The sequence below is a fragment of the Pan troglodytes genome, chromosome 12 (assembly GCF_028858775.2).
Source record: "Pan troglodytes isolate AG18354 chromosome 12, NHGRI_mPanTro3-v2.0_pri, whole genome shotgun sequence".
Lineage (NCBI taxonomy): Eukaryota > Metazoa > Chordata > Mammalia > Primates > Hominidae > Pan > Pan troglodytes.
The window spans coordinates 73175491-73319669 of NC_072410.2; the positions used below are offsets into that span (position 1 = coordinate 73175491).

At 36.5% G+C, this 144179-nt stretch overlaps 1 long non-coding RNA gene across 1 annotated transcript; it reads left to right on the forward strand.

Annotated features, from left to right (window-relative positions):
- Window positions 1-33331: 33331 nt before the first annotated feature.
- Window positions 33332-61723, forward strand: LOC129140483 (uncharacterized). The gene is made up of 4 exons (XR_008543680.1): window positions 33332-33389; window positions 36211-36505; window positions 40827-40892; window positions 61644-61723. It is a non-coding gene; the product is annotated as an uncharacterized LOC129140483 (long non-coding RNA).
- The last annotated feature ends 82456 nt before the right edge of the window (window positions 61724-144179 follow it).

Below are 144179 nucleotides of genomic sequence, written 5' to 3' on the forward strand. Positions count from 1 at the left end.
TCACTAAAGAAAAACTTGCACACAGGATATAAGCAGAGGCCTTAAGGGTATTTGCACAATTTGGCTCAGTCTCCTATGTTTCTCTGATCATCATGAGAAGTGCATGTCCCAGAACGCCATTGTCCCTTTAGTCTAAGCCCCTCAAAAAGTTATGTGACCAGAGCCCAGAACCAAGCTCAACCAACCCTGAAGCAGAACACCTCAGCTAATTTTTAAATCTGTGCGTAAGAAATATAAATGCTTATTATTATAAACCAATGGAGTCAGGGAGTAGTTTGTTATGCAACATGATAGCAACAATAATAGGCTAATGGAGAAGAATAATCAGTTAAATATTTCACCTACACTTTTGTCATTATTTGATAAAATGAGTTGTTTGTCCTTTAATATGAGGGGAGTCTTGAGAAGCTGAGTCAAAGACTAGCAATCTTTTGGGAAGGCAGAAGTGATTGGGAAAGTTGGGGTTCATGAGGTGCTGCCGGAGTGATATATTGCTAGTTGGGAATAGGGGAGGATTGAGCAAAGGAGTACATTAGGTACATAGAAAAGGGAGTCATATTGAAAAGTGATTGGGGGGAGGCATGTAAAGGGAGAAAAGGAGCATATATTTCACTTCATTGTTTTCAACGGGATAAGTGAAAGAGTTAATTTGTCTCCCCAAAACAATTATTTTCTGCCAGCATGGAAAAATCTGTACGTAGAAATAAAAATTATTCATTACAGATAATAGCCAGAAAAACAAAGACCTTTGAAAAAAAATCTCAATTTCCTAGAAAAAAATTCAACCAATTAAATCACGCTGGTTGTTAGCATTTCATATTTCTGACTACATAAGCATTATCTTTAGAAATAGTGTACATATTTAAATTGCTTTTGCAGTTCTGGCATCAGATTGAAATTTAATTTCATGCAACTCCTGATGATTTTGTTTAGAATATCAGCCTGTGCAGTGAATTCTGTCAGCATGGTGCAGCAAAACGCTACTTACGTTTCTGTGAGTCACATGTAGGTAAAGCTTCTGAGTGAAACAGAAGAATATATGCAGACAGAAACATTCTTTTCTTGGCAATGCAGAGCTCCTGCCATATGCTCTGAAACAGGCAAGGTATGCAGTATTATTCATAATTATCTTTATTCATCAGAAATCTCTAGATTTCAGGTGGTGGTCACATTTACCCAGTAGGTGGGCCTGGCTTTACTCCCACCAATACTAATTCAGTATGTTTCTCTTAACCATCGTTTTTATTTGCCAAAGCAATGGACTTAGATGATTCATGGTCAGCACAATGTAGAGCTTAAAATAAAATAAAATTTGCCTTGTGCTAATTACTTTTCTATTTGCTTAGACAAAGAAACATTAATGAAAGTGAGAGCATGATAAAAGTAAACACCAGAAGGATTAGTCATAATTACGATAAAGCACACTCATTTGCCAGAAAGAAATCAAATACATTGTGTAATAATGCAAAAAGTAGGGATACTATGACCAAAAACATACCAAGAATCTTTTCTATTGATATTAATACCACCTCCCTTTAGCTTTACCATTTCTTTTCATCTAATGTTCTGTGCTTTTTGAAAAGGAATTTATAAACAAATCTACACTACGATTTCGATGGCTGATAACAACTTAATACATTGTTCTACTCACGGCTATTTGAGCTTTAACACAAATTACTGTTTTATATTGTAGGGAAAGATGTTAAATTGGTTGTGCTCCAGCTAACTGTGCAGAATTGCTGGGTTGGATGTTTTTAGGTGAAACGTTGGGACAGAACAGACTTTCGTAGCATATTTTCTTTTTTTTTTATTATTATACTTTAAGTTTTAGGGTACATGTACACAACGTGCAGGTTTGTTACATATGTATACATGTGCCATGTTGGTGTGCTGCACCCATTAACTCGTCATTTAACATTAGGTATATCTCCTAATGCTATCCCTCCCCCTCCCCCCACCCCACAACAGGCCCCGGTGTGTGATGTTCCCCTTCCTGTGTCCATGTGTTCTCATTGTTCAATTCCCACCTATGAGTGAGAACATGCAGTGTTTGGTTTTTTGTCCTTGCGATAGTTTGCTGAGAATGATGCTTTCCAGCTTCATCCATGTCCCTACAAAGGACATGAACTCATCATTTTTTATGGCTGCATAGTATTCCATGGTGTATATTTGCCACATTTTCTTAATCCAGTCTATCACTGTTGGACATTTGGGTTGGTTCCAAGTCTTTGCTATTGTGAATAGTGCCGCAATAAACATACATGTGCATGTGTCTTTATAGCAGCATGATTTATTATCCACTGGGTATATACCCAGTAATGGGATGGCTGGGTCAACTGGTATTTCTAGTTCTAGATCTCTGAGGAATTGCCTCACCGACTTCCACAAAGGTTGAACTAGTTTACAGTCCCACCAACAGTGTAAAAGTGTTCCTGTTTCTCCACATCCTCTCCAGCACCTGTTGTTTCCTGACTTTTTAATGATCGCTATTCTAACTGGTGTGAGATGGTATCTCATTGTAGTTTTGATTTGCATTTCTCTGAGGGCCACTGATGATGAGCATTTTTTCATGTTTCAAAAAAACATTTTTGGCTGCATAAATGTCTTCTTTTGAGAAGTGTCTGTTCATATCCTTTGCCCAGTTTTTGATGGGGTTGTTCTTTTTTCTTGTAAATTTGTTTGAGTTCATCGTAGATTCTGGATATTAGCCCTTTGTCAGATGAGTAGGTTGCAAAAATTTTCTCCCATTCTGTAGTTTGCCTGTTCACTCTGATGGTGGTTTCTTTTGCTGTGCAGAAGCTCTTTAGTTTAATTAGATCCCATTTGTCAATTTTGGCTTTTGTTGTCAATGCTTTTGGTGTTTTAGACATGAAGTCCTTGCCCATGCCTATGTCCTGAATGGTATTGCCTAGGTTTTCTTCTAGGGTTTTTTTATGGTTCTAGGTCTAACATGTAAGTCTTTAATCCATCTTGAATTAATTTTTGTATAAGGTGTAAGGAAGGGATCCAGTTTCAGCTTTCTACATATGGCTAGTCAGTTTTCCCAGACCATTTATTAAATAGGGAATCCTTTCCCCATTTCTTGTTTTTGTCAGGTTTGTCAAAGATCAGATAGTTGTAGATATGTGGCATTATTTCTGAGGGCTCTGTTCTGTTCCATTGATCTATATCTCTGTTTTGGTACCAGTACCATGCTGTTTTGGTACTGTAGCCTTGTAGTATAGTTTGAAGTCAGGTAGCATGATGCCTCCAGCTTTCTTCTTTTGGCTTAGGATTGACTTGGCAATGTGGGCTCTTTTTTGGTTCCATATGAACTTTAAAGTAGTTTTTTCCAATTCTGTGAAGTAATTCATTGGTAGCTTGATGGGGATGGCACTGAATCAATAAATTACCTTGGGCAGTATGGCCATTTTCACGATATTGATTCTTCCTACCCATGAGCATGGAATGTTCTTCCATTTGTTTGTATCCTCCTTTATTTCATTGAACAGTGGTTTGTAGTTCTCCTTGAAGAGGTCCTTCACATCCCTTGTAAGTTGGATTCCTAGGTATTTTATTCTCTTTGAAGCAATTGTGAATGGGAGTTCACTCATGATTTGGCTGTCTGTTCGTCTGTTATTGGTGTATAAGAATGCTTGTGATTTTTGCACATTGATTTTGTATCCTGAGACTTTGCTGAAGTTGCTTATCAGCTTAAGGAGATTTTGGGCTGAGATGATGGGGTTCTCTAGATATACAATCATGTCATCTGCAAACAGGGACAATTTGACTTCCTCTTTTCCTAATTGAATACCCTTTATTTCCTTCTCCTGCCTGATTGCCCTGGCCAGAACTTCCAACACTATGTTGAATAGGAGTGGTGAGAGAGGGCATCCCTGTCTTGTGCCAGTTTTCCAAGGGAATGCTTCCAGTTTTTGTCCATTCAGTATGATATTGGCTGTGGATTTGTCATAGATAGCTCTTATTATTTTGAGATATGTCCCATCAATACCTAATTTATTGAGAGTTTTTAGCATGAAGCATTGTTGAATTTTGTCAAAGGCCTTTTCTGCATCTATTGAGATAATCATGTGGTTTTTGTCTTTGGTTCTGTTTATATGCTGGATAACATTTATTGATTTGCATATGTTGAACGAGCCTTGTATCCTAGGGATGAAGCCCACTTGATCATGGTGGATAAGCTTTTTGATGTGTTGCTGGATTCAGTTTACCAGTATTTTATTGAGGATTTTTGCATCAATGTTCATCAAGGATATTGGTCTAAAATTCTCTTCTTTTGTTGTGTCTCTGCCAGGCTTTGGTGGGATGATGCTGGCCTCATAAAATGAGTCAGGGAGGATTCCCTCTTTTTCTATTGATTGGAATATTTTCAGAAGGAATGGTACCAGCTCCTCCTTGTACCTCTGGTAGAATTCGGCTGTGAATCCATCTGGTCCTGGACTTTTTTTGGTTGGTAAGCTATTATTGCCTCAATTTCAGAGCCTGTTATTGGTCTATTCAGAGATTCAACTTCTTCCTGGTTTAGTCTTGGGAGGGTATATGTGTCGAGGAATTTATCCATTTCTTCTAGATTTTCTAGTTTATTTGCTTAGAGGTGTTTATAGTATTCTCTGATGGTAGTTTGTATTTCTGTGGGATCAGTGCTGATATCCCCTGTATCATTTTTATTGCATCTATTTGATTCTTCTCTCTTTTCTTCTTTATTAGCCTTGCTAGCGGTCTATCAATTTTGTTGATCTTTTCAGAAAACCAGCTCCTGGTTTCATTGATTTTTTGAAGGGTTTTTTGTGTCTCTATTTCCTTCAGTTCTGCTCTGATGTTAGTTATTTCTTGCCTTCTACTAGCTTTTGAATGTGTTTGCTCTTGCTTCTCTAGTTCCTTTAATTGTGATGTTAGGATGTCAATTTTGGATCTTTCCTGCTTTCTCTTGTGGGCATTTAGTGCTATAAATTTCCCTCTACACACTGCTTTGAATGTGTCCCAGAGATTCTGGTATGTTGTGTCTTTGTTCTCATTGGTTTCAAAGAACATCTTTATTTCTGCCTTCATTTCATTATGTACCCAGAAGTCAATCAGGAGCAGGTTGTTCAGTTTCCATGTAGTTGAGTGGTTTTGAGTGAGTTTCTTAATCCTGAGTTCTAGTTTGATTGCACTGTGGTCTGAGATACAGTTTGTTATAATTTCTGTTGTTTTCCATTTGCTGAGGAGTGCTTTACTTCCAACTATGTGGTCAATTTTGGAATAGGTGTGGTGTGGCGCTGAAAAAAATGTATATTCTGTTGATTTGGGGTGGAGAGTTCTGTAGATGTCTATTAGGTCTGCTTGGTGCAGAGCTGAGTTCAATTTCTGGATATGCTTGTTAACTTTCTGTCTCATTGATCTGTCTAATATTGACAGTGGGGTGTTAAAGTCTCCCATTATTATTGTTTGGGAGTCTAAGTCTCTTTGTAGGTCACTAAGGACTTGCTTTATGAATCTGGGTGCTCCTGTATTGGGTGCATATATATTTAGGATAGTTAGTTCTTCTTGTTGAATTGATCCCTTTACCATTATGTAATGGCCTTCTTTGTCTCTTTTGATCTTTGTTGGTTTAAAGTCTGTTTTATCTGAGACTAGGATTGCAACCCTTGCCTTTTTTTGTTTTCCATTTGTTTGGTAGATCTTCCTCCATCCCTTTATTTTGAGCCTATTTGTGTCCCTGCATGTGAGATGGGTTTCCTGAATACAGCACACTGATGGGTCTTCACTCTTTATCCAATTTGCCAGTCTGTGCCTTTTAATTGGAGCATTTAGCCCATTTACATTTAAGATTGGTATTGTTATGTGTGAATTCGATCCTGTCATTATGATGTTAACTGGTTATTTTGCTTGTTAGTTGATGCAGTTTTTTCCTGGCCTCGATGGTCTTTGCAATTTGGCATGATTTTGCAGTGGCTGGTACCAGTTGTTCCTTTCCATGTTTAGTGCTTCCTTCAGGAGCTATTTTAGGGCAGGCCTGGTGGTGACAAAATCTCTCAGCATTTGCTTGTCTGTACAGTATTTTATTTCTCCTTCATTTATGAAGCTTAGTTTGGCTGGATATGAAATTCTGGGTTGAAAATTCTTTTCTTTAAGAATGTTGAATATCGGCCCCCACTGTCTTCTGGCTTGTAGAGTTTCTACTGAGAATCCGCTGTTAGTCTGATGGGCTTCCCTTTGTGGGTAACCCGACCTTTCTCTCTGGCTGCCCTTAACATTTTTTCCTTCATTTCAACTTTGGTGAATCCGACAATTTTATGTCTTGGAGTTGCTCTTCTTGAGGAGTATCTCTGTGGCATTCTCTGTATTTCCTGAATTTGAACGTTGGCCTGCCTTGCTAGATTGGGGAAGTTCTCCTGGATAATATCCTGCAGGGTGTTTTCCAACTTGGTTCCATTCTCCCCGTCACTTTCAGGTACACCAGTCAGATGTAAATTTGGTCTTTTCACATAGTCCCATATTTATTGGAGGCTTTGTTTGTTTCTTTTTATTCCTTTTTCTCTAAAACTTCTCTTCACACTTCATTTCATTCATTTCATCTTCCATCGCTGATACCCTTTCTTCAAGTTGATCGCATCAGTTACTGAGGCTTGTGCATTCGTCACGTAGTTCTCATGCTGTGGTTTTCAGCTCCATCAGGTCCTTTAAGGACTTCTCTGCATTGATTATTCTAGTTATCCATTCGTCTCAGTTTTTTTCAGAGTTTTTAACTTCTTTGCCATTGGTTCGAACTTCCTCCTTTAGCTCGGAGTCGTTTGATCTTCTGAAGCCTTCCTCTCTCAACTCGTCGAAGTCCTTCTCCATCCAGCTTTGTTCCGTTGCTGGTGAGGAGCTGTGTTCCTTTAGAGGAGTAGAGGTGCTCTGATTTTTAGAGTTTCCAGTTTTTCTGCTCTGTTTTTTCCCCATCTTTGTGGTTTTATCTACCTTTGGTCTCTGATGATGGTGACGTACAGATGGGTTTTTGGTGTGGATGTCCTTTCTGTTAGTTTTCCTTCTAATAGTCAGGACCCTCAGCTGCAGGTCTGTTGGAGTTTGCTGGAGGTCCACTCCAGACGCTGTTTGCCTGGGTATCAGCAGCAGTGGCTACAGAATAGTGGATATTGGTGAACCGCAAATGCTGCCGCCTGATCGTTCCTCTGGAAGTTTTGTCTCAGAGGAGTACCCGGCCGTGTGAGGTGTCAGTCCGCCTCTACTGGGGGGTGCCTCCCAGTGAGGCTACTCGGGGGTCAGGGACCCACTTGAGGAGGCAGTCTGTCCGTTCTCAGATCTCAAGCTGTGTGCTGGGAGAATCACTACTCTCTTCAAAGCTCAGTTGAAAATGCAGACATCACCCGTCTTCTGTGTCGCTCACGCTGGGGGCTGTAGACTGGAGCTGTTCCTATTCAGCCATCTTGGCTCCACCCTCCTAGCATATTTTTTATAAGTTCAAAGGGTTGGTCACCACAGGTTCTATCACACCTAAGTATCACCCATAAGTGCAGTGCTCCTTTTTGCAACTTTCTCATACAACATTGGTAAAGGCAACCCTGTGCCTTAGATTTAGGGATTTTGTGCCAAGTCATCTAATAATATTGAACACACTGTCTCTCTCCACCCCATATTCCATCTTTGCATATGTGTCCTAGGGGTAGCAAGTGTATGTAATATTCAAGGACATAATGGTCATCATTTCTTACCTACAGGATTGAGTTGTGATTGATGCTGATTATTCTTCTGTATGTCATGTATTTTTAAAAGATATGGTCTCAGAAGTGGAATTCTATGCTAATTTTATTTTCTTTTTCATAGTTTTTATTTTCTCTGTTACCTGGTTTATTTTTACAAATGAGAACATGTTTTTAAACAGACAAAACAATAAACCTTTTCCATATGTATAACAATTATTAATTTTTTAAAGACGGAGAAAAGAAGACGCAAAAGTGGTCCACATATCCCAAATACAAATAATCTCACTGATATTTTTAAAATCAAAGTAACACTTTGAAAATTCAAACAAAAGAAATATACAAATAAGAACTAAAAATCTTCTCTCATTTCCCATCTCCAAAGATAACCATTGTTGCCAATACTTCTTGTAGGTATATCCAGAAAATAATTCTACACATATGCCACCATATATATGTGTGTTTGTATATTCACTGTTTTTTCAATATAAGATATAGTTTAATATATCTTATAAGTCATTACATATATGCACATAGAAATGTAATAGGTATTTCTAAATAAATGTATACTTTACCGTTGTATCCCTAGTGACGGTCATTTGGGTTGTTTCTAGGTTATATTCTTTATGGACATTTAGGTTGTCCTGGTTTTTTGTTTCTACAGACTGTGCTAGAGTGAATAGACTTGTTCATTTATTCTGAGATAATTTGTCAACCACATTGTACACTTACGTTACTAGCTATGGAACTCGGAATCAAAATATAGATGTATAAAAATATTTTATAGATATTGCCAAAATAGTTTCTAACATGGCTACAGCAACTTATATTCCCATTAACAGTACATACTTCTATGTATTCTTTTTTTATTAAACACAAAAAATAGCATTTTATTGTAACTATATCTTTTGATGAGATGATATATCTTTTTTAGCAATTACTTCATAAAGCTGTTTATGAATATTACTGATTTATAAAACGAGACAGTTTAGCATCAATACTATCCCTATTTTTTTCCTTTTTTATTATACTTTAAGTTCTGGGATACATGTGCAGAACATGCAGGTTTGTTACATAGGTACACATGTGCCGTGGTGGTTTGCTGCACCCATCAACCTGTCATCCACATTAGGTATTTCTCCTAATGCTATACTTCCCCTAGCCCCCATCCCCCAACAGGCCCCCATGTGTTATGTTCCCCTCCCTGTGTCCATGTTTTCTCATTGTTCAGCTTCCACTTTTAAGTGAGAACATACGGTGTTTGGTTTTCCATTCCTGTGTTAGTTTGCTGAGAATGGTGGTTTCCAGCTTCATTCATGTGCCTGCAAAGGACATGAACTCATCCTTTTCATGGCTGCATAGTATTCCATGGTGTATATGTGCCACATTTTCTTTATCCAGTCTATCATTGATGGGGATTTGGGTTGGTTCCAAGTCTTTGCTATTGTGAACAGTGCTGCAGTAAATATACATGTGCATGTGTCTTTATAGTAAAATGATTTATAATCCTTTGAGTATATGCCCAGTAATGGGATTGCTGGGTCAAATGGTATTTCTGATTCTAGATCCTTGAGGAATTGCCAGACTGTCTTCCACAATGGTTAAACTAATTTACATTCCCACCAACAGTGTAAAAGCGTTCCTATTTCTCCACATCATCTCCAGCATCTGTTGTTTCATGACTTTTTAATGATCCCATTCTAACTGGCATGCGATGGTATCTCATTGTGGTTTTGATTTACATTTCTTTAATGACCAGTGATGATAAGCTTTTTTTCACATGTGTGTTGGCTGCATAAATGTCTTCTTTTGAGAAGTGTCTGTTCGTATCCTTCGCCTACTTTTTGATGGGGTTGCTTAGTTTTTTTCTTGTAAATTTCTTTAAGTTCTTTGTAGATTCTGGATAGTAGCCCTTTGTCAGATGGATAGATTGCAAAAATTTTCTCCCATTCTGTAGGTTGCCTGTTCACTCTGATAATAGTTTCTTTTGCTGTGCAGGAGCTCTTTGGTTAAATTAGATCCATTTGTTAATTTTGGCTTTTGTTGCCATTGCTTTTGGTGTTTTAGTCATGAAGTCTTTGCCCATGCCTCTGTGCCGAATTGTATTGCCTAGGTTTTCTTCTAGGGTATTTATGATTTTAGGTCTTAGATTTCAGTCTTTACTCCATCTTGAGTTAAATTTTGTAAAATTTTTGTAAATTTTGTAAGGAAGGGGTCCAATTTCAGTTTTCTGCATATGGCTAGCCAGTTTTCCCAATTTATTAAATAGGGAATCTTTATCCCATTGCTTGTTTTTGTGAGGTTTGTCACAGATCAGATGGTTGTAGATGTGTGGCATTATTTCTGAGGCCTCTGTCCTGTTCCATTGGTTGATATATCTGATTTGGTACCAGTTCCACACTGTTTTGGTTACTGTAGCCTCATAGTATAGTTTGAAGGCAGGTAGTGTTATACCTTGGCAGTAATTAATAGCCTACCAACCAACAAAAGCCCAGGACCAGACAGATTCACAGCCGAGTTCTAGCAGAGGTATAAAGAGTTGCTGGTACCATTCCTTCTGAAACTATTCCAAGTGATAGAAAAAGAGGGAATCCTCCCTAACTCATTTTTGAGGCCAGTATCATCCTGATACCAGCACCTGGTAGAGACACAACAACAACAAAAAAGAAAATTTCAGGCCAGTGTCACTGATGAACATTGATGTGAAAAGCCTCAATAAAATACTGGCAAACCAAATCCAGCAGCACATCAAAAAGCTTATCTACCACAATCAAGTTGGCTTCATCCCCGGGATTGCAAGGCTGGTTCAATATATGCAAATCAATAAACATAATCCATCACATAAACAGAACTAATTACAAAAACCACGTGATTATCTCAATAGATGCAGAAAAGGCCTTTGATAAAATTCAACACCCTTCATACTAAAAACTCTTAATAAAATAAGTATTGATGGAACATACCTCAAAATAATAAGAGCTATTTATGACAAACCCACAGCCAGTATACTGAATGGGCAAAAGCTGGAAGCATTCCCTTTGAAAACTGGCACAAGACAAGAATGCCCTCTCTCACCACTCCTATTCAACATAGTATTGGAAGTTCTGGCCAGGGCAATCAGGCAAGAGGAAGAAATAAAGGGTATTCAAATAGGAAGAGAGGAAGTCAAATTGTCTCTGTTTGCAAATGACATGATTGTCTATTATGAATACCCCATCATCTCAGCCCAAAATCTCCTTAAGCTGATAAGCAACTTCAGCAAAGTCTCAGTTTACAAAATTAATGTCCAAAAATCACAAGCATTTTAGACAGAGAGCCAAATCATGAGTGCACTCCCATTCACAATTGCTACCAAGAGAATAAAATACATAGGAATACAACTTACAAAGGATGTGGAGGACTTCTTCAAGGAGAACTACAAACCACTGCTCAAGCAAATAAGAGAGGACACAAACAAATGGAAAAACATTCCATGCTCATGGATAGGAAGAATGAATATCATGAAAATGGCCATCCTGTCCAAAGTAATTTATAGATTCAATGTTATTCCCATCAAGCTGCCATTGACTTTCTTCACAGAATTAGAAAAAACTACTTTAAGTTTCACGTGGAACCAAAGAAGAACCCATGTAGCCAAGACAATTCTAAGCAAATAGAACATGGATTCTTACTAGAACTGGGCTTACAAGATTTTTCAATTTTTCAACAACTTTAAATAGAGAAAACTATCTTAATTTGTTTTGTTTTGGATTTTGGATTTCTTTAATGGCAATTTTAGTTAAGCATACTTTTATAATTTTATTGACCTTCTGAATTTATTTTAGGTAAACTCTGTGGCCTTATTTATTTTCATGTATAAGTAAATTGTCTCTTTTTCTTACTGACTTCTAGAAGGTATTTTCATTTTGGAGAAAATTAAAAAGGAAGAAAAGAAGAAAGAAAGGAAGGAGATAAAGACAGAGAGAGAAAGGAAAAAAGTATTCCACCCAGAATGTATTTTTAAACACAATATCTTACCATAAGCTGATGTATCAAATTAGTCCAATTTAAGACACATGTTTGGAATGAATACGTGCTATGTGGAAAAAACTGTGCAAAGCACTACAGGGTATGTAGAAGCAGGAGGAAAGTCACAGAGCTAGAGATCTCTTATCAAGAAATGTAAGAATTTTTTCTTTGCCTTAAAAGATCTAAATTTTAAGATCTACTCTGCCTGAGAATAGTATATTTTCTTTAACAAAGAATGACTTTCCATTTGTTTCAGACTGTTTTATTGTTCAAATTATTTTTTACCTCTCCCTGGGGATAATTAATACTTCTCCTTCCCATTGATGGCAGGCTTGACCCTGTGACTTGCGCAGCCGCATTCTGAAATGTTTAAGACAGTTATGGCAACCTGAGTTCCTGTGAGACTTCATGGTATAGTACAGCCACTGCTGACTCCTGATGGATAAGTGACATGGATCCAAATTAAAACTTTGGTGGGCTAAGGCACTGATATTTAGAGAGCATTTGTTACATCAGTTTCTTAGTCTGTTTACTGCTGCTGTAACAGAATACCACTGACTGGGTAATTTATAAGGAAATCCAAGAGCACAGTGCCAGCATCTGTTCGGGGTGATCCCACGGTAGAAGGGCAGAAGGCAGAAGCAAGCACATTAGACAGATAGAGGAATCAGGCCAAACTTAAAAAAATTTTCATTCAACATATGTTTATTAATGACTTATTATCTTCTAGGCACTATTCCAATCACCAAGAATATATCTGTGAAGAATGCAGGTGAAGTTACCACCCTCTCAGAGATTAAATTCTTTCATCTTTCATTATTAATAGAATTTCATTAGAGTCACTTAAAATACTTTGCATGAATTCCACTTATTTAAATTTGTTTAGGTTTTGTGTGTGTGTGTGTGTGTGTGTGTGCGCTTCATGCATGTTAAAACCTTGTTGTTAGGTAGGTGCGTACCTGTTTAGGATTGTTATGTCTTCTCCAAGCTCCTTTTGATTATTGTTTGCATGGTATCTTTTTTCATCCGGTTGCTTTTAATCTTTGTAAGTCTTTATGACTAAACTGGCTTTCTTGAGCCCAGCACCTAGATCTTTTTAAAAAGTTAATGTAACTACTTTGATCCCTTAAGTGGTATGATAGACAATTTCCATTGAATGTAATTGTTGGTGTGGTTAGACTTAAATCTACCATTTTATTTTACTTTTTATTTTTATAGATTTGTGGGTACATGTGCAGATTTCTTACCTGCATATATTGTGTAGTGGTGAAGTCTGGGCTTTTAGTGTACCCACACCCAAATAGTGAACATTGTACCCAACAGGTAATTTTTAACCTTCACTCCACTGACTTGCCCACATTTGTAGTCTCCTATGTTGACTATTCCACTCTACATATCCGTTTGTCCACATTGTTCAGCACCCACTTCTATGTGAGAACACATGGTATACTAGTCCATTCTCACATTGCTATAAATAACTACCTAAAACTGGTTAATTTATAAAGAAAACAGGTTTAATCGACTCACAGTTCCATAGGCTGTATAGGAAGCATCACTGGGGAGGACTCAGGAAGCTTCCATTCATGGCAGAAGGCAAAGAGGAAGCAAGCATGTCTTACATGGCTGCAGAAGGAGGAAGAGAGTGAAGGGGGTGGTGCTACACACTTTTCAACAACCAGGTCTTGTGAGAATTCACTATCACAAGAACAGCAAGGGGAAATCCACCCCCGTGATCCAATCACCTCCCACCATGCCCCTTCTCCATCACTGGGGATTACAATTCAATATGAGGTTTGGGCTGAACACGAATCCAAACCATATCATCTGGTATTTGACTTTCTGTTCCTGAGTTATTTAACTTAGTATGATAACTTCCACAAAGTTGTCCTTTTATCAGGAGGCTACTCCTGTGATAACTAACCCCTTCCCTCAATAACAGCATTAATCTACTCATAAGGGTGAAGCCCTCGTAACATAATCACTTCTTAAAGGCCCCATTTCCCAACACCCTTACACTGGCAATTAAATTTCAACATTAGTTTTGGCAGAGACATTCAACCCACAGCAAACAGTGTATTTTAAGCTATGCTAATAGACGCAATGGTAATATTGTAAAAATACAGGCTTATTATGCACACCCCAACCCATGGAGGGAAAAAATACTACAAGAAAGCAAGAAATCATAAAAATTTCCGCTATCCAGAAATAGCTACTCTTAATTTTAAGTGATATTTCTGGGATGATGTATTGACCGATGAATAAATATAAATAATTCAGAATAAAGTAATTATTCTTTACATAATATTTTAGCTTATAAAATATTACATTTGACTTGTTTGACTTAAAAAAGCCACAAAACACAAATTTAAGGAACATCTCAAATTCAGATATGAGTTTATTCATTACAAGAAGTATATATTTTTAAAATATTCTGAAACTAAAAGATTATTTAAAATTTTTAAAAACATATTTATTATTCTTCTAAAGCATGTGTATTAATTTTAGTTAGTGTCTTGATCCTGAGCTATGAAAGATGAATAAATTAGTATAATTACACTTTGTCTCTGACTCCTTTCTCACACTCCTCTCCCTCTTATTTTGTTACTATTATGCTGATGGTGATTATAACATTAAAATTCTGCTCTGATACTATAAATCTACTCTTAATAGTTCTCCACCTTAGTTTTATATTTAAATAGAATCAGTGCTCACTATAATTTCTCCATTGCTAAGTTATTAAGGTGATTTTTTCTTAAAAGACTGGATTTTGCTGCTCAATAGTAGAAAGGCTGGTGGCTTAATAGTTATAGTAGTTTTGTTTTAGAAAGGTCTTATGGGGATGATTCCAGTATGCATGCTTGTCTTTCATACTTAAAGAACAACCTGCCTCAGAGTAAATATCCTAAGATTAATTTATCTCATTGATAAATGTGTTGACATTGTTTCACCATCTTTTGGTATAAATATGTTGCTTTGGTTAGAGCCTAAGGCCAAAATGATTTTTTTCCTTGTCTGTGACATGCTTTTTCTACCTGAATATCCATTTGATTCTCTTTGTATTTGAGGTTCAGTAGCTTTGTTTGATTATACCTTAGTGTTGTAATTATTCAATATGATTTCTCAGAAACACATTTTATTTCAATTTGCATACCCAAGCCTTTATTTCAAAAATGCTTTCCTCTTTTTTTCTTTTGGGAGGAGCACTTATTATGTTGATGTTTTTCTGTTTTGTTTTGTTTTCTATATCCATTATCTCAATTAACAGTATTTACAATTTTCTTTCCACTTTACACTGTACATTTTCCTCAAGCTATCCACCATGTATCTTATTTAGCTTTAATCACAGTTAGTCTGTACTGCATGTGTGTTTTAGCTGTGGTATATTTTCATTTTTCTCTTCTATGTTTTCATGTTGCTCTGTTAGCCTTCATTCATCGCTTTCAGTTTATTGCATCTGCACCCTGAATCTCTGTAACCATATTGTCTTAATGATTCTGGAAAATTATTTGTCTAAAATCTTAATGTTAATTTGCATAAATATTGCGTTTTCCTCATGCCTCTTTACCCAGGCACCCCATTTTCCCCATTTTTGGTTTTGTCTCACTATTGCTACTGTTGTTGTTTCTGGTTTCCATGGGGAAGTCTTTTGTGACTTTTTGTCTGATTATTATTCATTTTTGAATGGATTCAGTGCTTGCTGAATAATGGTGTGGGTGTAACCCAACACAGGTCTACCACGTGCTGCTTGCGGAGTCCAGTGACAAGTGCAAGGTATGGTAAAAAGAAAGTTACTTTATTAACCAAAACTAGTGATGGGGAAATGCCCAGATTCTCGTCCAAAGTAGCCACTTTGAATTTCTGGGGAGGAGGTGGGGATTTCAAAAGGGAAACTTGATATGGGGAGGCATGCAGGAATTGTGCTGAGTACAAGGTCTGCAGGTCTTGTTTCAGTGGCTATCTTGAGTCTCATTCCACCTGGAACATGGGCTGGAGTCATCTCAACAATGGCTAGGTTGTTGACTAGCCTCCTTGAGGTAATCTCTGAAATTGTGCAGCTGGGTCTCCAGGCTTGGTTTGTCTGTCTCAAGATTAGCCCTTGGAACTTATAAGTAAGCACATAATTAAGTACTAGCGTACAGTTAGATAAATGTGAAGGGAGTATACAGTGGGAAAGGGAGGGAGGTAGAGTCTATTTTAAGGTTATGGGAAAGACTTCTGCAGTTTGCTTTCAGGTTACATCTCAAGACAAAGGAGAAAAGAAAAAAGTTTTAAAATGCATTTTGAAGTCGAGCTGCTTGGTTACATGGGGAGTTGAAGAAAGTGTGCTGGGGGCATGATTTGGGGGTCTAACATTCTCCTGGAGAAATATATTTTTTCTACCTTCAAGATTGACATGGCCCACAGCAGTATCCTGGGCACAGGCTCTTTGTGTTGCAATCTGAAATCCACGATTTTTCTCCCTCCTTTTCCCTACTTTACTTCAAGAAATGGTCTTTGACTACAAGGTGTAGGAAAGCAATATCCCAGTTAACTTTGAAGAGGAAAGTGTTAGCTTTCAATACATTCCCTTACAATTTCACAGTACTATTTTACTTGATATGCTTTATATTTTGTGCTTTAAATATAGATAGATAGATTAGATAGATAGATAGATAGATAGATAGACATATATATATTTAGGAGTGTGGCATTTTCTTTGTTTTATTGATACTAGAGAAGTTTTATCCTTTGATTTTTGATATTTCAGCTGTTGTCAGTTGATTCCTCTGAAAAGTAGGACAAAAAATACTTTATTCTTTGGTTTGTGAACATTGTTTTTAAATTTTTGGTAAGCATTGCCATGTAACTTATTCCACCTCTTGATCATTTAAAAACACATGAAGTTTCTTACTAAAGAAACATGCAAGTATTGATTCAGCACATATATATACATCCTTTTCTTCTAGGGTTATGGGAGATAGGCAAAAAAAAAACAGTGTAAAGTTGCCCCTTGGTATCCAAAGGGGATTGGTCCCAGGACCCCCACAGACACCAAAATGAGTGCATACTCAGGTCCCACAGTGGGCCCTTCAGAGCCTGCATATATGAAAAGTCAGCCCTTTGTATCCATGGGTTTTTGCATCCCCAAAATACTGTTGTTTGTTTGAGATGGGGTCTCACTCTGTCACCCAAGCTTGAAAGCAGTGGTGGTCATAGCTTATTGTAATATTGAACTCCGGAGCTCAGGTGATACTCCTGCCTCAGCTTCTGAAGTAGCTGACTGACTGTATTTTTGATACACATTCAATTGTGGATGTGGAACCTGCAGTTATAGAAGGGTGATTGTATTTATTTAAAAAAATCTACATATGTGGGCCCACACAGTTCAAATACATGTTGTGCAAGGGTCAAATGTATCTGCATTCAAGAAGCTAAGAATCTAGTTATTGTTTTCTAGTTGTACAATAATAATAACTTTTAAAAAGATACCCGCTTGCCCTTCGAGAATGTAAAGTTTGTTTTACTCGATGTTAAGCACTTATTTTTTCCTAATCAAATTATTAATGTTTGTGAAAGGTGGGTGCTTACATTGCAGGACTTCAGTTTACATGCAAGTAGATACAGTAAACTTAAGGAATAGGTACCATTAAATAGTTTATTTGAGTTGATTTCTGTAAGTGGTGACAGGCGTTCAGTTTCATTCTTCTGCATGTAGATATTTTGTTTTCCCAGCAACATTTATTAGAGACTATCCTTTCCCTAATGTGTGGTCTTGGTGTGGTGTTGGTTGAAAATTAGTTGGCTGTAAATGTGTGAATTGATTTCTGGGCCTCTATTTTGTTCTGTTGGTCCATGTGTCTGTTTTTATGTCACTACCATGCTTTTTTCGTTACTATTATGCATCTAGCTTTCTCTCAGTATTGCTTTGGCTATTTGAGGTATTGTGTGGTTCCATAAGAACTTTTCAATTATTTTTTTCTATTTCTGTGCAAAATGTTGTGGATATTTTGATAGGGATTGCACTGAATCTATAGATCACTTTGGATACTGTGAACATTTTAACAATATCAATTCTTCCAATCTATAAACATGGGCTATATACCCTTTTATTAGTGTCCTCTTCAATTTATTTTATCAATGTTTTATTGTTTTCATTGTAGAGATCTTTCACTTCCTTGGTTAAATTGTATTTTTAAGTATTTTTTTGTAGCTATTGTAAATGGGGTTGCTTTCTTTGTTTCTTTTTCAGATAGTTTGCTATTGGTATATAGAAACACTACAGATTTTTGTATGTTAATTTTAAATACTGAAACTTTACTGAATTTGTTCATTAGTTCTAACAGTTTTTGGGGAGTCTGTAGTGTTTCTATATATAAGATTATGTCAATTAAAAATAAGGACAATTTAAACCTCTTCCTTTCCAATTTCAGTGCCTTTTATTTTTTTCCCCCTTCTTAACTGCTCTAGCTAGGACTTCCAGTACTGTGCTGGACAGAAGTAGTGAAAGTGAGCATCCTTGTCTTATTCCAGTTCTTAGAGGAAAAACTTCTAATTTTCCCCCATTTGGCATGTTAAATGTGGGTTTGTCATATAGGGTGTTTATTATATTGGGTATATTTCTTGTATACCTAATTTGTTTAGGATTTCTATTATGAAGGGATGTTGAATTTATCAAATGCTTTTTCTGCGTCTATGGAGGTGATCATTAGGTTTTTGTCTTTCATTTGGTTAATGGGATGTATCACATTTATTGATTTGCCTATGCTGAACCATCCTTGCATCCCTGGGATGAATTCTACTTCATCATGGCGAATGATCTTTTTGATGCAGTGTTAGAGTTAGTTTCCTACTATTTTATTGAGGACTTTTGCATTTATGTTCTTTGGGGATTTTAGACTGTAGTTTTCTTTTTGGTTGTGTTCTTGTCTGGTTTTGGTATCAGACTAATGCTGGCCTCATAGACTGCGTTTAGAATTCCCTCCACTACATCTTTTAGGAATTGTATGAGAAGAATTGGTATTAGTTCTTTTTAAAATATTTGATAGAATTCAGCATTTAATCCATCAGCTCCTAAGCTTTCGTTAAACAGAAGACTTTTCATTACTGAGTCTCATTACTTGTTACTGATCTGTTTAAGTTTTTTGTTTCTTTTGATTCAATCTTGGTATGTTTTATGTATACAAAATTTATCCATTTCTTTTAAGTTTTCCAATTTTTTGCCACATACTTGTTAGACTTAAATTTATGACCTAAAACTATGAAAGTACTAGAAGAAAACATAAATGCTTCATGATACTCATCTGGGCAAGAATTTTTTTAATAAGCCCTCAAATGCACAGGCAACAAAAGGAAAAAGTAGACAAAATGGAATTACATCAACTGCAAAACTTGTGCACAGCAAAGGAAACAATGAATAGAATGAAGAGACAACCTACAAAATGAGATAAAATATGTACAAACTATGCGTCTGACAAGGAATTAATATCCAGAATATAAGAAACTCAGGAGGAGACAGAGTAATATGGACAAATAGAATCCTCCACCATTTATCCTTCCTGCAAGCACACCAAATTGAACAACTATCTACACAAAAAAGCACTTTGATAATAACAAAAAATCAGGTGAGTGATGAAAGTACCTGATTTAACTTCATATCACTAAAAGAAGCACTGATGAGGCTAGGAATGACAGTCTTAAATTCTGAGGTCACCCCTCTCCATTCCCTAGCAGTGGCCATGTGACTGACAGAGAATCTGTGCACTTGTAGGAGGGAGAGCACAGTGATTGTGGGACTTTGCATTGGAACTCAGTACTGCCAACACCAGGCAGCATTTAGCTGACACCCACAGTGGGAGCATTTAGACAAGCCCTAGCCAGAGGATAATTGATCAGTCCAGCAATCTGAACTTGAGTCTGACAGCTTTTTCGCTGTGGGCTGAGATGCTGTGGGGGTCTTAAATAAACTTGAAATACAGTCTAGGCCACAAGGACTGCAACTCCCAGGCAATTCCTAGTGCTATACTGGTCTCAGAGCTAGTGGACGTGGTAGTTACATTACATAGTGAGACACCAGCTGGAGTGATTGAGGGAGTGCTTGTATCACGCCTCCGCCAATCTCAGGCAGAACAGCTTACAGCTCTGAAAGAGACTTATTCCTTCCGCTTGAGGAGAGGAGAGGAGAGGAGAGCACTGGAGTAAAGAGGACTTTGTCCTGCAACTTGGATATCAGCTCAGCCACCGTAAGATAGAGCACTGGGTAGAATCATGAGGTCCCATTCCAGGCCCTAGTTCCTGGACAACACTTCTAGACACACCCTGGGCCAGAAGGGAACTTGCTGCCTTGAGGGAAAGGACCCAGTACTGGCAGGATTCATCATCTGCTGACTAAAGAGTCATTGGGCCCTGAGTAATCAACAGCAGTAGCCAGGTGGTACACCCTAATGGGCCTTGGGTGAGATACTGAGACGTTTTGGCTTTAGGTGTGTCACAGCAAACTCACAGCTGTGAGAGACTCCATCTGCTTGAGAAAAGCAGAGGAAGAGTAAAGCAGACTTTGTCTTTCAGCTTAGGTACTAGCTCAGTCACAATAAGACAAAGCAGAAAGGAGCCTCTTGGGGTCCTCAATTCCAGGTCTTGGGTCTTGGATGGCCTTTCTGGACCTACCCTGGGCCAGAGCAGAGCCCACTTCCCTGAGGGGTGAGTCTCAATCTAGCAATATTCACCACAAGCTGACTAAAGAGCCTTTGGGCCTTAAGTGAACATCAGCTGTAGACTGGCAGTAATCCCCATGGAACTTTTGTAGTGGTGGACATGGGGAGAGACACTTCTGGCTGTGGAAAGGGGAGGGAGGAGTGGGAAGAACTTTGTCTTGTGGTTTGGGTTTCAGTTTAGCCACAGTAGAATAAAGCACCAAGTAGACTTCTAATATTTCTAACTCCAAGCTCTGGACCTACCTGGGGCCTGAGGAAACTTGCCACCCTGAAGCGAAGGACACAAGCCTGACTGCTTTGCCACCTGTTGATTGTAGAGCCCCAGGGCCTTGAGTGAACATAGGCCATAGCCAGGTAGTGGTTACAGCAGGCCTTGATTAAGACCAAGTGCTGTGCTGACATCAGGTCTGACCCAGTGCAATTCCAGTAGTGGTGGGTCCAGGGGTATTTGTGTCAACCCTCACCCAGATCCAGGCAGTTCAGCACAGAGAGAGAGAGACTACATTTGTTTAGGAGAAAGTAAGGGAAGAGAACAAGAGTCTCTACCAGGTAAGCCAGAGAATTCTTCAAGATCTTATCCAAGACCACTAAGGTGGTATCTCTGTGAGTCTGCAGGAACCACAGTGTTACTGGGCTTGGGGTGCCCCTTAATGCAGATCTGGCTGAAGTGACCTAAAATTTATATCACAACTCCCTAGTCCTGGCCAGGTGCAGTGTCTCACACCTGTAATTCCAGGACTTTGGAAGGCCAAGGCTAGCAGATTACTTGAGCCCAGGAGTTTGAGACCAGCCTGGACAACATGGTGAAACTACGTCTCTACAAAAAATATAAAAATTAGTCAGGCATTCTGGCATGCACCTGTACTTCTAGCTACTCAGGAGGCTGAGGTAAGAGAATTGATTGAGCCCGGGAAGTCAAGGCAGCAGTGAGCCATGATCATGCCACTGCACACCACCCTAGGTGACAGACACTGCCTGAAACAAACAAACACATAAACAAAAAGCACCCAAATCCCCTGAAATATCTGGAAAGCCTTCCCAAAATGTATGAATACAAAGAAGCCCAGACAACAAGATTACAATAATAACCTATCTGTTCAATGCCCAGACACCAACGAATATCCACCATCCAGGGAAATATGACCTCATCAAACAAACTAAATAAGGCACCAGGGACCAATCCCAGAGAAACAGAGATATGTGACCTTTCAGATAGAATTCAAAATAGCTGTGTAGCGGAATCTCAAGCAGAAAAGAGTTAGTGAGCTTGAAGTCAGGCTATCTGAAAATACACAGAGAAGACAAAACAGAAAGGAATACACAAACAAACAAAAAACATACCTACAATACTTAGAGAATGGCCTCAACAGGGCAAATCTAAGAGTTATTGTCCTTAAAGATGAGGTTGAGAGAGGGGAAAGTTTATTCAAAGAGATAATATCAGAGAACTTCCCAAACCTAGAGAAAGATATCAATATCCAAGTACAAGAAGGTTATGAAACACCAAGCAGATTTGACCCAAAGAAGATGACTTCAAGTTATCTAATAATCAAACTTCCAAAAGTCAAGGATAAAGAAAGCATCCTAACAGCAGCAAGATAAAATAAACAAATAACATACAATGGAGGGCCAATATATCTACCAGCGGACTTTTCAGTGGAAATCATAGAGAGTGGCATGACATATTTATAGTGCTGAAGGAAAAAATTTCACCCTAGTATAGTATATCTGCTGAAAATATCCTTTAAATATAGAGAAATAGAGAATTTCCAGACAAACAAAAGGTGAGGGGTTTCATCAACACCAGACTTGTCTGACAAGAAATGCTAAGGGAAGTTTTTTTAATATGAAAGAAAAGGACATCAATGAGCAATAAGAAATCTGAAGGTATAAAACTCACTGGCCATAGTAAACACACATAAAAACAAAGAATATTACAATACTGTAATTGTGGTGTATAAGCTACTCATATCTTAAGTAGAAATACAAAAAGATGAACAGATCAAAAATAGTACCTACAACTTTTCAAGACATAGTACAATACAATATAAGTAGGAACAAACTTTTAAATGTGAGAGAACAAAGTATGGAGTTTTTATTAGCTTTCTTTTCCCTTGTTTGTTAGTCTGTTTATGCAATCGGTGTTAAGTTGTCATCAGTTTAAAATAGTGGATTATAAGATATTACCTGCCACCCTCATAGTGACCTCAAATCAAAAAAATATAATGTATACACAAAAAATAAAAAAGCAAGAAATTGAAACATACCACCAGGGAAATTTACCTACTCTAAAAGGAAGACATAAGAAAAAGGGAAGGGAAGGGAAGGGGAAGGGGAAGAGGAAGGGGAAAGGGGAAAGGGGAAAGGGAAGGGGAAAGGGGAAAGGGAAAGGGAAAGGGGAAGGGAAAGGGGAGAGGGAAAGAGGAAGGGGAGAGGGAAAGGGGAAGGGGAGAGGGAAAGGGGAAGGGGAGAGGGAAAGGGAAAGGGAAAGGGGGGAGGAAACAGGAAAGGAAAGGAAAAGGAAAGGAATAAGAAAGGAAATAAAAGGAAAGGAGAAAGGAAAGGAAAAGGAAGAGACAGGCAAGAAGGAAGAAAGAAAGGAAGGAAGGAAGGAAGGAAAAACAACCAGAAACAAAATAACAAAATAACAGAGGTAAATTCTTATCTATCAATAATAACATTGAATGTAAATGAACTCTCCAATCAAAAGACATAGAGTGACTGAATGGATTACAAAACAAGACCCAATGGTCTGTTGCCTACAAGAGACACATTCCATGTATAAAGTCAAACATAGACTAAAAATAAAGAGATGAAGAAAGGTATTTCATGCCGGTAGAAATCAAAAAAGAGCAGGAGTAGCTATATGTATTCCTACACAAATACAACCTAACAAGATAGAGGTCAAAATATATTTTAAGACAAAAACAATAAAAAGAGACAAATAAGGTCATAATATAATTATAAATGGGTCAATTCAATAAGAAGACGTAACAATGGTAAATATTTGTGCACCCAACACTGGAGCACCCAGATAGGTAAAGCAAATATTATTAGTGCTAAAGGCAGAGATAGACCCCAAAACAATAATAGCTGGAGGCTTCAGTACCCCACTTTCCACAATGGATGGATCTTCCAGATAGAAAATCAACAAAGAAACATCAGACTTAATCTTCACTGTAGACCAAATGGGCTTAATAGATATTTACAATGCATTTCATCCAGTGACTGCAGAATACACATTCCTCTCCATAGCACATGGGGTAGTCTCAAGAATAGACTATATATTAGCCACAAGGCAAGTCTTAAAACATTCAAAATGAAATAAAATCAAATATTTTATCTGACCACAATGGAATACAACTAGAAATCGACAACAAAGAGGAATTTTGGAAACTATAGGAACACATGGAAATTAAACAGCATACTCCTGAATGACCAGTGGGTAAAAGAAGAAATTAAGAAGAAAATTGAAAAAATTTTTGAAACAAATGGTAATGGAAGCACACCATACCAAAACCTATGGCATACAGTGACAGCATTACTAAGAGGGAAATATATAGCTATAAGTGCCTACATGAAAAAAGAAGAAAAACTTCAAATAAACAACCTAATATTGAAGTTTAAGGAACTAGAAAAGTAAGAGCAAGCAAACCAAAAATTAGTAGAATAAAATAAGTAATAAATATCAGAGCAGAAATAAATGAAATTGAAATTAAGAAAACAAAAGGTCAATGAAACATAAAGTTGGTTCTTTGAAAAGATAAACAAAATTGACAGATCTTTAGCAAGACTAAGAAGAAAAGAGAGAAGGCTCAAATAAATAAAAATGGAAATTAAAGAGGAAATATGACAACCAATACCACAGAAACTTAAAAGATCATTAGAGGCTACTATGAGCAACTATATACTAGTAAACTGGGAAATCTAGAAGTAAGGAGATTGAAGCCTTAATAAAAACTCTCCCAGTGAAGAAAAGCCTGATGATTTCACTGCTGAATTCTACCAAACATTTAAAGAACTAATACCAAATTTGCTTAAACTATTCCAAAAAACAGAGAAGGGGATAATTCTTCCAAACTCATTCTATGAAGCCAATATTACGCTCACATCAAAACCATAGATGCATCAGAAACAAACAAACAAACAAACAAACTACATGCCAATATCCCTGATGAACATTAATGCAAAAATCTTCAACAAAATGCTAGCAAACCAAGTTCAACAACATTTTAAAAAGATCATTCATCATGACCAAGTGGTATTTATCCCAGGGATGCAAGGATGGTTCAACATACACAAATCAATCGATGTGATACCTTGTATCAACTGTATGAAAGACAAAAACAATACAATCATTTCAATTGATGTGAAAAATGCATTTGATAAAACTCAATATTTCTTTACAATTAAAAAACTCAACAAACTAGGTATAGAAGGAACATACCTCAATGTAATAAAATCCATATATGACAGACCCACAGCTAGTATCATACTCAATGGGGAAAAACTGAAGTCTTTCCTCTAAGATCTGGAGCACAACAAGGATGCCCACACTCACTACTATTATATAACATAGTAATGGAAGAGTAGTGAGAGCAATCAGAGAAGAGAAAGTAATAAAGGGCATCCACATTGAAAAGGAAGAAGTCAACTTATTCTTGTTTACAGATAATATAATCTTATACTTGCAAAATCCTAAACGCTCCACCAAAAAATTATTAGAATTATTAAAAAATTTAGTAAAGTTTCAGAATACAAAATCGACATGCAAAAATCAGTAGCATTTCTATATGGGAACAGTGAACAACCTGAAAAAGAAATTAAAAAATAATTTATCTTACAATAGATACAAATAAAGATAAATACCTAGGAATTAGCCAAAGAAGTAAAAGTTTGCTACAATGAAATCTATAGAACTTTGATGAAAGAATTGAAGAGGATACACACACGAAAGGAAAGCTATTCTATGTTCATCTATTGGAAGAATCAATATTGTAAACATGTCTACTACCCAAAGCAATCTACAGATTCAGTGCAATCCCTATCAAAATACCAATGGCATTCTTCAAAAAAATAGAAAAAACAATCCTAAAATTTATATGGAACCCCAAAATACCCAGAATAGCCAAATCTATCCTGAGCAAAAAGAACAAAACAGGAGAAATTATATTACCTGATTTCAAGTTATACTACAGAGCTAAGTAACCAAAACGGCATGGTGTTGCCATAAAGACAGACACATCATTCAATGGAGTGGAACAGAGAACCCAGAAACAAATTCATACATCTAAAGTGAACTTATTTTCAAACAGGGTACCAAGAACATATATTAGAAGAAGGACAAACCCTTCAATTAATGGTGCTGAGAAAATTGGATCTCCATATGCGGAAGAATGAAACTGAACCCCTATCTCTCATCATATACAAAAATCAAATCAAAATGGATTAAAGACTTAAATCTAAGACCTCGAACTATGAAGGTACTAAAAGAAAATATCAGGGAAACTCTCCAGGACATTGAACTGGATAAAGATTTACTGAGTAATAACCACAAGCACAGGCAACTAAAGGGAAAGTGAACAAATGGGAGATGATATCATGTTAAAAGGATTCTCCACAGCAAAGAAAACAATCAACCAAGTGAAAAGACAACCCAGAGAATGGGAGAAAATATTTGCAAAGTATCCATCTAGCAAGGGATTATAATAATAACCTGAATATATAAAGAGCTCAAACAACTCTATACAAAAATATTAATCCCACTGCTGAGTATATGTCTAAAGGAAGTTGAATCAATGTGTCAAATATGTATCTGCACTCCCAGGTTTATTCCAACACTGTTCACAATAGTCAAGATATGGAATCAACCTAAGTATCCAACAACAGATGAATAGATAAAGAAAATATGGTATATATATATATATATATATATATATATATATATATACACACACACACAATGTCATGAAATAAAGCATTAAAAAATAATGAAATCCTGTCATTTGCACAACGTGGGTGAACCTAAAAGACATTATATTAATTGGAACAAACCAAGCAGAGAACGACAAATACCTCCATGATTTCACTCACGTGGAATCTTAAAAAGTTGACCTCATAGAATTAGAAAGTAGAATAGTGGTTACCGAGGAGAATGTACAGGGGAGAGTAGAGGACATGGGGCCGAGGAGAGGTTGGTGAATGGGCACAAAGTTAGAGTTAGATAGGGGAATAATTTCAGGTGTTCTATTGCACAGCAGAGTGCCTACAGTCAACAATCATGTGTACTTCAAAATATCTAGAAGAGAGGATTTTGAATGTTCTCATCACAAATACATAACAAGTGTTTGAGGTGATGAATTTGCTAATTATCCTGACTTGTTCATTACACAATGTACTTATGCATGGAAACCTCACACTGTACCCCATAAATATGTATGATTACCATATTTCCATTAAAAAATTAAATGCAGACATATAAGTTTGAATAGATGAATTCATTTTTGACCTCACTTCAGTTTAAATCTAAATTGTTTTAGTTCCTTCATTGAAGTTCTTCTGGTCAGAAAACTAGGCTATATCAGAACAAATCTGAAAGGAAAAGTTTATTAAGTTGGTGAACTCAAACTAAACAGGAGAATAGAGTAGTGAAGCTTTACATTTATAAAAGAAGAAATAAATATATGGCAACTTAGGACATTGAGGCTAGGACATTATACTCCTTAGTTCTTTATGTGGATACTTGAAGCAAGTCTTCACCAAGTATAGGTTTGGTAGTTGTAGTGTAAATTAGAACCATGAATATTGTTGCTCCTTTTTTTGGTAAATACTGAAAGATAATATTCAATGTGCCTGGTGGTATCAGATTACTGAGAGACTTTAAAGATAGTTTAAATAATTCGGAATTTATCCTTAGAGTAATGGAAAACCTCAGGTGTCCTAAACAGTGTATCTTCCATTTCATGTCTGTATGTAGAGGTGATTATGAGGATTATGAGTGAAAAATGTGAGCAGTTGAAAGAATACTTATTACATTATTAAGAATGAAACTTGAGAAAGCTGTTTTATAGTACTGATAATAGAAATAGAAAAAAAAGAAGCAAAATCAGATAGGAAAACAAACAAAAAGAGAGCATTCTAATTTAGTTTTATGTATTGGATAGAAGTTTTAGCTTAAGAATTCTGAAAATTTCACAAATTGGATCTTTCAGACCTAGCGTCTACCATCTGGGGCATTTCTTTGGAAACATCTGGGTAGTGATTAAATATTGTGGTTCCCATATAAATGTCTAGAATAGTGTATACACAACCTTGGAATAGAATTACAATCAATTTCAAAGGAGAATTAAACTGACAATTACTAGGAATGTTTAGAGTTATGGAATTAAATAACTATAAATCTTGTAATTTTTTACTTTAATCCAGATGTGGTAGCAATATATGTTTATGTAATGATATCCAATCATCATGTTCTCTCAGAAAATTTTTTCCCTGAATTGTTGTTGGTTTTTTTTTTTTCTTAAAACTGTCAGTTTTCATGTTTGTTGTTGTTGTTGTTATGTGTGTGGGTTTTCTTTTTTGTATGTTGTTAGAAATTTGATTCAATGCTTTGGGTTGGGAATAGTTTAGGGTTTAGAATTTGTATCCTGCTTGAATCCCTAACTTTTCCCATCCTTGCATTTTTATCCCAAATACTGTCACCTCAGTTCACTTCCTTTCAAGGATAAGGGATATTCAATATTCTAGGATCTAAGCAGTCATAGGATGCATTATATACTTCTGAGTGAAATGATAATCTTCCTCATGGAGTTTACATGAGGATCTAATGAGACATGCATTAAAGCCTCTAGAATAGCTCCTGAGTGACTTAGCACACATTGTGTGTCAGTTATTCTTATTGCTACAAAACCACGAGAATAAACTTTGGTTGAGTTTTTCTTCATTAAACATTCTTACGCTTGTACAGGAAGAGAAAGAATCCATGAATTCTTGGCTCAGTGGCTTTCACTACTCCTAACAGACAGCAGGGGGAAATTTCAACTTCAAAGTTTTCAACTTGTGTGATATCAGGACTTCATAACTATAAGAATTCATCTAAGTGAATCTGGTTGCTTAAATATAGGGGAAAGGGAGGGAGAAAAACAGAAGTTTCTGGAAAGAAAGCAATGAGAAACCATGAAAAGAAAATCTTAGATAATGCCTGTATTTAGGAAGCAAATAAAAAGGAGTCAGCAAAGGAAGAGCAACAATAAAGAAGACAGTAGGAGTTATACAGCACTGTAGAAAGATTGCCTGGCAGAATCAGTTTCTTTCTTTTTGTGTTTCTTCCACCCTTCTTCCCTCTTCTTCCTTTCCTCCTCCATTCTTTTTTTCCTTCCCTCTTTCCTTTTTTTTTCTTCCTGTCTCCCTGCCTCCCTCCTTCCCTCCCTTTCACAAATGTTAGTTGACAATCAACCATGTGTCATCACTATACTAGGCATTAGGAATACAACAATGAACAAAACAAAATCTCTGTCCTTTTGAAGCTTCCAAAGCTTCAAAAGGGGGAAAACATTCACGTGTAGACATTTAACATATTGGCAGATAGTAAACCCTAAAAATAAAAAATGGTGCTAAAGAGTAGAAACAAAATGGTATTTTATCGGGGATATTGAGGAAATTTCTTTCTGTGTGTCATTTGAGCTCACACTTGAATGAGATTAGGAAGCAAGGGAAGCCCAGTGGGCTCTGAGCCAAAGTGTAACATCTCACTTATGTTTAAAAATGCTAGATGTGTAGCACTGGAGCCAGAGGCCTGTGTATGAATTTGTAGCCCTGGAAGACTTAAGTCACTTGTTTACTCTGGTTCTCAGTTTCTTCCTGAATAGGAAGGGGTTAATTACAATAAGTCTACAGAGATATTGTGAAGATTTTACAAAAGCGCTTACAGATAAAGCGCTTAACACAATCTCTGAAACATAGTCAGTGTTCAATAAATGTTATTTATTGTTTTTGTTATTAGTATTGTTGCATCATCATCATTTTTATTGAGTCTATTAAAAGCCTCAAGAAGAAAGGAGACAACTTTGTCAGGCTGAAGTAATTTAATGTAAGGGGAAGATTAAGAAGCTATTGGATTATAAAATAGGAGTAGTTTCTAAGTGTTGAAATAATTTCAAAAATGGATGAGGGCAATGACTAACTAAAAACGTTCTTTTTTTTTTTTTTTTTTTTTTTTTTTTACTGCATCAAGAGATATTTTGCATCTGATTTTACTTTTATTACTTTTGCTTATCTTTTTTGTAAACTATAACAGTGCAAAAACCAAGTAGGGTAATACGTGATCTTTGACATAACTCCCATAACACATTTAGTAATCTTGTCTTATTTGCTGCAGAGGTGTTAAAAACAGGAATATGTGTGAAGCAATTAACCAAAAATATGTGATTACTTGCCCTCACATAGTCCTTAAGTTAGTGAATGTGATTTTGGTTAGATCTGTTTCTCTCACTTTAACTTTTTATCAAAATAAATTTGATGATATACAGTCACTACAAGTGAAGTATGAAAATGGAAGATTTTTTTTAACAGCCATTGTCGGTAAAGACAGTTCTATTTATTGCATTTTTAGTTCAGATTCTGACATTTATTTTATGTCTAAAACTGTATCAGCCAAGAGTAATAAATTTAGAGAAAGCATAGTACCACTGAATAATTTAGTAGACTGAAAGCCTTTTCCCATTTTCATATGAGGACCAATTAGAAAAAAACTGGAATGCCTTTTTAGCTGTGTTGTATATTATTGTGATACTGTCTGGAGCCAAGTTAGGCTGTTAGGTTGTCTATATAAGTTTTATAGAAAATTAAAATGTAAGTAGTTTCAAGTAGGGTTATAATGCTTTTAAATATTTGGGTTTGATGACTTAGGCTCAGAGCCAGAGGTGGGCAGTGGAATAGAGGATGGGGCTGCAGCTCTGAGGAACAGAGTGATATGAAAGCCCATTAGGTAAAATTACCTTGTAATAGGCTGAAAGAGGTTTTCATACCCGAAGTCATCTGGCCAGCCCATTAGGCAGCCATTTTAGATGACCGTTTGAGAAAGTCAGAGGAGCATGCTCTCAGACAGAGGAGACTGTTACTGACTGACAGAGACACTAACTCCAAATGGAAACCACATGGGGAAATGAACACTGCACCTGTAGCCAGAGCATTTCAGCCTGTTAATCAGTAAAGATGTCTTTCATTACAGTATGACTTTTTAGTCTTTATATTATTAAACATACCAAAAGAGGGGCATGATTATTATTTCCTTTAATTATTTTTTAGATTTACACATCAGGGAAACAAAGTTTAAGGCTAACAATGGATATACATATCTAGGTGCCGCCTATACATGAACACGCATGCTTTTGCCAGGTCTGTTTTTTCTAACTTAAGGTAGGTGAATGAGCTCATAGTAGTAGTAGTAGTAGTAGGGTTCAAATCTTACTCCTTCCAAAACGTGCAATATATCTTTGGTTGAAATCAGTCTTGAAACTGTTTAAGAGAGCTTACCAATGGCATTGAATGAAAAGCCAGTATTTGCTAAACTAATAGTAGATATGTATGTATGTATGTGCATGTGTGTGTATATTTATATATACAGTATGTGTATTTATAGATATTTATTAATGTACGAGGGAAAAAGAAGGTGGAAAAATTTAAATAAGAAATTTCTATTTACATAACTAGGTTATGTACACCAGCAATGACCTCTTTAAGGAATCTTGTTGCAGAATAATGATGATACTTTCAAGATGCATGGGAAGTAAACAAAAGGAATAAGCACTGAAGCCTGAGGTGGAGAAGAGGTGGGAAGGGAGATATTTCCATGTTCAAACAAATCAATCTGCTTTCCTCCTTTCTGAGTAAGCTCATGGGTTCAATTCCCCCCAATTCAAAGAATTGTACATATTGTCAGTCCAGCTGCTGTGGTCACCCTTGTAATCTTTATTCACCATTTAAAAAGTTGCATTAATTGGAGAAGCCTCTAGATGCAAACTAGAAATGCAATACATTTTCTAATTTTTAAGTGAATATAAGAATTATTCATCTGCCTATCTGGATGCAGTGATGCTGCAGAAACTTACATTGAAGAGAACTGTGAATTGCTACAATCCCATTAGGTGCTGTGTGAGACACAGGAGGCTGTGTAAGGTCAAGAAGGCTTAGTGCAATAAGTATGGATTATCATAGCTAGACATCCTTGAATATTCTTTGAGAATTGTTCTTGAGCTACAGTAAAATAAATCTCTATGTTACTTTTGTTGGGTAAACTTTGCTGATTTTCTACTTGAGGTTTTGCCATTGAATTGCAGGTACCTTTGTAAGATAATTTATAACGATTGATTTAGCAAGATTGATGTCCAACACCAAATGTTTTGAACCTGTAATTGCCTCTGCAGGCAGCAAGCCATATTATCTCATACACAAGATGAGGTTCATTTGGAAATTAACCCACTATTTCATCATTAATATATGGCATATCTTAGGCCACAGACTTTCCATATTAAAGCATGAAAACCTTTACTAAAAATTCCTTTTATAAAACTTTAAAGACAAACCTACATACGCACAGCAAAGATAAAATAAAAACTGCAAAATGTATTTGACCTTCAACAACTAACTTTATTATATGTTAGTTTGCTTCTCCATTTTCTCTCCCAACTGAATTTCTGTAATCCATCAACCTCATCTTTTACTTTTTATTGATATCCTCAGTTGTTGATGCCAACCCAATGCTTTTTTAAAATGTATGGTTATGCTTCTCTCTATAGTGATGTTGCTAAATGGACCTGCTAAATTCTTTAATTCAAAGGAATGGATGCTCAACTTCTACACTTTCTTCATGGGTTGAATGCTGAGCATACTTGAGTAGAGTAGAAAACATTAGTTATAAGTCTGATTTTATAGTTAGCTTATTGAAACTTCAGCCAAAAAAATCCATTTCTTAGAATGCCTTCTCTGAATAGGCATAGAATTTGAGAAATGTATACTCAATGCAAATTTGTTACTTTTACAATTTAGAATAAACAACAGGAAAGGAAAACAGAATTGGAAATATAATGAAAAAATGAACATTTCTTTTTAGATCTTTACTTTAAAATGTTTTTTATAACATAGAAAATACTTAATTTCTTACTTCATGATTTTCTGCCTCTTTACTCAATATGTCACCTTGTTAAAATCCCAGACACACAGATATCTTGAAGAAATTGATGGTGCTGTCATATCAACTAGTATTTTGTGATATCAGCTTTAACTTGCTAGAAAATTAACTTCTGGAATTTTGCCTTCTAAGATGTAACAGTTATTTTCAGTGCTGTGTCAAGTCTTCATTTACATCTTAACTTTTTGATCTGACTGTGAAATTGTATGGTCTTCTCTTGACCATGGTTACAGAATTGACCAAATATGCAACTAATTATTAGTAGAGTTGGGACCAACTTTAAGAAAACCTACTATATGCAAAAACAAACTGCCTAAAATGTGTAAGAAAGGATAGGCATTTATAGTATGATAGGATTTTTAACTTTGTATAATGATTCACCCTAAATTTTCATCAAAATATGATGGTTTCTTAAATGTGCTTGAATGATGATTCGATGTGCAAAAGTGGTCAGCAACTATTAAATTTATGTTGAAGCACTTTTCCCCCGTCATGTGTTTAGACAGAGGCATCCTTTTCTGTTTATCTTCCTTTTCTGTTTTCATATCTTTTTTATACATTTTAAATACACAAACCCATACACATATGCAATGTTTGAAAGTTAATAGAACAACATAAAAGTCATTTGACTTTAACAATAGTTTTATGTTTCTTCATAGTGTAATTGTTGTGTACTTCACGTGTGTATTTTGACTTTTGCTCTTCTTAGTCAGTAAATTTAAGTTCTTTGGTGTCATTATCTATGATAATTTGATTTCATATTCTTTGTTTCAGAAATGAAGAATTCTCTCCTATTCATCTGGTTTTGGATTCCGTTTCAAAGTAAGATCCATTCAACAATTGGTGCCTTACTTTGGAGCTTAAGCAACACAAATCTACTCATAATACACTATAGACTTCCATATTGATTCTCTGCTTCATGCTTTTGTTCACTGAAAGCATTTTTTTCCTCTAGGGAATGACCTCACAAAAATTGTTTCATCTGTCTTCTGTTTTATCTCCTTCTCATGAGTTCGAATTTAGCTTGAGCATCTTAAATATTCAGATTTCTGTGTTCCTCATTAAACTTCTAGTTTCTCCACATCATATTTGTGTATTTCTAAGGCATATAGCGGTGCCTGACACAGAGTATATTCCAGGTTAAGTGTGTGTGTGTTTTTAAGTTGTGATTTCAATTTCATGATCCCTTTCTTGAAGGTAATATTGGGCTAACATTCAGCTTTTCTATATTAGTAAAGTGGATTAATGACAAATCAGAAGTTTTTCAAAAATCAAAGATTTTGAAAAAATAATTCCCCTGTAATGCAATTTTTAGGTAGTCCATCTTTTGTTATATATTTATTTTTCCATACAAGTATTTAATATACAATATAAACTACTTTGGTTGAAATTCTAAGAGCCTCTGTCTCTTTCGAAAATCAGAGTACAGCCTCCCATTTATATCGTCACTACTTGAGACCTACGTTTTTGATTCAACATTACCTGGAACCAAGAATGGTGCAGTAACTGAGCCCAGAGTATCAGCTTGACTATTTTCCAGAACTTTTATTAATTTTGTCTATCCAATGAATAAAAAAAAATCTAAGAAATAATTACAATAATTTGTAATTGATTTTGCAACTTAAAAATTACTACAAATTTTTAAAAATATACCAAATAGAGTAGTACAACTAACTTCTATATATTCATCACCCAGATTTAACAATTATTAAGATTTTGTCATATTGGTTTCATTCGTCCTTTTCCTTCTTTTGTTCTTTACTAAAGTATTGTGAAGTAAATGCCAGACTTCATGACAGTTCACCCATTCATTCTTCAGTAAGCATCTATGTGGGCATTTTCTTGCATAACCACAATGTCATCATCAAACATTTTAAAAACCAGTTTCTTGATATCAATATGTAATTCATGCTCACATTGTAATAATATTTTTAAGGCAACATTTTGTTCACAGTTTACTTTTGAGTGACATGTCTCTTAAGACTTTAACCAGAAGCTGATGCCCTCCTTTATTTTTATGCCATTGACTTTTCACAGAAGCGAAATCAGCTCTCCAATAGAACGTCTTCCATTTACATTTGTTTGTCAATTTCGTCTTAGTGTGGTTTAATTTGTTGCTCTATTCCTTATATTTCATATCAAAAGAAGTTAATGATAAAGACTTAATTAGATTCGAGTTTGCCCTCGGTTTTTTTTTTGTTGTTGTTGTTGTTTTTGGTCAAGAATGCATCAAAAATGGTACTCTGCACTTCATGTTGTCTCACATAAAGAGAAAAGTGGTATTTTATTGTCTCACATTCAGTGATACTAAAATTGATCAGAGGATTCAGGTGGTAGTTGATTGATGCAATCATTATGAAGTTCACTGTCAATCTGTCGATTTTTCAACAGTTTTATATCCACTGATAATAATTGCCTGAATCAATTATTTTGTCAGAGGTTTAAAACGGCATTCTCTGTTTTTTTTTTTAAATTCTTTCCACAAAATACAAAAAACAAATAAACAAAAATCCCTCATTACCTTGGACCATTTAGTTACGTAGAAATAGAACTCGTGAAGGAAAAACATGATAAATGTTTAAGCTCTTCTTTTGTCAATTTTCTGAGTAAGGAGTTGATGCCCTCGTTGCTTCCTATTGCGTTTTGGCCGGTTTTGTTTCCTGTCTTGTTTTCCCCAACCCTTTATGTTTTTGAGTAACCTTATGAACACATGAATTTGTATATTTCAATATACTACAGTCAATTGTACTCATTATGATTTTTCATGTGCCAGTTTTCTAACTCTTGGCCAGATTTCCTTTATGTTTTTTTTCCTATGTCCCTTTAATATAATTCATTTATATTTGATCACTTTCTGGGTTTCTATTACAACTAGATATTCTAAATTCATCTTGTATATTTTCCACCCAGATATGGAATGATTCATTACCTCAAGTTGCTCAGCTTTCTTATGGTATTTAAATACTGCAGTCCAGGCATTAGGTGTGCTTATTGCTATTGAGTCATCATTGTTTCATGGAATTACCAAGAAATAAGTATTTTTTTAGAAAGAAAAAAAATTTGCAGTTCACACATATATTTCCAATTCAAATTTATGTAGTCTTATTCAAGATTTGGTTTTTACAATTGTGTCTTTTTTATCTTAAGCTAAATTTTGTTTCTTAACAAAATTACTTATTTTCATTAATCTACGACATACATCAAGTAGTTTCAACATGATATCAATACTACCACTCTCAACTAGACTACTGATTGAAGTTAGATTTCTTTTATTTTTAGTTGTTCTTATTTTCTACTAGGTCAATGCAGCTAAAAGTTACTTTAAAAATTTTTATCTCTGTGTGGTTTATATCGCTAACTGGATATACAGATAAATTTTTTTCTTTGTTTCTGGTTTGGTTTTAACTTTACATGTTGCTTTCTATTTTTATCAGATTTCATTTTAGGTGTTTTAAAAACACTTAAGAATGAAAAGCTTTATAACAAGTTATATTTTTAAAGGCTTTCATCTTTACTTGCCTCCTCTGTTTCTTCTTCCTCTCCATTTTTATTGATTTTTGGTTCATCTTTTTAGTGTCTTTTTGCTTTTTGTAATATTAGATCTATTGTTACATAACTTCTGTCTATTTTTTTTTTCTTTGAGATGGAGTCTCGCTCTATTGGAGTACAACTGTGTGATCCTGGTTCACTGGCAACCTCCGCCTCCTGGGTTCAAGCAATTCTCCTGCCTCAGCCTCCCGAGTAGCTGGGACTGCAGGCACTTCCCACCACGACCAGCTAATTTTTGTAATTTTAGTAGAGACAGAGTTTCACCATGTTGGCCAGGCTGGTCTTGAACTCCTGACCTCAAGTGATCCGCCTGTCTCAGCCTCCCAAAGTGCTGGGATTACAGGCGTAAGCCACCACACCTGGCCCATAACTTCTTTCTTTTAGCAAAGGTAATTATGTTTTATATATTGTTCTTTGCCTTGATTTTTCCAATTATATGTAATGGAGAACCTTCCATATCTGTGATAGATGTTCTTCATTTCTGTACACTGTTGCATGGTATTTCAATGTGTTGGTATACCAGACTTTGTTCCATCATTGTGTATTTCATGAATTGGGTTGTTTTCAATCTTCCACTATTATAATGGCAGAATAAAAGAGTCTTTTCATATCTTTTCCAGTGTAAATTGGTATAGATACTTAGACATAATGTCAAAAACCCAATTTGGCATATTCTTCCAAAAATTGCCAAATTCTTCTCAACAGAAGTTGAACTGTTTTGTATTCCCAAGAACAATGTTTTAACTGTCATGCACACTGCATGATAGAGAATGAGTTGAATGACATAAAAAATGTATTCAAGCTTCCTTTTATAGAATTTTTATTACTTTTACTGTGGTAGTATCACAATTATACTATGTTCCCATGATCTGCGTCTTCTGGTAACTTGTTTCCCTTTTAGCTGAATAGGCAGATTTTAAATCTGAAGCAGGGACTTGGTTTGAGTAGCAGTTGATTCTTTCAAGAGTTGGTGTCCAAGAATTACTCTTATTTATTTAGTGGCCAATTCAAGTCATTATTTTCCACCTTCCATTCAGATGGCTGGCTGAGCAAAAGCTCTTCCTATTACTTCACAAGATTTAATTGTGGGTTGTATGTGATGAATGGTTTTCCCTCCCTATTATTTCTAAGGTATAATACAAAGGTTGATATTGAATTCCTATTCTTTGAAATAAAACTCTATTTATTTTTTAACACTCTGCTAAGAAGAAAAATGTTATGAATGACCCTAAAGTGAAAATATTAATTTCCCTCCTAGCTTTCTTTTATCTTTCAATATCCCAGCATCTCTCATTGTAAAAAATACATTTTGAATCTGACATGTTACTATAAAAAATATTTTGAGGGTGCATTTCTTGATAAGCTTTAGACAGGAAAATACTTTTACAGAAAACAAGAGGAAGACACTCTAGTCAATTGAACCTGATCTCATTTTGTATCAGAGGACTTTATTTTTGCTTTGTTTTCTAAAATCTTCTGTTGTACCTGTTACAAAAAAGGAGAGGTGGGAAGCAATTAATGATTTTCACTCTCTCTATATAAAACACTTATCTTGTGGCAAACATGTTTCTTGAGAAGAAAGAAGAAAATCACTACTTATTTTTCAGAGATAAAGACAAAGCCTTAAGTCTGTTTAGTCCTTACAGCTTCATTAGCGACAGGCAGGAAACCTAAGCAGAGAGCACAGAGGAGGATGCTGATAAACAGAACTGCCATGAGTAGAGCATGAGTTCTGACCTCACCTCTATTCAAAGACAAAATAACTGAGTTTACTGTGTATTTCAAATTATCTTTGTCATAAGTTTGATATCAAGGATTAATCTCAGGAAGAATAGTTGATAATCAAAATATGAAAAATTATAATATAGATCTTTACCAATTGAAGAAACATGATACCTGAGAAGACTAAAGCTCATTTATTTCTTATTTGCAAGTGGTTTTGTTTTGCATAATATTTATTTCAAAATAATTGGCCACATGCCTTTTTGAAGAACAATTGAAAGACTCATTGATGTATACCTGTGTAAAGCAATTGGACAGAGTTTATGTTTCATTAATTGAAGTATAAATATTAAGAATATCTACCAAGAGAAAGCTAACCATCGATGATTTATATCAAACAGGAAATTAACAACAGATATCCCATATTAAAATGCAATTTTATAGCATGAAAACCACTTATGTATTAGGAAGGAGTTACTATTTGAAGAGATTTATTGAGAACTTAGAGGAATGTACTCTTTTTGAGCCCATTCTTATTTGTCTTGTTACGTGATGTATTCCTTAGTTGACATACACTTTTATTAATAATGAATGTATTTTATTTCATTGCTTGACTTGTTAAGAACACTGTGTATGCTTAAACAAACACTAAAAACTAGAAGCACTGATGATTGAACAGTGGCACAGATATCATATCTGACTTCCCCAAAAGTAGCTTCCTAAGGATTCTGGTGTTTCTCCTTGCCGACTATGTAAGTCAGTTGACCTTGGCTATAAGGCTGGTCACTTTTACTTTATATAGAAATTTTTAGCATCAGAAATAAATTCATACCTTGAATTGGCACAAGCGCAGTTGACAGGTAACAAAACTAGCAGTTGCTAGGATAAAGCCTCCTGCAACACAAAGAGACCTGACACTGAATTAAACTACCTGAAGTTTTTTACTACATCTTGAAAATTTAGTACTCCTACTGGTGAAAACTTAATCTCTGGGATAAGGTTTGAGACCAACGTAAACCTAAGTACACCATGTCCTTTATTCAATCACAAAAAGACGTCCTTTTGCAACTCAAATCCTGTATATACTTGTCAGTCTGTCTCTAAGACAGCCATCTCTAACCTGATTTTTACAAGGCAAGATGATCAGGGTATGTCTTCAATATGTGAGGCTTGTCACATGTCTGGATCATTTTCAAACTATTTAACTTAGATATTTGAATTTACAATACAAAAGAAGCGACATGTAAGATGAGATAATATTTATAAGAAGCATTTTGTGAACTGGAAAGTAGCGTATAAAGTTAGTTAATATAAAACTAATAATATTTTATGCTTTTTAAAAAAAATTTAACTTCTACATATTGAACTTTAGGGTTTGCTTCTAACTTCTGATGAGTAGAACCAGAGAGGTCATTAGTCTAGGGCAAATTTGTCCCCTCCACTGAGTACTTCACCTGACACTCTGAATATTGGTAGAGTTTTATTTTTCACTCTGGTTTTGGATATCAACTAGTCCGAGCCCTGTGTGAACTTCGGCATTGCTTCACCCCTCCTTTCAGCAGTTCTTTCCTCAGCTTAGCGCATGTTCGGATCAGTACACATCTGCACATTCAAGGAGAACCCTCTGCCTATCTCCAGAGCTCCTTTGATGTGCCACTTTCTCTTTCCCAGTCCCCTGCCCTGTGAACTCTAGCTGCTTTGTCTTCCCTGAATACTCAACTGGTCTCCTCAACCAAAGGAGACCACCAGGCTCTGTTTGGATTCCCCCTCTGAGCTTTGAAGCCTGAAAACTCTCCTCGGGCAATGGAAACTGAGCATTTTAGAGTTCCCAATTTTTTCTCTTCTTTCAGAAATTACTCATCTGTGCAGCCTGTTTTCAAAGTCTAAAAAGTATCGTTTCTTATATTTTGTCTGCTTTTGTTAAATCGAAGACGGTAGGGCAGTTCTAGTCCCTATTAAATCCATTATGACTAAAAGTAAAAGCCACCAGTTTCCTTTCAATATTATGACTATGAACATATGAATATAGTCAGATTTATTAATACTGTATGTATTTTATGACTTTTGCCTTTCATGTCATAGATAGAACTCTTTCTATAAAATTATATAAATATTAAACTCTGTTTCTTCTAGAGCTTCCATAATTCCATTAAAAATATATATATAGTCCTTAAGCCACTAGGAATTTGCTGTAAAGTATGGGATAGGATGAGATTTTTTTCTTTTCTTTTCTTTTCTTTTTTAACATGGGGTTTCACTCTCGTCACCCAGGCTGGAGTGCAATAGCGCAATCTCAGCTCACTGCAACCTCTGCCTCCCATGTTCAAGTGATTCTCGTGCCTCAGCCTCCCGAGTAGCTGGGATTACAGGCGCCTGCCACCACACCCAGCTAATTTTTGTATTTTTAGTAGAGATGGGGTTTCCCCACATTGACCAGGCTGGGTTTGAACTCCTGACCTCAGGACATCCACCAGCCTCGGCCTCCCAAAGTGCTGGGATTACAGGCGTGAGCCACCACACTCCGCCAGGATGAGATTTTTATATGTTTTTTGTGTGTGGTAACCTAGGTATTCTCAAACCATTTTTGAATAATTCATTTTTTTCTCGCTGCTATAAATGTCATTTTAATCATTTAATTTATTTCCTACAAGTACACTTAAATCTTTTTCAACAGCTACAATTTTGATTCATTAATAAGTTTGTATTTTGTCACATTGCTTATATGCAGCCTTTAATATAGAATTTCAATATACTTTTAGCTTGGAATTTTAGTCTATATTCTATTTTTTTTTGTAAAAATTTCCTAAGTAACTCTCAGATTTATTCTGTTTTGTAAATTATAAATAGTCACTTTCCTTTATTGATTAACCATTGTTGGATATTTTCCATGAGAGAAATACTAGCTTTGCAAAAATAAGTTCTGGAGTTTTCATTCTTTCCCTATTACTTTAACTATTAAATTGATTAAAATGTGGAGTTCTTTTTTAGGTTTGAATGAAGTCATCCACAAAATCATCTGGACCATCATATTGAGGAAGTAAAAAGGTTGCAAAGGTAGGCTTCTTTTGATCATCCCTCAACTCCCCCAGCCCTTAGCTTCTGGTAACACCTTTCTACTACGTTTCTATGAGAGTGACTTTTTTAGATTCCACATATTCATATACTTTGTCTTTCTGTGCCTCGCTCATGTCACTTAATATAATGGCCTTCAGGTACATCGTGTGGTTGTAAATTACAGGATCTCTTGTTTTTGAACATTTAACAGTATTCCATTGTGTATATATACCATTGTGTGTGTGTGTATGTGTATATACATTTTCTTTATCCATTCATTCATTGATGGACACTGAGGTTGATTCCGTATCTTGGCTATGGTGAGTAATGCTGCAATGAACATAGAAATGAAGATATCTCTTCAAGTTACTGATTTCATATCCTTTGGCTATAACAATATATTCTAGGCTAGAGAAACTAAGAAAGCAGACATCTAAGAAAGAGAATCTCTAAGAAAGTGTTCTTACCACAAAAAAGTATGTGCAATAATGCATATGTTAATTAGCTTGACTTAGCCATTCCACAATGAATACACATACCAAAACATGTTTTACATCATAATGTATGTATTTTTTGTCAATTAAAACAATTAAATTGGCCAGCCACAGTGGCTCACACCTGTAATCCCAGCACTTTGGGAGGGTGAGGCAGGTGGATCACTAGCGGTCAGGAGTTCAAGACCAGCCTGGCAAACACGGTGAAACCCCATCCATCTCTACTAAAAATAAAAAATCAGCCGGGTGTGGTGGCAGGTGCCTGTAATCCTAGCTACTCTGGAGGCTGAAGCAGGAGAATCGCTTGAACCCAGGAGGCGGAGGTTGCAGTGAGCCGAGATCACACCACTGCACTCCAGCCTGGGCAACAAAGAGCGAAGCTGTGTTTCAAAAAAATAAAAAATAAATAAATAAAATCCAATTACATTATAATTTTGTCCAAGGTTATTACTTTTACTTTGGAAATTTGTAATTTTTTTGGAAATTAACAAATTTTATCCATATTTTAAATGTATAATTATACAAATTATTTAAAATGTGTATGTATTTAAAAGATTTTTCATATATAAGTTCTTGTATTCCCTCCTTCTTTTTAAATTAAACATTTTTTTCTGTTTCTTTATAAACTAGTAGATTATCTGCTTTGTTGATTTTTGTGAAGTATTTGGGGTGACTATTTAAATCAGCTTATTTTTTTTCTGTTTTTCAAGAGCATTTATTATTCCATTACTTGTATTTGAATATGAGAGTTTATCCTTTTACTCATTACTGCATTTGAGTATTCTTTCTCTCTCTTTTTCTTCGCCTTTATGGAATTTTATTTTCTCTTGCTCCCTTTTATTCTTTTCTTCCTTTCTCTCCTTATTTTTGCTTTTAAATATACTTTTTTCCTGCCATGAGTAAGTAAATGTTACCAGATCTGTCTTCCCTTAATAAACAACTGTAAAACTGGACAAAGTAAATGAAACAACTGTTTTCCAACACTGGACAAAAGGAGTAAATGCTGGCAGCAAAGGTATGGAAGTGGAGTGAGCCCTATGCTAATCCCAGTTGACTGTATGGAGGGACTACCCAGCTCATATCACAGATATAGAGAGCCCCATCAGAGCATGATCATCTTGCAGAGGTGAGGAGGGAACGATTAAAGCCTGGGCAAGCTAACGCAGATGAAATTTGAGGGGCAGAGAGGAGGGAATGCCCCAGAAAAATAACCGATAGGAATTTCTTTAGTTAACAAATATACTAACTACTCATTCATTAATTTGATTATTTCCTCATAAAATAACCACTGGATTTATCAGTACAATTAATTTCTATTTTCATATGGATTAATTTGTGATTTTTATCAATTATTTTCACTATATTCTTTACATTTATTATATTATTCTCTCTCTAAAATCTTGGAGACAATAGTACTTCATTTATTTTTCTCTTTATTTTCTGATCTAAAACAAATAATTGGAGTGCTGAATCAGACTCCCCAAAGTCATGGATCTTAGGATGAAACTTTGCCAACAGTATCAAGGACACAGGGACTTCAAAGTGCTCAGATAAAGCCAAAAATGGTCTGAGACATTGAGTGATTCTCACATACTTTCTTCCCATATCAAACATGCACTCTGGTCCAGAATAATAGACGAGGCCTCTAGAGTGTTCTAAGTGACTTTACATGGCAAGAGGAGCATTGAAGTTAGGTTAAAAATAAATAAATAATAATTTAAAAATCTCTATTATATACCCAGAGAGTTACATAACTCATTTGCCATTTTCCAGTGAGCCGTGCCTCATATTTCCAAATATATATATATATATATATATATATATATATATATATATATATTTACTTTCAGTAACCCATTAGCTAGTAATGTTCCGCTAAGGGAATCCTGTAGATAAGCTCTCTTCCTCTCAGCAAATACTTTTAGTCTGTTTACCCAGAAGTCTAGTTGACAAGGAGATTAACCAGGTCACCCTTTTTTTCCCCTCTGGATGTATCCCTCCACTAAAGGAAATGAATGAATCACAAGCCAGCTGCTTTAATCCTTTCCTTTCCAATCTCTGTCTCATTTGGGAATAAAATAATTATTTAATTATTAGGTTGTAGTGTTAATTTTTCTCTGAGGAAAATTTTAGTCACATATTTTACATATTATAATAATTACAATAATAATTAAAATCATTATAACTCATCCCTATTCTATTTTCTAAATATTGTGTTACAGTTTGATTTTTGCTTTGGGTCTAGTTGTTAAAGTGCACTTTGTGTTTTGTTTTCAATGTGTTATATTGTGATTAGAGAATATAGAGTATGCCATTTTAAAATTATAGATTTGACTGAAGATTCTTTATGACTTTGTATGTGAGTAATTTTTAAAAATAATTTGTAGGTGCTCTTTTAAAGAGATATATTCTGTATGATACCAAGTTGAATATATTGTGTGCTATTAACTTTATTAAAATAATTTTCAGCTTATCTACCTCAACATCATTAGCTCTCAATTCTGTCTGTACATTGCAATCTCCTGGGAGGCTTTTATAAACCAGCAGTGCCTGGGACTCACCCTAAACCAATCGAAACCAAGTCTGTGAAGGCAAAGCCAACCATCTGCACATTTAGAGCTCTCCAGGTGATGCCCATACACTCTGAGGTTTTATAATCACTACTCCTTATCCTTTTTTGTATTGGTCTTTTTTATCCCAGACAAAAACAGAAAAGCATGTTAAAAATCTTCTTCTAACTTTAGGTTACAGAGGGTGGGTGTGGTGGCTCAAGCCAGTAATCCCAGCACTTTGGGAGGCCGAGGTAGGCAAATCACTTGAGGTCAGGAGTTCAAGAGCAGCCTGGCCAACATGGTGAAACCCTGTCCCCCGTCTCTACTAAAAATACAAAAATTAGCAGGCCTTGGTGGTGGGTGCCTGTAATCCCAGCTGCTCAGGAGGCTGAGGCAGGAGCATTGCTTGAACCCAGGAGGCAGAGGTTGCGGTGAGCCAAGATGGTGCCACTGCACTCAAGCTGAACACAGAAAGATTTCATCTCAAAAAAAAAAAAAATTAGGTTACAATTAAATTCTTTTTTTTTCAGTCTGCAAATATTTTTCTTTAAGTATTTCAGCACAGTTATATCATGTAATAGTTAACCCTTTATCTTGATCAGTCTCAATCAGCTTGGGCTGCTATAACAAATCAACATTGACCAGGTGGCTTATACAACGAACATTTATTTCTCACAGTTCCGGAGGCTGAAAGTTCCAGATCACAGTATCAGCACGGTCAGGTGCTGGTGAGGGCTTTCTTCTAGGCTGCAGACTATCAACTTCTCTTTGTAGCCTCACCTGGTGGAAAAAGAGCAAGAGAGTTATCTGGGGTTTCTTTCTTAAAGGCACTAATTCCATTAATGAGAAACCACTTGCATAAACTATTCACTTCCCAAACGCCTCCCCACTTAATACCATCACAGTGGGGATTAGAGTTTCAACAGATGAATTTTGAGGAGACACAAACATTTTGTCCATAACAATTTCATTGTAGAGAAATTATAAATGAAAAACACAAATATTTAATTGATTTAATGTTTTATTTTTAATCATATCTTTTATTTTGAGAAAAAATATTTTAAATCATCCTTTGGGTTGCAATGTATGCTTTATTTCTTCATTTTTTTCTTATGAACTTTCTTAATTATTCTCCTATGTATACATCCTGAAAATAATCTTTAATTGGATTGAATTTTTAATCCTCTCTGCTCATCTTTTTTCTCGTTATAAATTTTTCAATTTATATTAGTTGTTCCATTTTATATGCCTTTTTCCTACCTCAGCTAACTTACTTTATGTTTTTTTCTTGTGTTGTCTTTTTGTTTCTGTGGTTTTGTATCTTTTGGTGTTTGTAATCTATATTTATTTCACCTTCTATTTATTTGGAAAGGAGAAATTTTAATAACAATGAGGGTAATTTTTAAGTTTTAAGTGTACCTAAACCACTTTTAGTAATTCAAGACAATGTAATTTGGGCAAAAATTCCTGCAGAAAACACCCAGAAAAGACAGGCCAAATTTAAAAAAAACAATTTGGACAGCTACTAAGACAGTGAAGATACATAGCATTTGAGACTACTGTTCTCCTTAGGGCACCTACTGAGCCTAGACAATGTGGCAAAGAGCCTGAAAATAAGAGTTTTCAACAAATTGAGAATACAGAGAGATCAAAATTAGAGTTCAGTTCTCATCAAGAATGGGAGGTCCTTAAAGGCTATCTATATACATCAGACTTAAATATAAAGAAGAAATTGGCTGGCTGTCTCAGGAACTAAGGGTCCACTTTATTTCAATAATAGTGATGGCTTGTGGAATTTTTGTTCTCTCAGCATGTCACAAAATTATTTTTATTAATGACTTAATTTTATATATTTGACATCCTTTAAAAATTATTCAAATTTACCCTTATTCCTTTTTATTAACTCTTACACCTCCAAGTTTCTATCAGAGATCATTTTTCTTCTTCCTGAAGTATATTTTCTTCATTGCAAACTTGCTGGTGATTAATTCTAATGATTTTATAGTCTCTGAAGATGTCATTCTCACTTTTATAGGGTATGTTTGCTTGGCATAGACTTCTAGATTGGCAGCTGTTTTCTATCAGCTACTTTGAGAATATCGTCTTATTGTTTGCTTGCTACTTCCTTTTAGAAAGTCAGCTGATACACTTATTACTTCTTTTGAAGTATTATGTCTTTTTTCTGGCCTTTTTAAGATTTTTCCTTATACTTTGGTTTTTTGGTAGTTTTACTATGCTTTTCTCAAGCATTCATTATATTTATTTCATTTAGGGCTCCTAGTTCGGTGGCTTGAAACTTTTTGCAAGTTTTGGTAAATAAACAGCTGTTATTTCTTCAAATATTGGTCTTACCATTCTTTTTCTGCCCTTATTCTGGCATTCTAGTTATACATATGTTAGAACTTTTCACCATGGTGTATATGCCTCTTACGTTTTCCTCTGTGTGTGTGTGTGTATACATGTGTCTTCATGCTACATTCCAGCTACCTCTACTCATGTGTTTAATATTTGACATTAAAGTTCCTTGAAATAAGTTGTGCCTTGATATGATGTTATTATTTTACAGAGAGAAAATATGTTTGCTTCTGGCAGATTTTAGACATACAAAATCAGCCTCATGCAACCAGGAATTAAGATGGATCAAAATGTGAATAGGAGATACAGTTTCAAACCCTTGCTGTCAATATCAGTGCTATACCTGTCCTACCTTCCCTTCATGTGCTTGTTTCAGAATGTGATATTCATTGGTGGAATACTTTCTCAATCCTTGTATCTTTCTTTGGGACTTCTTCATATGAAAACAGTTTATTTCCGTCTCAAATTCTTGTATCACTACTTTTGTTTACCCAGCTCTATATAGATGCTCATATATTAGTCAAATGTTAGGAAAGGGAAGTCTTCCACTATCCCAATGTCTCTGTCTCTATAAGTCAACTTAAAAAAAAAGTGCGATACGATGTTGTAATCTCACTCTCATTTTTAAACATCGTAACTTTATTCAGATCTGTAGCTCCAAGTATTACTTTTTATAAAACTTAAAATTCTTGTAGAATAAGCCATTTTTGTCTTTTGATTGAGGGTTATATCAGGCATGAAAATTTTTCTTCTGTCTTTGAATACAGCTTCTATTTTATTGATATCATTTATTGTTTTTCATTTAGGCACACCAATTACTCACAGGTAGTATTTCGATTTTCTGGTCTTCATATGGACCATCCATTCTTTTACAACTTTCAATAATTTATCCTTTAACTGGCATCCTGGGAGATTTTCACCAGCTTTATACTGTGAGATACATTTCTTGAAGTGGTCATTCTGCCATCTAATACTTCTACTGTAAATATTAATAGTATACATTTTAATCAATGTATTCCATGCACATGATTAATCTATTATTACTAGATGGCTTACTGATATGGTTTGGCTGTGTCCCCACCCAGAATCTTATCTTGAATTGTAATCCTCATAATCTCCACCTGTCAAGGTTGGGAGCAGGTAGAGGTAATTGAATCATGGAGGTGGTTTTCCCCATGTTGTTCTTGTGATAGGGAATGAGGTCGCTGAGATCTGACGGTTATATAAGGGGGTCTTCTCCCTTCTTTCCGCGTTTCTCTTTCCTGCCGTTTCGTGAAGAAGGTGCCTTGTTTTCCCTTCACCTTCCACCAGTATTGTAAGCTTCCTCAGGCTTCCCCAGCCATGCTGAACTGTGAGTCAATTAAATCTCCTTTATCAAATACCCAGTCTTGGGCAGTTCTTTATAGCAGTATGAAAATGAACTAATGCACTTAAAAAAAATTAACAGTTACTTTTCCCAGCCATACACAGTGTTCTGCTCTCACAAAGACCACACATTTTTAATAGTTTTTGCTTCAGTTCTTTTTTTATTATAAATGTCCTTTGTGTATTTGAATAAGACATTAAAATCCTTAATTGTTTACTTCATGAAGCATATCTCTTGACTTCATTTGTAGAATGAGGATATTAATATACCCACTTTTGCTTTGCCTGTATTTCCCCACTTTGTCTCCTAATTTCTTTTTTATAGACAATGTTCATAATATTTATGTTCTTCTCCATGAGCGCAATTAAATCTTCTGTGCTTTGTCCACATATTGATGCAAAAAGTTAGAAACCATTAAGTGAAATCAAGTTGTTATCAGCTTGGGAAGGTTCACTGCAGAGCCACTGAGTGTTCTGTGAACTTCCTTTTAGAGCTTTTGGTTTTTCTAATTGTTTTTTTCTATTTCTTCTATATAATAACTTCATTATATATTTAAATTATTTCACTATCTCAGGCATTCTGTTGAAATTGTCCGTGGGATATATAGTTTTGTTTCGGCTATCTTCCTAAGGCTTGGTGACCCTTTTCAATTCTGGGCTGGTTGATCTCTAGGATCTCAGCTGTCTGCCATTTGGGGAAGTCTCTTGCTTATGTTCTTAAAGTTAATGCACTATTTCCAGATTCCTAAATCTTTCTTGGTTTATTTTAATTTTTCTTACTGGAGGAAATCTTCAAGAAATTCCTTAACATAAAGTATGTGGTAGGTAAATTTCATGAGTTATTTTATGTCAAAAAATGTCTTTATCTTTCGTTCATACTTAAGAGTTTGGCTGTGTACCAGTTGTAATATAAACACACAGAGATGAGTTATTTCAAGTGACTTTAGATGACAGGATTTGAACTATACAATCTTGTAGGATACACTTTATTCTATTTTTATATAATTTTATATATATGCTAAATTTTATGTAGTTTAATTATTAGTTGTATTAATATTATTTTAAACTATTTATACTATAGAAAATGCAAGTTAAGAATCATATTACTGTTTTTAGGAGCCAAAAGTTTTAGTATAAAATAAGATAAAAGGTTAAAATCCGACAAATTATGTAAAAATACCGTAATATTGCATATGTATTAGAAATACCATTATAGACTCTCAAATATTTTGTCCTGTTTTCAAGACTATGTATTTTCTAGCTTTGTCCACTTAAAAAGCCTAGAATCAATGATTAACACATTAATAAAAAGTAACTTGGCACCCAGGGCTTCTTGAAGGCTGATTCCAAGAAAACAAGGCTGATACCAAGTCTGGGCTGGAATATTTAGGATTAAAGGCTAAAATCTCTTGTGCCAGAAAAAAAGGATGTCTTCAAGAACAAGGGGCTATCTCAAGAAAACAGGAGACACATTGAAATGCTCCTTTGGCCAAAGGAAGAGCAATTTGATGACTAAAAATCTGATGAGTGCAACTGATGAAAACTAAATATATAAAAATATGAGTTCAAAATGATTTTGATTTTAAAAAAAAGAGAAAATATGCCTCAATGTGTGTCATAGGACACAACTAAGGCAAAAACTCTGAACACTGGCTATTGAAAGGCATTATGCTGCCTTTCCTGCATTCACTAAATTTCAAGATAATCAAATATTTCTAGTTGCTGAGGGGAAATTTCCTCTTTGCTAAAAAATTCCAGCTATAAATGTGGAAGAAATAATAAAACGCAAAATCTGTTTTGCAACTCCTAGCAGAAAAAAAATAGTGAATTCAGGCAATGATTATAAATTAACAAAAACATCAGATGAAAGGTTAAGAGATACTTATACTGATGAGATTAGATTGCCAAGACCTGTCTCCACTCATGAGTCTTAGCATCACTAAAGGTGAACTAAGCAGTCAACTAAGGTCCTGAGATGTGATGAAATATGACACACATCATCTGTAAAGCACTCTTGGAAAACAAGCAAATGAAATAAAAACCTTGGAATTAAATCTAATTAAGATTCACAGCTAACTTAATTTACGGTAGATAAATGAAAGTTAGCTAAATGACACTGAAAAGAAGCAAATACATCTGGAATGTGGAATATCACTAATCCAGTTTTTGCAAAAATTCAATAGCATGAAGGAATTGAATAACAGAATTAGAAGCACCACAGAGGGAATAAAAAATCTGAATCACAAGACACATGAAGAACAAATGCAATGAGTGGAACTTACATGAATTTTGATTCGAACAAACCAACCTTAACAAGGCATTTTTGAAATCATCATGGAAATCTCATTGACTGGATATTGAATGACAGCAAAAATTGCTTACTCTATCAGTTATGACCACAGAGCTTTATAAGAAAATGTCTGTTTTTTAAAAAAATTATATATGTAAATGTGAGATATACTGTCATCTTTGATTTCCTTTTAAGATTCTTCAGCAAAGGCAAAATATAAAAAGAGATATTACATATTACATATTGTAATATTACATAATGTAATATTACATATTACATATTGTAATATTACATAATGTAATATTACATATTACAAGATATTGATAATTTTTTATCTGAGTAATGGGTATGTGAAGGTTCAGTGTACTCATTTTAAAAAGTTTTTTAAAACTTATAATTTTAGAGAGACATTCTTTTTTTGTTTGCGCATTCTGTATTAGGTTTAATGTCAATTTTATTTTCTTGTACTATGTATAAACTCTAATGTTTAGCATTTAATTATAATCCATATTGTTACTTTTTTGTGTGGAGAGGAGTAAATGATGTTAGGGGAAAATCTAAATTTTTCATTCTGATTCAATTCAATCAACACTTATTAAGCACCTAGTTTTTGCCAGATATTGGGATATGAAGATGCATATGAAGATACAGTAGAAATAATATCAGTTAGCACCCAGTAAATAGAAGTAAATAATTAATTTCTGTGAGGAAGCAATGAGAAACAGCTTCATATAGAATTTATAATTTGAGGTGGTACTTTAAGAATGAATAAGAGCTTGTCAGAAAATTAGTGGAAAATTCCTCACAGAGGAAATACAAGGGTAAAAGCACAGCTTTGTGAAACTAAAATCTTAAGCTTTGGGCAACTATTTTTGACTGTGCTGGCAGACTAATGCAAGAGGAAAAAAGGTGAGATAAAATAGTAATGTAAGCAATGGCCCTGCTTTTCATAGGCAGATGCTGGGCCATATTTGTAAGAAAAGAATTAATTGGAAGGACTTAAAGAGGGAACTGATTATTCTAGTAAAATTGTGAAAACAGGGATAAAAAACAGTAGGTGATTTAAAATAACCTAGGCAAGAACTGACAGCCTGAACTGTTATGATAATGAAGAAAGCAGCATACTTATTTTTAAATTATACTTTAAGTTCTGGGTTACATGTGCAGATCGTGCAGTTTTGTTACATAGGTATACATGTGCCCTGGAGGCTTGCTGCACCCATCAACCTGTCACATTAGGTATTTCTCCTAATGTTATCCCTCCCCTAGCCCTCCACCCCTGACAGACCCTGGTGTGTGATGTTCCCCTCCCTATGCCCATGTGTTTTTATTGTTCAACTCTCATTTATGAGTGAGAACATGTGGTGTTCGGTTTTCTGATCTTGCGATAGTTTGCTGAGAATGATGGTTTCCAGCTTCATTCATGTCCCTGCAAAGGATGTGAACTCATTCTTTTTTTATGGCTGCATAGTATTCCATGGTATATATGTGCCACATTTTCTTCATCCAGTCTATCACTGATGGACATTTGGGTTGGTTCCAAGTTTTTGCTATTGTGAATAGTGCTGCAATAAACATACATGTGCATGTGTCTTTAGGGTAGAATGATTTATAATCCTTTGCGTATATGCCCAGTAAAGGGATTGCTGGGTTAAATGGTATTTCCAGTTCCATATTCTTGAGGAATCACCATACTGTCTTCCACAACGGCTGAACTAATTTACACTCCCACCAACAGTGTAAAAGCTGTCCTATTTTTCCCACCTCTCCAGCATCTGTTGTTTCCTGACTTTTTAATGATTGCCATTCTTGTTTTTGTTTGTTTGTTTTGTTTTGTTTTGTTTTGAGACAGAGTCTTGCTCTATCGCCCAGGCTGGAGTGCAGTGGCGTGATTTCAGCTCACTGCAACCTCCGCCTTCCAGGTTCATGCCATTCTCCTGCCTCAGCTTCCCGAGTAGCTGGGACTACAGGCGCCCACCACCACGCCTGTCTAATTTTTTGTATTTAGTAGAGACAGGGTTTCACCATGTTAGCCAGGATGTTCTCAATCTCTTGACCTCATGATCCACCTGCCTGGGCCTCCCAAAGTGCTGGGATTACAGGCATGAACCACCGCGCCCAGCCTTTAATGATCACCATTCTAACTGGCATGAGATGCTATCTCATTGTGGTTTTGATTTTGCATTTCTCTAATGACCAGTGATGATGAGCATTTTTTCATATGTCTGTTGGCTGCATAAATGTCTTCTTTTGAGACGTGTCTGTTCATATCCTTTGCCCATTTTTTGATGGTTTTTTTTTCTTGTAAATTTGTTTATTTGTAGATTCTGAATATTAGCTCTTTCTCAGATGGGTAGATGGCAAAAATTTTCTCCCATTCTGTAGGTTGCCTGTTCACTCTGATGATAGTTTCTTTTGCTGTGCAGAAGCTCTTTAGTTTAATTAGATATCATTTGTCTATTTTGGCTTTTGTTGCCATTGCTTTTGGTGTTTTAGACATGAAAACAGCATAAATTTATGAGACAGTTAGTGATTAGGGGAAAGAAATGAGAAAATGACTTTATTGTCTGGGAACAGTAGCTCATGCCTGTAATCCCAACACTTTGGAAGGCTGAGGCAAGCAGATCACTTGGGGTCAGGAGTTCAAGACCAGCCTGGCCAACATGGCGAAACCCTGTCTCTACTGAAAATACAAAAATTAGCTGGGCGTGGTGGTGCATGCCTGTAATCCCAGTTACTTGGGAGGCTGAGGCAGGAGAATGGTTTGAACCTGGGAGGCAGAGGTTGGAGTGAGTCAAATTCAGCCACTGCACTCCAGCCTGGGTGACAGAGCCAGACTCCATCTCAAAAGAAAAGAAAAAAAAGAAAATTACTTTATTAACACAGTTTTGGCCTTGTCTTTAGACCACTTTCCCCGAGAGTGCTCTGGATTTGATATTTTGCCTAAAAGTCAGTCTGTTACCATCATTTGCCATCTGGAGATACTGGTAGTTTTCTTGACCAGCAAGGATATACAAGTTGACCACTGGGACAGAATAGAGAAACTAAAAAGAGACCTGCATAAATGTGGTCACATGATTTATGAAAAAATATTCCACTACAGTATATTGGTGAGGTTATGATTTTGAGTAATTGATGTTTGTTCAATTGGATAATCATAGTGTTTTTAAATAGAACACATACACACATCCATACATACACAAACACACACATACCCCAACACACAACACAAAACATATACCCTGATACACAACACAAAGCATGAAACATTAAAAAAATTTGATAAATTGGACCTGAATAAAATTAAAATATTTGTTAATCAAAAGATGAGACTGAAAAGGTAAATAGAAAATATTTGCAATATAGATGGCTAGATAGCAGAGAAGAAAATATTTCCAATATAGATAGCTTAGATAGCAACTAAGCTATCTATATTGGAAACTCATCTAGAACATAAAAATAACTATAAATCAATAACAAACAACCAAGTAGCAAAATGGCCAAATGACTTGAACCGGTGTTTCATCAAAAAAAGTAAACGATATACAAATGTCCAATAAACATATAAAAAGTTTTTAAAATTTATTAATCATCTAAGTAATCCTGGGTAATATGACAGTGAGAAACCACTATACAAAAATCAGAATGGTGAATATTAAACACACACAAAAATAAACTGGTAATATTTTAAGCATTGGCAAGAATTTGGAGAATCGGAATCCTCCTACACAGTAGAAAGAGGTATAAATTGGAGTGATCACTTTCGTAAGCCAGTTTGTGATATCTACTAACAACTTAGTACAGGTATATCTTATGACAAGAAATTTCACTCCTAAATGTTTGCCAAATATATGTGCATGTGTACACCACAAAGAATGTTCACAGAAACCATATTGATAAATCCAAAATTTGCAAACAATAAAATTGAGTAAAATGGATAAATTGTAACATATTCATATGATGGAATACTACATAGAAATGAAGAGGGAAAATACTGTTGTGTAACGTATGAATCTCAGGAATACAATGCTGAGTGAAGGAAGCTACAATAAAATAACACATTCTGTATGATTCCATTTATATAATGTTCTAAAGAAGGCAAGACTCTGGTGATGGATGTCAAGATATTAGTTCCTGTTGAAGACAGTGACTGGACAGAGAAAACCTGGGGGTTTCTAATGCTGGAAATGTCATATTTCTTAATCTGTGTGGTGATTATATGGTGTGATCACTTTGTGAAAATTTATTAAGATGTTCAAATTTATAACTTGTACACTATTTATGTATATATACTTGATCAAAATTTATAGAATTGGAGTTAGTACAGGGCATTATTACCAAAGTAAAAGGATTATTTGAGAAAAATTGAATCCACTCCCAAAATGTTCTATATACAGGTTGCTAATCAATTAACTGACTATCCAAGTGTATCTTTTGTATGAAAATATATTCATATATTAAGCATACTTTTCCACATATGCATAGCTAAGTAAACAGTGACATATAGGCAATATGTAATAAATACTATCCATCTTTCAAAGTCCATTTCAAATCAGTACTTTTAATACAAAACCTCTCACCTATTCCAGTTACTTAAATCTGTCTACTTTCTAGTTTTCATCAGCAATTATCAGCTGTAAAATTTATTTATACTGTCTTACAGTATTACTTAAATATTCCATGTAGACTGATCTTATCTCTCAAACTACACATTTCTGAATGGGCAAAAAAGCCTTTTGTATGCAACATTTGTTGTTTATGCAATAAATACCAAATCAATATATAAGATATTTTAGACAGAATGTAGTGTCAGTATCATGTTACACAGAGCAAAATAAATGGAATCTAAGCACATATACACAGACACACACAGCATGCACATGCATTTCTGTAAATCCATGGTTCATTTCTCTTGTTTTTGAGGGATGCGTCTGTTATGTGTATGATGGTTGCCTCCTACTACAGAAATTGAAATCAAATAGCTGTTTTCCCTCAGTCCCCTGGTAGCCAAGGCTAGGATCCAAAATACAGGTTTGTCTAATCAGATGTGACACAAAGAAGCCAGGACACAGGAGAATTCTTTCCAGCAATCACAGTGAGAACATCTCCAGAGGCAGTAATGGCAGTGAAAAAGGTTTCTAAACAGGATTTGGGTTATGGTTTATATCACTTAGCCTGCCTCGATTCCTTTTATTGTGCCATCCTTCTAGGGAATCTGTGACCCATCCAATACCCTTTCAAACATTCCTCTTCTATTTATATCACAATCATTTCCTTTTAGTGGTAACTAAAAACTTTAGAGATACATATGTATGTGTATGTATTTGTGTGTAGACAGTTGTACATATACACACACATACATTTCAAAACCATATCTCTTCTAAAGGAAAAAAAGTACGTGTGTGTGTTGCATGTTGATGCCACACAGCTAGATTTTTAGTAACTAAAAAATACTGGTTATAAATGGTTTTTACTTTTTCAATCATATATAAAAAGCAGGTTTTGTTCTATTGTTTTTTAAATAAATAGACTTCATTACTTTTCGTTTGCTTGTTTTAATAAAAATTTTACTATTTGAAGAAACTGAGTCATTCTCTGAATGGCTTTTTGCATACCAGAAATTTATAAATATTTGTCTATATTTTTAAAGCAAGTTTATGTGTTGTTTAAATTTTTTATTTCTGCACATGATATGTGGTATGAGAAAATAATCTAACTATATTTTTCTAATGGATCAGCCAGTTGCCTAACAGTAGTCATTGAATAATCTTTCTAACTGATCTGAATTGCTGCCTTTATAAAGTAGTAAAGTTATATATACATCTTGGGCTTCTATTGAATATTGTTTTCAATTTAATTAGTCTATAAGTTTATTCCTGTGCTGATATGCCTCCCATTTAATTTTTGCAACTTTATAGTGTGACTTATTTTTTGGTTGAGCAGATGGTATCTTATTTTTATTGAAATAAGTTCTTTGGTATCTGTGATTTTTTTTATGTACTTCCTCACTTGTAATATTACTATTTTTTTCCATTTATTTTTGTAATAGTTTTACCTACAATATTCTTCTCAAATAATTAGTTGTTCATCAGTTTAGTTTTTCTATCTACAATTTACAGTTTGTTTGAGTATATTATTTGAATATATATTCAAATACCTAATATCATTATTTAACCAGTTCTATCTACACTCAACTCTTTCAGGATGGTTCTAGTTTGGTAATTCATTTTTTTTTTTAATCCTTTAAGTTGTAGGGTACATGTGAACAATGGTGCAGGTTTGTTATGTAGGTATACATGTGCCATGTTGGTTTGCTGCACCTGTCAACTTGTCATCTACATTAGGTATTTCTCTAATGCTATCCCTCCCCCAGTTCCCCACCCCGCAACAGGCCCTGGTGTGTGATGTTCCCTGAACTGTGTCCAAGTGTTCTCATTGTTCAATTCCCACCTATGAGTAAGAACATGTGGTGTTTGGTTTTCTGTCCTTGTGATAGTTTGCTGAGAATGATGGTTTCCAGCTTCATACATGTCCCTGAAAGGACATGAACTCAACCTTTTTTATGGCTGCGTAGTATTCCATGGTATATGTATTTGCCACATTTTCTTAATCCAGTCTATCATTGATGGACATTTGGGTTGGTTCCAAGTTTTCACTATTGTTAATAGTGCTGCAACAAACATATGTATGCATGTGTCTTTATAGTAGCATGATTTATAATCCTTTGGGTATATACCCAGTAATGGGATTGCTGGGTCAAATGGTATTTCCAGTTCTAGATCCCTGAAGAATAGCCACACTGTCTTCCACAATGGTTGAACTAATTTACAGTCCCATGAACGGTGTAAAAGCTTTCATATTTCCCCACATCCTTTCCAGCATCTGTTGTTTCCTGACTTCTTAATGATCGCCATTCTAACTGGCGTGAGATGGTATCTCATTATGGTATCGATTTGCATTTCTCTGCTGGCCAGTGATGGTGAGCATCTTTTCATGTGTCTTTTGGCTGCATAAATGTCTTCTTTTGAGAAGTGTCTGTTCATATCCTTTGCCCACTTTTTGATGGGGTTGTTTTTTTCTTGTAAATTTGTGTAAGTTCTTTGTAGATGCTGGCTATTAGCCCTTTGTCAGATGGGTAGTTTGCAAAAATTTTCTCCCATTCTGTAGGTTGCCTGTTCACTCTGAAGGTAGTTTCTTTTGCCAAGCAGAAGCTCTTTAGTTTAATTAGATCCCATTTGTCAATTTTGGCTTTTGTTGCCATTGCTTTTGACGTTTTAGTCATGAAATCCTTGCCCATGCCTATGTCTGAATGGTATTGCTTAGGTTTTCTTCTAGGGTTTTTATGGTTTTAGGTCTCACATTTAACTCTTTAATCCATCTTGAATTAATTTTTGTATAAGGTGTCAGGAAGGGATCCAGTTTCAGCTTTCTACATATGGCTAGCCAGTTTTCCCAGCACCATTTATTAAACAGGGAATCCTTTCCCCATTACTTATTTTTGTCAGGTTTGTCAAAGATCAGATGGTTGTAGACGTACGGTGTTATTTCTGAGGCATCTATTCTGTTCCATTGGTCTGTATTTCTGTTTTGGTACCAGTACCATGCTGCTTAGGTTACTGCAGCCTTGTAGTATAGTTTGAAGTCAGGTAGCATGATGCCTTCAGCTTTCTTACTTTTGCTTAGGATTGTCTTGGCAATGCAGGTTGTTTTCTGGTTCCATTTGGACTTTAAAGTAGTTTTTTCCAATTTTGTCAAGAAAGTCACTGGCATCTTGATGGGGATGGCACTGAATCTATAATTTACCTTGAGCAGTATGGCCATTTTCACAATATTGATTCTTCGTATCCATGAGCATGGAATGTTCTATTTTTTTGTGTCCTCTTTTATTTCGTTGAGCAGTGGTTTGTAGTTCTCCTTGAAGAGGTCCTTCACATCCCTTGTAAGTTGGATTTCTAGATATTTTATTCTCTTGGTACCAATTGTGAATGGGAGTTCACTCATGATTTGGCTCTCTGTTTGTCTGTTATCAGTGTATAGGAATGCTTGTGATTTTTTCACATTGATTTTGTATCCTGAGACTTTGCTGAAGTTGCTTATCAGCATAAGGAGATTTGGGGCTGAGAGAACGGGGTTTTCGAAATATACAATAATGTCATATGCAAATAGAGACAATTTGACTTCCTCTTTTCCTAATTGAATACCCTTTATTTCCTTCTCCTGACTGATTGCCCTGGCCAGAACTTCCAACACTATATTGAATAGGAGTGGTGAGAGAGGGCATCCCTGTCTTGTGCCAGTTTTCAAAGGGAATGCTTCCAGTTTTTGTCCATTCAGTATGATATTGGCTATGGGTTTGTCATAAATAGTTCTTATTATTTTGAGATACCTTCCACCAATACCTAGTTTATTGAGAGTTTTTAGCATGAAGGGCTGTTGAATTTTGTTGAAGGCCTTTTCTGCATCTATTGAGATAATCGTGTTTTTTGTCATTGGTTCTGTTTATGTGATGGACTACGTTTATTGATTTGCGTATGTTGAACCAGCCTTGCATCCCAGGGATGAAGCCAACTTGATTGTGGTGGATAAGGTTTTTGATGTGCTGTTGGATTCGGTTTGCCAGTATTTTATTGAGGATTTTTGCATCGATGTTCATCAGTTATATTCATCTAAAATTCTCTTTTTTTGTTGTGTCTCTGCCAGAGTTTGGTATCAGGATGATACTGGCCTCATAAAATGAGTTCGGGAGGATTCCCTCTTTTTCTATTGATTGGAGTAATTTCAGAAGGAATGGTACCAGCTCCTCTTTGTACCTCTGGTAGAATTGGGCTCTGAATCCATTTGGTCCTGGACTTTTTTTTGGTTGGTAGGCTATTAATTATTGCCTCAATTTCAGAGCTTGTTATTGATCTATTCAGTGATTCAACTTCTTCCTGGTTTAGCCTTGGGAGGGTGTATGTGTCCAGGAATTTACCCATTTCTTGTAGATTTTCTAGTTTATTTGTGTAGAGGTCTTTATAGTATTCTCTGATGGTAGTTTGTATTTCTGTGGGATCGGTGGTGCTATCCCCTTTATCATTTTTTAATGCATCTATTTGGTTCTTCTCTCTTTTCTTTGTTAGTCTGGCTAGCGGTCTATCTGTTTTATTGATCTTTTCAAAAAACCAGCTCCTGGCTTCATTGATTTTTTTTTTTTTTTTTGGAAGCACTTTTTATGTCTCTGTCTCTTTCAGTTCTGCTCTGTTCTTAGTTATTTCTTGCCTTCGGCTAGCTTTTGAATTTGTTTGCTCTTGCTTCTCTAGCTCTTTTAATTGTGATGTTAGGGTCTTTACTTTAGATCTTTACTGCTTTCTCTTGTGGGCAGTTAGTGCTATAAATTTCCCTCTACACACTACTTTGAATGTGTCCCAGAGATTCTGGTACATTGTTATCTTTTTTCTCATTGGTTTCAAAGAAAATCTTTATTTCTGCCTTCATTTCGTTATGTACCCAGTAGTCATTCAGGAGCAGGTTGTTCAGTTTCCATGTGGTGTGTGGTTTTGAGTGAGTTTCTTAATCCTGAGTTCTAATTCGATTGTACTCTGGTCTGAGAGACAGTTTTAATTTGGTAATTCTTAAATATGTTTTTTCCTAATTTATTTCTTCGGTTTATGTTAATTCCATTCTATAAATTGTCTTTCCCCAAATTAAACTAGCTAAAGTCCACCTTTCTTCATGGCCTATTTTAATGTCACAATGAGGCCATCCTTCTGCTTTTGGGCTGAATACGTTTAGTACAATCTTCTGTTCTTACTCATATAATACTGTTGTCTAATCTGGAATTTTTGTATGTCTCTAGTACCCTCTCTCCTCATAGATTGAATTCATTGGAAACAGGAACTAAATTCAAAATAATTTATCAAAATAGTCAACAAAGTTTTTAAAGTAATTATTAAATAAACCATTTATTAGCATATGCTAATAGTCTACTTTTTTATTTAGTCATCCATCACTTTTGATAAAAAAGAGATACTATAATAAAACATGTTAATAGCAGGTTAAAAAGTAAGGTCAGAAAAAGTACAAATCAAATCTGGGGAAAAAACTGAATGGAATTATAAAGTTAGAGGACTTTATTTTAAAAGTATCTGACATTAATTTACCCTAGGGCATCCCAGTAACTGAAACAAAAATTGATGCATGATTGGGATTTTGTCTGAGAAGAGTGTGTTACTATCTAGTGTTTGCTGCTTTGTAAATGAAAAAGAATATGTATGTAAGTTGAAAATCTTGATCGTTAAGGTTTTACAGTAAGCTAGAATGACAGGATACATACCTTTGAAAAATACAGGTAACAATGGGATCTAAAATAAAGGCAAGTAAGTGGCCTAAGCCAACAGAGAGAGCAAGTCATTACTGGCTAAAGTGGTGTTCATGTAAGTACACATGAATCTCTAGAGATTAGACCCAGAGAAGTTGAATATCATGGTAAGAATATTCCAGATAGGAGTCCTGTTAAGAAGATGTATTATACCATTCCTATTCTGTAAAACAAAAGTAGTTATATCAATAACTGATGCTGAAACATAAGATAAGCAAAGCTGTAACACCATCCTTTTCTTACTTGAGAAATTCTAAAAGAATATGGAGAGAGAGGACTGTTACAGGTATAATTTTTTGTGGGGTAAGTCATGATATCCCACTGGCTGGGCAATCTACGTAAAACTTTCAATTTTGTATGATCCTGCTTTATGTCAACCTTACAGTAAACAATTCATCTAACTTTAATTTTCCTAAAGTTTTCCAATGAGAAATGAAAGTATTTGGTGGAGCCAAACAGTTAAGTTTTCAACACGTGAAAGAATAGTTTGTTCTCAAAGTGTGTGTAATTTATCTGTGTTCATCAAAAGGCCATAAAGCATTAAAATAAATAATCTCGTATACGAAGGTTTTGTTTAGCTATAAAGTCAGGTCAGACTCTTAGGTGTTTAAAATGCAGAAGTAAAATGGTCTGTCATGTCTAAGTGAAAAAGCTTTGAGACTAGTCAAAGAAGACCTTTCAGCAATGCAAACATGGATAACAAGATGCTAAATCTGAATGACAAGGCTTTTGCCTGGGTATGCTGGTTTTGTATTCTTGAATGAAGTATCTTCATTGTTTGCTGCCTCTTCATGGGATGTTAAGCATTCAGAACAATTTATGAAGCCATAAACCCGCAAGATTCCTTTTCCTGCTTAAGCTAAATCAAGGCAATCTTTATTTTTATTTGCCTAGACAACACCACTAAAGTTAGTGTCTCATTGACTGAAGTGACCATAGTTTTCCCCTCCAGGATACCATTATAATAATCCTTTTTATTTTTATTTCCTACTTTACTGTTTTGCTAAAATCAATATTTGAAGCTTCATTAAATTGACAACTAAATCTGAAATGCATTTACTATCATTTAAAATGCAAATGACTTTTTGGTGCCTTTAATTCTAACAACAACAACAAAAAACTAAACATGTCAGTGATATTATAAATGTATGTTGTTTATTTTGAAATTTTCTACTCAGCAGGTTTCTTTATACTTCTGTAGATAAGTCTTTTATATGAACATAAATTTGAAACTGCATTCCCTGATTTACTTTGCTACCATAGTTTTTTTCAAAAAGTTAAAAAAAAATAAAATTATAAGAGTCACTACTGATGATATATGAATTATGTTTTTTACAGAGTCATGCACACCTCTTGAATTTCTTCTCAGCTTTCCTGCCATCCGTGTGATTTTGAACGAGGAATCTTAAGAATACAAGGTGAGAATTTGCCTTATTTGTCACCATGCAGCTTGGTTCTGTCATTTTCCACATTAATAGGATTTTGTGACTGAGTGACCTTGTTAATACAGCAATATGTTTTCTGCCATACCATCAGTAACAATCTTCTAAATAGGAAAAGCTAGCATTAAAAAAAAATCACAGTTGATTTCACTCCATCTTTTTTTCTTACTTCAGCAAAAGCAAACAACTTTCATTATATCATAATGCAACCACCAGCATAAAAAAGGCTACTTTGAGTGTGGAAAATCCACTGTGTTGAAATAGAGGACTAAAAATCTTCTTTCCAACAGTATAATCAGATGGAAACAAGTGGATCTTTGATAGTGTTTTAGAGAGAGACAGAGAGGATAATCTAAATATTTTGTATCAGACAGAAAAAAATGGAAGATCTGTAAAGATTATTGTGAATAAAATGAGTTGTATTAAGATGGCTAAAATATTTTATTTCCTTTTTAAATCTTTGAACTGATGTCACGTCCGTCAGTTTTTGTTAACTCCCCAGTATCACATCAATGAATTCTGGCTACGTGATGTAGTACTAGAGAGGTTGCCTGTTAGCCAAAAAGTGTACAAGAGCTGGATAAAACACAATTTTCTAAAGGGAGACCAAGAATCCCAGTAGTTTGACCTAATCAGCAGCTGAGAACTTTTGCCCTTGAAAGAGGTAAATAAGCTTTATTGGGAATATGCAGCATGAAGTTTCACTTGCTGATCTCTCATTTCTCCAATCCTGACCAGTCTTCTCCATGGGCTCCCTGTGTTCTCTGGCAACTTTCTACAAATGTAATTTTTTCTGATTATCATCCCTTTAATTAATTAATTCATTACTTCTCAAGACCCTTGTTCATTTCTCCATCCCAGAGATTCTTTATCTTTACTCACATCCTTAAATCAATCTTATCTCTAACTCCTTCTCCATTCATGCCACCTTATCCTTCACAGTGTACTTTCTTCTCCACCATGGTCATGTAGGTCCCTATCTTGCTTTTCAGTATAAGCTCCTATAGGAGAGAAATGATTTCTTTTTCTCACCCATTGCTAAGTTCATGGCTGAGGCCTCTATAACTAAAGAAAGATTAACAAGAGAAAAGCATACACATTTATTTGAGTTTTATGTGATTTTGTGTGACACACGAGACTTCAGAAATGAAGACTTAAACAAGTAAACTTGTATATTTTTATGCTTAGGTTTGAAGAAGAGGTCATAGAGAAGTCTGACTGGACAAAAGAGGCTATAATCTAATGGTAATAAACTTAGGGAGGTGGATTTACCAAGGCCTGATTTTTTCTGATTCTCCTCTGTATTCGCGTGTCTTCAGAGATAAGGATGTTCCTTTCCTTGAAGTATAGGGAGGGCCCCTCTCAGAAGAGAGTGTTATGATCTGCTTCAAGCGAGAAGAGGAAAGGGAAGATAAAAGTGGCCTTCCTGCTTCTCTGTTTTCCAGAATACCAAGGTGCCATAATTTAGGGTAGTGTGTCTTGAATCCCATCATTGCCACAGTTTCCATTCACTCTGACAGCAAATGGTCCAATGCCCAGAAGAGCAGGTAATAATCCACAGGCACAGCAAGGTCTGTATATGAGTAGTTTTGCCTAGAGCAGAATAATGGGCCAGTTATATTCTGATAGATGGTTTCAAAATTTGTTACAGAAGACTTTGGCTTTAATTATTTTTCTTTTCCTCCTTTGAGCTAGACCTCCAGTATCTCAGGCTAATGATCATGAGGCTTGCATAAACTGTTTTTACTTTATGAGACTGTGAGGATCACTGTATTAGTTTGCTAGGGCTGCTGTAACTAAGTTCAAGCTGGATGCCTTAAACAACAGAAATGTATTGACTCGGTTCTGGAGGCTAGAAGTCTGAAATCAAGAGGCTGGCAGGGTTGGCTCCCTTTGAGGGCTGTGAGTGAAGGATCTGTTCCAAACCTCTCTCCTTGGCTTGCAGATGACTGTCCTCTCCTTGTGTCACTTCACATCTTTTTGTCTGAGTCAGTCCCTATATCTATTAGGAACTGAATAGTGTCCCTCCAAAGTTCATACGTCGAAGCCCTTGCCCTAGTGTGCCTCTGTTTCAAGGTAGAACCTATAACAAGGTAATTAATGTTAAATGAGGTCATAAGCGCGGGCCCTTAATTCGACAGAATTGGTGTCCTTAGAAGAAGAGAAAGACACCAGAGGTGGCCTTTGGCCTCTTTTTGTGTATGCACAAAAGGAAAGCCAAATGAGGACCCTCTTAGAAGGTGGCCATCAGCAAGCCAGGAAGAGAGGTGTTACCAGGCACCAACCCTGAGGGAGCCTTGATCTTGGACTTCTAGCCACCAAATAAATTAATGTTATTTAATACCGTCTAGCCTGTGGTATTTTGCTATGGAATCCTTACCAGACTGACACAGTGTCCAAATTCCCCCTTTTTATAAGGACATTATTTGTATTAGATGAGGGTCCACCCTAATGACTTTCTTTTAACTTGAATACCGCTACAAAGACTCTATCTCCAAATAATATCACATTTTGAGGTACTGGGCATTCGGACTTTAACGTATCTTTTTGGGAGATATAATTCATCTGATAATACACACCAAACCTGAAGCATACCTCTTGCTCTTCAAGGAATTCTCTTTAAGGAACCTTTCCTATACTTGGAAAGAATCCAAGTATAGGAATTTATAATTGATATATGAGGCTACTGAAACAATCTCTGCAATAATTAACCTGGATCATATGAAAAGATACCAGCAGTAGCCTGATGAGTGGGATTATTTGATTAGTGCATGGCATAATTCTGATTTTACAGCAAGTATTTACTTTTCTATGGACAGGTTATAGATACCACTTTAACATACAACGTAGAAACTGATGAATAAGTATTAGCAGAATGAATGAATGTATCTCATGTGGTTGTAATGGGAAAGCCATATCCATGGACAACAGATGAACTCAAACCTGACCAGACCTCACATTGCCAATATAGCATCTAGTAGTTTCTCCTAAAAGAAGTGTCCTCTTTTATATAACTCCAAAACAATGGACTTTGGCTCTGATGTTTTCCATTCAAATAGTTCATCAATCCTGACTACTGCATATCCTTTATGAGATATAAAATTTCTCTTACACCACATCATTCGTCCAATCTCTCTCTTAAACACAGTAAACACATTGGGAACCATATCACCCCTAAGAGAGTGTATGTACATGGGGGAGTAAAAATAAGTTTTTATGTATAGAATTTTTATGTATAGAACACAGATGTACCTACAGTGTAAAAATAGGTATAAGGGGGGTGGGGACAGCAGTTAGGTAGGGAAAAAAGCATAAGAAGGCAAAACATTGCTTTAGGTGTGATAATAAAACAAAGTGAAAAACAGTAAAACAATTGTCAATGAAAAGAAGCAAACTCCATAAAATATTTAAAGAAATTTATTCTTTGCCAAATATGAGGATCGTGACCCACAACCCAACCCTAGGAAGTCCTAGAAAATGTGCCCATGGTTGGTTTACAGGTTGATTTTTTTTTTTTTTTTTTTTTTTTTTTTTGAGACGGAGTCTCGCTCTGTCGCCCAGGCTGGATTGCAGTGGCGCGATCTCGGCTCACTGCAAGCTCCGCCTCCCGGGTTCACGCCATTCTGCTGCCTCAGCCTCCCGAGTAGCTGGGACTACAGGCGCCCGCTACCACGCCCGGCTAATTTTTTGTATTTTTAGTAGAGACGGGGTTTCACCGTTTTAGCCAGGATGGTCTCGATCTCCTGACCTCGTGATCCGCCCGCCTCGGCCTCCCAAAGTGCTGGGATTACAGGCGTGAGCCACCGCGCCCGGCCCAGGTTGATTTTATATATTTCAGGAGGGCAGAAGCTACAGGTGGACATCAGTCAGTACATGTAAGGTCCACATTGGCTCTATCCAGAAAGATGGGACAACTCAAAGCAGGGGCTTCCAGGTCACAGGTGGATTCAAAGATTTTCCAATTGGCAGTTGGTTGAAAGAGCTATATTATATAAACACCTGGACTCTATAGAAAGGAGTGTCTAGATAAGGGGTTGTGGGGACCCAGGTTTTTATTATACAGATGAAGCCTCCGGGTAGCAGGCTTCAGAACTCTTATCAGACCTAAGAAGGTGCCAGACTCTCAGCTATCTTCTGGATCAGGAAGAGATCCTGGAAAGGGAAGAGAATTCTCTACAGAATGCAGATTTCCCCCATAAGAGATTGATTTGCAGGGCCATTTCAAAATATTTCAAAGAAATTTATTTGGGGGTAAAATACTTCAGTTTCTTTAAGGACCTGCTATCTGCCATGTGATGTTATACTGGAGTCATGTTGGAATTGATACCTTATTAATTATTACAAAGAGTCTATTTTGTCGGTCTTAAGATCTCTGTTTTAATATTAATGCTGGTCAGTTGTGCCTAAATTCCAAAGGGAGGAGGGTATGATGTGGCCTGTTCAACCCTCCCTTGTCAATGTGGACTGAACTAGTTTTTCAGGTTTACTTTGGACTGTCCTTGACTGGGAATGGTGGTCCATCATCAGTCAGTCAGGGGCTTGGAATTTTATTTTTGGTTTACACAATGTATTGACATGTGCCCTAGCCATGGCTCCTTTGAAACATCAAACACCAAATTCCAAGCCCCCAACTCCCTGCCCCACCCTTGCCCTCCTTACATAGCCAGTGCCCTGTTCCCAGATCTTTTTTCTTACTCCTTTTACTTTATTAAATACAGACATTATAAAGGAATTCAACATTGAATGCCTTTAAACGGAAGTTCCCTTAGCATATGTAAGTTTGTGTTTACAAATAATTAATAATGGGTAGCTGAATAGACTAGAGGGCAGAAAAACCATGTAAAATGCTAGGACACATCTTTAATGGAAAAAGACCTTAAAAAGAAAATGATCATGTAGATATATTTCAATCATAAAATAAAAATGATTTGTTTTTATAAAGTGTTTTAAGTAAATTCTAGATGCTAATTTTCAAAGCTCATATTGTTTAATTACTTCAGTGACATTTGTGACATATTCATGGAAAACCAATTGAGAGAGGGAAGGCAAGGACATTCAAGGTGCTTGTTAAGAATATTATAAAAACTAAACAAACAAATACTATTTACAACTGCCACTCATTCCTAGGAAGGAAAAGAAAGAAATCCAAACCCAAGCAGGTAATAACAATATTTATAGATTTCAGTATAGGTGCCAAAATCAGAGTACGGTTATCTTTCTCTTCTGTTTGTGCGTGTATGTATGTGTGCATGTGTGTTTTAATGTTCTAGAAAGAAACAAAACACCTTTCAATGGCTTTTTAAAAACTGTGTTTCGGCCGGGCGCGGTGGCTCATGCCTGTAATCCCAGCACTTCAGGAAGCCGAGGCGGGTGGATCATGAGATCAGGAAATCGAGACCATCCTGGCTAACACGGTGAAACCCCGTTTCTACCAAAAATACAAAACCAAATTAGCCGGGCGTGGTGGCAGGCGCTTGTAGCCTCAGCTACTCGGAAGGCTGAGGCAGGAGAATGGAGTGAACCCAGGAGGCGGAGCTTGCAGTGAGCCGAGATCGGGCCACTGCACTCCAGCCTGGGCGACAGAGCAAGACTCTGCCTCCAAAAAAAAAAAAAAAAAAAAAAAAAAAAAAAAAAAAAAAAAAAAAAAAAAATTTGTTTCTCAGGTTTTACCTTAAAGGAACCAAGTTTCTGACTTCTTACAAAGTACACTTAAGAATCAAGACATTTAGTTTCAATCTTAATTAAATCCTAAGAAGCAGGGTTTGGGGCTTTTAAAAAATCCAAATGATTAATCATGAGCCACTCTGTTAGCTGTCACTTGGTCCAGAATTAGCAGTAAGTGAGGTTGTTTAAAGCCGAGATGCTATGGCCAGTGCATCTATCTTCCTAGGCAGCTCTAATCCTGCCTGGTCCACTGGTTCTCCTTTTATTAGTTATTTTGATTGGTAATTGAGAGAATAAATCTTTGAAGAACTTACATGGATGCAAAAGTACATATATTAAGAGTTCAGTAATAAAATACCTTCCAAAGTATTTTGTGCAGCCACCTTTCAGGACTCAGCTATTTAATTTATTTTGCTAGACAAAGATTTGCAATTGGCATTCAGGTATAGAATTTTTGTTATTGTCTTTTTGTTTTTCTGATGTGTAGTTTGGCAATTCCAAATTTTTATTTTTTATGCCAAACTGAGTTATCTATGTTTGAGTAGGGAATGGGATCTAAGGAATCATCTCAAAGACTTAAATAGAAGTTGTATCTACATAAGTGGAAAGCTACAGGCAGAATCAAAGGGTTAATGTGGAATACATGAGGTGTGATAGGGAAAAGTTAATAATATCAAAGTTATTTAACCTGGGGAAAAATACAAGATTAATTATTAATTCTCTTAGTACATTGCTCTCATTAAAACACTCTATTGCTCTAGAATCATAAAATGATCTTGATTATCTGGAAACTGAAAGGTAGAATTTGAATAGATGCTCATATCCTATTAAATCAGGCTACAAACTTCACTTTGAATTTATTTTTCATGTTTTCCTTTATGACATCTTCCTATCCCCACCCCAACCCTGGGATATTTCCCATTATCCCTAAGGAGAACCATATAATATCAGGTTTAATACTCATAACAATATTGATAATAACTCTTATTTAATGAGCATTCATTGTGTGTCAGGGAATGTTCTAAGCACATTACACTTTGCAGTTATTAATTCTTATTCTCAGAATAGTACTACAAAGTAACCATAGTGATTCTTATTTTATATTTTAGGAAACCAAGGCCCAAGAGAAGTTAGACACATTGCTTAAAATTACAAGCTATAAGGAGCAGAACTGAAAATCAAAACCAGTTCTATTTAACTCCAAAGTCTGTGTTTTGTCCACTCCATTTCACTCCATTCTCAGTGATTATAAAACAGAAAAATAGTATTTTGTACAAAGATCTTAGTAGCAAAACGATTTATACAAATTCTAATTATAAGGTTACTCAAAGATAAAACTATGTATGAATTATTAAATAAAACTTTGGCTATATATACTTGATCAAATGAGATGTATAACTAACATAAAAAATCTTATGCAATAATAAATTTAAAAGTTCACAATCAAGTCTATATTTGGGTGAAAGTATGATGCCTTTTAAAGTGTCCAGAATAAGTCTGTAATAAACAAGGCTAAAACATCAATAGGGAGGAGGGAATAGTGTGATTAGAGATAATTTTTGTTGTTCTTTGTATCTTCAATGTATTTATATTTTAATGAGTATGCATTACTCATAATTATTTAATAAATATCCGTGAGTAGCATATAGATCTCTGGTGTTAAGAATAAAGTTAAATTTTACCCTCAAACTAATCCTTTATCATCCTTCATTCATGCTGCTTTCCTTCCCTCCCCAACCTTTTCTTTTTGGCCATCTTTCTATTCTGTTTGAGGCTCACACATTTCATTCTCTCCCACATTCTTGTCTTGGCCTCCACTTCTCTTCGCACTTTTTCACCTGAGCTTTTTGGCCTTTATATAACTGGGCATTGTTACTTTGCTGTTTGTTTGTTTTTTGTTGTTGTTGTTTTGTTTTGTTTTTTGCATGTATGTCTTATTTCCTAGGGTATAATTCAGCGTCTCATGAACCTCAGCAAATACACCAATAGTTTAATTAATGTAAGCCTCTAACATTTTTCTTTCTTGAAGAACAGCCAGACTGTCTTCATCTTTATTGAATCAAGAACAAGAAAATGAGACCTAGTATTCACAAGAGAAGGAAGATTTAACATTTGTTGCTAAGAAATATTTACTGATATTAAAAGCTGTTATACACTGGAGTAAATGACCAAGAGCATTTTGGATTTACCACACTGGAGAGCTTTACTAATTATTTGGCTTGACATATAAAGTTTTTGGTGAAGGCCATAATTATACTAAGTGATATATAGTCATTTTCCATTTCAAGAGTTACTCAGTGTTCCACTCCTTTAAACAAACAAATAAAAAAGGTGGTTTTGCTCTGCAACAAAAATGCAATTGACAATGATTTCTAGGCTACAGTACTTAAGTTAATGATGAGTTCACGTGAAGTAAAGAGAACCTCCTTCGAAGATGTTTTTGCCTTCTATAGGTATTTCTGAGGGTCAGCAGAAGATAATCTGAAAATTTATGAACATGAATGAGCCCTTTTAGAATTGTATGGCTCTAACATGTTATTTCCTTTCATTTGCTTCTCTTTGATAAAATAAACCCTTAGTTTTTCAGCCCCCTCCATATTCATCTCAATGTTGCTAGAAACTAGAATGGTGTTTTGACATAGCAAATACTAAATACTAAATACTCTAAATACTGAATATTTAAATGAATGTATGTTTATCTCCCATTAACCCATACAGGCAAATCTTGAGCTTCATCCTAGACCAGAAATACAGAAAAATCCTTCCCTTTAGCAATAGAAAATACTGAAAAAAGTGACACTCTTTATTGCAAGATCTATCAGATAGTTTCATGTCCCTTCTATGTGACACCTTACAGAGGCTAACACATGTGTGCACAATTGATTGGCCAACCTCATAGATTAACAATCTCATGGAGCTCTAAGATTCTTATGTTTCAGAGTCAGTTCTATTCCCTTAGCCTTTTAATAGATTTCCTGGACTCTTGTATAACCAGTTTTCTTTTTCCTTGTGACTAATACCTTCTTGTTCTCCCTTTCCCCCATATTTTTCTCATATAATACCCTACCTGAGTTTCTGCCTAGTTGCTTAATGAAAAAAAATTTAATTGAGCTTCTGTTAGGTGTCAAAGATTGTGTTTGGACCTGGTGATTGTTGACTCCTTTATAACATCCACCAAATAAACCTGTTGTTTGGCAAAGCAGAATTTATTAAACATACTGCAATAAGGGAGAAAGCCACATTAACAGGGTTTTATCAGTCTCAAAAGGAGACAACAGAAGGGTATTAATAGGGTTTAGGGGACTGTACTTAAATGGTTTGAGGTTTGTTTTTTAAGGTGTGAAGGTTGTCAAGATTGGGCAACATTCATGACACAATAGTTTAAGATAGACATAAGGCTCTTTGTGAGAAAACAGTTGCCTGAAAATTGAGCTGTTTGCCCAAGTGAAAATGATGTTGTCCAATAAGAGAACTGTTTGCCCAGATGGGCAAACTGTTGCCTGGATAAATTGGTCTGCAATAATTTCCTGAAACAAACAGCAAAATTATTTATTAGTTTACAGTTTTATCTTTATAATCAAGTTATGTTAACATAGGCAGTCTCAGTTCTCAGTTCTGTGAATATAAAATTAAATAAGATGTTTTCCTGATTTCAACACATTTATTATCTAATGTGATTGAAACACATGTAAACAAATAATTTTGGTTGGAGAAGGTGAAAATATAGTATATTAGAGACATAGGGTCAAAAGGACCTAATTGTTAATTGAACATGGGCATAAGGGGGAAGAAGAATCTAGAATATTTCCCACTTATTTAATTGTTTTAGCAAATCTTGGCAACACAAGATAGAAAATATGGGGAAAAAAAGGTGAAGGAGAAAGAGAGATAATAGTGTCCATTCTAGACAGGCTAACTTTGAGATAATCAAGTAGTAGGTAGGTGGCAAAATGGGTTAGTATTTCATGGAGAGATCTGCAGCAAGGCCTTAAATGAAAATATCATTCAGCCTTAGGTGGTAGCAGAATTCAGGACATAGACAATATCTACTAGAGAATATGCAGAATAAGAAGAAAACCAAGAATTAAACTCTAAATAACTTCAGGAATTAAGAGACAGGCAAAGAAGAATCCAGACAAAAAATTCAAGGATATTGCAGAAATCAAGAGAATAAAGAATTTTAAGCAACAGAGAGTCAGTGGTGTGAAATACTGCAGAAAAGTCACCAAAATATAGGCTAGAAGGAGCCACTTAATAATTGGAACATTAAGAATAACTTCAGTACTAATAATTTCATTGTAAATTCAAAGTAAGAAGAACAAATGTGTCGAATGGTGGAACTCTCTTCTAGTTATATATCTCAATACAAACTCCCTACTGTTTTAGAACAACATCGAAAATAACTTTTCCTTTCTCTCAATAATTTTTGTAATAATCTCTGTCACTTTCCAGATCACCGACTGCAATATCTCAGTGTAATGGAAATTTCTTATTCCTTTTGTCTAATTGAATTTTTTCCTGTGTTTGGGGAATCACCTCATTGTGAAGTTTGGTGGGAAGCAGGTCCAATCTCCCATTACAGAGGCCAAAAATGTTAGATACTCTCCTTTCCATCTTGCCTTTAGCTCAAGCACAGTCAGCAATCTACATTTCACCAATCAGTTACATCAACACTAGACTTTGACCCAAGAGGTAATGATGCCAAGAATCAGAACCTTGCAGGAGCCTGTTCCTGGAAGCAGGAGCCAGATGACTGGCTAAGCAGCTGGGACAATTGGAGAGTTGACTCCTTGGTTACAGCAGCAGCAGGAGCAGCTTCCTCAGCAGAGTGGTTCTATGTTATCCTGGCTCTATAGTCATAAAAGCAATAGTTGACACTGAGAGCAAACTATGTACTATGTACTGTCCTCAGAGTTTCATTTTTGCACTCTCACAGGGCTTTTCAGTCTCAGCACTGTTGAAATTTTGAACTGGATAATTCCTTGGTGTGTTCATTGCAGGGCAGGGAGTGGGGATGTCCAGTGTATTGTAGGATGTTTAGCAGCATTCCTGATCTCTACTCACAAGATGCCAGTAGCACTCTCGTAGTTATGACAACCTACTCATTAGAAGCCAGTAGCACTCTCTTAGTTAAGTTATGACAATCAAATTTGTCTCCAAATATTGCCAATTCCCCTCTGGAGGGCAAAATAGCCTTTGGTTTAGAATCACTGTGTTAACTCATTCAGTATACACAACCACTCTAAAGTGGGGACACCAAGCTGAATTCTCCAGGCCTCCAGAAGATTCAGTTCAATTTCCTTTTGATAACTCTAGCAGTTGGGTCTAAATAAGTTTTTGTCTAAATCCATTACTTCTGGCTTCTGCTGTTAGAAAACTAAAACCCACCTGGCTGGAATTTCTCATGCCTCTTAATTCTATTCACACAGGAATCTCAAAGTAGTTGCTATTTTCCCTTAGAATATCTCTCTGGGTCTTAGATAGTCAGAACTTTGATGCTAAGGGGATGTTTCTGCATGGGAGTGAGTAGCTTGAGAAAGAGGTTGTTTTCTCTGTTTATCCAATCTAGTAAAATGATTTCCAAACTTTAATTAAGTCTCTTATTTGACTGGGGCCAGTTCCTCTACAGCTCTCAATAAGGCATTATCAGCAACATCGAAGATTCCACTCTCGCCTTTTAGTGAGGCAACTTCACATCCCATTTTCCAAATAGTAGGTCAGAAGAAATAACTCTTTTTTTCCCTTAAATGTGTGGATAGTGGGCAATTGGATAATTTGTTCATCCCTTGACTGAGATCTCCCCTGGAGAGCCTGCTTAGTTCTTTGAAGCACTCATCTTCTCCTGGGGCATCACCTTCATAAGTACTTAACACCACCGTGCCCCCCCCACTGCCCCCCCCACCCCCCGCCCCCCACCACTGCTCAGAAATCACTGGGTGAGTCAGGAAATCAGGCTTATGCTTGCTCAAAATACCATCACTTTCCAATATATTGAACCCCTTGGGTGGTCAAGGCAGGTGGATCACCTGAGGTCAGGAGTTCGAGACCAGCCTGGCCAACATGGTGAAACCCCATCTATACTTAAAAAAAGAAAAAAAAAATAGCCACATATGGTGGCACATGCTTGTAATCCCAGCTGCTCTGGAGGCTGAGGCAGGAGAATTGTTTGAACCTGGGAGGCAGAAGTTGCAGTGAGCTGAGAGTGTGCCACTGCACTCCAGCCTGGCTGACAGAATAAGACTTTGTCTCAAAAAATATATATATATATAATTATATAATATAATATAAATACATATATGTATGTATATAGCACCCAAACCTCCAAGAAGTTTTGTTTTTGTTAAAGAAGCAAGGTCATGTGGTCAGTTAACAATATGGGCTTGCAGTGAGACTGATAAGTTCCAAATCTTGCCTTAGCTCCTCCTAATTGCTTGGCCTTGGAGGATTTTCCTAGCCTCTCAAAGTGTCAGTTGCCTCACTCAGAAAACAGAGGTAATGATGTATGACATCATTGTGAGAATAAAATGAGAACACCAAGAACACAATACACATTCAGCAAATGGTGGTTCTCATTGTTATTATTGTGTCTTTTTCCCTAGCGTATAGATACTTCCTGTTCATTCCTTTTTTAATATGAACTGTAAACAAGTTTCCCCAAATTCTCTAAATTGTTTCCTAGGATTACCCAGTCTATAATTTTAAACATGCCTGCATCACTGTCTGAGTCTTGGGTTTTATTTCCCTGCAGCCTTCATAATTTTTAAAGAGCTTTCATAAGCATCATTTCATTTGACTTTTGAACTATGAAATTACAAAGGGAAGGCAGGTATTATACAGGATGAATCCATGATGTAGAAAGGTCTTGAAGAATCTCCTCAAAGCTTGTTGACATCTGGTTGGTTGCTCATGGAATCATCACAGTGTCGTATGTGTCTCATTATGTTTGTTTTCCATAAAGTATCTTATTATGTGTTAAATGGGGGGGTGAACTACAGGATCACTCAGCTTTTCTGCCGCTTGTAATGATCTATGAACTCACAAAACAGGTTCAAGTGAATAGAGACCATGTATTATAAGAATAGACAGTTGACAAAGGAGGTCATCTTTAAGGCAAACTAGGTGAAAGATGTCAGAACCAGATGTAGCCAAAGGTGGAAAGCCATCAAAATATTTTACCATGCTGCTGGCATGATCCTCTGATCCTACTCTTTACAGTAAGTGCTACCAAATGACTTCTGCATTCACCTCTGTTCAATTTGGTGTTGCCATTCAGACCCAGCTTTCCAGGATTATGGCCTCATTTCTGGCTTCTCTCACTGGCTCAAGTCAACACTTCATTTCCAACTCCAGCCACTGGAGTGTAACTCCCCACTGCCTACTATGTGGAACATTTTTTTACTATGTCTAATTTCTGACAGTCTTAACCCCCCACTAGCTGTCGATCCTTACTTATTCTCTATCTCTGAGGTCCCAGAAGTAGGAAAACCCCAGAATCTATCTACTAATTTCTGGAAACTGAAAATTTGTGTTTCTAGTCTCTAGAAACTCACTGAATGAGATTTTTGTCTCTGAATTTTTCTTATTTCCCAGGACTTCTTAGTATCGATTCAACTGGGTAACCCCAAGTCTGTGTAAATAAAAGGAATCATTCTTGGTCGGGACTATGGCTATCACCAAGTTGGAATGCCTGCAGAGATACAAATTTCCCACTTAAGGGAATACAGTGTTTTCCTTTATTGAATCTTTAGGGCATAGTGCATTCTCTGATTAGAAAGAATGGCATGTGTGGAAGAAAATAACCTTTGCTAGAGGTAGATGAGAAGCCCCACCTACTACAAACAGGCTGATTGTTAGCCTTTTAGAGGGAGTCAAGAACCATGGACTAGATAATACACTGTAAGAATTTTGTACAATTTTTAGAACCTTTGTAACTTTCCTGGTAATGTTATTTTTGCTATTACCATCTGTTTTTCCATAGTGATTAGTACTAAACTTCTTAAAATAAAAAGGGTCTGTGTGCCTATCCTCAGGACATTAAGAAAGAGAAAACAGAAACTTGGTTTCTTACTCTGCAGGCAGGTTTGCTAGGAAATAAACCCAGAAAGTAGAGTGGGTGTTAACAACTTCCAAAATAAAGGAAAGCAGATTGAATCCTTGTAGCCTGTAGAAAAGGGGGAAAAATGTAGAATTAATTAGGGCCTGAGAAGAGACTCGGGACTGTATAGAACAAAGTCCTTAATGAGATTTCCCCAAAATTTCCCTCTGAAATTTACTGTAAGGTGAACAATTCACTAGTAAAAATGTTCTTGATGGTGAGAGTTAGGGGCTGCTCTTTCTGGATCCCTTGGAATGAGAGTATGTATCTTTTTATTTAGGATAGGTTAAGTGGGAATTTTACTCCTGAGAGACAGAATTTATGGGAAATACACTAGATTGTGTGTCAGGAGATTTAAGTACAACTCTGAATCTACCTTTCATTGGGACAAATAAGTTTACAAATTTGACCTCATCAAAATTGAGAACTGTTCTTTGAATGTCACTATTAAGAGAAATGAAAAGACAAACCGCAGACTGAAAGAAAACATGTGCAAGGCATACATCTGATAAAGGATTTGTACCCAGAATATATAAAGAACAACTCTCAAATCTCAGTGTTAAAAGTAAATAAATAGTAGGCGGCAAAAAAGTCAACCATCACGTGTTGTGGGGTGGGGCGAGGTGGGAGGGATAGCATTAGGAGATATACCTAATGCTAAATGACGAGTTAATGGGTGCAGCACACCAACATGGCACATGTATACATATGTAACAAACCTGCACGTTGTGCACATGTACCCTAAAACTTAAGTATAATAATAATAAAAAAAAGACATAGAGCTGATAAATAAGCACATGAAAAGGTGCTCAATATCACTAGTCATTAGGGAAAGGCAAATTAAAACCTCAGTGAAATACTATATACCTTTTAGGATGTCCAAAATTAAGACTGACCATACAAAGTGTTAATGAGGGTATAGAGAAACTGGAATGATCATACACTCCTGATGGGAATATGAAGTGGTATAAACACATTAGAAAAGTCTGGCACTTTTTTAAGAAGTTAATTTTTAAGAAGTCAGTGATCCAGCCATTCCACTCCCATGTGTTTAACTGAATGAAATAAAAGAATGTGCTTATAAAAACACTTCTACACAAATGTTCATAGCAGCTTAATTTGTAAAGCTTAAAATTGCAAATAAACCAAATATCTATGTACAAGGGAATAGATAAATAAATGTGGCATATCCATATAATGGAACACTAGTCAGCAATAAGAGTGGAATAACAGACATTGGAGACTAGAAAAGGTGGAAGGGTGGGATGGGGTTGAGGAATAAGAAATTACCTAATGAGTACAATGGACACTATTTGGGTGGTGGTTACACTGAAAGCATAGACTTCATCGCTATGCAATATATCCATGTAACAAAACTGTATTTATATACACTAAATGTATGAAAATGTAAAATATAGTAATAGACTATAATACATGTAAAAACATAGATGGCTGTCAAAATAATTACTCTGAGAAAAAGACCAAAAAAGTACATGCTTTGTGATTCCATAATTCCATTTTTATAAAATTCTAGAAATATGCAAACTAATTGGTAGTGACAGAAAATCCTGGGAGATGCGTTTCGAGCTGTGGGGGAGATGTTGGCTTGGGCAGGGGACAGTTAGGGAAGGGGGTAAAAGGGAGGGTTTGCAAAGGGGCATGAAAAGAATACTGATATGATGCATGTATCCATCATCTAGATGTTGATGGTTTCACCATTTTTTTTGTCAAAACTCATTGTACTCTTTAAGCATATAGTTTATAACTATATATCTCATGAAAGTTGTTTTTTAAAGAGTCAGGTGAATTGCCCAGACTCAGAGAGGAGATCAAAATCCCTGAGGAATTAATCAATGCAATCAGATGGCTTTATGCTTCTTTTTCCAAGTTATACTATTTTAATACTCCTGCTACTCTAACCAGATGTTTAAACCTTTAAGGAAAATAATTATGTCTACCCTGAAACCTTAACCACAGGAGCAACTTAAAGATCATGGTAAGCCCCTTCTTGTGTAATTTACCCCAGAACAATATTGGAAACAGAAATTCCCCCTTCAATAAACTCAGACATTTGTAACCCCACATCATAATGAAGCTTTGGCAAAATGGCAAGTGAGCCAACATTAGAGGAACAATACAGCAAGCTAAGAACAAAGATTTTAGGGCCAAATTTCCTGAAATAAAAAATATGGTACTGCCATTTAGTAGCTATGCAACCTTGGGCAAGTTACCCTGTGCTCAGTTACCTCATTTGTTAAATGAAGATAATATTATCTCATAGATTGTTGTGATATTGAAATGAGTTATATTTGCAGAGTGCTTAGACCTGCACTAGCAGATAGTAAGCACTACATAAATTTTTGTTAAATAAAATATTGTACAAAGATCTATTTTAACCAAATGTGTGCTGATGAGGATAATAAAAAGCAAGGCTATTGGGAGGATGCCATAAAGGGATAAAGCTATAAAAGTAAGGGGCTTATTAGAAAGTTCCTATAACAATTGGACCTGTGATTACCCCTTACCTACTTTGTCTCTTACCAGGAGACGGTAGGTCTGTTTTCTAGAAAAATGAAACCGGAGAAGCTTTGGAGACAAATATACTTGAAATGGGCAAGGATAAGCAGTTAGGCTGTAAGAAGGGGACAAAATGAAAGCTGTCCCCTGACCTAGACCCTTCAGAATACCTATCAGGCAATCGAGCTTCCACAATCTAGATAATAAAAAAGGAACACTTCTCCAGAGAAACTGAACCACACCCCAAAGATAAGCTATTTGGGTATGCCTAGTGATAAGCCAGTGCCCGCTTAAAGTTGCTTACAAGTAATGTCCACCAAAGAGGAGTCCACCATTCACACAGAGGTTCTGTGATGGTTAATTTTAGATGTCAACTAGTCTAAGGGATACCTAGATAGTGATAAAGCATCATTTCTGGGTGTGTCTGTGAGGATGTTTCTAGAGGAGATTGGACTGTGAGTCAGCGGACTTGGTGGGGAAGATCCACCTTCAATGTGGACAGATAACATCCAATCAGCTGGGGACCCAGATAGAACAAAAAGGCAGAGGAAAGATGAACATGCTCACACACTTCTTCTCCTGGAGCTGGACCCCCTTTTTCTTCCGCCTTTAGATATCAGAACTCCAAGTTCTCCTGCCTTTGGACTCTGAGACTTGCACCAGGTGTCCCCTGGGTTCTCAGGTCTTTGACCTTGAACTGAGAGTTACATCACTAGCTTCCCTGGTTCTGATGCTTTGGGGCTTGGACTGAGCCACACTACCAGCTTCACTTGGTCTCCAGCTTGCAGGTGGCTTACTGTGGGACTTCTCATCCTCCATAATTGCATGAGCCAATTCCCCAAATAAGTTTCCTCTCATCTATTTATTATCAATCTCTCTACTGTCTATCATGAATCTAACAAGCAAAGAGAGGCTCTCTAAAATAAAAAGATATTTATTTGGGAGTATGGCATTGCAGTGGAAATATACATGCCATGGTAAACTGTGTGCATATTCAAGGAGGCAAAGGAAGCCAAAGGCTTTTAAAGGAAAAATTAGAAGGATCGTATATTGATTTAAAATTATTATCCATGATTATAAAGATCAATAGCAAGAATGAATTCAGTTCAAGTGTGGACAGGCAGTTAGTTGCTGGGCGGATGTACTTACAGAAGTGTTTCTTTAGGTAAGGTTGCAGTGACCTTTGTGCAAGGTTGTAGTTTTTGCAGAGTTTTTTGTGTTTTGTTATTAGTTTTGTTATTACATGGAAACCCTCTCTTCACAGCCTTCCCTGGCTCTATTTGTCAGAGTTTTGTTTTATTTTGAATTAACACAAGTGGCTCAATTTTTATTCTGACGATTTTCACACTATCCTATTGATTTTGTCTCTCTGGAGAACCTGACTAATAAAGCTTCTAAACCAATTATGGTATCTTTACCTTAAATAGGAATGATTAGCCAAAAGTCACAAGTCATTTGAGGAAACCCTTAATTGTGAAACAGAGATCAAAGCAACCATATAAAAAGAAAATAGAAACTATGTAGGAAATAGAACAAGACCTTTAAAATTATCACATTCATGTAACAAGAACAGGACACTATAAACAAGAGTTATCAGAGGGGAAAAATAGCTTTTCGAATTTAAAAGTATAATTGTGTCTTAAGTGAGGTACCTTGGAAGCAGAGCCTGGGAGGGGATTCTTGTTCAAGTGACAGAATGAGGGAAAGCCTTCAGGAGAGTTGAGGAATGCAGGATAGGCAAGACGAAAAACATGCACAAGAATCTGGTCTCAGAGGCTTCTTTACGTCTGGTCTCATGGTGAAAACTCTAGAGTACACATTGCACCACTGAATCAATCTCACTTTGACACAAGCAGCCTTTAAACCTTGATATCAGTTAGTCATCATCTAAATTCTGAACTCCAAGAGGTGGTTGCATAGCCCCTGAGGAAAGGCAGCTCCTGGTTGATCAGAAAATTGTCTAGGAAAGGGGATGTTGTTATATATCAGCCCATATTCCCAGCAACTAGGGATGGAAGCAGTGGCTGGTAAAGAGCCTACTACCTGTGTGCAACCTTCTCATTCCCTTCTTTACACATACAGTTCACTTTTATCCTTTCCTAGCAACTCTTAGCAGTCAGACTTTCCTCTTGCTCAAATGAGTACACTATGCATATAATGAGCTTTTGAAATAGTCTGAGTTATTTTGGCTATTTCGACTTTTAGCTTTTTGAAAAATGTAAACAAATAATGGCAAGACTTGCAATACACCTCACAGCACTCCAAAAAATATATGCCAACTCTTAGGCTAACACCTGGCATCCATCTCCCTTGACTTCGATTTTTGTAGTTTGGATTACATAACTGAGGAAGTTTCATTTAAATCTTCATCCATTTTCACTGTGTTCATAGATGTTCTAGAAAAAAATGAGAGAATTATCAAAGAAATCATACAAGAAAATTTTCCAAAAGCGAAAAGCATGTAACTTCAGATAAAAAGTACCCACTGAGTGCCCAACAAAATGAATTTAAGAAGCCCCACAAAAAGGCACATCATGAAATCTTAGAACGCTAGGGATAAAGAAGAGTTTCTAACAGTTTTGAGACAGAAAGCCGACGCTATTTTTATAAGCCTTTTGGCACTATTTGACTTTTTTAAAACTACAAGTCATAACATAACACAATATATGCATTCCTGAAAAATCTTAGAATCCACAAAACTGATCCCTAAAAATAACAGTGCTTATGGAGAAAAATACAGTTGAGGAAGACTATTCAAAACTTGGGCAAACTTCTGTTTTTCCATCCTCAGTTACGTAGTTTATTAATCAACACACACACACACACACACACACACACACACACACACACACACACAAAACGTAAAACCCAATAACAATTCTAAGAAAAATGCACATATATTTTCAAAGTTAGTACGAAGGAATAGAACAAGAGGGCATATAATTAGCAAAAAGTCCAACTAAGAGCAAAATTCAGATTGTTTGTCTAAGAAGTAGTAGGCCAGGTCAAGTCATGGCAGGGGTGATGTGGTGTCTCATTTTTAAACCTTTTTTTATTATATAATACATAAAGTCAGAATATAATACAGAATTTTAGTGAAAAGAAACGTATAGATCTATTCCAATTCCCCAGTCTGGTGGGCACTTGCTATCATGGAAATTGAAGAGCAGATCCAGTGAGGGACACCACACACTGCTTAGACTAAGGGATCCTAATCCCTGTTCTCTTCATAGATCCAAAACTATTTTAAATGGATTCATCAGGAGGTTCTAGAGACTCTGTGTTGAGTGAGTACAGGAAGTACTAAAAAGAGATAATCCAGAAAAAAAAAATCCACACATGAACAACCAAATGACTTTCAACAAAGGCTCCAAGAGCACATATTCAGGAAAACATATTCAGTCCCTTCAATAAATGGCTCTGAGAAACTAGGATATCCGTATACAAAAGAATGAAACTAGACCACTATCTCTCACCACTTTCAAAAAAATCAACTTACAATGAATTAAAGATTTAAATGTAAAGCCCAAAACTACGAGACTACTAGAATAAAACAGGTAAAATGCTTCATGACTTTAGATTGGGCAAGGTTTTTTTATTATTTTATTTATTTTTATCAAAAGCACAGGCACCAAAGGAAAAACAGACAAATAGGATTACATCCAAAAAAGACTCCTGCACAGCAAAGGAAACAATAGAATGAAGGGCCAACCTACAGAATGAGAGAAAATATTCACAAACTATGTATCTGACAAGGAATTAATGACTAGAATATATAAAGAATTAACTCAATAGCAAAAAAAACAACCAAATTAAAACTGGGCAATGTATCTGATAGACATTTTGCAAAAGAAGACATACAGATGGGCAGCAGGTATATGAAAAAATGCTCAACATCACCAGTCAGGGAAATGCAAATCAAAATCACAATGTGATGTTACCTCAGTCCAGTTAAAATGGCTACCAAAAGACAAAAAATACTAAATGCTAGCAAGAATGTGGAGAGAAAGGAATTGGTATACCCTGTTGGTGGGCACGTAAGTTAGTGTAGCCATTATGGACAATAGCATGGAGGCTTCTCAAAAAATTTAAATAGAACTATTATAGGCCCTGACAATCCTACTACTGTATGTATATCCAAAGAAATAAAATCCATATATTGAAGAGATATCTGCATTTCTGTGTTTATTGCAGCACTCTTCAAAATAGCCAAGATATGGAATCAATCTAAATGTTGACCAATGGACAAAAGAATAAAGGAATTGTGGTGTATATATATACAATTGAATACTATTTAGCCATAAGAAGAAAAGTTTCACTTACAGAAATATGGATGGAACTGGAGGTCTTTATGTTTAGTGAAATAAAGCAAGCACGGAAGGATAAATACTGCATGACCTCATTCACATGTGGAATCTTAAGAAGTTGATTTCATAAAAGTAAAGTAGAAGAGTGGTTACCAGAGGCTGGAGAGAGATGGGAGGAGAAGGGTGAGAAGTTAGCAGGTACAAAGATACAGTTAGGAGGGATAAGTCCTGGTGTTCTATTAGTAGGGTAACTATAATCAACAATAATCTATATTTCAAAATAGCTGAAATAGAATTTTCAATATTCTCACCATAAGAATATTGTTGTGCAACCTTCCTCACCCTCCAGTACAAAATATTTTTCCACTCAGTGCGTTTAATTAAAGAAGTACAGATGGCCAGGCGCGGTGTCTCCTGCCTGTAATCCCAGCACTTTGGCAGGCCAAGGCGGGTAGATCATGAGGTCAGGAGATCGAGACCATCCTGGCTAACACGGTGAAACCCCGTCTCTACTAAAAATTAAAAAAAAAAAAATTAGCCAGGCGTGGTGCCGGGCGCCTGTAGTCCCAGCTACTCGGGAGACTGAGGCAGGAGAATGGCGTGAACCCGGGAGGCGGAGCTTGCAGTGAGCCAAGATCGCAACACTGCACCAAAGCCTGGTCAACAGAGCGAGACTGTGTCTCAAAGAACAGAAAGTATAGAAATTGGAGAAAAAGAATAAGACAAAGAGAAAATTATAATTTTTAAAATTTCTTTGATTCAGGCTATTAATAGTAATTATAGCCCTTTCTTGAGATATTCTGAAACAGAAAGGGACAGAGATAATTTTATGCTTCAGACCAGGGGTTCAATGTTATTAATGGCCTTGACTTTTTTCCTAACTTTTTCTCAGATAGGAAAGACCTTCTGGGAAAGAGAGAAAACCAAGAATATGGAAGATACTACCAAACAGCATTTAAAATTTTAAGCTGAGTAATCCTGGGTCTTAGGGCACATTTGTCTTTTTTAAAGGTTGTCAATTTTGTTGTCATATAATTGTTAACTGATGTTTATTTCATTATGTTTTTTTTTTATTTATTAAGACTTTCCAATTTTCTGGCTTGGATATGTGCTGTAGCTTTTAGTATAGGATATCATAGGATGTGTGTGTTGGGGGCAATGGGATTCTTGTTGCTTAACAGTAGTTATCAAGACATGATTCCATTGGAAGCATCTTCCTAAGTGATTTTAGCTTTGTTAACAGATACCACCTGCTAGGTTCAGTGACAGCTTTCTCTGATACTTAATGACAATTTCTTTTAATTTAACATTTTTAATGAAAACTAATGTAGGAATTAAAACTGGGGAAAGAGTACACTGGTACCATAATTGGCTTCAAACCTACCAATTAAACATTATATGAATTAAAGTTTTATGTGTTTTTAATTGTACCTTCAATAAGTGAAGAATATAGCTTGTCTGTAAAATATACAATAAATTATTTAAATATCGGATTTAGTCATGAATTTCATAGGTTTTAATTATCAGCAGAAACAGCAGAGAGATGACAATGGAGAAACATGGAGAATGTACGGTCAAAAAGCGCCTATCTGCTTGTCAGTATAAGAAAACATCCAACCACATGATGGTCCTCATGTAATTATAAAGTTGTGATCAGTACTGGTCACATAATAGACATTAACAAGCCTCACTAAAAAAACCTCTCAAGTTTTAAGTTGATAGCCTATAGCTGAGTGTACAGAAAACAAGCTCCAATTGTCTATCAATTCAAAATATTTTCATAGCAATGGTTCAAATTTGAGAACAAAAAAGTAGGTTGCCTAGTTCTCATGTTGCTAAATAAAAAGCCTTCTCTGGAACGCATCCGAATCCTAATGGTAGTTTGCAAAGTAAATAACAAGAGAAGAGGACATTAACCGGCTTCCTCCCAAGACCTGTGAAACACAAGGGAAATTTGTAATTATTCATCCCTCCAACCTGCCTCCCACTTACTGAGCAATTCTTATGTGCGAGGCACTGAGCCAGGTGCTGGCTGCACAGGGATGTTAATAAAATATCAGCTGGGCTTGTGGAAGATGGAGACAAGTACAGTCAGTTTTACCCTAAGCCAGTGAGTACCTCATATTCTGCTTCACACAAAGGGCATTGTCTCAGGGCTTAGGAATTACTCTAGAATAAAAACTAAAAGAGAATTTAGTTCTTGCAAGTTGTATCCAAGCACCTTTTTTTTAAAAATCCAAGGTGTTATTTTTGATGGGATATTCATTTCACTGTGCTTGAAAAAAGAGACCTTGTAATTCTTTAGACAAGCCTGGCAGCTGCAGCGTTATTATAAAACCACAGTGAATCCCATATCCACTGTCATTAAAGCATACTGTGAAATGATTCAGTGGCAGGTCTCGAAAGAGAAGGGGAAAACATTGGCAAGAAGGGAGTTATGATGATATGTGATTTGGTGATCCCCAAATTGTTAAACTAGATAATGAGACTACAACAATCCCCTCAATAAACTCAATTCTCTGGGTCTCCTGCTGGCTGCATTCATTACTTCAGCTGGGAACATTGCCTTAATGACATCTGCAAGGCTTAATACTCTGTAGACTCCACACTGTGCCTATGGGATCATTCATACCTCACTGGAATAAAGCTTTCAGAAATAAAGAGGGATGGCAAGTGGGCCTGGTGTTGAGGGAGATGCACAGGAACGCCAACAGAGGCTCATGTCCCTCATCATTTCTTATCTTCCTGGATGCCTCTCAGGGCTGGAATAGTTGACTAGAGATGAAGAAAGAAATTTGGGACAGCTGCTGAAAGAAAAAACAGGACTTGCTTAATGAGGTTGACGAGTTCCTTGTTCAAAGAAGTAGCCCCAGTAAAATAAGAGCTCAGATCCCCTTTTTGAGCCCTTTTATTGCAATGGGCTTGTGTCGTCATCTACTGTTTTACCATTGGATCCTCTCTGTTCTAATGTTTGATATGTCTCTGAATGATCTGACCTCCATGCTCTGGCTTTCTTCTTCCATTTGGCCTCCTCAGATAGGCTTGGTCTCTCATTTCATTTGGATTTTATTTTTCCCATATAGTGCCTGTCATTTCTGTCTGCATTAAAAAAAAATCACCTACCCATCATCTTCCTACCATACTGGTTTCTTCCTTTCTTACACTTCCATAGAGTTTCAAAAAACATATTAGTCATTTTGAAAGTGTTCAGTGTTGCGTTTGGCACTATTTAGGGCCTCTGTCTCTGGATGCTTCTTCCTTGCTCTCCTCCTCTTAGCCTACATCAGTGTCTCTTTTCCCTCCAGATTAGAGGCAAGATCAAGTCTTGCCTACTACCTCTTTTGTAAATAAAATGTTACTGGGACACAACCACACTCATTTCTTTATGGCTGCTTTCATGCTACCACAGAGTTGAGCACTTGCAGAGATTATATGATGGTCCTTAACAGAAAAAAATGCCTGTGAACTTCTACTCTGTACAGACTCTCTTTTAGTGTTCTGTTCTTCTCTCACCTATTTTCTTAACTAGGCAAAGATCTCAAGGTTAGGAAATGCAACCAGAAATGACACCAAACTACAAATGCCCACTGGTTTAACTTTACAGAAGGATAGTTTCCATTCTCAATTAAGAGTTAGTCCTCACTATTCCCTAAATGTAACATGCTGCTTCTGCCTTTACCACATCCTAAAATTAGAAGTCACTTTTCTACTCATGATTTAAACCCAGCTTAAGCACTCTTACTTCCATGAGGCCTTTTGGATTGATTGCGGTGGCTTGGACTATTTCTCACCTTCTGAGATATACAACCTTTCTGTATCTCACTGGCTCACCTGTTGCTGCTGAACCTCTCCTGTCCTTCTCTTCTCTTAGCCTTCCTTAGTATTCTAATTTATAATTTAAGGTGAATAGATTTTTATTGCTTGAGAATGTCCATGTAGTCTTCTTTTTACTCTAAGTAGATGTTTTTTTTTAATGAAACACACAGAGACGCAGTGGCTCACACCTGTAATCCCAGCAATTCGGGAGGCTGAGACAGGTGGATCACTTGAGTCTAGGAGTTCAAGACAAGCTTGGGCAACATGGCAGAACCCCATCTCTATAAAAAGTATAAAAAACTAGCCAGGCATGGTGGCTCATGTCTCTAGTTCTAGCTACTTGGGAGGCTGAGGTGGGAGGATCTCTTGAGCCCAGGAGGCAGAGGTTGCAGTGAGCCAAGATGGTGCCACTGCACTCCAGCCTGGGCGACCGTGAGACCCTGTCTCAAAAGAAAAAAAAAAAAAAGAAAAAACAAAAAACAAAAATATACATAGTGCTTTATCTAAGGTGAATCCTGGAAAATAGAAATGTCTCTATCTTCTACAAATGAACACACTATTCTAGTATTTCCTATTCTCAATGAGAATTTCTATATTGACCATTGGCTCTGAAACGGCATCTCTAGTAGATGCAAGACACAATCTTTATGAAGGAATATAGACTAAGGGCCAACACAGTATTTTATTTGAAATAGTTCAAAAATTTTAAATTATAAGTATTCAATTAAAATCTGTATTCCCAACTTCACTATAAAAACCAGAAAACCTAGTACTACCAGAATTTCCACATGGCTCCAAGCAAGTAGAGATCAGCAGCACTTCTCCCTTTAGAAGGGCCAGGGCTTTCTCATTTCTGATTCACCATATATCTCAACACTCCTGTTAGCCTATGCTGGGCCAATTTCATCATTTGTGCTGTCTACTCATTCTCTGTAGGGATTTAATTTGTGATTCCTGATCTAAACCAAATATCAAACAGACAAAAACATTTGAGGACAGAGATATACTACAGAGGTAGCTATTAATAGTTGTTTAATAAAACTAGAAGTAGAGATAGCATAATGAGTAGAAATAGCAAATACATGGAATAATATCCCAGATATGTCAGCCTGGAGCCATTATTGCTGAAATGCTGAAAGAGAAACAAACAAAACTCAGCCTCAGAGCTTTGACCATCTGTGTAAGTTACCAAGACCAAGCTAATTTCTGGATTTGACAAGAGCATGTTGTAGTATATGGTAATGTGGGTGTTAAGGCTGACTTGTGTCCTTCCAAAATTCGTATGTTAAATTGCCAAACTCAAGTATCATAATGTGACTGCATTTAGAGACAGGGTCTTTAAAGAGGTGCTTAAATTAAGACAAAGCCATTAGGGGAGACACAAATCCAGTCTGTCTGGTGTTTTTGTTAAGAAGAGATTGGGACATAGAGACAACAGGAACATGTGTTTATAGAGATAACCATGTGAGGAGGCAGCAAGAGGGCAGCCATCTGCAAACCAAGGAGAGAGGCCACAAAAGAAACCAACCCTGCCAGCACTTTGGTCTTGAACTTCTAACCTCCAGAAGCATGATAACATTAATTTCTGTTGTTTCAGCCACCATATCAGTGGTATAATATTTTGTTATGGCAGCCCTAGCAAATTAATACAGTAGAGCCCCTACAATAGTCTCTTCTTGTTCTTATACAAGGTGTGTCCCCTCATTCTCTTGTGACTCTGAAAAGTACTTGTCCTCTCCCACTTTCACACAAGCCATTCTCACAGCCCCTCTACTTTATCTTCACCAACCCATGCCTATCTCCATCTGTATGTGAGGTGACAGTTGCCAAGATGCCACAGCTTGCCAAATATAATCCATCCCTGTGAGACAAAGAATGGAGATTCTGGAAATATAACATACATATGTATTTTTTTTCTATATTCAGCCTAGGCCAACACAGCAAAACAGAACCATCAGTTATTTCATTGCCAGTTCAGAGTTACTTTTACTGATGTTGTTCCCAAAATATCATATACCTTTGTAATATTCTGTTGTCCAGAAGACCCTAATTGCAGATGATTCCTCTCTTAGCTATTATAACATCCCTCTTTGTTTGTTACTGATGCAAGAAAACTGGCCTGGAATTTTCTTCTTTAGAATTATCATTGTTTGGGGGTCAGTCTGTGAAGGCAATTATGGCTTGTTGAACGAGGGTCCCTTACAGCAGGCATGGGGTCCTGCTGGATGAATTTTCATGGTGTTCACACTAAACAGGACAAATATTCAACTTGGCCTTTCACTTTATGTAAATTAGAATACAGTCTTGACAATCACATACTTTTTTGCACTGTTGCAAAAACATCACATACTTCTTTGCACTGTGGAAAGATAACCCAGAGTGTGAGCTCTTTGGAGAAAAAGAGCTTGGTTTTTTTTCTCTTTATGTGTCTCACTGACCATGTTGCTGAAATCTGACATTCCTTTAGACAATCACTTGTCTCGGTCATGGCTTTGCCCTAACTAAGGAAATTCCCCTTGTAATATTTCATCAGACTTTTACAGTGATTAGCATTATTCAACATGGATATTAGCTAAAGACAATTCCTTGAAAGGAAATTTATCATGGCGTTTGGGGTTTATAGAGAGAAGTTCCTCTTAGAAAAGAGTGTACCCATTTGAGTGCCAGATGGGAGGGGTCTGACTGGTTATCCAGGGGATAGCAGAAGAGAGTGACACAGGCCCAAAATGAAGAATGCCACTAGTAAGGAAGATGAGAAGGAAATCAGAAATATTATCATCTTGCTAAGCTCTGTGTGGAAAATCTAACCAGAGTTCTCACAAAGGTAGAGACTTAAGACATTGGTTTCCTAGACATTGGGCCATTTGAGAGCATCCTCAGATCTAACTGTGTTTTGCCTGACCATAGTCAGTACTGTCATACACAGGTTTCTTGTTTAAAACTTAAAATATTACCAAAAAAAGCATAAGAATTACAAAAAGTTAGATTATCCAGAATAACCTACCTTTAGAATAAAAATTTGTGGTTTTTGCAGTGGATATATTTTAGAATATAGCTTAGAAATAAATATTTGTTTTTAGAATAAATATTTGTTTTTTACGGGATTTACAATAGGTCTCCTTCAAAGAATACATTCACTTATTACAATTTTTGATGTATCTGTATCTCAGTGTGATTATAAATAGGTTTCTCAAAACCACAAATACGGCTTTAAATAAACCCTAAGTGCATAAAGTATAAAGACACTAGTAAGTGTATACATATTAAAAATATATTAACTTACATGCACAAACAGAAACTCCAAAAGCATATAAGTGCACATATTCACACATGTACACTTAAACCCGTGCACAAATTCATACCAACCACTTCCCTCTAGGTTTTAATTAAAGTGCCAATTCCAAAGACTGATGATTTTCAGGAGTAAGTACTGAAACAACTAAATAAAAGGCCGGTGGCATTTTTGACAGCTGACATGGTGACGGGGATGCATTGCCCAAGTTTTACTGGAATAAATCATCTTCATGCTAGCTTTCACCTTTGACTCCATTTCTCTCCTTGCTCCCAAATAGGTTCTGGGAGAGATGTCTGCTTAGGCAGAAATCAGATGCAAGGATCAGAGATCTATCGACTCCGAAGTCTTTCCTGAAATTCTATATAAAGCAATAAGAATGGAAACATTACATATCACTAATAATTAAGCATTTTATTAACTGGCTCAAAGACTTAGTTTTCCTTTCTATGTCTCATCCTCACTGTGGTCATCCAAGCCAAGAGAATATGGTAAACCAATGGGAAGAGAGTACATCTGGGGAAAAGACAAAGAGGATGCATCCTTCAAAAAGCACATTTCATTTTTAGATTTTATTCCCCTGCTGCTGCTGCTGGCAGTGTGACACAGTCTGCTATTGCTGCTGGCCAGGACCTTTTCTCACATCCCCAATCTTCTCTCTTCGGAAAGATTCACCCCCTGATAAAAACAGTCACAATTTAGAAACCTTCATTTCCTGAACAGAGCCTTCCAGCCACACTAAATGCATCCGGGTGACATAGAGTTAAGTGATTTAAAACATTTTACAGATTATATCCCCTTAATATATCATCCAGCCTAAGAAGATTTATTTAGATGAAAGAAGAAATGACCTTCAACTCTATCTTGCGCTTGCGCCAAACCTCAAACAAATTTCAGGTTTACGAATAGTTATTATTTTTCCTCAGTCTTCTCATTTGGGGAATGTATTCTCCCCTACTTTCTCACCTATAATGAAGCAAATATATAAATTATTCTAAAATAAATTAACTAGATGTATTTTTCTCATCATTTTGCTGAAAGCACAGAATGGGCACATGGATATCATGTAAGTATCCAATTTTTTTTGGCACCAAATATAAATGTCTGAATTTAACCCATGCTAATTATTATGAATCTCACCTTTCATACATTCAATATCGTGCAACATGATAGTACACACATTTAATGAATGAAAATGTCTTTATTTCCCCCATACTTGTATAACCTAATGTTACACTTTCTTAGCAACTATTGACAGTTAAATCTTCTTGCTTGCATGTGCTGTGCAAATAATGACATTTTTAAAACTTCTAAGTCAAGTAAACTTTTCTGATAAATATACTTTTAAAAAATTAAACAGATAATAGCTAGACTTGCTCTCAATAACTCTCATAATCTTCCAATAAATATATGCCAATCCTAGGCAAACATCTGGCATAAGCTTCCTCTTGTTCCTACTTTCATATTTATGAGTTAAGTAATGAATAAATTTTGTGTAAATACTCTTAAACTCAAGTAAAAAATATAGATATGTCCACTTTTTCTCTAAGACTCCATTTAGGATTCACTTATGTCAAATATGAAGTGTTATTCCATTTAGGATTCACTTATGTCAAATATGAAGTGTTATTAGCATCACCATTATCTACTGATACAAATAAACCTGTATGTTCTGCACTGCATTCAGAGCTACAGATAAAGGATAATTCATATTTTGTTATAATGTGGACTTAAAGTAGTCTTGCTGCTTCTCCTGAATTCTTTTAGATTAAATTAACTCAAACAATAGTTGAATATAATGGATATTGGCAATATTAGATAAGGCATTATGAGTCTCATGGCACATTTTAACAGATATACATGACCAATGGACATAGGTTGATAGAAACTCAGCTGTACTCTGGCTAGGTGCAGTGGCTCACGCTCGTAATCCCAGCACTTCGGGAGGCCAAGGTGGGCAGATCACAAGGTCAGGAGTTTGAAACCAGCCTGATCAATATGGTGAAACCTCATTTCTACTAAAAATACAACAATTAGTCAGGCGTGGTGGCGGGGGCTTTTAGTCCCAGCTACTCAGGAGGCTGAGGCAGGAGAATCACTTGAACCCAGTAGGCAGAGTTTGCAGCGAGCTGAGATCACACCACTGCACTCCAGCCTGGTGACAGACTGAGACTCCATCGAAAAAAAACCAAAAAAATTCAGCTTTATTCAGGGCCACAAATGGGCGTAGAGAAGAACATGAAGCTGAACCTCAATTTGAGACCTACTGGCTGCGATTTTCCCAGTATTGGTTTATGTTTGATACGATTTGGCTGTGTCTTCACCCAAAATCTCATCTTAAATTGTAATCCTCATAATCTTTACATGCCAAGGGTGGGACCAAGGGTGGAGGTAATTGGATCATGGGGGCAGTTTCTCCATGCTGTTGTCTCTATGGCTAGTGAGTCTCATGAGATCTGATGGTTTTATAAGCATCTGGCGTTTCCCCTGCTTGTACTCACTCCATCTTTCCACCCTGTGAAGAAGGTGCCTTTCTTCCCCTTCGCTTTCCACCTTGATTCTAAGTTTCCTGAGTCCTTCCCAGCCATGCAGAACTGTAAGTCAATTAAACCTCTTGTCTTTATAAGTTATCCATTCTCAGGTATTTCCTTATAGCAATGTGAGAACAGACTAATTAATACACCACCCAAATCTTGTGTTGAATTGTAACCCCCACATGTCTGGGGAGGGACCTTGTGGAGGTGATTGGATCATGGGGGTGGTTTTCCCCATGTTCTCATGATTGTAGGGGAGTTCCCATGAGATTTGATGCTTTAAAAGTGTGTGGCAGTTCACCCGACTGTCTCTCTCTTGCCACTATGTAAAGAAGTTCAAGGTCCTTGCTTCCCCTTTGCCTTCCACCAGATTGTAAGTTTCCTGAGACCTTTTAGTCATGCTTCCTCTTAAGCCTGCAGAACTGTGAGTCAATTAAACATCTTTTCTTCATAAATTACCTAGTCTCAGGTAGTTCTTTATAGCAGTGCGAAAACGGACTAATATAATCTTCCAAGGATTCCTGCTATGTAGTTCCATTTTTCTATTGTATAAGAGCAAGAGTCAGAGTGACATCCCAAAATAGCAGGCAGAATATCGATTCATCATTAGAAAAAAAAAAGTCCTTAATATATGTGATTTTGAAATAAAGAACTTACTGGGAAAGCCATGTCCCTTCACTTTAGCACAGGACGTTGTTTATGCTGTTCCACATGTAGTGACACTTACCGTTGACTTCCAGCTGTCTGTCCAAAGGATGATATCATATTCATCTGAGCTTTCTATCCCCAGGACACCTATTCCTCCAAGAGACACACTAACACCTGTCGAATATGCAATTACTATTCTATTTAGTACATTGGGTCAATTTGCTGCAAAGCCCCTCAGAGCCCTGAAAGGAGTAAGAAAGTGTTAAAAAAAAAGTTCTCTTGGGAAGGAAAAATCATGTTGTTTCTATTTAATGCTTTGTTTTTTCCTACCCTTTTCTCACTGTCCAAACACCATCAGTCTGTCACTGAGCAAACTTCCAACCATTTCTTCATAAAGGATTAGCTTGAGGCAATGGTTTCCAAACTTGTCTGTTCATCAGAATCACATGTGGAGCTTTTGAAAAATGCAGATTCAGAAATTCAGGGATTCTGATACAGTAGGAGGCAAGTTTCAGAACTTTTTATTTCTCCCTTGTTATTATGAGATCTTAGTAATAGGAAAAGCTTTCAAGATCCAAAGAAAAGAATTCCTAATTACAGACATTTAGGCTTTGAGGGTCTTCTGGTAGAAAGTTATTTTTCAGCACTTATCACTCTATATTCAATCTCGTATCTCACCCAAGACCTGGTGTTTAGAATCTCTGTCTAGGTTCCTTCTAGACATATCTATATCTATATCTATCTATCTATCTATCTATCTATCTATCTATCTATCTATCTGTCTATCTATATCTGTCAATATTTGGGGTTAAGCTTCTTACATAGGAAGGCCGTATGCATAAATTTTAAGAGCATAGACTCCCATTTAAGACTTTTTGTGTTTAAGTACTGATTCTGCCACTTACTACATGTTTAAGCCTCTATTAAAGTGAATAACAGATGTATCTGCCCTAAAGAATTATTGAGGAAATTCATTGACATAATGGATGTGCCACAGTATCTAGTACATTGGCAGTACTCCACAAATGTAAGTTATTGTAACAATTGTATTTTAATGATTTATTGGAATCTTTTTTTTTTTTTTTTTTCCAGACAGAGAGTTTCACTCTTTGGCCTAGGCTGGAGTGCAGTGGCCCGATCTCGGCTCACTGCAAGCTCCGCCTCCTGGGTTCACGCCATTCTCCTGCCTCAGCCTCCCAAGTAGCTGGGACTACAGGTGCCCGCCACCATGCCCAGCTAATTTTTTTGCATTTTTAGTAGACACGGGGTTTCACTGTGTTAGCCAGGATGGTCGCAATCTCCTGACCTCGTGATCTGCCTGCCTCGGCCTCCCAAAGTGGTGGGATTACAGGCGTGAGCCACCATGCCCGGCCGATTTATTGGAATCTTAAACTTTTATTTTCCTTTATGGAAATCTTCACCGCCTCTGATTATTGAGGTGTAGGTTGGTGTTTTTCAAGCCCACTAACCTCTTTCAGTGTGGAGTTCTTTTTTCTGTTTGGAATACAGTATGCTGATCTCTTGTGGGAAGACAAAATAACATTCTCCCTAGTTGTCATTAGAATATTCCCATGTCTGTCCTACCTTCTAATAGGACTTCTGGTATTAAGCTTTATCTACTGCTTCAGTGGGTTGGCCTTTTCTCCCACACTCTATTCTCACCTGGCCTTAATGGCTATTAGTAGACTTTTCTGATGACACCACCCTACTTCTCACAAGCTAAGTACAAGCAATTTTTTTTACTAACAAATTATCACTGATTGTAATACTTGAAATATAAACAATCTACTAAAACTATCAAATATTTTATTAAATCCCTCACATTTTGTTATCTTTTAGCTTTTACTGAAATAAAATCTTCCAGCCCCTCTTAGAAATGAGGTCAACGCTACTCAAGGTATAGTCGGTGGACCATAGCATTCCAGAAACTATTAGAAGTCCATAGGCAGAAAAGAAGTTTGTCAGAATATAAATCAACTAAGTAACTAGGCATACTGTTTAGTTTAGCTGATATATATATATTTTTTTAGTGGAAAGCTCTGTGTTGGTTTATCTTTTAGCAAACTGGTAACAAACTGTTCACAGACTAGCTATTGCACCAAGCTAGAACCTGGGCAAATGCTAGAGATACAACACTGGGCAAGATAAAAAGATCTGTTCTCTCCTGCCCATCTTCTACATGAATTTGGAGTGATGAAGGAGACACTGTTCAACACTATGATGCAAACTACTCAATTTTAATTATGATAACTGCTAAGTAGAAAGTAAGATTAATGGGATAGAGTGAAACTGGAAGAAATGGTAGAAGGCTTACATAGGAGGTAATATTTGGAATGAGACTTAAAGCATATCAAGAAGCCAGGCATGCAAAGATGGGTGGAAGCAAGAGCATTCCAGTAAGAGGAAAAGTCTAGTACATAACCTTAAAGTGGAAACAACTTGGTGTTGCCCAGAAAATGAAAGGTCAGAGAAAATACTCAAATAAATAAAATCAGAGATGAAAGAAAAAAGACATTACAGTAAAATATGCAAAATACAAAGAATTCTGAGACTTATGAACAACTGTGTACCATCAAATTTGGTAACAGAAGAAAGGGACAAACTGCTGGACACATATAACCTTAAGATTAAATTATGAAAAAATGGAAAAACTGAACAAACCAATAATGAGTAACGATATTGAATCAGTAAGAAAAAGTCTTCCATCAAAGAAAATCCTAGGGCCTGATGGATTAACTGCTGAAGTTTACCAAACACTTAAAGAACTAATACCAATTCTTACCAAAGTATTCCAGAAAACCGAAGAGAAGAGAATACTTGCAAACACATTTTGAGTCCAGCATTACCCCAACTCTAAAACTGGACAAGGACACAACCTGAAAAAAAAGAAACACAACTACAGGCCAATATTTTAGATGAACATAGATGCAAAAATTTTCAGAAAACTAGTAAAATGAATTTAACAGCATATTAAAAAGATCACTCATGTAATCAAGTGAAATTCATCACAGGGATGCAAGTATGATTTAACATATGGAAACCAATAAATGTGATACACCACATTAACAGGAAGACAAAAGCCATATATGATCATTTCAATAGGCACAGAAAAAGTATTTGACAAAGTTTAACATCCCTCATGATAAAAACTCTCAATAAAATATGTATAGAAGGTATATACCTCAACACAATGAAGGCTATATATAAGAATTCCACAGGTAACAGCATACTGAATGGGAAATCTGAAAGTTTTTCCCCTAAGGTCAGAGACAAGACAAGGATTCACACTCTCACCACTTTTATTCAACAGAGTACTGGAAGTCCTAGCCAGAACATTTAGGCAAAATAAAGAAATAAAAGGCATCTAAATTGGAAAGGAGGGTGTCAAATTGTCCATTTGCAGATGACGTGATTTTATATAAAGGAAACCCTAAAACCTTCACAAAAAAACTGTTCAAAGTAACTAACAAATTGAGGAAAGTTGCAGAATACAAAATCAGCATACATAAATCAGCAGTGTTTCTATACACTAATTGCTAACTACCTCAAAAAGAAGTCAAAAAATTATGTTTTTAATAGCTACAAAAAAATAAGATACCTAGAAATAAACTTAACCAAGGAGGAAAAAGATCTCTACATTTAAAACTTTAATAATAAAAGAAATGGAAGAGGACACAAATATCCTGTATTCATGGATTGGAAAATTAATATTATAGAAATGGTCATACTACCCAACGTAATACATAGTTTAATGCAATCTCTATCAGAACATTCAATAACATTATTTACAGAAATAGAAAAAAAGTCCTAAAATTTATATAGAACCACAAAAACCCTGAAATAGCCAAAACAATCCTGAGCAAAAGGAACAAAGCTCAAAGCAGCATGGTACTTGACTTCAAAATATACAACGAAGCTATAGTAAACAAAACAGTATAGTACTGGCATAAAAACAGATACATAAACCAATGAAACAAAATAGAAAGCCCAGAAATAAATTAACATACCTACAGCCAAATGATTTTCTTTTTTAATTTTTGTTATACTTTCAGGAGTACATGTGCAGGTTTGTTATATATGAAAACTTGTGTCATGGGGGTTTGTTGTACAGATTATTTTGTCACCTGTGTGCTAAGCATAGTACATATAGTCATTTTTGCTGATCCTCTGCTTCCTCCTACTCTCCTTCCTTAAGTAGGCCCCGCTGTCTGTTGTTCCCCTCTTTGTACCCATTGGTTCTCATTATTTAGCTCCCATTTATAAGTGAGAACATGTGATATTTGGTTTTCTGTTCCTGCCTGAGTTCACTAAGGATAATGACCTCCAGCTCCATCCATGTTCAAAGGACATGATCTCATTCTTTTTTGTGGATACATAGTATTCCATGGTGTATATATAGCACATTTTCTTTATCCAGCCTACCGTTGATGGGCATTTAGGTTGATTTCCACAGTTTTGCTATTGTAATTGGTGCTGTAATGAACATATGTGTGCATGTGTCTTTATGGTAGAATGATTTATACTTCTTTGGGTATATACTCAGTACTGAGATTCCTGGATTAAATGGTACTTCAGTTTTTATGTCTTTGAGGAACCACTACACTACTTTCCACAATGGTTGAACTAATTTACACTCCCCCTAACTGTGTATAAGCATTCTTTTTCCTCCACAACCTTGCCAGCATCTGTTTTTTTTTTTTTTTAACTTTTTAATAGTAGCCATTCTGACTGGGGTTAGATGGTATCTGATTGTGGTTTTGATTTGCATTTCTTCAATAATCAGTGATAGTGGGCTTTTTTTCTTATGATTGTTGGATGGATATATGTCTTCTTTTGAAAAGTGTCTGTTCATGTACTTTGCCCACTTTTTAATGGAGTTGTTTTTTGCTTATAAGTGTGTTTAAGTTCCTTATAGGGATATTAGACTTTTATCAGATACATAGTTTGCAAATATATTCTCCCATTCTGTAGGTTGTCTGTTTACTCTGTTGATAGATTCTTTTGCTGTACAGAAGCTATTTAGTTTAATTAGATCCCATTTGTCAATTTTTGCTTTTGTTGCAATTACTTTTGGCATCTTAATCATGAGACCTTCGTCATTTCTTATGTCCAAAATGATATTTCCTAGGCTGTCTTCCAAGGATTTTATAGTTTTGTGTTTTACATTTAAGTCTTTAATCATCTTGAGTTGATTTTTGTATATGATGTAAGGAAGAAGTCCAGTTTCAATCTTTTGTATATGGCTAGCCATTTATCCCAGCACCATTTATCGAACAGGGAGTCCTTTCCCCGTTGCTTGTTTTTGTCAGTTTTGTTGGAGATCTGATGGTTGTGGGTGTGTGACGTTATTTCTGGTCTGTCAATTCTGTTCCATTGGTCTATGTATCTGTTTTTGTACCAGTACCATGTTGTTTTGGTTACTGTGTCCCGGTAGTATAGTTTTAAGTCAGGTAATGTGATACTTCCATCTTTGTTCTTTTTGGTTAGGATTAACGTGGCTATTTAGGCTCTTTTTGGTTCCATATGAATTTTAAAATAGATATTTCCAGTTCTGGGAAGAATGTCATTGGTAGTTTGATAGCAGTAGCATTGAATCTGTAAATTGCTTTGAGTGGTATGGCCATTTTAACAATATTCTTCCTATCCATCAACATGGAATGTCTTTCCATTCATTTGTGCCATCTCTGATTTCCTTGAGCAGTGTTTTGTCATTCTTGTGGTAAAGATCTTTCACTTCCCTGGTTAGCTGTATGCCTAGGTATTTTATTCTTCTTGTGGCAGTTGTGAATGGGATCACATTCCTGATTTGGCTCTCAGCTTGGATGTTGTCAGTTTATAGAAATTCTACTAATTTTTTATACTGATTTTGTATCCTGAAACTTTGCTGAAGATATTAGCTGAAGGAGCTTTTCAGGTGAGACTATAGGGTTTTTGATATACTGGATCATGTCATAGGCAAACATGGATAGTTAGACTTCTTCTCTTCCTATTTGGATGCCCTTTATTTCTTTCTCTTGCCTGATCACTCTGACTAGAACTTCCGATACTATATTGAGTAGTAGTGGTGAGAAAGGGCATCCTTGTCTTGGGCTGGTTTTCAAGGGGAATGCTTCCAGCTTTTGTCTATTCCGTATAATGCTGGCTGTGTGTTTCTCATAAATGGCTCTTCTTATTTTGAAGTATGTTCCTTCAATAACTAGTTTATTGCGGGTTTTTAACATGAAAGAATGTTGTATTTTATCAAAAGTTATTTCTGCATATATTGAGGTAATCAGGTGGTTTTTGTCTTTAATTCTGTTTATGTGATGAATCACATTTATTGATTTGCATGTGTTGAACCTGCCTTGCATCTCAGAGATAAGGCCTATTTGATCACGGTGGATTAGCTTTTTGATGTGCTGTTGGATGCAGTTTGCTAGTGTTTTGTTGAGTATCTTTGCTTTCATGTTCATCAAGGATATTGGCCTGAAGTCTTATTTTTTTGTTGTGTCTGTGGCGGGTTTTGATATTAGGATAATGCTGGCCTCAGAATGAGTTGGGAAGAAATTTCTCCTCTTCAGTTTTGTGGAACAGTTTCAGAAGGAATGGTACCAGCTCTTTATTGTACATGTGGTTGAATTTGGCTGTGAATCCTTCTGTTCCTGTACTTTTTCTTGTTGGTAGGCTATTTATTACTGCCTCAATTTCAGAACTTATTATTGGTCTGTTCAGGGATTCAATTTCTTCCTGATTCAGTCTTGGGAAGGTGCATATTTCCAGGAATTTATTTATTCTAGTTTGTCTAGTTTGTGTGCATATCCACACAAACTAGGTATCCATAGTAGTCTTTATGCTGAAGTATCCATAGTAGTCTTTATTATTTGTATTTCTGTGGTAATGTCCCCTTTGTCATTTCTAAGTGTGTTTGTTTGGATCTTCTCCCTTGTCTTTATTAGTCTAACTAGTGGTCTATCTTACTCGATTTTTCAAAGAAAAACTCCTGGATTCATTGATCTTTTGAATAGTTTTTCATGTCTCAATCTTCTTCAGTTTAGCTCTGATTTTGGTTACTTCTTGTCTTCTGCTAGCTCCGAGGTTGGTTTGCTCTTGCTTATCTGGTTTTTCTAGTTGTTATGTTAGGTTGTTAATTTGAGATCATTCTAACTTTGGGATGTGGGCATTTAGTGTTATAAATTTCCCTCTTAACACTGCCTTAGCTGTGTCCCAGAGATTCTGGTATGTGGTAACTTCATTCTAATTAGTTTCAAAGAACTTCTTTATTTTCTCTTTAATTTCATTATTTGCCCAAAAGTCATTCCAGAACAGGTTGTTTGAATTATATATAAATGTGTAGCTTTGAGAAAATTTCTTTGTATTGAATTCTATTTTTATTCTGTTCTGGTCCAAGTGTTTTTGAATTAGCTGAGAAATGTTTTATGTCCAATTGTGTGGTATATTTTAGAGTATGTGCCATGTGGTGATAAGAAGAATGTATATTCTGTTGTTTTAGGATGGAGGGTTCTGCAGATGTTTATTAGGTCCATTTTGTCAAGTGTTGAGTTCAGGTCCTGAATACCTGTTAATTTTTTACCTCAAGAATCTGTCTAATACTGTCAGTGGAGTGTTGAAACTTCCCACTATTATTTTATAGTAGTCTAAATCTCTTCATAGGTCTCTATGAACTTGCTTTAAGAATCTGAGTGTTTCTGTATTGAGTACATATATATTTAGGATAGTTAGCTCTTCTTGTTGAATTGAACCCTTTACCATTATGTAATGCCTTGTTTGTCTTTTTAAATCTTTGTTGGTTTAAAGTCTGTTTTGTCTGTAATTAGGATTGCAACTCCTGCTTTTTTCTGATTTCTATTTGCTTAGTAGATTTTTTTCCATCCCTTTAATTTCAGCCTGGGGGTGTCATTGCATGTGAGATGGGTATCTTAAAGATGTCATATCATTGGGTATTGCTTCTTTATCCAGCTTGCCACACTGTTCCTTTTCATTGGGAGACATTTAGCTTGTTTACATTAGAGGTTAGTATTGATATGTGTGGATTTTATTCTGCCATTATGATGTTAACTGGTTATTAGGCAGACTTGTTTGTATGGTTGCTTTATAGTGTCACTGGTCTGTGTACCTAAGTGTGTTTGTATATTGGTTGGTTATGGTCTTTCCTTCCCATGTTCACTATACCTTTCAGGAGCTCTTGTAAGGCAGTTCTTGCAGTAACAATTTCTTTCAGCATTTGCTTGTCTAAAAAGGATCTTATTTCTATTTCACTTATGAAGCTCAGTTAGCCAATTGATTTTCAACAAGCTTGTCAGGAATACACATTGGGGAAAAGACAGTCTCTTCCATAAGTGATGCTGGGAAAATTATATAACCACATGCAGAAGGTTGACATTAGACTCCTAACTCTGACCATATACAGAAATCAACTCAAAATGATTAAAGAGTTAAATGTGCCGGGCGCGGTGGCTCATGCCTGTAATCCCAGCACTTTGGGAGGCTGAGGCAGGTGGATCACGAGGTCAGGAGTTCGAGACCAGCCTGGCCAAGATGGTGAAACCCCGTATCTACTAAAAATACAAAAATTAGCTGGACGTGGTGGCACACGCCTGTAGTCCCAGCTACTTGGGAGACTGAGGCAGGAGAATCGCTTGAACCCAGGAGGCGGAGGTTGTGGTGAGCCGAGATGGTGCCATTGCACTCCAGCCTGGGTGACAAGAGTGAAACTCTGTCTTAAAAAAAAAAAAAGAGTTAATGTAAAACCTTAAACTATTAAACTACCAGAAAAAATAAGGAAAATGATTGACAACATTGGGCTGGGAAGGATTTTTCAAAATAAGACCTCAAAAGCACAGGTGACAGGTACAAAAATAGATGAATGGAATTACATCAAACTAAAAAACTTTTGAACAGTAAGGGAAACTATCAACAGGGTGAAGAGACAACTTACAGAATGGGAGAAAATATTTGCAAACTATACATCTGGCAAGGAATTAATATCCAAAATATATGTGGTACTTAAACAACTCAAGGGGAAAAAAAACAAATAACCTGATTGGAAAATGGGCAAAAAAAAAAAAAAAAAAAAAAACTTACTAGGTGCTTATCAAAAGACATGCAAATGGCTGACAGGTATATGAAAATTGTTCAACATAATTAATCATCAGTGAAATGCAAATAAAAATGAGTTATTACATCATCCTAGTTAGAATGATCATTATCAAAAAGACAAAATAAAAGAATTATTGGCAAGAATGTGGAGAAAAGGGAAAACTTACACACTTTTGGCAGGATTGTAGACTTGTACAGCCATTACATAAAAGACTACGGAGGTTTCTCAAAAAATTAAAAGTAGAACTACCATATGATCCAAGAATCCTACTACTGGATAGATATCCAAAGAAAATGAAATCATTATGTCCAAGAGATAGCTGCACATTCACCCATTCTATGTTTATTGTAACACTATTCACAATAGCCAAGATATGGAATCAACCTAAGTGTCTATTAATGGGTGAATGGATAAAGAAAATGTGGTATATATACACAGTGGAATACTATTCAGCCATAAAAAGAATGAAATTCTGTCATTTTTGACAATGTGGATGAATATGGAGTACACCATGTTAAGCGAAAAAAGCCAGACACAGAAAGAAAAATACTGCATGATCTCACTTATATGTAGAATCTAGAAAAGAAGAAAAAAGAAAAAGTTGATATCATAGAAACAGATAGTAGAACAGTGGTTACCAGAGGTGGGGAAGAGAGGGGAGAGAGGAAGACAGGGAAAGCTGGTTCAACAGCTACAAAGTTATAATTAGATTGGAGTTATAATTAGATTCAATACGTATCAATACAACATAGATATGTATTGAAACATCAAGAACAACAAACATATCTTATAAATATATACAATTACAATGTGTCAAACAAATCAATTTTTTTTAAAAAAGGCTAATGACTGCATTGGAATGAACAAGCAAGAAAATAGTAGGAGATGATATCTCAGCAGTGGGTAGGACCTACATCAACTAGATCATATAGGATCTTGAGGGTCATAGAAGTAATTTGTATTCTATTCTATTTACAATGAAAAATCATTTAAGGTTTTTAAACAGAGGAGGGTCATGATCTGATTCACATTTTTGAAAGTTCAGCCTACGCTTCCTTCTAAGAATACCTGGTACTCTTATCATTATGCCTTTGATCTCCTACTTCCTTGATTTGCCCTCCTGTCCCTCCGCTTCCCACTTGTCTTCCCTACCTTTCAAAACAAAGTTTAAGTCCATCGTCTTCCATTGGTGTTTCCTAACCACTCTAGACATCCTTTCTTTTTTTCTAACTTCCATAATACTTAAGAATTTAAAACTTACATGTTTATATTTTTAAAAACATATATGCTGCTCTTCAGGTCCAACCTGAAGTGTATTTTGTTTATTTAAAACACCTACTGGAAGCATCCAGTGGGTGACACACTGACTCCTTTTAATTGTCCCTCTCTTTTCTTTTGACACCATTGACTGAAAAAAGAAGGATGAATATTAAGAGATGAGGTAGAAGTTGAAGAATGATAGAATATAAGTAAGTGTTGTAGAAAGAGAGAAAGAATTCTTGATGGGAGAAGAAATGAGGAAAGGTGAGGTTATTTAACATGCGCAGAACAAATGAGCAGTTTAATCCTCAACACTTTACAACTCACACCACTCACAAATTAGGCTCATTGGGTTATGACACTTAAATTTCTCAGTATTAGCCAACTGGTTTCCAAGGAATCTACTGTTTTTACACTTTTCTCCAAACCACTGCAATTTTCCCATTGTTCTTTTCTCTGTAAATGGAGTAAGAGTACAATTATGAAATACTTCAGCCTCTTCTCTGATCTAAGTATCTTAATTTGTTATTCTGGACTATAATGTTCTGATTTTCTCCCCATCTGATCTCTTAAATTATAACATAAAATGCATTTGAGGGCAGTATATTTAGAATGCATTCTCACATCTATTATCTAAGATTCTCTTTGCATTTCTAATGCCTTCTTTTATCTGTTCTAGCATCTTCTTGTAATCTACCTACTGTTCAGTTCTTAATTAAAAAGAAGTTACTCTTGTGAGGTAGAATGGCTGCTTTTGAAACTCAATCAGTAAGATTCTTTTCAGATTTCAGTACTTATAGCGATGAGTGCTCACTTAGTAGATGATTCAAGAATTGAAGAGGTTAAAGAGCTGCTTTAGTTTCAGGGGAAAATGTTTGGGAGATGGAAAAAGAAGATGCTGATGTTGATATGGTCTTGTGAGTTTTTCTCCTTCATTTATTTTCATGAAAAAAGATAACTGCATGAAAACAAAACTTTTTTCCTTGAGAGCACACCTGCTCTTTCTGTGACACATGACTTAAAGAGTTTCTTCTTATCTGTGACATCTGCTATTTCCACAGCAGCCTGTGATAATGCTTCTTAAAGTTCAAAAAGCCAGATAGACAATTCTTCTAAGCTAAAAATAATAGTCCCCAAGTCTCATATTTAATTGTTTCATGGTAAAAATATTTCATTTATTCATGGAGAGGAGACTTTTCTAAGAAAATGGCTACTTGATGGAGTAAAATCAGTAATTGCTGTGGCTTAATCAATATAAATATGAAAGTGATATGATCAGGACTCACAGAGTCCAGACAACAGATTGCCTAAGATGACCAGAAATGTTTGTCTTTATAAGTTCTTGAGGATATACAACTTTTAATATGTTTTCCTTGTATCTAATGAGAGAGATATTTGTATACTCCAGTCTATATTTGTTTCACAATGAGGGGGAAAAAAGCATCTTTCTCCAGTTCTTAACTGGATTTTTAAGTAAAGACAATTAATTATATTGCTTAAATAAAAGGAAAAATGTGTACCATTTTGCAAAATAACATGTCTACATTATCACTACCAATTGTTCTAGTTGTGTTGTGGTCAAAATTCTATTTTAGGTTTATCTGAACAGATACAGAAATCGTATTTATCTCTTTTTCTTGCTGTTTTCCATCTTGATGTTTTCTCTTATTTTATCTCTTCAATCAAAATAGAAACTAAGGAACTTATCTTCTATAATCACAATAAGTGCTAGGCTTTGAGAGTGTTATTCACCATTTCTACTTACTTGCCAGGTTCAGGAGTAAAATGGACAAGAAAATAAGGAGGAAAGGAAACCTAAGGTGTATTAATCTTGTATATGGTTTAATCAAAGAGAAAAGAAAAAGTATTGAGTAATGTAGAGTCTGTAACAGAACATGTCATTTATCTGATCCACTGTGTCTTAATGGAGAAGTCTAGTTTTAATCATGCTTTAGAATCATGGGCTCAGTCTCATTTATGGGCATTTGGAATTTTGGAAGTTTGCCCAACTCAGAGAAATTAGTTATTATTAATTATTCCAAAATACCTGAAGTCACAGCAGGCACTGTATCAATTTACATGGGTGTGAATGTCATTTCATATTGCATGGTGTCATTTAATATTGTACACTTAATATAAATCATCTTAACAAACTCTTTGGTGGGTTTTAGAAGAAAGGACATTATATGGACTAGGTAATAGTTCAAAGTAGCATTTCATACAGTGATATACTATATAAAAATTAAAAGAGCCATGGTGTATATTTTTCAAAATATGTAAATAATTTGATGTGCTTTTGACAGCCCTTTAATATTTTTGACTATATGAAAATAAATTTTACTTCCTATGGGAACTTTGGGGGTCATAAGATTTCCTGCTTTTCCCTGCTAAAGATTGTCTTACGATAGGCATGATGTAATTTGAAAGTAGAGAGAGATCCTGCCATTTGAAAGTTCCTCTTTCTCTTTTGCCCCAAGAGTTTTGTCATAATATCTCAAATTTCACTTTTAGAGATTAATTTCGTTTGGTCTTAAAGGCTTTTGTGCTACAAGAGTTCCCTATTAAAATGCAAATACCCGTGGGAGTGTAATCATCTTACACCAGTAATGAACAACCTGAGGTTCCATGTAGCTTTAAGATATGGCCAAGATTGAATTCTGCATAAAAAGATTAAAAAGTTACCTCCTTTTTGCTATTTTTCACATATACCTCAATATTAACATTTTATTGGACAAAAAGAAGTATCATTTTCTCATTTATATTTGTCTAGTCAATAAAGTAAGTAAAATAAATTGTAAGAATATACATTTTCATATCAGATTGAGATGAAGACAGGGTCCATAACAGATGGAAAACAAGAAAATTGAAGATATTTAAGAGAGTCCTGCCATAAAAAGCAGATGGATCAGACTTGATGAAACTGAGTAAATCACAGCATAAAGCAAAAGCAAGTGAAAATTATCATGGAGATAATCACAGACGCAGAGAAATTCCAAGCTCAAAGTAAATACATGAAACAAAACATAAAAAAAATTAAAAGTGCCCCTGGAGCAATCCATCAGAACTATTTAATATTAAAGAACTCTATTTAAAGTAATTGTGCTATTTGACCTCTAAACACACACACACACGCACACACACTGAGCAGTGGGGACAAAAACATTTTTCCCCAGGCTAAAATCCAAAAAGTGAAGAAAATATGTTGACTACAAGGGGAAGGCTCAGACTCAGTCTTAGGGATAAGTCCAATTCTTAGGAGAAAGAGACAGCTCTATTGGTGAGAGAAACACACTAAATTTCTCTACTACCAGAATAAATCTCTTCTTCTTTGGCAATAGGTAGATCTAAACCTGAGGAAACTCTATGCCATGCACCTAAAGAACAGCATGTTGGTTGAAATAACCTGACTACACACCCAGAACCTATTTAAGCCTTTCCATTCAGGGTAGAAATCTATGGAAGAAAAGAGTAGAAGAAATTCAGAAAAACACCATGCCACTTGACTTTGTTAACCCAGTACAAGTGTCAATACGAACAAACACCACCAAGAACCACCACTCATTTGAGTAAAGCCAAAGCCGTGATTTAAAGAGAACAAACAGAAAGACTGGTCCTAGAAGAAAAATAATTGAGATGCCAGAAGAAGATTTTTGAAACAATCCTATTGAGTCTCAGTGAGATCAGAGAAGGTAATTTATACATAATATAAACTGAGCATGCTATGACAAAATAATAGAAAATAAGAGGTGTTTGAAAAGGAAATATATATTTATAACTGAACTAACTTATTAGAATGATCACCATTGAAGAAAAAATTTGTGACCTGGTAGCAACAATGGAATCAAACGGAGATAAGATGCACATGTATGTTTATTGCGGCACTATTCACAATAGCAAAGACTTGGAACCAACCCAAATGTCCAGCAATGATAGATTGGATTAAGAAAATGTGGCACATATACACCATGGAATACTATGCAACCATAAAAAAGGATGAGTTCATGTCCTTTGTGGGGACATGGATGAAGCTGGAAACCATCATTCTCAGCAAACTGTTGCAAGGACAGAAAACCAAATACTGCATGTTATCACTCATAGGTGGGAATTGAACAATGAGAACACTTGGACACAGGAAGGGGAACATCACACACCGGGGCCTGTTGTGGGGTGGGGGGAGGGGGGAGGGATAGCATTAGGAGATATACCTAATGTAAATGACGAGTTAATGGATGCAGCACACCAACGTGACACATGTATACATATGTAACAAGCCTGCATGTTGTACACATGTACCCTAGAACTTAAAGTATAAAAAAAGATGAAACATACAAGAGAAAAATTTAGAAACCAGTATCATATATTCAAGATGAATATAACATGTCTAATTGGAGCTCCAGACTGAGAGAATACAGGCAATGAGAGTAAAGAAATAATGAAAGAAATAATAGAACAAAAAATCCTGAAAGTGAAGATTGGGAATGAGATTTATATTTTAAAGTGTACACTAAACTCTGAGCAAGATATAAGAATGCACATGGGTATTTGAACACACACACACACACACACACACACACACAGTCCCCTAAAAATTCCTAAAAGCAAATCATAAAAAAATACTTCTGTGGATGAACTGAGTCTCAGTTTGGACTTGAAGAATGAATATGACATAGGCAGGTAGATTATAGAAAGAAAAAAGAGAAAAGGTTGAAGCTTGGATGGGAATCAGAAAATTAGAATGAGAACTCAGATACTAATATTCTTCCATTACCAAATTTTAGATTTATTATAATAAATTAATATTAAAAATGAGAATTTATGCAAGTCAGTTAAATGCCCCAAATGTTTTTAGTAACTACTCCTTACTCACTTGAACCTGGAAAGAAATTAGTGCATTTTTTTCCTGACCTTATCTGATACTCAGCAAACTTCTATTTTTGAATGGACAAAGACATTTTGAAAAATGCATTAAAGGCCTCTTTTGGGATTGGAGTCCGAATGTTGGCCCAGTATATTCATCTTGTTTTGAATCATAGTATGATGAATAATTCTGGTGGTAATGACTGAACCTCTATATTTATAGAAAACTGACATTTCTTGAACATGAAATGTTCTTGTTTCTATGTAAATGCAGTTCTGCATTTAGGTGCTGTGGCTTCTGTTCATTTTAATTGCTCTCTCTTATTTAAATCAAAAGATTATATCATCAATTCTCCCCCTACACTAGCCCTACCCTCCAAACTGCCATACATTCTCTGTAGGGTCTTGTTCCTACTTAAAGAATATTTTCCTTTCTTTATGTCTCTCACACAACATGCTTATTTTGTACTTACGGAATTAAAGGATTAAAATATCTTATAATCAAATAAACTTGGTATATCAAACGAAAATAAAGTGGGCTATATGTGTGTATTTTATCTTTCTCTTCTCCCACTCATATACAACACATGTGTTTGGAACATTTCCCTTCTTGACATGGGTCTTGCCAGTGTTTTCTGTTTCTGGCAGAAAATAAACTCTGACAGGGAAGAGGCTGCCTCTCCTTTTAGGGTAATTTCTGTCTTAGTCAGCTCAGGCTGCCATAACAAAATACCACAAAATGGGTGGCTTCAACAATAGAAATTTATAGGGAAGTCCAAGGCCAAGGTACTGGGGCCAGTTTGGTTCCTGGTGGGGATTCTTGCCTGGGCTTGCAGTCAGCCCCTACCCTCCAGGTCCCACATGGCTTTTCCTCTGTGCCATCAAGTGGAGAGAGAGATCTCTCCCCTCCTCTTATAAAGCTTTCTATCCTGTCGAATAAGACCCACACTCATGACCTCCTTTAACCTTAATTATCCTGTAAAAGCTCTGTCTCCAAATTCATATAGCAAATTCATAGCTTCAACATGTAAACTTTGGGGGGAACCAATTCAGTCCATAGCACATGTTATCTGTAGAATACTGCACTGTGCCTTACAAATGTGCAGAGTTTTCCAACAATTTTCCAAGCGTTTTGATCTTATACAGGAGCAGTTATATTTGAAAGGGAGGGGCCAATTCAGTTCAAAGCCCTCTGTTTTTCTAGAGGTTCCAAACACTTCAGTCTGAGATTATTTTATTTTCTTATTTTTAATTTTTTTTAGTCTTTTGAGTATCCTCCCTTTGTGACTCCAGCTCCTACAGCATATATTTGCTCTACTCCCTCATTTAGAAATTAACTGTCTACTGCCTTATGACCATTGTACCATAACTGTAATTCTGATTATGTTTTCACATATTTCTGGTCTCTCGATAGGATTCTAAGCCACTTACAGTCAACATGGTAACCCATACTGCCATAAAATCCTTATAGTTTGCGGGTTTAGTAATGTCTTGCGTGAAAGTATACAATATTTTCTTTCTCCCTTTCTTTTTGCTTACTCGAATCCACATGTACCTAATTAAAATAAAATTCAGTGAAAGGGTTTGAGATAGAAACTTGGCAGTCATAATTTTAAGATACTTATTTTTTCGGAGTTTATTAGTAAGAAGCACACAATTCATTCTTACAATCTTCTAGTACAAATTTTCCCACATCCGTATTTTAAAGAACACTTTTTGTCATGGTAGCATTTCCTGAAGCAGACGCTTAGAACTGAGTTTGGAGGTTAGGGATCAATGGCTCTTAAAGGAAGTGGGGCAGCAGAACGGGCTGAGGGAAAGGCTGAACTGTCATTCGGGTCCAACAAACATTCAACCTACCCCTTCGGAAGTTTTGTGTTTAATGCAGCTCATCGGAACCGTCTTGCATTTGTCTGCGTGAGCCAGGCCTTTGTACTTTCTCTTCCATCATTCGTTGCATATGGGCTGCCTTGGGAAGGTTCAGCCTTTGTGAGAAGCAACCTTCTGTGGCCAAGGCAAACCCTGAAGGTATTATACCTTGGGCAACAATTTCTTCCTTGAAAAGGCATGTGGGCAACACACCTCTCTCTCTCACAGTGGTGCCCCTTTGTGCTGCTCAGACACACTTCATATTCTTTCAGGAAGCAGCTCCTCTAGCATTCCAGCGGGCCTCTCTTTCTGGATGAATCTTTGAAGATGAAAGTTAGTTTGGCAAACAACAATCCCTGATACTGTGTATATTCTCAAAGCCACAACTGATACTTGTGTTTTTCTTCCACTGCTATTTATTCTAAATCTCTCTTACCCTCAGGTAGCATCTCTGCTGACCTTCACAGACAATTCCAATTATTCATTTTCAAAGTAGCTCCTGAATGGTATAGTATGTGATTGACCAAGTTATCCCATGCTAATAGGCCCACTCCAACATTTACTTTGTTGTAAGATGAGTCCTGTGGTCTGACATAATGGTTGTATTTAAGATTCTATTTGGGCAGATTAAATACTCTATAAGCCTCTGAAAAATTGGTCATGGTTATGCCACAGTCAGAAAAGCAAACTGATGCATGAAATATGTATCTATTACTATTAGAACAAATATATGGTCCTTCCAGGATGGAAATGTTCCAACATAGTCAACTTGCTATCAAGTGGTTAGTTGGTCTCCTTGAGGAATATCATTACATCGGGGGCTCAGTGTTAATCTCTGTTGCTGACAGGTGGACACTCAGCAGCAAAATAACCAAATCAACCTTTGTAAACAGAAGCTCATGCTGTTAAGCCCTTGAACAGCCTAAATCTCTCCAACCCTGACCACTCCATTCATATGCTTATTGTGCCAACCCTGGGGTGGGCAATGTCTGAGGCTGACTGGTAACAATGGTCAAGTTATTCTGTCTACACAGTCGCATATTGCCTCTTCCCTGCTGGGTACTCTTTTGTGGGTATTAACACAAAGATTCCACTTCATGCTCATTCCTAGATTTGTGTTTCCACATTCCTATGTTTGATTTTCTACATCCCTCTAGCTCAGATCTTGTCCCACAATTCTAAGTTTTCTTTTTTTAAAGCTCCTGGCCAGCTGGCCAGGCCTTTTAACACTTTCATGAACTTGTGTATACTCTAATCACAAGCCACTTCTCTTTCTACACAAGATGAAAATCCATTTCCTCACTCCACCCCTTGAGATGTTTTCCTTTACCACTGTCCTTCAAGGCCGCTCCTAAGTGAGGCTGCTGTGCAGCTGCTGTTCATTTTTGGTTTACATTCACATGCTAAGTTCACACATCTGCAAGCCAAATTTAGGCTTTTTGCTCTTCTCTTACCTGATCTTAAAGAATTCTTTATATGACCATAAATGTGAGCTGAGGAAGAAGCTGTGTTGCACCATTGTGGCTAACATGAGAGTTTGGGTTACCAGTTTGCTTGTGCTCCATTCATGACTAAAATACCTCATCCCAGATATACCAAGTACTACTCCCATCTTATGATGGAATGCTGGGCATGCCTCGCCTTATGACTTGGTGGATTTGAAAGAACCCAGCTCATCATAAGAAATCCAGATGCATGGTTATTTAGTGTCTCATCACTAGGTATTCCTTTTCTAGCAGGATGAGATAGCATACCGCGAGTTGTCAACCTGGTGCTAACAAAAGACCTAAAATTTATATTGCTGAAGACTTGGCCTCACTTTAGAACCCCAGGAATCTTCACTGGAAGACTCCTACTTGGGTTTTCCATAGTTCCATGTGACATCACCACTGATACCTCCATTACCGTAGAGTCTGCTCATATGGCTCAAGTGGCACAACAGCCTCGACCTGCTGTGGAGTCTTTTCCTACTCTGGGTTTTAGTCAAAACTGACAGCTTTTCATGCCATCTGGTATATGGGTTTTAGCTCTATTCCTGACTGTAGGATATGTTACCTCCAGAGCCCAAATAGGCCTCCAGGTGTTGTCCTTCCTTCTTCATAGTGGAGGTACAATGTGCAATAACTTGTCTTTTACTTGTATGAAATATTGCAAAACACCCCTGAACACTAGCTGACTAAAAATGTCACTGATTCTCTCCAGCACCTGTTGTCTCCTGACTTTTTAATGATTGCCATTCTAACTGGTGTGAGATGGTATCTCATTGTGGTTTTGATTTGCATTTCTCTGATGGCCAGTGATGGTGAGCATTTTCTCATGTGTTTTTTGGCTGCATAAATGTCTTCTTTTGAGAAGTGTCTGTTCATGTCCTTCGCCCACTTTTTGATGGCATTGTTTGTTTATTTCTTGTAACTTTGTTTGAGTTCATTGTAGATTCTGGATATTAGCCCTTTGTCAGATGAGTAGGTTGCAAAAATTTTCTCCCATTTTGTGGGTTGCCTGTTCACTCTGATGGTAGTTTCTTTTGCTGTGCAGAAGCTCTTTAGTTTAATTAGATCCCATTTGTCAATTTTGGCTTTTGTTGCCATTGCTTTTGGTGTTTTAGACATGAAGTCCTTGCCCATGCCTATGTACTGAATGGTAATCCCTAGGTTTTCTTCTAGGGTTTTTATGGTTTTAGGTCTAACGTTTAAGTCTTTAATCCATCTTGAATTAATTTTTGTATAAGGTGTAAGGAAGGGATCCAGTTTCAGCTTTCTACATATGGCCAGCCAGTTTTCCCAGCACCATTTATTAAATAGGGAATCCTTTTTGTGGAGAAACAGGAACACTTTTACACTGTTGGTGGGACTGTAAACTAGTTCAACCATTGTGGAAGTCAGTGTGGCGATTCCTCAGGGATCTAGAACTAGAAATACCATTTGACCCAACCATCCCATTACTGAGTATGTACCCAAAGGACTATAAATCATGCTGCTATAAAGACACATGCACACATATGTTTATTGTGGCAGTATTCACAATAGCAAAGACTTGGAACCAACCCAAATGTCCAACAATGATAGACTGGATTAAGAAAATGTGGCACATATACACCATGGAATATTATGCAGCCATAAAAAATGATGAGTTCATGTCCTTTGTAGGGACATGGATGAAATTGGAAATCATCATTCTCAGTAAACTATCACAAGAACAAAAAACCAAACACTGCATATTCTCACTCATAGGTGGGAACTGAACAATGAGAACACATGGACACAGGAAGGGGAACATCACACTCTGGGGACTGTTGTGGGGTGGGGGGAGAGGGGAGGGATAGCTTTAGGAAATATACCTAATGCTAAATGACGAGTTAATGGGTGCAGCACACCAGCATGGCACATGTATACATATGTAACTAACCTGCACATTGTGCACATGTACCCTATAACTTAAAGTATAATAATAATAAAATCAAATTTAAAAATGTCACTGATTTGGCAGGGCCCTGAATCTTCCTAAGATTTATCTCCTATCTTCTGAAGATCATGTGTTTTACTAAGGCTTCCAGAGTGCTGTCCACTTCTTGCTCATGTGCCCCAATTAACAGAGTGGAATGATATCCATCATCCATATATTGCCCAGATAGTGCCCTGATCTTGGAGTAACAGATCTGCCTTGGTTGAGCATTTATTCTCCTCTGATTAGTCATAGATTGGCCACTGTGACTATTAAGTCCTAGTCCTGTCCACAACTTGCTCTTCCCCACCTCAACTTCGAAAGATAAGAGCATCTTTATAAGCTACCAGGGAGACTGTCTGACCCTAAAATTGGCTTTCATTTGCCTGGCAGTCAATCACAACTTTTTATTATTTTTTAGGGGGATCGAGGGGTGGATACCAGTAGAGCTAAGCAATCACTAGTCATCCTATCTCATATCAATATAGTTACTACTTCCTCTGGATTTCTCATATACTTGATAAATTACACCAGCCATTGCATTCTTTTTCACCAATGCACCATCCTGGTTCACTACTGAAAAGAATTTAAACAATTCACTGACATATTGGTGCTGGAAGCCCTCTGTGCTTCCCCTAATACCAATAGCAGGGTCTCCATTGCCTGCTGGGTAATAAGTTACCTGGCTTTAAAATCTCATCATATTCCTTGCTTTCTCAGAACACTCCTGGTAACAAGTTCACATATAGGATTCTCTAGAAAGAGTTCTGAAGTGGAGCTTGGTGTTTAAGATATTTATTGAGATCCACCCGGTGAAAAGGAGGGAGATGAAGCAGGATTAAGCAGAGGAAAAGTCAAACTGCCACTCAAGCCCAATAAAACCTTATTCAACCCCATGGAGAGCTTTGGAATTACATGCAGCCAGTCAAAGCTATCTTACCTTTGGCCAGAATGGTTAGGCATTTACACTAGCACTTCAATAAGCCGTTGGATGTGGAGCCACTCCCCTCCTGACCACTGGAAGGGGCAGACGCTTGGGTAAGGCTCTCTGTAGCTGAGGCAAACCCTAAAAGAGCTGATAGTTGGAGCAAGAAATCCTTCCTTACAGGGATATCTGGATAGCACATTTCTGTGTCCACTATAATTGTTCTACAGGATGTTAACAGAAGTGCTGGAAAACAGTGCAGTACTCTGAAACCATAATTGCTCAGTTAAACTAATTTAAACATGTTTCTTTATTGCAGAACTTCTCAGAGCCTTTATAATACTAATATGCATTGTGGTTCCCTAGATCCAAACAACAAAACTTCCAGATACTTTTACTTAGTTTATACCAATTGAGAAAAAATACTGATCCATTCAGATAGTATCTTTCTTACAACGATAAAGTCCCAGGTAAAGTCCTGTTCCTGAGGAACATATATTCACAATGAAATGTATCAGATATGTACCCCTTTCCAACAACATACAGAATGGTTTCAGAGTCATATAAATAAGCAAGCTCTGAATAAAGCAATCACTCTTAGAATTCTTTTAGAGATGTAATTTTCTATTAATTAACAATTTGAGTTGACTGTACTCCATGGAATACTACACAATCACAAAAAAGAATGAAATCATGTTCTTTGCAGCAACATGGATGCAACTGAAGACTATTATCCTAAGCAAATTAACACAGGAACAGAAAACCAAATACCACATGTTCTTACTTACAAGTGGGAGCCAAACACTGGATACTCATAAACATAAAGATGGCCGCAATAGAACATTGCTAAATATTGGATACTCATGAACATAAATATGGCAACTGGGGACTAATAGAGTGGGGAAGAAGGGAGTGGAGAAAGGGTTGAAAAACTGTTGGAAACTATGCCTACTATCTGGGTGACAGGATTATTAATATCCCAAACCCCAGCATCATGCAATATACCCAGATAAAAGGTAACAAACCTGCACAGGTACTCCTTGAATTTAAAGTAAAAGTTAAAATTATGAAAAAAAAAAAGTGGAGTACTTTTAAAGGTATTGAAACACCAATTAAAAAAAAAAAAAAAACTTGCCAGTTGTGTTTACCAGATGAATTTGTTCTTTCTCCAAAGAAATGGGTTGGGAGGCTGGGCGCAGTGGCTCACACTTGTAATCCTAGCATTTTGGGAGGCCGAGGCAGGCAGATCACCTGAGGTGAAGAGTTCGAGACCAGCCTGGCCAACATGGTGAAACCCCATCTCTGCTAAAAATACAAAAATTAGCTGGGTGTGGTGGTGTGCACCTGTAATCCCAGCTCCTCTGGAGGCTGAGGCAAGAGAATCGCTTGAACCCGGCCACTGCACTCCAGCCTGGGTGACAGAGCAAGACTCCATCTCAAAAAGAAAAAGAAAAGAAAAGAAAGAAAAGAAATGGGTTGGGAGTTGAGCCTGCTATGCTTTTGGGAACTCATCAAAAATATTTGAAAGAGAACGAGGAAGTAACTAAGGTCATATGCTGACTGTCTCAATCAAGTTGAGTTTTAGTCTGCATGAATGAGGTTCTCCCTTTGATCTTATATTTTAAGTGCTCAGAAGGTCTTTTGATTATGTTTGATCTCTGTAGAAGAAGAAAAAAAGGTCTTTCATTTTTCTTAGGAAAATTGTTGAGAAAGGAATTCATTTTTTGTTTGCTTTCACTAAGGTAGTCAAAAATATTTGCAATGAAATTTAGAAACAATGAATAGGTCTGAATTTCTATGACTGTTCATGGGATCTTCTGCACCTAGCAGTGTATAATTTAGCCTCTTTTGGCTCTTCTTAAAAGGAAATCCAAAAGCACGTCACAGTGGATTTTTCGCCTATTATTTACACTAAAGCACTATACCTTAGTGATGAAAATGTGCTATTCTGGAAATAATATGGACATTTTTATACAACTTTACATTCTGATGCATGTAACTTGACCCTGTACAATTTACATAAAGTACTGGCTGAGTTTTACTTTTCTCATGAGTAACATGGAGATTACTTGTAAGAATTAGAGTTATTCATAAGGACTGGAGACATCAAATATGTTAAATCTAGTACCCTACCCAGGAACAAACAGGTATATAATAAATGGTGGTAAATATTATTATGGTAAATATAAAAATCGAGGTTAATATTTCCCTTCCTTTTCCCCAAAATTCCATTTGATTTTAAAAATCAGACCATTTAAGTAGATAGTGAGTGCCTAACTCTATTGGCTTCATTATGTATATTTAAATAATGTGAAGTGCTACAGTGACAGTGTTTCCTTTAACAGAGATATACCTACTGCATTTTGCTGAAATGACAAATAGCTATTGCATATATGACATCAGTGAAGCTTTTAAACAAATTGCCCTCTTACAGTCACAAAGAGAATACCATTCCTAATGCTGCAAGTATTTTTTCATTTGTAATTATTTCTAATAGGAACAGTGTAATAGGAGCTCTTATGGTGCCTTCCATAATTGCTAATTAAATTATATGGTGAATACATGTGCAATTGATTTAAATGCCTTAAATTATTTTCAGGATTCTTATGAATAAATACACATATGCTTACAGATCCTAATGTGGTACTTTATTCCATTATCCTGAGTGGTTTTCTTTCTATATGATGAAAGACATGCAGGGAGAAAAGTGTGGCTGTCAAATGCCCAGTGCAGTGAGAAATCAGTTGTTCCAGGAAGTACCATAACAAGGGTTACAAGCTTCTGAGAATATAAATTTTAGAGTCTCATCTGTCCTCAGTGCTCCTGAAGATGGTGTAGCTACTTATAGGAGAGAAGAAGGCAAGAAATAATTAGGTTTGGGAGATGTCTTAGAAGACCAATGTACCCAGAACCATTCAAATTGAAAACAATTTGAAATTGTTTTCAAATGCAGGTATGCAGACACTACCAGCTTGGCAATGTTTGACTTTTCTAGGACATGAGAAGGATTTTAAGTATGTTTTTCTTGATGCTATTACAAAAATAAAAATAAAAAAAGTGATTGTGTCCTTCCAACTTTGAAGAAAGGGCGTTAAAATGATCTTGCCTTTATAAAATGAGAATAAGAATAGATAGTAATTTTCTGTTTTGTTTTGTAGTCGAGTCTTTACTGGGTTAAACAAAGCACTGAGAATTCTTTATCTGTTTCCCAGGTTGGCACAGATGTTAAGGGTCTTTGAACTAAAAAAAAAAAAGTGGAACCACTTTCAATCTGTATAATGCTTAGCCCCCAGGAGTCATTTCTTCTAAATCTCTTGAGAATACTCCTAAGACAAAAAAAAAAAAAAATATTCGATTCACCATTACTGTTAGCAAATCATTTTAGAAATACTCATTGTAGTTAATTTACTATTTGGATGCTGTGGAGGCTACATTGAAGTAAGATGAAAACATGATTTAGGTAAACTTGCTTCTCCAGTCCATCCACCAGGAATCAGTACTCGTGTTAATTCAAGGTCTCTGGACTTGAGCTCCTTTGAAGGAGAAACTCTGTCTTGTTGGTTTATTTCCTAATGAGAAATTAATGATTGTGTTAGTGTAGATGATTGACATTTGTGTAGAACTGAAGTTTATAAAACATTTCTGTCTCACTGAATATAGAAAAGAAGTCTTGTGCAGCAGATTTGACTCTTCCCCTTTTCAAAAGATACAATTAAAATCTCAAGACAAGAAAAAATTTAAAAAACAGAAATGAAAAGCCAGTCTAGCTGGAAAGTGGCTTGAAACCAGAGTTCCCACCCAAATTAAAGCATGCTTCTGTAATGCACAGCTATGTTGGTCTTCCAGTAGAAAAACTTCTACAATCCCCAGGATGTGGGTTAAAAGATAATGACTTTGTTCCCTTTTTGCCTCAAAGGTAAAATGTTTGGGGAAGTTAAGACACACGTATCTAGTCTCAGCTTGAATTGTGTGCTTCGTGTCTTAATATTTCTCATGCTTCGCTGTTCTTTCCTTACATCCTTTCCATCTTGGGCTCACCACCTCCATGGCAAACTGCAGCTGCCTCCGATTTCTTCTTTGTTCCTGGTGTTTTATCTATCCTGCTGAGATGTCACAGCTACTAGTTTCTTGCCATTGATGATTTCTTCGTTATCACTAGAGGGCAACACAGCAGATAACTACTGAATATTTTGGTAAAGATAACTGGATCATAATGCTCTTCATGGAATATGTTTGTCAAGCCTTTGTAGTTATACTAAGGAAACAATGGTGGGTAACTTTACACAGTGTGGCAGTGCTGTCTGTCTTATTCCTCCTTTGATTCAAGTGAGCCTGGTTCCCTCACGACTAAGTGTCTTAAAGTGCAGGACCTTGCATCCTACAAGATGACAAGATCCATGGCTCAAAATCCCTCTTTGACTTTCCACATATGTGGAGCATTACACAAATCAATCCAAGAAACATGCCTGAGCATTCCAAAGCTTCCAGAGATAAACAGGCAAACAAAATACTATCCTTGGATTCTCTTCTTAAAAGAATAACACCAGGCCAATGCTAATGTACAGGACTTCAAAAAACTCTAGGAAGCTTAATGATTTAAAGCATCATTTTCAATTTTTTTAAAGTGCCAAGGTTTGGATGTTTCTGCAAGCAGGTTTTTGCATTTTGCACAGTCCTAAGCAGCTTGAAATTGAATTAGTATAGACTTCAGCAAGCCATCATGAAGAATATGTATTTATCAGTTTTAAAAGCTTCCTGGAAGATTTAAGAGGGCAGAAGTATTTCAGTCACAATCCATTAACCCTGTTTATCATCCATTGAAAATGTCTAAGTGTGAAACCATTTTCAATCTCCACTAATGTGCCTAGAACTGATATAGCGTATCATACTTAATTTCCACACTGCATTATGTGGTTGTGTTTTGTGTTTGTGCATCCAGAGATGGAAAATCTCACAAATTCAGCACAACTAAAACTTAAGGTTTCCATTCTTGAACAAAGCAGGAGTCAGCCATGCCAGGTGGCTCCTCTTAGTTTCCTGTCAGTGCACCATATAGCCTCTCTGTCCCAGGGAAGGTGGCTTTGAGAAGAACGTATGCAATGAGTTGAATTTATAAGTGTAACTTCAGCTTTGAAGGATGTATGTTTGCATGTTCTCATTTTGTCTTTTTCCCTTGTTGATTTTGCACAGTGTTTATTGAACATCTCTTATGTGTGAGTGGGTGGCAGTTGGTGCAATAAATAACTTTTACTGAAAATTCATATGATTTAGGTCCTGTGCTAAGTAGCTTGTGGGCATGCTTTCATTAACTACTCACAAGAACTCTATGATTTAAGTAGTGCAAGTATTATTGTCATAATTTTACATGTGAAGGAACTAAGGCTCGGTGAGTTTAAGTAATGTGCCCAAGGACATTCATTACTGTGATTCAAACCCAGACTCATCTAATTGGGAAGCTCATCTCTTCTTCCACAAAACAGGAAGAGTTGGAGCAGCAAAGCATCAGACCCTCCATCAAAATGAAACATCTGCAAGTCAGGCATCATTCCTTTGCTGTCCACGATGTTTGCTCACTCTCCTGTGAAGGCACATGCCAATCAAATAGTGAGATGCCTCTGCTTGGCTTAACTAAGAGAAGTCACCTCATGGCAGTGAAAGTCAAAATGTACTAAAAACCACAGGGAATAAAGTCCTCCCATTGAAACAGCTCCAGTTTAGGTAGGAAATTATAGATGAGTTTGCATTGCACAACTGAGTAGGGTGTGGGGCTGGAAAATTGCCCTCTTGGCACGTGCAGAGCTCAAGCTGTGTTGTCCTGTCCCCAACTTCAATGTATGAGGATTTCCAGAGTGTGATTAATTTTGCCTGAAGCCAATTGGAAGTGGGGGTAAGGAAAGCACTGGATATAGATCTCTGTGTGGCACTTACAATATTACAGCAGTGTGTGTTCTATCCACTAGCTGTGAATGTTCTGAAGACTAGTCCACTGAATTAACATTATTTTAAAAAACTGCCTTGAACAAACACACTCTACAGTCTTTCCCTTAGTGGTATTTTTCAAACATCTCAGGACTATTTTTGCTTTGCCTTTGTTCTTGATATTTCCCACGTAAGACTTGGGGGAATAAAGAGGTGGATGCAGCAAGGAACAGGAGGGAGGCATTAAGGAAAGGAAGGTACCAGCAGTGCATCTTGGGAAGCCAAGACCCCATGTGTACTGGAGATGACTAGGCATCCACATTTGTCTATGGATTGCCTACCTGCATGCTATACTAATACATACCAACTCAACTCTGTTTTTGTCTAGTTAGAGCCCTCTGGGAGCAGGAGTGTCCCCTTGGCTCTCTGAGGACAAGGATCCATCTTTATTTGGAACAACATTCTGTGTCCTTGGGTCTTCCTCCCCTGAACCACATTAGGATCCTTGCAGAGGTGGTGGAGCTTCCCAGGAAGTGATGGAGGTGGAAGACCTGGGAGGCAGGCAGGCTGGAAAGCATAACCAGTATCCCCCTGTGTGTCCCTGGGCTTTACTATGCTTCCTGAGCCTGTCTTCTTGTTCTGATTTTAATCACACATGGGAGTGGGTAATGCAGTTCACTCCACTGGACTCACAAACGCTCAAGTAGATTATTAGTTTCATGTCTGGAAATTACTATGTTCACTGAGGTCAGCTGAGACTATGAGCTTTGCTTGCAGAGACAGTGATAAGTCTTAAACAATGAATGACATTCCTGGAGGATGTTCTCAATGCAAAGAGTAAGTGTGCTGATTGTCTTGGTCCTGACATGGTAACACAAAGCTGTGCTGTTCTTGATGGTGGCAATTGATGGTGGCAATTGGGAGGAAACAACACAGATAAGATAAGAGGTATGCTTTGTGCTAAGTTCTAAGTTCCACCCCTTACTTGTGCTGCTTCCTTAACTTGGACTTTTTCCAGACACCTACTAAGTACTGGGGAGAAACAGAGTTATGTGGCTGACAGTTTGTGCTCAAGAATCATGCGAACTTGAGTTTAAACACCAGCTCTTCCCTGTATGTGCTACTTTTTGAAGACTCGGTTTCCTTTTCAAAAATACAAGTAGTTCCTACATTTACTTCCTGATACATAGAAAGTATTCAATACATATTAAAATTTATGGGCTTAGGTCTTTAAATTCCAACTCAAACTTATCTCCCAATGACTATTTTCTTTACAAAACTACCATCTCTTAAAGTCTATACCAGAACACATAATGATGGAATATGAACCTCAGATTCTCAGACATCTCATTTTTCCCATTCTTATGGTTAGAAAAAAATGGGTTGAAGTATTCTGAAAATTGAAATCAGAAACTTTCACATAAATAATTTCTAGCTTCCTTTGAAAAGTCAGAAATTCATAATACTGGCCACTACCATTTCGACACATCAAGTAACACTAAATCAGTAGGTGTGACCCTTCTGAGACAAGTGTGCTCTTCAGTTTGACATAGACCCCATCACCTCTATTGTCTCATGGAAAAGAAGACTCATTGTCAGTTGTCATTTTCATCGGTTTCTTGCTGTTTTGTTTTTTGTTTTTTAACAGAAGATTTCTATTACTTTACGCAGAGCAATTCATTTTTTCATTAGCTCCCATTCTTTAAAATGCCCACTTGGATTTTGATTGGAATTGCATAGGTAGGTCAATTCGGAAAGAATTGATATCTTAACAGTATCTTGTAATTGACAAACATGGTGTATCTCTCTACTTTGTAAGTGGTCCTTAAATTCTCTCAGCAATATTTTATAGTTTTCATTATAGAGATTTTGCACATATTTTGTTGTTTGTTAAAAATCTAATATTTGCTATTTGCTATTATAAGAACCTTATTTGCCAATTGTTTTTTCATTTATGTATATTGTAACATCAAATTAACTTACTAATTTTCATAACTTTGAGATATTCTTTAATATTTTCCATATGAAAGAACATATAGAAAATATGTTTCTAATCCTTACACCTTTCCTTGCCTTATTATACAGGCTGGAATATCCAAGATAATACTAGATAAAATGGTTAAGAGTGGCCATTGTTGCTTTTTCCCAGTCTTAGTGAAAAGCATTCAATATATCGGCAGATCCCTTTTATTAAATGGATAAAGTTCTGTTGGTTTTTAATTTGCTGGAAACATTTATCCCAAGTGACTTTTGTAACATGCTTTTACTGCTTCTATTGAGACAATAATAAGATTTTTTTCTCCTTTATTCTATTAACTTAGATTAGTGTTGACTAATGATTAATGTTGAAATTTTTGTATTATTAGAAGTTTTTGTATCTTAGATCCATCCACTTGATAGATCATGACATTTTACCTTTTTATATATTGTTGGATTCAATTTTCTAAGATATTTAAGATTTTTTATTATGTTTATAAGAGATATTGATTTCTTTTAGTGCCTTTGACAGTTTTTGGTATAATAAAAAATATGGGTAAGTATTCCTTTTTTCCTTTATCTGAAGAGTTTAAGATTTCTATTCTTTATATGTTTGATGAAGTTTACTAATGAAATCATGTTATATTACATGGGAAGTTATAGTAACAGGAAAGGTTTTGATTATGGATTCAATTTCATTCCTAAAAATAATAATCATATTTCTGATTTCACCTTTATAAGTATTAGCAAGAAGGGCTTTCAAGTAACTTTTCCATTACACCTATGTTATTGAATTTATTGAAAAAGTTATTCACAATATTTTTTACCATCCTTTTATTATGGCTCTGAAATCTGTAGTGGATTCTTTCTTTCATCTCGTATGGGCAATCTGTATTTTTCCTCTTTTCTTCCTATTAAGATTTGCTTGGATTTGTCAATTTTGGTAATCTTTTCAAAGTACCAAGTTTTATTTTTGTTGACTTTGTTTATTGTTCTACTTTGTTTTTTGTTCTTATCTTTATTCTCTCTATTCTGATTACTTTGATTTGAATATCCTTTTCTTTCTTAGCTTTCTAATGTACAAATATAGATTATTAATTTTAAACTTATTTTCTTTTGTAAAATATGCATTTATACCTATACACATAGCTCTAAGAACTGCTTAAGCTGCATCACAAATTGTAACGTTATATTTGCATTATCATTCAGTTTGAAAGTTTTTCTGACTTCCCAAGTGATTTATTCTTTGACTCATTATAGAGCTTTGAGTTATTTAGAAGTGTTTTATAATTTCTAATTACTTGATAAATTTACAAGTATCTTATTGCTATTAATTTTTAATTTAATTACATTATGGTTAAAGAACATAGTCTACAAGAATTAATTATCTTGAAGAACGTTGAGACTTTAAAAAAAATGTGTGCTCTTGTGCTCTGTAACTGCTGGGTTTAGTATTCTGAATATGTGAATCAGATCCACGGAGTTGATTGTATTGTTCAGATCCCCTATATCCTTTTGACAATGAATTCTTCTGACTGCTCATCTAACAATTAGTGATAATAGGATATTAAAATTCCCCACCATGATTATGGATTGACTTATTTCTTCCATTAGTTTTGTCCATTTTTGCTTTAAAAATTTTGAAGTTATGTTTTTAGTTACATATAAATCTATAATTATTTTGTCTTTTCATTGAATTAGCCTCTCTTTATCATTATGAAATGGTCATCTTTATAGGTAATATTCTTTTTCTTTCTTATGCTGTTACATGACATATTATTACTCTTTCAGACCATCTCCATCATTATATTTAAAGTATTTCCCTTTTATATGTTTGGGCCTTGCTATTTTATCTAGTCTAGCAATATCTAACTTCAACTGGAGTATTTAGTTTACTACATTTAATGTAATATTGATATGGTCAGATTTAAGTCTAACAATTTGCTAGTTTTTCTATTTATGTCTTTTTTTACACTATTCTTTTTATACTATTTTTACACTATTTTACACTATTTGAGGCTGTCTTTGAGTTAAGCATCCTTGTATTCCATTTTATTTCCTATACTGGCTTTTTAGTGTTTAGTAATATCTCTTTTTATTACTCTTTAGTGGTTGTATTCTTATCAAAGTCTACATAGAATTAATATTGTACCAGTTTATATTTTACTTTCTTCAACTCATCTTTATACCTGGTGATATGGTTTGGCTGTGTCCCGACCCAAATCACAACTTGAAGTATATCTCCCAGAATTGTCACGTGCTGTGGGAGGGACCCAGGGGCAGGTAATTGAATCATGGGGGCTGGTCTTTCCTGTGCTATTCTTGTGATAGTGAATGAGTCTCAGAAGATCCGACGGGTTTACCAGGGGTTTCCACTTTTGCTTCTTCCTCATTTTTCTCTTGCTGCCACCATGTAAGAAGTACTTTTCACCTCCTGCCATAATTCTGAGGCCTCCTCAGCCACATGGAACTATAAGTCCAATTAAACCTCTCTTTGTTCCCATTTTAGGGTATGTCTTTATCAGCAGCATGAAAATGAACTAATACAATAAATTGGTACTAGTAGAGTGGGGTATTGCTGAAAAGATACCCGAAAATGTGGAAGCAACTTTGGAACTGGGTAACAGGCAGAGATTGGAACAGTTTGGAGAACACAGAAGAAGATAGGAAAATGTGGGAAAGTTTGGAACTTCCCAGAGACTTGTTGAACGGCTTTGACAAAAATGCTGATAGCAATATGCACAATAAGGTCCAGGCTGAGGTGGCCTCAGATGGAGATAAGAAACTTGTTGGGAACTGGAGCAAAGGTGACTCTTATTATGTTTTAGCAAAGAGACTGGCAGCATTTTGGCCCTGCCCTAGAGATTTGTAGAACTTTGAATTTGAGATAGATGATTTAGGTTATCTGGTGGAAGAAATTTCTAAGCACCAAAGCATTCAAGAGGTGACTTGGGTGCTGTTAAAGGCATTCAGTTTTATAAGGGAAGCAGGGCATAAAAGTTTGGAAAATGTGTAGCCTGACTATACGATAGAAAAGAAAAACCCATTTTCTGGGGAGAAATTCAAGCTGGCTGCAGAAATTTGCAAAAGTACCAAGGAGCCTAGTGTTAATCCCCAAGACCATGGGGAAAATATCTCCAGGCCATGTCAGAGACTTTCACAGCAGCTCCTCTTATCACAGGCCCGGTGGCCCAGGAGGAAAAAGTGGATTCATGGGCCGGGCCCAGGGTCCCCATGCTGTGTGCAGCCTAGGGACTTGGTGCCCTGTGTCACAGCCTCTCCAGCCATGGCTGAAATGGGTGAGTGTACAGCTCAGGCTATGGCTTCATAGTGTGGAAGCCCCAAGCTGTGGTGGCTTATGTGTGGTGTTTGGTCTGTGGGTGCACAGAAGTCAAGAATTGAGGTTTTGGAACCTCTGCCTAGATTTCAGAAGATGTATGGAAACGCCTGGATGCCCAGGCAAAAGTTTGCTGCAGGGGTTGGCCCCTCATGGAGAACCTCTGCTAGGGCACTGCAGAAGGGAAATGTGGGCTTGGAGCTCCCATCCAGAGTCCCTACTAGGGCACTGCCTAGTGGAGCTATGAAAAGAGGGCCACCGTCCTCCAGACCCCAGAATACTAGATCCCCCGGCAGTTGTACCATGCACCTAGAAAAGCCACAGACACTCAACACAAGCCCATGAAAGCAGGCAGGAGGGAGGTGTACCCTTCAAAGCCACAGGGGTGGAGCTGCTCAAGACCATGGGAACCCACCTCTTACATCAGCATGACCTGGATTTGAGACCTGGAGTCAAAGAAGATCATTTTGAAGCTTTAAAATTTGACTGCCCTGCTGGATTTTGGACTTTCATGGGCCCTGTAACCCCCTTTTTCTGGCCAATTTCTCCCATTTGGAATGGCTATATTTACCCAATACCTGTACCTCCATTGTGTCTAGGAAGTAACTAGCTTGCTTTTGATTTTACAGACTCACAGAAAGAAGGGACTTGCCTTATCTCAGATGAGACTTTGGACTGTGGACTTTTGGGTTAATGCTGAAATGAGATAAGACTTTAGGGGACTGTTAGGGAGGCATGATAGGTTTCAAAATGTGAAGATATGGGATTTGGAGGAGCCAGGGTCGGGATGATATGGTTTGGCTGTGTCCCCACCCAAATCTCAACTTGAAGAGTATTGAGCTGCTGCTATTTTTTTGTTTTGTTTTGGGGGCCAGGGAGTTAATATTTTTGGCAACTCTCTATGATCCTGTTGAGGTTTGGTTTTAAGTTTCTCTAGAGTTGCCCTTATTCTAGGGTGTTCTTACTGCAAAGGAGTGCCCTTTCTGGTGTCTTAGATAAAAGAATGGATCTTTACAGGATTTTACCATTCTGACTGGGCTAGAGCACTTATATCTGCCAGCATTGTGTGACCCTTAGTATCATTATTTCACTTTTCACTCCATGTTGGCTGTTCTCTGCTAATAGTCAAGGGGTCTCACTCCATACATATGCAGCTCAGGCCTTCACTAAGGTCCTACAGGAAACTCCACGCAATTTCTGTGGTTCCCCCATATATAGAATTCTCTCCTTTCCTATATCCTCCCTGGAAAGTTCCATGGACTTCAGCACTCCTGGGTTCCATATCTGCCTTCTCACCGAAGGAATACCACTCATTAGGTTTTTGCCTGGATTCTACCTCTTGCCAGAATCAGGAAACTAGCCTCAATCAGAAAGCCATGGTGAATGTGAGGCACATTTTTTGTGATGTCCTTCCAGGAATTACAGTCCTTCCTAATGTCAATGTCAGTCCTTTATATTTTGTCCAGTGTTATAGTTTATGGCAGGAGGTCAACTCCAGAACTAGTTACATTGTGTATGGAACCCCATACATTTTCTTTTTTCTTTTTTTGCTGAAACTCATGCAATATAAATTTTTTGGAATTTCTGTATTTTACAGCACAAATTTATAGCCATGTTCAAAACAGTAATTACAATTGTGTGTGAAATCACACTCTTCATGTATCACACTAACTACAATAATTTAAAAAATCTGTAGAAAAGACTGACTTGTCTTTTTATTCTCCCAATAGAAAATAATTTAAAACTCATTATCTAACGAACAAGCAAAAGGTGTGAAGTGAAAATGTATAGGAAAAAGAAGCTCCCATAGAACTGTTTTTGGGACTTAATAAAAATTTTTTTCTAAAATTGCAAATTCTGAGCTATTAGTTTTTAAAAGTTGCATTATTTTCATTCATGACAGCCCATGAGATTTTATGTTTCATGCCTGCAAAAACTAAATTACAGAAGTCTGAAATATCCTGTAATGATATAAGTAAATTGCTAGAGATCAAGACAACAATGGAATTTGAAATAGTTTAACTTGCTCAAAGTAGCATGCAATGACTTTGGGGTGGGGGAGGTGGGCAGGTGGAATGGGTAGGAAGTGGGAAAAGCGCAAACCAACCAATCTTTATTATTGTACCTCCTTCAGTTTGGAGAAGGTAAATGCTAGAAAAAAAATCTTTGAAAGTCCAACTGAAATCACTGAATGTATCACGTGATAACAATGTGGGGAAAAAGTATCTATTAAAAGACTTCAGAGGAAAGCAATTATCCAAAGTTCAACTTCCAAGAGAAGTTGCATACACACATGTATGTGCACACATCTATACATATATATTCCATCCCCGTTTTTTAAACTAAATAAATTTGGAGAATTAAAACGAACATATAGATTCCCAGCAGTAAAGAAGATTCCCTTCCATCTCCCTCAAATCCCACAAACTGCTGGTTTGAAGAAGGGGAAGGAAAGCAACAGTATTTCCATTATCTGTTAGGCTCAATTAAGACAACAGCTGTGTTCCAAAATAAACAAGGGGAGAGGATATTTTGCATTAGAATACATTAGGGGAACCACACTGGGGAAACACAGATGGCTCTAATCAGGGACACTGGAAAATTACCATTCTCTTCATTTTTCCAGTGTCTGTGTGACTTTCAGGTCTCAAGAACTGTATCCCTAATCCCCGTAGCCAATTAGGAATAGAAGTTTTTATCACTGGCTGTGATGATTGTAGCTTTTTAGAGCTAATCTTATAGGAATGGGTGCCTGTTTCTTTTTTGGCAATTTATAGCATACATGCTTGTTATGTATTGGAGAGAGGGGAAAAAATTGGAGCCAGTTTCTAAAAAGATAGTTGGCAACATAGGTGTCTATGAATAAAGCACTTCTATGCATTTAAAATGGAATTGAAAAAGACACTATATGATATGTTAAGGCCCAAAGCTAACTGGCAAATTGAGATCCAGAAATCTCTGGTTCAACAAGTAACTCATTTTATAAATTCTGTCCTCAGTTTCCATGTTATTCAAATGTCTCTAATTAAAATTGCCCATTCCACAGCATCTCTCATTCCTTCATCAACTTTCTGATGAGAGGATAAGATTCTCTGAGCTCCCCAGAATAGAGCTGAGTACATTCCAAGGAAGAAAAATGAATACAGATAGATATAGAAGTAACAATAATAAAAAGTATACCCATCTGGGTGCTAACACTTTGCCTATCAATCCTCCCGCTTGGTTGAGTTGGTAAGGGTTCTTGAGGTTCTGGTTATTGTGGGCAACTGTAGGGAGCCATTGGACAGCTACCAACTTTTATCCATGTAGAAGACCCACTGCGTTCAGGGTGAAGCACAGCCTTGCATTTTTACATCACAGTCTACCATGCACGTTGGCATTGAGTGCACTGAAAATCCCCATTCAAATAAAAGCTATGCTTTCCTTATTAGAGTGGCTGTTTGATGAAGTCTTCCGGTGGCACAATTAGATATGCCATGTATAATGTTTAGGGAAAATGTAATTATGATTATTTCCAGTTTTAAGAAAATAGCAAGATCACTAATATCGCAGACAGAAACAACTTGTTTCTGAAGTGTAGCATACAGAGAAATAGGACTTATTAATTTAAAAACTCAATTTGAATTGACCAAAAGCAAATTTAGATAAGTTTTGAGAAATTAATATTTAAAAATTTACTATGTATACTTGTTTTTAGTATTTAAGTTTTAAGTATTTAGCAAAGATACTTTATAAGATAATTATTATTTTTGGAATGCTAAACCTTTCATAGTAACTAGTGGGTCTGCTATTCCACATATAGTAAAAAATCCCCCCAAAACCCAGTCTCACCCTTGAGCATCCTCAGGATGACTGGTTTGTTTTTTGTTTTGTTTTTGTTTTGTTTTTTTTGAGACAGAGTCTCGCTCTGTTGCCCAGGCTGGAGTGCAGTGAGTGGCACAAGCTCGGCTCACTGCAAGCTCCGCCTCCCAGGTTCACGCTATTCTCCTGCCGCAGCCTCCCAAGTAGCTGGGACTACAGGCGCCTGCCGCCAGGCCTGGCTATTTTTTTTGTATTTTTAGTAGAGACCGGGTTTCACTGTGTTAGCCAGGATGGTCTCAATCTCCTGACCTCATGATCCGCGCGCCTCAGCACCTCAAAGTGCTGGGATTACAGGGGTGAGCCACCGCGCCCGGCGACTGGTTTTAACTGAACATGCACCTTCCTTGAAGATCCTACTTCTCGTACAGCCCTCTCAGTTGTGACCTTAGGCTTCAAAGGTGGAGGCGTCTTCCTTACTCTCTACCACTGCTTTGACCCTCTAATGAAAATTTCTGCTGCTTTGATTTCTAGGCCATACAGCAATACCACTCTGTCCCTTCCTCATTGCTGTCTTTCATCACGTGTTTGATTGTGCTCTTATGAGTTATAAACTTTGGTACTTGGTCCACAGCCCTTCACTCCAAGTCCTGCTATAAATCTGAGCACTTTATCATCCACATGAATTCCCGGTCCAACCCGCTGACCATTCATTTCCTTGACTCCCTCCTCCAGTGACCCACATTGCCACTCCATCTTCAGTGCGCACTCCCTGATCTACCTTAGTCCTTGCTAGACCCTTGAACTATACCATTTTCTAAATAATTTCCATTATTTAGAGATAATGAAAATTATTTCTCCTACCTCATTGTTGTTCTTAATCTATTTACTTTTAAACATGATCAAGTGTCCCCCATATAAAGAACAAGTAAACAAAAACCCCTCTTGACATGCCATTTCCCTCCTGATTCATCTAATACCTGTCTCTCTATTTCCCTGCAGAGTCGAATTTCATAAGGCGTTACATGTACTCATTGCCCATATTCTACTCAAATGTGCTTTCTTTTCTTCATTGTTTCACAAACTGTCTCCATGTCACTGACTCCAGGGGATGTGTCTCAATTCTGATCTTACTTGATATTGCTGATGCTTCATCCTTCTTACAACACTCATTCCTTTGCTTCTGAGATATCTCATTGTCCTTCTTCTTCTCCTATTCACTGCTTATCCCCCTTTTCTGACATCTCCTTCTCTCCTAAGCATTAAATTTTGTAGGTCCTCAGTCCTGTCCAAGATCTTTACTCAGTATCCTCCCTCTACAAGAATATATTTATTCCTTTAGCTTTAATTACCACCAATGCAGGATCCTCACCAATCTTTATATCCAGGCTAGACTACCCCTGCAGTTCGGACCAGTATATTCACCTGCTTACTGTACATCTACACCTTGATGTCTTCATAAGACTTTATTCTTAAAATGTCCAAAACCAAGTCAACAATCTTTCTGTACCAACTTATCCCACTTTGCACCCTAACTAATTAGTAGAAACTGGACCTCTTCCAGAGTTTAGTCATCTTCCTAAGGTGATTCTTACAACTTCCTTCTTTGTTCTGCATCTATTTTCAAATCCTGCCTAGATTACATATTAATTATGTCTCAAATACATATTTTCATGTACATAACCACCACCTTCGCCCTCGTACAACCTATCAGTATCTCTTACCTGGACAACTCAATTGCAATAGGGTCGTAACTGATTCACTTTTATAAACTCTTTCTTCCTTTCAGTCAGTTACCCAAGTGATCTTTTTTTCCAAAGGTAAATCTTCTCATGCTTTCCAAATGTTTGAAATACTTAATGATTCCCAATTGTACCGAATGTAGAGACTTAATCCCTTCCCTTTCAGTAGCCAGTGAAATCATACTTCTTTAGTTCTCCTCCAGAAGTGCCCCATGCCTTGAAACCTTCCCTGGCCTCCTTAACATCTCCTTGTTCCCTGCAACACATTATGAAGTGGGATTGAGGTAGTTCTAAGCTGAATTTGGCCTAGGTTGATAAGTAAACAATGAGAGAAATCTGACGCCTGACATTTTCCGTTAAATCTGAAAATGCTGCTTGTAGAATTCTCCAGCAGAAAAAGTCCCTGTCTCTTTCAAGTGCCATCACTCTTATTCACCAAGAACAATCACTTGTAATTCCTAGCTTTAGCAGACTGTTTTTTCCCTGCCGGGAAAATATGGTCTTTCTACCCATTCACAATAGAGCTGAGAACAGTCAGCAAAAACATAATGAAGAGATATTTTTGCCTTCAGAAAAGGGACAGCAAATATTAAATAGCATTTAGTGGTCACCATTTCAATAAGCTCATTAGAGGTCCCTAGTCTAACTTCTATAGAATTATGAGGCTATAATAGAAACATTTACCAAAAGTGCTAAGCCATTTTTCACAATGATTTGGTGTCCCCAATACTGAAGAGAATCGTTTTGGAACACATTTTCACAGATCACCTTAATTCAACCTGAACTAAATTCATTTATGAGAGCTGCCGAGCTATACATCTCAACTTATCTCTGCCTTGAATTTGCCTACGATGGTTATTGTTCAAACTGCATGGATCATTGAGCAGAGAAGAACATTTCTGCCCTTCCTTGTCCTTCTCAATAATCAGAAGGAACTTGCAACTTGTTATGTGTTTCCATAATGAAGATTTTAGAAATGGCCTTTGCATATAGCCTAGAAAAAGGCAATATAAATTGGCCTTCTCAGTCCTTTGTGCTTATTGTTGTATCTGTTGAGAGCTGTGACATATGTGACCAACAGAACAGAATCAAACTCGGAGAAGCTGTGAGGTGTAACTACTCTCTGGACCTAAGACACACTTGCTGAATTTAGCCCCCAAACCAGAACAGTGGAACATGTACTCTGTCTACACTCTGCTGCCTTCAACCAGCATATAAAACCCAGCTTTTTAAAAGGTACTTCAGCTCAGAAGAGCTTTGTATGCCCTTTATAAAGTGAACTGCCTTTCAGGTCTCTGTCCTAGGGTCTTTTCTCATTCAAAACTCTCTTTCATTGCTTCCATCATCTGCTGTTTTCTAAAGATTGCCAAACATAGTTCTTGGTCAGTTCTCACTCCTAGGCTACAGACCAAATCATCCATCTGTCTAATGACAAAAGCATTTGGATGCCACAGAAGCACTTTCAACCTAGTATGTCCAAATTTAAACTGAATATCTTTCCTCTAAACTTGCTCCTTTTTGTTGATTTCCTATATCTGTAGAAGGCACCAACTGTCTACCAAGTAGCCTAAGCCAGAACCTGGGTGTATTAGTGAGATATTGCCAAAATGTTGCTGTATGACAACTATTTCTTTTCTTTTCTTTTTTTTTTTTTTTTTTTTTTTTTTGAGACAAAGTCTTCCTCTGTTGCCCAGGCTGGAGTGCAGGGCATGAACTCAGCTCACTGTAACCTCTGCCTCCCAGGTTCAAGTGATTCTCCTGCCTCAGCCTCCTGAGTAGCTGAGATTACAGGTGCTACCACCACACCTGGGTAATTTTTGTATTTTTAGCAGAGACAGGGTTTCACCATGTTGGCCTCAAACACCTGACCTCGTGATCTGCACACCTTGGCCTCCCGAAGTGCTAGGATTACAAGCGTGAGCCACCGTGCCCAGCCATAACAACTATTTCTAAACTCATTGGTTTATACAAGCATTTAATCTCATGCCTGTAGGTCTAAAGGCTGATTTTCATTTGGCTGATCTTGTATGAACTTGGCTGGGCAGCTCTGCTTCATGCTACAGATCAACTAGTGTGGCTCAACTAGTCAAGTCAACTAGTTGGGACCAGGTCTGCTCCACCCATGTATCTTCTGGGGCCAAGGCTGAAAGGACAAATGACTACCCTGAGCATTTTCTTCAGATACCAGATTACTGGAGTGCAAGAGCCATGCAAAACTGAACAAAGACATTTAAGACTTTTGCTCATATTGCTCTGCTAATATTCCATTGGCCAAAATGAGCCACAGCGCCAAATCCAACATTAATGGGGATGAGAGTAAATATTTCTCTACAAATAATTCAATATATCATACTGGGACATCATTATTAAGTATTTCTTCCTCCTTATTTTTAACATATCACCACCTCTACTACCACTATTCCCAATCAATCACTAAGCCCTGTTGATTTCACTTTTAAAGACTGTTAGAATCCATGGTATAGTTCACCACCATCCCTCGTCTTGATTTCTCCAGTAGCTTCCAGCTGGCCTTCCTGGTTCAGGCCTGCCACCAATCCTATCTCCACACTGAAGTTAAAGTAACCATTCTAAAAATCTTTTCTTTTTTCATTCAGCAGTATACATATTTTACCTCCTACCATGTTCCAGGGAGTGTTCTAGATCCTGGGGACATAATAATCAAAAGTCCTTGCCCTCGTGGAGGTACATTTTTAACCTCCTTTTTAACCAGAAGTGGAGTGGAGGTAAATAAACAAATAAATAAATTACATAGTTTATCAAAAGGTGGCAAATACAATTGAGAGGGGAAGTCAGGAGGAGGAGTACAGATAGAGAAGGTTAGGAAGGAAGATTGATCTTAAAATCAGAGGAACATAGAAGGTCTAACTGAGAAGGTGCTATTTCAGCAAAGGCCTGAAGGAAAAGGGTTGGGGAAGGGGCAAGACTGATAGAACACAAGTGCACGGGTGATAACATGAGAGTGTACCTGGCTACAGCACAGTGGGTGGAGGGACAAGTTGTAGAAGATGAGATCAGAGAGCACTGGGGACCATGAAAGATGCAGAATCAAATCTGGCCTCCCAGATCAATAATAATACAAATCATGGTAAAATTCAAATGTCTTAGTTTGAGTTACCGGGCCTTCATTGGCCTTATCTTCATTTACCTTTTTAACCAAATTTCTTATCTTTACATTCTATGCTTAAGTCATATGGGGAACTTTGAGTTCTCTGAATCTGCATATTGCTGTATTTCAACTCAGAAACACTGAATGCACCATTCCTTTAGTCTGAGACATCAATCCTCCACTTCCCCTTCTTCCATAGCTTTGCCTGGCTAATTTTTCCTTTTGCTTCTGTTCTTACAATAGACATCACTTCCTCTGAGAAAGCATTCCTGACCTTCAAAGGCAGTGTTGGGTTTTCCTCCAATGTGGTTCCAGGGCATCCCGCACTTACCACCTCCCTTAGCCCTCATCACACTGTGCAACCATCACCTGCTTATGGTCCGAATTCCCTTTTCCTCACTAGACATTATCTTTCTTACCCACCATTGTATGTGCTCCATCTTAAACTGTGTGGCACAGAGTGGGTGCTCAGTATACATGCATACATACATACATACCTAATAAATGAATAAAAATAGGATTATAATGAGAACGTGGCAATCAAATTTGCTATAAGAGAAATGTAAAGACTATCACAGTATCATTATTAAGAGCCACAGAGATCTGGCTTTCAAATAATTCAAGGTTGGGATTTAGCAACAATGTACTATCTGTAAAGTGTATGTTTCCTCTTTTCCTATTGTCCTCTTCCTGTTTGGTGACTAACTGTCTCTTACAGGGCCAGTCTATCTGTTGAAAAATCCCCAATGTATTGGCAGAATAGGTTTAAGAATTATGCCTGTAATTAGTATTAGCTTTTTAAAAAATCAGTTCTTTAAAATAAAATCTTCAAAACTTAATTGCTCATTAATGGTGGGATTTCAGGCACTGATTTTAAAAAAACTGAGATATATTAGAAGAAAGCAAGACCTTCTTGGAAGATTTCAAATTCCGCCAGATAGGTGGTCACCTACTACACATATAGACAGCAAAAATCAATTCCTGAAATTCTTTGTGCTTCATATTTTACATAACATTCACATATTCTACCTCCTTTGAATTTTGTGGTGGGAATAGCAGGCCAATTTCATAGATGAGAAAATCAAAAAGCTAATGGACCGATATAAAAAGACAATAAATAAAATAAAGCCAAGACTCAAAGTGGACTCCAGAGCCTATGCTTTGTCAAGGAAAAGACAGAGAGAGGGAGAATGTCATAATGCTGACGATCCAGCCTACCATTTTACTCAATGGTTCAATGGGAATATGCCCTAAAAAAAACTAAGCTGGGAGATGTGAGTCTGACCTGCAATTTTATAATTTGGTCTTAGTCCCTGTATACACCTCTCGTAGTGTGAGCATTTAGTGTGCTAAGTGTGTTCCAGTATTTAAAAGTGGCAATTTTTCCGATACTGTAATTTCTAAGCACAAGCTGGCCACTTTGGGAAGTCCTGGAACAATGATTGAGCATAGACTCTAGAGCCTGAATGCCTCAGTTTAAATCCTGTCTCCAAATTATACACATGTGTGACCTTGGGCTTAACCTCTCTGTGTCTCAATTTCATTATCTAAAAAATAAGGATACGAGTACGTTTGTCTCACAGGGTTGTTATGAAGATTAAATGAGTTAATACCTTCAAAGTACCTAACACAGTCCCTGCTGCACAGTAAATATTTACATAAAACATCAAGTATTCCTGTCTCCTCAACTGAACAAACAGCTTCCTGTTCCAACACTGGAGAAGAAACTCTCCATGTTGGAAATATTGAACGAAGGTATGTTGATTTCCAATGAAGCACATATCTCATCGCATGCTGTAATTTATAAACGTGAGGCTGCCACTGCTGAAACTTAGGAAATGCACGTTATTTTTTGTACATTATACTTAGGTGAAGAAACATGCTTTTAAAAAAAAAATCACATTCTGTGGGTTTTTCTTAGTATGGAAAGCCTTAGAATTGGAGGTCAAATCAGAAATTGATCATTGAATTTGGAGTTAGATCTAATTCTATAAATATATTGACCGGCATCTGAATGGTAAAAGAGTTTGTTTTTAATTGTATATGAAGGATTAAGAGATCTTTAAAACCAATACCACTTGCTAAATATTTTAGGGCCCCAAACAAGGTAAAAAGAATTCCATTGGAAACAGTAGGAAGTTCCCAAATACCAGAGACCAATAGGGAAATAAAGTCTTAGTTGTAAGAACTCAAGAGTTAATTTAGGCTTCGTTTTCCCAGGAACAGAAGGTTCTTAATAAAGTTGCCTAGACAACAGCAGCTCAGTCCCAGGGCAACCACCTCTTTGATTTCTCACCATACTGCCTCGGCTCACACCAACCTCATAAACGACTTGAAGGCCATTCAGGGCCGTTAGAAATCGCTGCTGGTTGCTGTTAGTAGACCTGTGTGGCTGCTGACAGAAAGATCAACATACTAATTCAGCCTATCAAGGTGTGGGGCAGGATGTAGGTCACAATTTAACAGCTGGTGCTTATGTGGAATCTCAGTTGTAGGGTCAGTCACAGAACCAGTTTCTCCCGCTTAAAAAAGGAAGGAACACTTCCATGGGTAAAGGAGATTAAAAGGGACACAAGGCTTTCTGGAGTAATTTATACTTTTTTCTCTAAATCTTTTTTAATTTTTCTCTTTTTATGTCAAATGGGCATAAATATGTTTTATAATCATGAACCAACTAATATTTTCCTGTATACAGAAATGACTGGTAGAAACCATAAGATATTTTTGAAACTGAAAAATTTCCATCCTGCCTATCTCCTTCATGGCATCTTATCACAATGATATTCAATTGTTGGCTTATTCATTCAATGTCTCTCTTCCCTTCTAGACCACAAGTTTCATGGAGGTGGAGATGACGTTTATGTCCTACAGCAGTATAACCTCTATGCCTGGCTTGGTGTCTCAAACAGAAGTGATGCTCACAAAACAATTATTGAATAAATGTACTGCCATTTAAAAATTATGACCAGTTTAAAACTGTAGCTTTTTATGCCAAATGCTATACTGTATTTTGAAGAAAGCCCCTCTCTTAATTACGTAAGGAATCATTGTGACAAGCCCCTTAGGTTAGTCATATAAAAGACAATTGTGGAAAAGAAGAAAACTAAAGTCATACAAATGATAATATTTCAGACTTAAACTGTAAGTATTTTGTTTATGAAAGGACAGTGTGTATATTTTTCAGTGGATCTAAGCCTGTGCAGATTGTGTTGGAATAATGATAGATAGGTAGATAGGCCAGTAGATGCTATATAACAAAAAATAGTTAATACATATATATATATATATATATATATATATATATATAAAGCAGATATAACAAAAAATAGTTAATACATATGTATGACCTAAAAATCCAGCATAATCTGACATGTCCACTACCTTAACTAAAACAATATATACTATAAGGCTGGGTGCAGTGGCTAACACTTCTAACCCCAGCACTTTGGGAGGCCAAGGTGGGTGGATCACTTGAGGTCAGGAGTTCGAGACCAGCCTGGCCAACATGATGAAACTCCCTTTCTACTCAAAAACTCAAAAATTAGCCTGCCATGTTGGCATGCACCTCTATGTAGTACCAGCTGATCAGGAGGCTGAGGTAGGAGAATCACTTGAACCCACGAGGTAGAGATTGCAGTTGAGGTAATGCCACTGCACTCCAGCCTGGGTGACAGAGTGAGATCCTGTCTCAAAAAAAAAAAAAAAAAACCATAATATATGTTATAATAATATATCAATATATAACATTATATAATATATAATAAATAATATGACACATGGATAAATTTAATGAGTAATATATTAATATATTTAATATATATAATATAGATTAATATATAGTTGCATTACATATTACCCCCAAATTTAGCAGCTTAGAACAATTTATTATCTTATGGCTTCTGTTGGTCAAGAATCTGAGGGCAATTTAGTTAGGTGGTTCTAGCTCAAGGCCCTTCATGAGGTTGCTCAAGCTGTTCCGGGCTACATTCATCTCAAGCTGCTCTATTAGGGCTGAACTATCCAGTTTCAAATCTATATAGCCATGTAACCACCATCACAATCAAAATACAGTATATTTCTGTCAGTCCACAAAGTTTCCTCATGTCCTTTAGAAATCAATTTCCTCTCCTATTCCCAGCTGCTGACAACCACTGACATGTAATCTATCCTGTTCCTTTAGTTTTGCCTTTTCTGGAAAGTTATATAAATGAAATTATACAGCATCATACAGGCTTTCATGTCAGGGTTCTTGCACTTTGCACAATGTTTTTGAGATTCATCATTGTTGTTACCTGTATCAGTAGCATGTTCCTTTCTACTGCTTTTTAAAAATTGCTTTTTACTGCTAAGTACTCTCTCACTGTAGATATGTATCCAATCTTTTCAACCATTCACCACCTGATGGACGTCTGGGGTGTTTTCAGTTTGGGGCAATTATGGCTAAAGCTGCTGTAGATGTTCATGTTCAGATATTTGTATGGATAGTTTCAACTCTCTCGGGTAAATACCTAGGAATATGATGGTTATGGTACCATACTATGAGTAGAGATTTATACTTACTTTATAAGAGACTGCCTGTTTTCCAAAGTGATGATACCATTTTGCATTCCCACTAGTGATGTATTAGAGACCCAGTGTTCTGCAATTTTGTCAGCACTTGATTTTATCAGTTGATGTTTCTGCTGTTTTTTGAATCTTAGCTACTCTAGTGGATAAGAGGTGATATCCATGTTGTTTCTATTTACATTTCTTTAATGACTAAAGTTTTTGCACTTTTTTTTTCATGTATTCATCTGCCATCCTTCTTTGTTCTTTGCTAAAGTGTGTTTTGCCCCTTTTTAAAATTGGGTTATATATTCTGATCAGAAGCAGAGAGACAGTTATAGCAAGAGGAGACTGAAAGGCTTATTCTGTTTTTGCTTATTTAAAGTAAAGACTCAGAAAAGGAACTGAAGAGCCTGACCAAGCACCGTGTGAACTGGCTAGCTGGTGTTCTGTATAGGCATGAGGGAAGTCTGAATAGTTCAGTCTTTGGAAACCTAAAGTCTGTGAAGTCAGATCACATTCTAGGGAGTGACAGTGAGGGGGCTTCCCCTGAAATCAGTGTTAATCATAAAAGGGGAGAAATCAGGCTGTCTTTAAATATGGAAGGAAAATATCCTCTCTGGGCAATGTGGGTCAATTTCCACTGGACTCTGAAATACTGGAACTGACCAGAAATAGGGAGTGAACTGGCCCTAGCCCAATAATGGCACACCAGGAGCGTAGAAGGGAACCTTTGAGGTTTAGACCTGTGAGCTTTTTGAAGATAATTTTTTCTCTATGTTGTAGCTTTGTCGTATCCAAGACTTCAATCACATTATCTTTCAACACTTTTCACTGGTTGCAACTGTATATGGAGAGTTAGGGAGAGCATGAAGTATATCTTGGGGAGGTCAAAGCAGAACTCCGTCATCTCCACAGCCAGAGTGAGGAGGCCAGTCATTGCCCAGCAGAGACCTGCTTTGCCCACCCCATGGCCTTCTCAGGAGAGCAGGTGGCAATCAGAATAGAGATTTGGTTGGAAAACAAAGTTTCCAGATCAGTTTTAAGATTTTATTTGTTTTATTTTTAAATTTCAACTCTTCCTTTTTAGATTCAGGGGATACATGTGAAGATTTGTTATATGGGTATATTATGTGATGCTGAGGTTTGGGGTATGGTTGAACCTGTCAGGTAGTGAGCATATTACCCAACAGGTAGCTTTTCATTCCTTGCCCTGCTCCCTGTCCCATCAATATCTAATATTCTTATCTTTATGTCCAATGTTTAGGTCCCACTTGTAAGTGAGAACATGAGTTATTTGGTTTTCTGTTAATTTGCTTAGGATAATCCTCTCCAGCTGCATCCATGTTGCTGCAAAGGATATGATCTCGTTCCTTTTTGTGGCTGGATAGTATTCCGTGATGTATATGTATCCCATTTTCTTTATCCAATTCACTGTTGATTGGCACCTAGGTAGATTCAATGACTTTGCTGTTCTGAATGGTGCTGCAACAAACATACAAGTACAGGTATCTTTTTGATAAAACAATTAATTTTTCTTTGGTTATATAACCAGTAATGAGATGGCTGGATTGAGTGGTAGTTCTATTTTTAGTTCTTTGAGAAATGTCCAAACTGCTTTCCATAGTGGCTGCACTAATTTCCATTTCCACAATAGTGTATAAACATTCCCTTTTCTTCACATCCTCATCAACATCTGTTACTTTTTGACTTGTTAATAATAACCATTCTGACTAGTGTGAGATGGTATCTCATTATGGCTTTAATTTGCATTTCTCTGGTGATTAGTGATGTTGAGCATTTTTTCATGTTTGTTGGTTGTACGTATCTCTTCTTTTGAGAAGTGTCTGTTCATGTCCTTTGCCCAATTTTTAATGGGGTTGTTTTTTGCTTGTTGATTTCTTAAATTCCTTATAGATTCTGGATGTTAGACATTTGTTGGATGCATAGTTTGTGAATATTTTCTCCCATTCAGTAGGTTATCTCTGTACTCTGTTGATAGTTTCTTTTGCTATGCAGAAACTTTTTAATTTAATGAGGTCCTACTTGTCAATTTTTCTTTTTGTTGTAATTGCTTTTGATAACTTGGTCATAAATTCTTTGCTGGGGCAATGTGCAGAAGGGTATTTCATGGTTTTCTTTTAGAACTTCTACAGTTTAACATCTTAATTCAAGTCTTTAATCCATCTTGATTTAATCTTTTATGTGGTGATAGATAGGGTTCCAATTTCATTCTTCTATATATGGATGGCCAGTTATTTCAGCATTATTTAATGGTTAGACCTTTCCCCGTTGCTTATTTTTGTTGATTTTGTAAAAGATCAGTTAGTTGTAGGTGTGTGGCTTTATTTCAAGGTTTTCTGTTTGTTACATTGGTCTGTGTCTGTTTTTGTACCAGTACTATAGTACTGTTTGGCTTACTGTAGGTTTCCAGATCTTAAATGAAACGATACTTTGAGAAATCACAGAAAGAGCTCTTTAGAAAACTAATTTTCAGCAATTAAGCTGCTAGAACTGCATGCCTTAATAATATCTACCTGAAAATGAACTATAAAATTGGCTCATTGTCATAAGCTGGTCAAGGCCTTATGACATGAGTTATAGCTTATACTTAAAAGCACTCTTCTTTTGGTAACATGTTGAATCAAAACACATTTTTATTCATATTTTCCCAAAACCAAGAGGAAAAGCACAAAAACAGGCATAAATCCACAAGAAAAATTTGAAAATATTTATTGGGAAAGATTTGTTAATAAAATATATGAGATGTCAAATTTTGTTCAATAGAAAGGAAAAATAAGAGCTACTAAAACGGAGAAGGCTGAATCCTAAGTGACAGTAGATGGGGATGCCCACATATTTGTGCTACAGAACCCCAGAAATGCTCATGAATTGGCTGAAAAAAACAAAAGTAGTTGAAAGCCTATTAGGCAGGCTTTCTCCTTGAGACCCCTCAATCGTCGTACACAAACAACTCTCTCTAATCCAGGAAGGAGATCAGAGATATATTCTGAAAGGAAATTGAACCAAAGGGGGACTTCAGTCCACTGATAAAATTACAAAGGAAGGCAGAAGAAAGATGCCATATTGAAAACAAGAAAATTAAGTGAAAGCCTATACAGGAAATGGAGTAAACCCCCAGAGTCCTTGTGTCCCTCAGAGCCAAGAACACTGAGACCCAACATTGTTCCTCACACAGCAAAGTAGAGGATGTTTTTCTAGAGAAACTGAACCAGAGAATAAACCCTGTAGATTTGACATTTGTGGGCCTCTTTATCAAGAAAGCCAGTTATTCCTCATTGCCCCACAAAGGAACTCGCTAGTTGACAATCCCTGCAAACAAACACACGTAGTGGTTCCAACTAGATCTCTAGAGCCACACTCTAAAATGTAATCAAGCATCAATGAATCACCACAAATTTAAAAAGCTTCCAGTACAAGAAACTTTTTATAATACACAGAAAAAAATAAACTCGGAAGAAATAAAAATTAATGAGCCTAATATAGAATCTTCAGAGAAATAATGAGAAACATCACATTCTGGAAAGAAAAATGGTATACTATTTTTAAATCAAAGAACAGAGATCAAGACCTACTGGAAATCAAAATATACTAGCTGAATTTTTAAAAGTCAATAGAGATGTTGAGATATATAGTGGAGGAAATCTACCTGAAGGTGGAAGAGAAAGACTCAGAGATTGAAAATAAGAGAAAAAAAAATGGCAAGAAAGCCGTTGTTCCAGAAGAACAACAGTACAGAAAAAATGGAGGAGAGGAAATTACCAAATAAGAAGGAAAAAATAATACAATTGAAGATCACGAATCTCTGGATTGAAAGAGACCACTGAGCTCCAATTAGTCTACTTCTTGGCTCAGCAATGAAAACTACGTACTGAGTGACAGTGAAGTAAACAGTGGAAACTAATGTAAAAATAAAAAATAAAAACTCTTACAAAATTTCCAGGAGGAAAGTGGAGGAATGGATCCTGATAAGTGTGCTAAATTTTCAGCTTCACACCTGGCATCTTTGGGAAGATGGCCCTAAACCATTACGTCTAAGGTTAACTTAGACCTGATAATAAAAACAGGAAGAATTCACAGCAATGTGTAATTAGCCAGTAATTTGTACCTTGTAATTCTGAAAGATAAGTTCTTTTTCCTCTAACCTGTCATGGATTAATAAGTGACCCTATCATGCACGACCACTTGTCATGCATGAGTATATCATGAGTATACAGCTCATACCACCCAAGGATGTGTTGAAGCCAGCTTGTGCTGGCTTGGAACAGCTGATTGCTAAATTTTCTGTTTTCTGTATCATATTGGTAGCTTCAAATCAACCATGTGGGAGTATTTACATCACAAATTGGCCAAGGCTACAAGTCAAAGTGGGTTTTTGTTGTTGTTGTTTGCTGCTTTTTCTTGAAAGTCAGTTTACCTACACTCCACTACAATTCACCGTGTAAGTACAAAAACACACATATGATCTATATCCTGTTCAATGAGATGAGACCGTCAATGAATCACTGAATGTCACAACAATGTCACACTTCTATTAAAGTTTCTAAACTTTGTCTCGATTTTTAAACTTACCTGGTCTTGACAAGTAACAGTTTGCAGACTGATACTGATACCTAGACTACACAATGAGAAGCATTAAGTAAATTAAGTAAATAGTATTTAGTAAATTCATAGAATTAAGAAAATTAAATGAGATAAAAAGCTGAAATTGCTAAGGGAGTCCCTACCACATAGTAAGTGTTCAATAAATAGGAGGCATAAATACCATTACTAGATTATGAGCTTTTGGATGCAAGGACCATGGTTTTTGTTTGGTTTTGATTTTGTTTTATATGTATTATACTATATATATATACATATATATGTTTAACGTGTATTTAACACTTAGCATGTCTCTTGGCCTTTAGTATGTATTTAATAAATATTTATTAGAAATTAATTATGCACAATAAGTGATTGTAATGCTTCCTAAACGTAGTGCAGACACTGTTTCTACATTGGACTGATGTGTGAGAGGTGTCACAGCGCTGGGAGTTTGCAGAGCTCAACCTGCACAAGTCCATTCTGACCCTTTCCTCTGGTCCAAACAAGTTGTCCATTTTCTGAATTTAGCCTCACAATTGGACTAAAGTGAACACTGTGAGGGTTGGTATTGAACTCAAAATATTAACCGGTAATTACCCTTATTTGGTCCTTAGGTTTTACTAAGGAGGGTAAGATATGTAGGTACTCAGTGGGAAGTGACTTGGGTCCTAGTCATATCCCCTGCCAGATGAGAGGACTGAAGATTAGCCTTGCATGTCTTAAGTGCTATAATTTTGTGTTAATAAATTGTGCAGAAGAACTATCTTGCCCCAAAATAAAAATTAGCTGTGTTCTGTAGAACATACCAAGTTTTATGGTTAGAGAAAATAGGTTTGTTGGTTTCTAAGAGTTATCAGGAAAGGCTTCTCAGAGGCTTATTTGACAAGTCTGATTCAAACTTTGTGGATGCGTGAGCATCTGGTGCTGCTTTCTCTTTTACCTCCTATGCCTACCATTTATTATCATCAGGAAACAAGGTGCCATCTACCATAAGATTCAAGCAGGAAACAGGGCACATTTGCAAGAAATATTTGGAGCCAGATACTGCAAAGACAACTGA